At 36.4% G+C, this 144,179-nt stretch overlaps 1 pseudogene; it reads left to right on the top strand.

Annotated features, from left to right (window-relative positions):
- Nucleotides 1-6,141: 6,141 nt before the first annotated feature.
- Nucleotides 6,142-8,531, top strand: LOC119827136 (annotated as a pseudogene).
- The last annotated feature ends 135,648 nt before the right edge of the window (nucleotides 8,532-144,179 follow it).

The raw sequence follows: 144,179 nt of genomic DNA, 5'->3' as shown, positions 1-144,179 counted from the left end.
CTATATTATGCTGTCAGATACACAATTGTGCAGTGTAGCTTTCAGAGAATGGTACAGGCATTTCAGTCATGTCACCATGATGAGAGAACTTGACTTTCAGTGATTGGAAGGGCAGAATAACCTTGAAGAAAGTTATGCTACCAAAATGGGGAACTGAGTATATAGATCAAGGGTAGAACGAACTCTCAGCATGTGCGAGGGCTTGTATTCCATCTCCCATACTGCTAAAAACAAACAAACAAACAGAATGGTTTACTTGCAAAGTCAATGTAATTTGAGTTGAGAGCCAGAGGTTTATAAAAACTGATGCATGGAGTTACTGTAGTACTCTGTGTATAACATGCATTCAATAAATATTTTTCCTAAATTATAGAAGGATGTTTGAGTAAATGAGTGGGAAAAGTACTGTGGTATGTAGAAAAATAAATTGAAACAATATGAAGAAAAATCCATCACTTCCATAATTTTTATTGATAAATGTAGTATGATTTAATCCCTTATTAATTTGGGATAGACATATGAAATATGGAATCATACATATTTGATTAAATTAACAGATTTTCCTGAAACCAAATGCAAACTATAGTTGTTTTACTCATAGGACTAACTTGGGGGTATGTATTTGTGTTTGAGGTAGAGTCTCACTATCTCTGACTGCCATGTTTATACTAGACTGTCTGAGAATTCTGAGAGATCTGTCTGCATCTGAATGTTGGGATTAAATGAACCATAACCACACACAGCCCACATAGCAGACATTATTTGAGAATCATGTGGTTCCTGGAAGCTTATAAATTGATGACAGGAGGACATAGAGACTCAAATTATACAATATAGGGTTAAATGGAGTCACTCAAAACAAGTCCTGTACTCTCCTCACATGTGGAAAAAACACCTCCCTCCTGTTGTAGTTTTCCTACACTTTGTGTCATCTCTGCTGTATCAGCTGATCCACTCAGCACAGAAGCTGGGGTTCATTTTGCTCACATATAAGGTTTGCTGCTCTAGTTTGTCTTCAAATACAAATTCTGTCTTAATTTTTAAACATAGCAAAATAGATTTTTTAGTTTTTAAAGACAAATATTTCTTATCATAGTACTCATCTCCCTCAAAGTCACATCTGTAGCCTTGTCAGAGTGAAGTTCAAATACCTATATCTATTGTGCAGGCCACACTTCCTGACACTGACATACAGAACTCTCTATGTACTGTTAATCCCCATGTTAGATCCCAACATTCTTCTGTTTACATTTTTTCATGTCCTATATCTCTTCCTTTCCTGTTGCATTTCTTCTTTCTTGGTCATGGTCTACTTTCTACTTTCAAGTCTTGCAAGCACATATACACATTCATACAAACTTTTCAGTCGAGTTTATGAAGTGTATGAGACTAAACAATACAGCTTCATGAATGGACTCTACAACAGCAAGACTCATTAAGACTTCCAGCAAATTCCATTTTTACCTTTATTTGTGGAATGAAGTCACATCACAGATTTGTTAAGATCCCTTGTAGAGTCCCAATGCATGTGATTGATGCGATTATGAAACTAAGCACCTAGTTAAGTCATAATGCTAAACACCTTATCTCTTACAGTCTTGCTTTTCTATATGCCAGGCAAGTCATGCCCCACCTGGGTTCTGTCATAAGTCCTGTAGAATTTGCAATTTACAAGTATTTTCTGACATTGATAACAGAATATTCCATGGAGAGTTGAATCTGCAAGAGGAAAAAAAGTATCTTGAGGGAACAGATGATAGATAGATAGATAGATAGATAGATAGATAGATAGATAGATAGATAGTTTTGAAGGTCACCATCTTGCTAAGAATCTGTTAAAAGTTTACATAGTTTTTACTGGCAACAAAACATGGTTTTTATGAAGAAATAGTAGTCACTTGTGTTTGGGAAACAACTAAAGGTAGTATTATACAGGCACACGTATGGTTAGCAAGCTATGAGATAATTTAATGAAGCATTATGCATGGTCTGGGTTAAAGGGGGAAAACAGACCTTTAAGAACAAAGAAGCTAGCCTGGCGGTGGTGGCACACGCCTTTAATCCCAGCACTCGGGAGGCAGAGGCAGGCGGATCTCTGTGAGTTCGAGGCCAGCTTCGTCTACAAGAGCTAGTTCCAGGACAGGCTCTAAAAAAGCTGCAGAGAAACCCTGTCTCGAAAAACCAAAAAAAAAAAAAAAAAAAAAAAAAAAAAAGAACAAAGAAGCTATATAATTCCTTGATTCCTTGTTCCCTTATCCACCCTTCCTATATCCCAACCATCCTATTCTCCCAAGCTCTCCCCATTCTCCACTTCACACTTTTCTCTCCCCATCCCCCCATCCCCCATCCCACCCCACCCCCAAGTTCCCATTTTTTGTCCGGCAATCTTGTCTACTTCCAATATCCAGGAGGATAACTATATGTTTTTCTTTGGATTAACCTTCTTATTTAGCTTCTCTAGGATCACGAATTATAGGCTCGATGTCCTTTATTTATTGCTAGAAACCAATTATGAGTGAGTACATCCCATGTTTATCTCTTTGGGCCTGGGTTACCTCACTCAGGATGGTGTTTCCTATTTCCATCCATTTGCATGCAAAATTCAAGATGTCATTGTTTTTTACCGCCGAGTAGCACTCTAATCTTAATTAAGGGAGCCATTCTAGGATTGGCAGAGACTTGACTCTAGAGGGGTTCCCAGGTGTCCAGGAAGATGCTCCCAGCTAGTTTCTTGGGCAGCTGAAGAGAGGGAGCCAGAAATGTCCAGATCCTATTGCCATACTCATGAATATCTTGCATATCACCATAGAACCTTCACCTGGCGTTGGATGGAGAAAATGACAGAGCCCCACATTGGAGCACCGGACTGAGCTCCCAAGGTCCTGATGAGGAGCAAAAGGAGGGAGATCATGAGCAAGGAAGTGAGGACTGTGAGGGGTGCGTTCACCCATTGAGACAGTGGGACAGAACTAACGGGAGACCACCAAGTCCAGTTGGAATGGGACTGATGGAACAGGCAACCAAACCGGACTCTCTGAATGTGGCTGACGGTGGAGGAGGACTGAGAAACCAAGGACAATGGCGATGGGCTAAGACTCTTCAGCATGGACGGGCTCACTGTGAGTCTTGTCAGTTTGGTTGCTCACCTTCCTGGACTTAGGGGGAGTTGGGAGGACCATGGACATAACATAGTGAAGGGAACCCTGATGGCTCTTTTGCTTGGAGAGAGAGGGAGTGGGGGTATGGGTGGAAGGGAGGGAAGGGAAGGGAGAGGAGGAGGGGACGAGATGGAAATCTTTAATAAAAATAATGAGAAAAAAAGAACAAAGAAGCTAGACTCAGTCAAAAGAAATATTAAGCTCCCTTGTTAAAACTGTTTAATGCAGAGTGATATTCCCAGACAGACAGAAAGAAAAGATCGTTCTTTATTTGGGAAACCAGGACTTGTGAAAGATGGCTTCTGTGAAAAGTGTGAGATGTAAAAAATCAAAATGACTTAACATTTCCAACCATCTGTTAAGTTATAAGAATTCCACACTATCACAGGTTTGGAGTTGGATCCCTGTCCCTTAAACCACAAGATTCAACCAAAATGATTTCATACAATGGATGCTGTGCATTATAAATATCTTGAGCTTTATCTAGATACTTTACCCTGAAGTAGCAATGTGACAATATGTCTTCTGTTCAGTACCAGAATATCATAAGCACAGCGGGGAAATATAAAGATTCAGAGCCAGATACCCAGACATAAGGAGATTGTATGAGGGCACAATTCAAAGATGTTCCAAAACATACTTAATTATCAGAAAGTTTTGGTAGAAAAACAAGCCATAAAATTTGTTTGGATTGTAATCTTTAAATCATGTATATGCTAATCTCCTACAACTGAGGTCAAGATATATAGATTCCCTATATGCCTCCTGTCTCCTTTACAACCATAGCCTTTCCTTTATAAGCATCCTGTCCATGGAACATTCTTCAGAACTGATGATAGACTGTCATTTCTACCTAGTGAAAACAGCCCCATTAGAACTCTGTCTTGGTATAATATATGGCATGGATTATGAAATATATATACTGATATGTGCTTACTTTTATAATATTATACAGAATCTATTTTCTGCCCTGAAGCCCATTTCTATTCTTCTTAATCATGTTCTTTCCGCCACAAATATCAAACACTGATTAATCTGTTTATTATCTTGAAAGTTCTGACTTTTCCTATATGTCAACTATATAGTATGTGCTACTTTTCAGATTGAAGTCTTTCGTGCAATAGTATGCATTAAATTGCCTCGGTATATTTTCCTTTATTGTCAGCTCTGTCCTTTGTACTAAGTAACAGCCCATTGTCTAGATGTCTAGATGGACCACGTGTTACTTAACCACTCACAAGTATAGATTTCTTCTTTTTCTACTTCCAAGTTCTGACAATAATAAATAAATTACTGTAACCATCTCTATGCAGATTTGTTTTATAGACACAAGTTTTAAAGTCCTTTGTTTAAATTCCAATGTTTGTGGCTGAAATCTAGGTTTGTGATGAGGAGCAGAAGGAGGGAGAACATGAGAAAGAAAGTCAGGACAATGAGGGGTGCGTTCACTCATGGAGACGGTGGGACAGAACTTACCGGAGATCATCAACTCCAGTTGGAATGGGACTGATGGAACATGCAACCAACTCGGACTCTTTGAATGTGGCCAATGGTGGAGGCTGACTGAGAAGCCAAGGACAATGGCGCTGGGCTTTGATTCTTCTGCATGGACGGGCTCTGTGGGAGCCTTGTCAGCTTAGTTGATCACCTTCCTGGACCTGGGGGGAGTTGGGAGGACCTTGGTCTTAACATAGAGTAGGGAACCCTGATGGCTCTTTGGCCTGGAGAGGGAGGGGGGTATGGGTAGAAGGGAGGGGAGGGAAGGGGGAGGAGGAGGGGAGGAGATGGAAATTTTTAAATAAAAAAAAATAAACCATGATAAAAAGAGAATGTGTAAATGTATTTTATAAAGCAGCTGTACCATTGTGTGGACACTGTTAACAAATTGAGATCATATTTATAGGTATTTTCTTCATAACATTATGGATTATGTTGCTCAAATGGGTGTGTGATGGCATTTTGTTGTTTTAATGCAACTTTCCTGATGGCATATGATGTGAAATAGGTTTTCACATTTTCATTCTTATACAAAATAGTGAGGCCTAAAATAAACCCCATAGAAACACAATCTCTCTCTCTATGTCTCTGTCTCTCTCTCTCTCTTTCACACACACACGTAATTCTAAATACAATAAAAAGAAAAGAGAATATATTGTCTAAAATGTTCTTTCTAGCATAATATACTGAGCAAACTAAATACTCACTAACTTTCATGAAAAAGAAAAAGAGTGAATTCAGTCACACAAACCTTGTTCTTTACAAATATGAACTCACAGTAGACTGCAGATTTAGGTGTATTCAAAAATACAAAACTCCTAGAAGATAACACAAGCGCAATCTAAACAATCAATAGTTAAATCATGACATTTTAAATATGTCATCACTGACAAGAACAAAAAATAATTGAAATAATGGCTTTATTAAAACTGATTTTTATGTGAAAAGGGCACTTCTTAAGACAACTAACATATAAGCAATGAAACAGGAGAAATATTTGCTAAGCATAATTGTCATGGAAGACTTGTAAAATATACACAACAACAGCTGTTGAAATTCAAGAAGGAAAAGTACCTGGTTTTCCTCCCTTCTTTTCCTTCCTTCCTTCCTTCCTTCCTTCCTTCCTTCCTTCCTTCCTTCCTTCCTTCTTTCCTTTCTTCCTTCATTCCTTTCTTTCTTCCTTCCTTCCTTCCTTCCTTCCTGTCTGTCTGTCTTTCTTTCTTTCTTTCTTTCTTTCTTTCTTTCTTTCTTTCTTGTTTTTATTTATTTATTTGTTGTTGTTAAAATGGGATTAAGCTATGTGGACTTAATCCTGTGTAGACTCTTACCAGAATGGCTTTGAACTCTGCTGGAATTACGTGTGTGTGTGTGTGTGTGTGTGTGTGTGTGTGTGTCACTGTCAGGCACAAATAAAAGTGCTCATGTCATCCTCTTGTGCCACCATGGCTGTTCCCAGGGACATCAGCTATGGAACTATGCTTTCAGCATGAATGCAGTGGCCCTGTCACTGTCGCTTGTGCAGCATGACCATCATGGAGCAGAGTTGTCTGTGGGGGAAGTTTGTTCTCCGTCCACTGAGACCATGCTGTAGATACTTCATTTCAAGAAGTTCTGGGTTGACTGCTGGCAAAATTGCTGGAGATAGCCTTTTGTTCCTTGTTAGAAAGATTGAAGACGCCATCCTGTAACCATCAGTGAAAGTCCTACTTGGGAAAATTTAGAAAAAATCATACATTACTCAGGCAAACTCATTGAGATAGCTCCCATTTCTGAACCTTATACTGTCTGTCATCAAAGAAGCTGGTTCAGTCTAGTCCACTAAAAAGCTGCGGTGTATCAGAGGTGATGAAGGACTCCTAACTGCCTGTTTACAAACTCTGGAACAGAAGAGAAACACTTCAGATTCAGCAGGTAATACTCTTCCAATCCCAGCCCTTATGCTTCATCATGATGATGCTACACAACAAAACAAAAACAGTTGCCTTGACATTGATGAAGGAAAACCTCCTGCTGTAACCTCAGTTCTAGTCAAGATCTTAAAAGACACTGTTATTATGTCCATCTCTCTGCCGGCTACTGCAGCCAACAACACTTCAGTTCAGACCATCAGTGCATACTCCATTGTACTGAAAATAGCCACGGACAATCCTCATAGTTCAGGTGTTTGGCACAGTAGCATATAGTGGAGAGAATATTGATTGAACAAAGAAGAAAGGCAGTCAATGAAGCTTGATGATGCCATTTTAAAACTAAAAGAAAGATAGAAAGGGTGAAAAGTGTGAAGCTCATATAATTGTCCCAGAGGGGACACTTTACAGCATTATAGTTTGTCTGGATAATGCAGTCAGAAAGATTCAGGTTCTCAGTAGGATGCTCTCAGCATCATGAACTTTTGGTTCAAGCAAGGGATTGATTTAGAAAAGAGCTGTGCAATATCACTTCAGATGTCACGCCTAGATGGAAATGCATGAGTATTTGTGACCTAGTCAACCAGCTCTCTACCAATGACCCTATTATTCATAGCTATTGCAGTATCCCCCAGCTCCACAGAGTGCTAGTGCAGAAGAAAGCCTAACAGCACGTTGAGCTAGCCTTGGAAAGGCAGCAGCAGTAAGAAAAGCAGAACTTTGATTCTTCAGAGGCAAAAGCATTGGAGAACACAGAAATGAAACACAGCCTGAGCAGGATAGAGAGTAGAGGAGGTCAGAGATGCTGTGGAGAATGAATTGTAGACCCAGCTTCACTGACAAGCAGATGCCCATACTGATCATTTATGAGATGTCCTCACAGTACAATAATAGGAACTGAAGTGTGAATTTGAGTGTGGCCTGTCTGAGAAAATCTCTGCGCAAGAATTAAAGTTTCATTGTCACTGACAGGAATGAGTTGACAACTTTAATCTGGACATGAACACTGCATGTGCCAGGCTGTGTAGAGTCTGTTCAGAGTTGTGCAGTCACTGAAGAAGCATCCAGAAAAGTTCACCAGCTCTGACATTGATGGGAGGCATTAAAGTACAGTATGAAAAGCTTATCTTCAGCCGGGCGGTGTTGGCGCACGCCTTTAATCCCAGCACTCGGGAGGCAGAGGCAGGTGGATCTCTGTGAGTTCGAGGCCAGTTTGGTCTACAAGAGCTAGTTTCAGGACAGGCTCCAAAGCCACAGAGAAACTCTGTCTCGAAAAACAAACAAAAAAACCTTATCTTCAGAAACACCTCATATTCATATCCCATTGGGGAATACAATTGAGTGGACTGTTCTGATAATGAATTTTCCAGGCTTTAACTGCAGCCATTACCCCAGAGAACTTGACACTGTGTACAACAAGCAGAACCTCAAAATCTCTTTCTATGCTGTTTGAAAATTAGCCTGTAGAATAGCAATGATTGAGGAAACCTGAAATAGCATGTATGAAGACTTCCCCTTCTACTTGCAGTCCCTACTTCAGCTACCACCTAAACAATGAAAGCCACTGCAGGGCTCTACCCTGAAGATAGAAACACATCTACATTTCTCTCCTATGCCTCCTATTGCATTGAGCATGCTGGCCTGGAACTGACCGTTAAGTTTGTCAGTCAGCTAAAAGGGAAGTCCAGAAGAATGGCAGAATATTGGTGGAAGAACCCTAGGAAGTAAACAGCTAGTGAAGATCCTGACTGCATAGGCCAGCTCTGTGGAACCACTTAAGTGCAGCAAGAGTAAGGCCTTGGAGGAGTTGTGTACTGTCATATTTCGTTTCAAAGCAAATAAGCATTGGTATCTGCAGGGTTTGCAACAAGGGTCCCAGAATTGTCTAGAACTGAGAAGGTTTCAAATACTGTGTGAAATGATAACACCTGGTACATTTGCATTCCTTACATTGCTACCATGCCAATGAACTAACTCCAGGAGGCTTTATTTGCAACTTGGGAAACAATTTCTATTTTTCCAGTTTTACTGATCAGGATTGTGATTCACTCAGAATAATGTTTGATGCTTACTCTTGACTATGCCCTCATAGCAAACTGAATAAAACAACAAAATGAAAATAAATTTAGTTCCAAGCTTTGCACTTGTAAATATTTCAAGTGGAGCATTTTTGTAGGGAGGTCCACTTGTTCTTCCCAGCCACCTGGCTACCTTAGACCTGAAATAATCACATAGAAACTATATTATTATTTTTTTATGAGCATGTTGGTTTATTTTTTCTTTCTTTTTAATTTTTTATTTATTTATTTTTTCTTTCATCATCATCATCATCATCATCATCATCATCATCATCATTATTATTATTATTATCATTATTACAAATTTCACCACCTCCCCTTCTCACATTACCCTCCACCTCCCCTCTCTCCCCTTCCCCTCCATCTCCAGCAAAAAGAGCAGTCAGGGTTCCCTGCCCTGTGGAAAGTCCAAGGTCCTCCCCCCTCCATTCAGGTCTAGGAAGGTGAGCATCCAAACAGACAAGGTCCCACAAAGCCAGTACATGGAGTAGAATCAAAATCCAGTGCCATTGTCCTTGGCTTCTCAGTCAGCCCTCCATGTAAGCCACGTTAAGAGAGTCTGTTTTGATCACATGATCCATCAGACCCAGTCCAGCTGGCCTTGGTGAGTTCCCATTAGATTGGCCCTACCATCACAGTGGGTGGGCACACCCCTCGCGGTCCTGACTTCCTTGCTCATGTTCTCTCTCCTTCTGCTCCTCATTTGGACCTTGGGAGCTCAGTCCAGTGCTCCAGTGTGGGTCTCTGTCTCTATCTCCATCCATCGCCAGATGAAGGTTCTATGGTGGTATGCAAAATATTCATCAGAGTGGCTATAGTATAGGGCCAGTTCAGGCACCCTCTCCTCAGCTGCTCAAGGAACAAGCTAGTGACATCTCCTTGGACACCTGGGAACCCCTCTAGAGTCCAGTCTCTTCCCAACCCTCAAATGACTCCCTTAATTAAGATATAAACTTCCCTGCTCCCATATCCAGTCCTCCTCCATCCCAACTGTCCCACTCCCCCAAGTTTTCCCCATCCTCCCCTTCTCACTTCTCTCTTCCCATCTCCCCTTACCCCCATCCCACCCCCACCCCCAAGCTCTCCATTTTTTGCCTGGAAATCTTGTCTACTTCCAATATCCAGGAGGATAACTACATGTTTTATTTGGGGGAGTTCACCTTCCTATTTAGCTTCTCTAGGATCATGAATTATAGGCTCAGTGTCCTTCATTTATGGCTAGAATCCACTAATGAGTAAGTACATAGCATATTCATCTTTTTTGGGTCTAGGTTACGTCACTCATGATAGTGTTCTCTATTTCCATCCATTTGCACGCAAAATTCAAGATGTCATTGTTTTTTACCGCTGAGTAGTACTCTAATGCGTATATATTCCACACTTTCTTTATCCATTCTTCCATTGAGGGGCATCTAGGTTGTTTCCGGGTTCTCGCTATAACAAATAATGCTGCTATGAACATAATTGAACAAATGCTTTTGTAGTATGATAGGGCATCTCTTGGGTATATTCCCAGGAGTAGTATTGCTGGATCCTGAGATAGGTTGATCCGAATTTCCTGAGAAACTGCCACACTGCTTTCCAAAGTGGTTGCACAAGTTTGCATTCCCACCAACAATGGATGAGGGTACCCCTTACACCACATCCTCTCCAACAAAGGCTATCATTAGCGTTTTTGATTTTAGCCATTCTGAGAGGTGTAAGATGGTATCTTAGAGTTGTTTTGATTTGCATTTCCCTGATCACTAAGGAGGCTGAGCATGACTTTAAGTGTCTTTTGGTCATTTGAAATTCTTCAGTTGAGAATTCTCTGTTCAGTTCAGTGCCCCATTTTTTTAATCGGGTTAATTAGCATTTTAAAGTCTAGTTTCTTGAGTTCTTTATATATTTTGGAGATCAGACCTTTGTCTGTTGTGGGGTTGGTGAAGATTTTCTGCCAATCAGTAGGTTGCCTTTTTGTCTTAATGATAGTGTCCTTTGCTTTACAGAAGCTGCTCAGTTTTAGGATGTCTCATTTATTCAATGTTGCCTTTATTGTCTGTGGTACAGGGGTTATTCATAGGAAGTGGTCTCCTGTGCCTATACGTTGTAGACTCTTTCCCAATTTCTCTTCCGTCAGGTTCAGTGTGCTCAGATTGACATTGAGATCTTTAATCCATTTGGACTTGAGTTTTGTGCATGGTGATAGATATGGATCTATTTTCATTCTTCTCCAGGTTGACAACCAGTTCTGCCAGCACCATTTGTTGAAGATGCTTTCTTTCTTCCATTGTGTACTTTTAGCTCCTTTGTCAAAAATCAGGTGTTCATAGGTTTGTGGGTTAATATCTGGGTCTTCTATTTGATTCCATTGGTTGACTTCTCTGTTTTTATGCCAGTACCAAGCTGTTTTCATTACTGTAGCTCTGTAATAGAGTTTGAAGTCAGGGATGGTAATGCCTCCAGAAGTTCCTTTATTGTATAATATTGTTTTGGCTATCCTGGGTGTTTTGTTTTTCCAAATAAAGTTGATTATTGTTCTCTCAAGGTCTGTGAAGAAATTTGTTGGGATTTTAATGGGGATTGTGTTGAACTTATAGAATGCTTTTGGTAGAATTGCCATTTTTACTATGTTGATCCTACCCATCCAAGAGCATGGGAGGTCTTTCCATTTTCTGGTGTCCTCTTCGATTTCTTTCTTCAATGCCTTAAAGTTCTTGTCAAATAGATCTTTCACTTTCCTGGTTAGAGTTACCCCAAGATACTTTATGCTATTTGTGCCTATCGTAAAAGGTGAAGTTTCTCTGAATTCCCTCTCTGCTTCTCTATCCTTGAGTTGCTCTTGTAGCCTGCAACTACACTGAAGGTATTTATCAGCTTTAGGAGTTCTTTGGTAGAGGTTTGGGGGTCACTAATGTATACTATCATATCATCTACAAATAACAAAAGTTTGACTTCTTCCTTTCCGATTCGAATTCCCTTGATCTCCTGATGTTGTCTTATTGCTATTGCTAGAACTTCCAGAACTATGTTGAAGAGATACGGTCAGAGTGGACAGCCTTGTCTTGTTCCTGAATTTAGTGGAATGGCTTTGAGTTTGTCTCCATTTAATTTGATATTAGCTGTTGGCTTGCTATATATTGCTTTTATTACATTTAGGTATGATCCTTGTATCCCTAACCTCTCCCAAACCTTTATCATAGAGGGGTGTTGAATTTTGTCAAATGCTTTTTCTGCATCTAATGAAATGATCATATGGTTTTTTCTTTCATTTTATTTATATGATGGATTACATTAATAGATTTTCATGTGTTGAACCAGCCTTGCATCTCTGGGATGAAGCCTACTTGATCATAATGGTTAATTTTTAATGTGTTCTTAGATTTTGTTTGCCAGAATTTTATTGAGAATTTTCACATGGATGTTCATGAGTGAGATTGATCTGTAATTCTCTTTCTTGGTTGGGTCTTTGTGTGGTATTGGAATCAGGGTGACTGTAGCTTCATAAAAAGAGTTTGGCAATGACTCTTCTCTTTCTATTATGTGAAACACATTAAGGAGAATAGGTATCAGCTCTTCTTGGAAGTTCTGATAAAATTGTTCATTAAAATCAGGTCCTGGGCTTTTTTGATTGGGAGTTTTTTATGATAGCTTCTATTTCCTCACAACTTATAGGTCTATTTTGATTCTTCAACTTCCACATATTATCATCTAGCAGAGCTCCTCATCTAGGGTGGAGATCTTAATAAGTTGATCCTCTGTTTGTGTTGAAATTTGTATGGACTTGATTTAGTTCAATCAACCATAGTCACTTTGAGTACATGTGTGCAGCGGCATTGTTGTATCCAGAAACCACTGATTTTTAGCAATCCTCCCAACCTGTGGCTCTTGCCATCTTTCTGCTCCATCTCTTCTGCAAACATTGAGCCTTTGTGGCAGGTGAATATGATACAGGTGTCCCATTTACAGGTGAAAGTTCTACAGTTGCATCTCTGTAACTTATCCAGTTACAGATCTTTGTATCAATTACTGCCTTCTCCAAAAATAAGCTTTTTCAAATGAAAGGTCAAAGCATCATGCATCCATTGGTATAAAAATCCATAATTAGACAACAGTTTGATAACTATGTCCATTTAACAAAATAATGGAATTTGTTTAACTTTTAAGACCTGTTACCTATCCCACCATAGGTTCTTGGCAGTTGATGTGAGTTTTATTCTGTGGAGTAAGTCAAAATCTTACAATCTACAATAATGACTGACCTGCCATGATTGCCATTGGTTACCTGCGTAAAATTGAGTGCATTGGGCAATCTGGGCAGGTCAGTCATATTGTAGATTGTAAGAATCACAGCTGGGCAATACGTTTCTCCTACAATAGCCTGCATAGCAACTTTCAGAGTTCTAGATACTAGTTAGTACTGAGGAATTTCCTATGTCTGTATCAGCTTCATTTAACCATGTCTGTTATTCAAGTGTGTAATATTACTATCAAATATTAGTAAGTAATCAACAGCAGTGACAGTGTCCTGTATTGTTTTGGTAATCTATGGGACCCTAGACTCCAGACCAAGAACTATAAGGGAAGTATCCCACACCTGGCACTAGGTTATATTTGGAAACTCATGGCATCTATATCAGGTAATCTCTCTCCATACCTCTATCTGGGTGTCTCTGTGTCTATGTCTCTGTCTTTTCCTGTTTCTGTGTTCCTCTGTGTGTCTGCGTGTGTCTGTGTGTTTTTTTTTCTACAGCTGCCTTATTACTGTAAAAGTTCTGGGACATACTTGCCTCATTTTCAGCTTTTAATGTGAGTTCCAGGGATCAAACTCAAGTCAGTGTCTTATCAACTTGCATACTGTCAAGTATTACAATTCACCATTTATAGCAAATATTGTCTTTATTTAAACTATAGGAACAAAGTGTCTACATTCTTTTATTTTAGTTTTTTTTTTAATTTTATATTCCAACCACAGTTCTCCCTCCCACCCCTCTTCCTGGCCCCACCTTTCCTTACCTCCAGCCCATTACTCATCCACTCCTCTGAATGTGTAAGGGCTACCAGTGGAAGTCAGCAAAGTCTGGCACATTAAATTGGGGCAGGACCCAGCCCCCCTCTTTTGCATTAAGGCTGAACTTGTCATTCCATCATAGGGAATAGGCTACAACAAGCTAGCTCACACACCAAAGATGAATCTTGATCCTACTGCCAGGTGTCTCACAGATAGTCCAAGCTTCACCACTGTCTCCCACATATGGGGACCTAGTTTAGTCTCATGGAGGCTCTAGAGCTCTCAGTTCATGGGTTTCTACAAACTTGGTTTAGTTGTCTCTGTAGATTTCTCTATCACAATCTTGACCTCCCTTACTCATATATTTTCTCCTCCCTTCCTTGATTGGATTTCTGGAGCTCGGCCTTGTGCTTGATTCTCCACATCTGCTTCCATCAATTCCTGCATGAAGACTCTATGGTGATAGTTAGGTATTCACCAATCTGATTATAGGGGAAGGTCAGTTCAAGTACCCTCTCTACTGTTGCTAGGAGTCTTAGCTGGGATCATCCTTGTAAATTCTTTGGTATTTCCCTAGCACCAGGTTTCTCCCTAAAATCATAACACAGAAAATAGATAATCCCACACTGATGTAGGAGTGTTTCTATCTATCTGCTGTTTCATTGGTTAATTAATAAAGAAACTGCTTGGCCTGATAGGTTAGAACATAGGTGGGTGGAGTAGACAGAACAGGATGCTGGGAGTGAGGCAGATGCCTCAGGCAATTGCCCTGCCTCTCCTCTCTGGAAGAGATGCAATGGAGCCAGCCGCCAGGTCAGACATGATGAATCTTTCCCAGTAAGACACCACTTGTGGTGTTACACAGATTATTAGATATGGGTTAGTCAAGATGTGAGTAAGAGGCTGAAGCTAATGGGCCAGGAAGTATTTAAAAGAATACAGTTTGTGTGATGTTATTTCAGGGCATAAGCTAGCCAGGCGGTCAGGAGCTGGACAGCAGGAACACAGCTCGCAGCTCCTTACTACAGAATGGCACCCATGTGGATAACTGAATCCACAGAAAGCTTGAGAAAGCTTGGGAAAGATTAGAGGAAAGAATACAATTTGTGTGTTGTTATTTCTGGGGCTCAGCTAGCTATGCGGTAGCTAGGTGGGATGAAAAGCAGGCCTGCCCGCAGCTCCACACTACACCACACCAGTATGTATTTTTAACAAACAAAATAGTTTTCTTAATTTTCTGTATTTTTCAGGTTAAAAAGTTGACATATTAATAGAATTTAAATGATTTGTTACCATGATTTTGTTATGTAATATTTCCAAGGACCCTTCCCCTGACACTCGCCTTTGCAATCACATCTAACAGACTATGGAAGCAAATAGCCCCTACAGCATGGTGCAATGCCAGTGAACCTAAAGGTGGGTTGTCTGACCATGTAAGACCTGCAATATATGAGATAGTCAAATTTTGGTGTTAAACTATGTTAACCTCTTTAGAATTTATTGCAGTGTATATTAGCTTATTATGGTAGGTCCGAGGAATTACTTCCTTTTTTTCATGGTTTATTTTTTTATATTTAAAAATTTCCATCTCCTCCCCTCCTCCTCCCACTTCCCTCCCATCCCTTCCACCCATACCCCCCTCCCTCCCTCTCCAGGCCAAGGAGCCATCAGGGTTCCCTAATCTATGTTAAGACCAAGGTCCTCCCAACTCCCCCCAGGTCAAGGAAGGTGATCAACCAAGCTGACAAGGCTCCCACAGGGCCCATCCATGCAGAAGAATCAAAGCCCAGCGCCATTGTCCTTGGCTTCTCAGTCAGCCCCCACCGTCAGCCACATTCAGAGAGTCCGGTTTGGTCGCATGTTCCATCAGTCCCATTTCTTTTTTTTTATTTTTTTTTTGGTTTATTTTTTTATATTTAAAAATTTCCATCTCCTCCCCTCTTCCTCCCCATTCCCTCCCCTCCCCACCACCCTTACCCCTCTCCCTCCCTTTTCAGGCCAAGAAGCCATCTGGGTTCCCTACTCTATGTTAAGACCAAGGTCCTCACAACTCCCCCCAGGTCCAGGAAGGTGATCAACCAAGCTGACAAGGCTCCCACAGAGCCTGTCCATGCAGAAGAGTCAAAGCTCGGCGCCTTTCTCATGTCCTTGGCTTCTCAGTCATCCTCCACCGTCAGCCACATTCAGAGAGTCTGGTTTGGTCTCATGTTCCATCAGTCCCAATCCAATTGGAGTTGGTGATCTCCCGTTAGTTCTGTCCCACCGTCTCCATGGGTGAACGTGTGGCGGTTTCTCAGGAAATTCGGGATCAATCTACCCCAGGACCCAGCAATTCCACTATTAGGAATCTACCCAAGAGATGCCCAATCATACTACAAAAGCATTTGCTCAACTATGTTCATAGCAGCATTATTTGTAATAGCCAGATCCTGGAAACAACCTAGATTCCCTTCAGTGGAAGAATGGATGAAGAAACTGTGGAATATATACATGCTAGAATACTACTCAGCGGTTAAAAAAAAAATGACATCTTGAATTTTGCATGCAAATGGATAGAAATAGAAAACACTATTCTGAGTGAGGTAACCCAGACCCAAAAAACATCCGTCCCATTTCAACTGGAGTTGGTGATCTCCCGTTAGTTCTGTCCCACTGTCTCCATGGATGAACACACCCCTCACGGTCCTGACTTTCTTTCTCATGTTCTCCCTCCTTCTGCTCCTCACCAGGACCTTGGGAGCTCAGTCCGGTGCTCCAATGTGGGGCTCAGTCATTTTCTTCATCTATCACCAGGTGGAGGTTCTATGGTGATATGCAAGAAATTCATCAGTATGGCTATAGGAACTGGCCTTTTCGGGCTCCCTCTCCTCAGCTGCCCAAGGAACTAGCTGGGGGCATCTCCCTGGAAGCCCGGGAACCCCTCTAGAGTCAAGTCTCTTGACAACCCTCAGATGGCTCCCTTAATTAAGATATATGCTTCCCTGCTCCCATATCCACCTTTCCTGTATCCCAAGCATCCCTCTTAATCCTATGTCTCTGATAATGATAGTGTTCAAATAAAGCATTTAATATATTAAACTTAAGTATGATGTCCCAGTAATTTTCCATAAAAGAATTCAAAATTTGGACTCATCTATCCTATTCATCCTCTTTGGAATTGAACACAACTAGAAATAAAGAGAAATAATTGAACTTTAAGCTAGAAATATATAAACTGCTGTACTAGTGCCTGCCTACAATCATGGAACCTGAAAAGCAGAGGCAGGAGAAGTAAGAGTTCACCGCATTCTCAGCTACTTAATAAATTCAAAGCAGACATGGTGTATAGATACTGTCTCATAAAAACAACAACAAAGAACATTTAAAAATAAGGTTACATATTCATATGCTATATATGCATTATTTTAATTTCTCTGTAAATTTAGAATTATTTTCTTTTTAATATTTTTATTAATTCTTCAAAAATTGTATACAATCTGAACTTGATAATTTTTATTCCCACTGCATCTCAAGTCCTGACTTATCCTTGGCCTTGCTTTAATTTGTATGTAAATACATTAGTTGGCCAAAGACAGAAATTTATTCTTTGTTTAGCTATTTTCACAGAATTTTTTTCTAGTGAAAATAGAATTGCTTTATTTACCTCCTTCTTCTAAGCCTTCCCATGATGCAGTTTCTCCTATTCCAATTCATGTGCTCTTTTTCTTTGCTTCCCTCTTCCGTTTTGTTTACCTCTTTCCACTTTAACAGCTTATTGGTGTTGTCCTTGCTGAGATCTTGTTTAGGCAGCTATATTGTTTGGTTACTATGGATGGAAAGTCACTGATACTTTTTGGAGACACAGTCACAGATGTCACACTCACTGATTCTTACAATCTTTCTGCTTCTATTTTTGTGATGTTGCCTGAGCCTTAGTTGCAGAAACTATGTTGTAGATGTATCCATTAGAATTGAGCACCCTCAGGTAAGTTGCTCTCTTCATTATTAAGAGTTATAACTTTCTATTGTATTTATTAATATATTGCAGAAAAAAGCTTCTGTGATAGCGGAAACTTACCTGTTGATGTAAAAATAAGTCTTTAGGAGCCAGTTAAGAATTATGCAGGTTTAGTAAATTGATATTAGTAGGTTCTCTTCTAAGATTCACTTCACTATTCTCAGCCAGTGCATGTTAGCATGCAAGATTTCCCCCCTGAAGAGCAAGCCTAAGTCCAAATAGATATGAGGGCCATTATTAAAAAATTAATTATTTCTTTGCCTGCATGTCATTGTTGTAGTTCATACGTTTCACACCTGGGTATAACGACTATTTATTTCTCTCTCTTGGCAGTTTGCATAGCACCTTGTAGTATGACATATACTAGTCCTTAGAGAGAAGTATTTCATGTTAGATTTTGCTTTGATCCTCCAAGTCTTATGTCCTAAGTGTATGGTGTCTTCAGCAATGAGTGCTTACCTTTAACTTCTAATAGACAATCAATGGCAATAACAATAGACTAGATTTTCTTGAGAGTCCTCAGACTCTTGGTGGGTGGAGAGGATTGTCAGCCCAAGTGATGCAACTTCATTTAAACTATATGTACATACTCATGTGTTTAACTAAATCATGTGTACTTGTATGCAAATTAAAAAGTTAAATGGTTCCTTACAGCCTCTTCGCACTTCTATGGTGTTTTATTTTCCTCCTTTCCATCCTTATGTATTGCTCTTGCTCTTAGTCACTACCCTATTGCTGTAAAAAGACCATAATCAAGGCCACTCTTATAAAGAAGCGTTGGAGTCTTGCTTACAGTTTCAGAATCTTAGTCCATTTTCTTCATAGTTGGAGCATAACACTTGAGCACTAGGTTAGAATTTGTTTTGATCTTCTGTCCAAGGGACAGAGATTGGGTCCAGTATGGGCTTTCAAGACCTAACGCCCATCTACAGGGACACACTTCCTCCAACACGGCCGCACCTCCTAATGCTTACACTCCTTTCAAACAGTTCCACTCTCTATTGACCAAGAACTCAACTATCTGAACCCATAAGGGCCAATCGTCTTTCATATCTTTCATAATCTACTCTTCTTTTCCCTACACTATCTCAGCCATCTTAGTTAATCTTCCTGTCTGCACTTCATTCATATTTCTGGAACCTTAAGTGTAGAGGCTGGGTTGTAAATATATTAATTGAGGGCAGATACACTATGGGTGACTGATCTCTTCCTATTGAGCAGTTGTGACCTTTGCAGTTATCTCAGTCAGCCACAAAAATTGATGCTTCTTTGTTAAAGTGATAAAGGTACTCTTGTCTGTGGATTTAAGGATGGGTGTTTAGCATGTACTTTACAGGTTATACTTGTTTTGGAAACTGGCACTTAGAAGTTCTCCACTAGGTTTTGTGGCTTAACCAGTCACAGGTAGTTGCCTAAATTTACAGTATAAACTATGAATCCTCTCCTACTGAGTGGACCTTAAATCCTGGGGGACTGCTGGAAACCCCTAGACTATCAGTGCACTACCATAGCAGAATATATTGTCATGCTGGCTGATCACTCTTGGGGTATGGTAGCATTATTGCTAGATGGGACTACTGACTGCTTTTCTCCATTGAGAGCTTGTACAATTCCGTCCAAAACTATGGGTGCTAGTCCATAGTGAGGAAGTTTTCAGGATAGATACATATAGATTCCTCCAAAGTATGTTTTTTTTTAGCTATAGGGTCTTATCTAATTTCTGTTAGACACCAAGCTATGATCTTCATTGTTTGGGCTGGCCACTTAGATTTTAATGACTAAGAACTGTAAGGGAGATTTCCTATGCGTGCCTCTGAGGCTTTTGTCACATAAATACTCTCTATGGATTTTTAGAGGAGCATAGTTACCATAATTCAAGTAACGTGTGTGTGTGTGTGTGTGTGTGTGTGTGTGTGTATGTATGTATTTGCATGTATGTGTGTGTGTTTATCTTAATGGTGTATGCTTATAAGTAGATTATATGTAGCTTTAGGTAGGCATAATATAAAATAATTTTCTGTAGCATTTTCAAACATCCTTAGTGCTATTTATTCTTAGTCCTTCTCTCTCCTTTTGTGTTGCCATTAATCTTCCATATAGCAGGCTTTATTTGGGCCATGAATCTGGTCCTAAATAACAACACTAAAGAAAAATAAATAAATAAAATAAAAATGAAAAACAACTTATTGTTAATTATGAATGCTCGGCTATAGTTAAGGCTTGTCCCAATAGCTTTATAGGATTATTTAAACCATTTCTCTTCATCTGTATTTTACCTCAGGGCATATATATATAAATATACATATATATATATAAACCATATATATACATATACATATATATGTATATGTATATATATATGGTTTATTTTTTTATATTTAAAAATTTCCAGCTCCTCCCCTCCTCCTCCCCCTTCCCTGCCCTCCCCTCCACCCATACCTCCCTTCCTCCCTCCCTCGCCAGGCCAAGGAGCCATCGGGGTTCCCTACTCTATGTTAAGACCAAGGTCCTCCCAACTACCCACAAGTCCAGGAAGGTGATCAACCAAGCTGACAAGGCTCCCACAGAGCCCATCCATGCAGAAGAATCAAAGCCCAGGGCCATTGTCCTGGGCTTCTCTGTCAGCCTCCACCTTCGGCCACATTCAGAGAGTCTGGTTTGGTCTCATGTTCCATAAGTCCCATTCCAACTGGAGTTGGAGATCTCCGGTTAGTTCTGTCCCACCGTCTCCATGGGTGAATGCACCCATCACGGTTCTGACTTCCTTTCTCATGTTCTCCCTCCTTCTGCTCCTCATCGGGACCTTGGGAGCTCAGTCCAGTGCTCTAATGTGGGGCTCAGTCATTTTCTTCATCTTTCGCCAGGTAGAGGTTCTATGGTGATATGCAAGAAATTCATCAGTATGGCTATAGGAACTGGCCTTTTCAGGCTCCCTCTCCTCAGCTGCCCAAGGAACCAGCTGGGGGCATCTCCCTGGAAACCCGGGAACCCCTCTAGAGTCAAGTCTCTTGACAACCCTCAGATGGCTCCCTAAATTAAGATATATGCTTCTCTGCTCCCATATCCACCCTTCCTGTATCCCAAGCATCCCATTCCTCCTAGCTCCCCCCAATCTCCCCTTCATGCTTTTCTCTCCCCATCTTCCCTTGGCCCCGTCTCGCCCCACCATCAAGTTCCCAATTTTTGACCGGCGATCGTGTCTACTTCCAATATCCAGGAGGATTACTACATGTTTTTCTTTGGGTTCACCTTCTTATTGTCTTCTCAAGGATCCCGAATTATAGGCTCGATGTCCTTTAATTATGGCTAGAAACCGATTATGAGTGAGTACATCCCGTGTTCATCTTTTTGGGCCTGGGTTACCTCACTCAGAATAGTGTTTCTATTTCCATCCATTTGCATGCAAAATTCAAGATGTCATTTTTTTTTTTTTTTTTTTTTTTTTTTTTTTTTTTTTTTTTTTTTTACCGCTGAGTAGTATTCTAGCATGTATATATTCCACAGTTTCTTCACCATTCTTCCACTGAAGGGCATCTAGGTTGTTTCCAGGATCTGGCTATTACAAATAATGCTGCTATGAACATAGTTGAGCAGATGCTTTTGTAGTATGATTGGGCATCTCTTGGGTAAATTCCCAAGAGTGGAATTACTGGGTCTTGGGGTAGGTTGATCCCGAATTTCCTGAGAAACCACCACACTGCTTTCCAAAGTGGTTGCACAAGTGTGCATTCCCCCCAACAATGGATGAGTGTACCCCTTACCCCTCAACCTCTCCAGCAAAGGTTATCACTGGTGTTTTTGATTTTAGCCAATCTGACAGGTGTAAGATGGTATCTCAAAGTTGTTTTGATTTGCATTTCCCTGATAGCTAAGGAAGTTGAGCATGACCTTAAGTGTCTTTTGGCCATTTGAACTTCTTCTGTTGAGAATTCTCTGTTTAGTTCAGAGCCCCATTTTTAATTGGGTTAATTAGCATTTTAAAGTCTAGTCTCTTGAGTACCTTATATATTTTAGAGATCAGACCTTTGTCAGTTGCAGGGTTGGTGAAGATCTTTTCCCAGTCTGTAGGCTGCCTTTGTGTCTTAGTGACAGTGTTCTTTGCTTTACAGAAGCTGCTCAGCTTCAAGAGGTCCCATTTATTCAATGTTGCCCTTAATGTCTGTGCAGCTGGGGTTATACGTAGGAAACGGTCTCCTGTGCCCATTTGTTGTAGAGTACTTCCCACTTTCTCCTCTATCAAGCTCAGTGTGTTCAGATTAATATTGAAGTCTTTAATCCATTTGGACTTGAGTTTTGTGCATGGTGATAAATATGGATCTACTTTCATTCTTCTACACGTTGACATCCAGTTATGCCAGCACCATTTGTTGAAGATGCCCTCTTTCTTCCATTGTGTATTTTTGGCTCATTTATCAAAAATCAGGTGTTCATAGGTTTGTGGTTTAAGATCTGGGTCTTCTATACGATTCCATTGGTCGACTTCTCTGTTTTTATGCCAATACCAAGCTGTTTTCAATACTGTAGCTGTGTAATAGAGTTTGAAGTCAGGGATGGTAATGCCTCCAGAAGTACCTTTATTGTATAAGATTGTTTTGGCTATCCTGGGTTTCTTGTTTTTCCATATAAAGTTGATTATTGTCCTCTCAATATCTGTGAAGAATTCTGATGGGACCTTGATGGGGATTGCATTGAATCTATAGATTGCTTTTCCATCATATAAATAAACTGAAGGAAAAAAAAACATATGGTCATCTCATTAGATGCTGAAAAAGCATTTGACAAAATTCAGCACCCCTTTATGATTAAGGTCTTGGAGAGATTAGGGATACAAGGGTCATTCCTAAATATAATAAAGGCTATTTACAGCAAGCCGACAGCTAACATCAAATTAAACGGAGAGAAACTCAAGGCCATCCCACTAAATTCAGGAACACGACAAGGCTGTACACTCTCTCCTTATCTTTTCAATATAGTGCTTGAAGTTCTAGCAATGGCAATAAGACAACATAAGGGAATCAAGGGGATTCGATTTGGAAAGGAAGAAGTTAAACTTTCATTATTTGCAGATGATATGATAGTGTACATAAGCGACCCCAAAAACTCCACCAAAGAACTCCTACAGTTGATAAACTCCTTCAGTAATGTGGCAGGATACAAGATCAACTCCAAAAAATCAGTTGCCCTCCAATACACAAAGGATAAGGAAGCAGAGAGGGAAATCAGAGAAGTATCACCTTTCACGATAGCCACAAATAGCATAAGATATCTTGGGGTAACTCTAACCAAGGAAGTGAAGGATTTATTTGACAAGAACTTTAAGTCTTTGAAGAAAGAAATTGAAGAGAATACCAGAAAATGGAAGGATCTCCCTTGCTCGTGGATTGGGAGGATCAGCATAGTAAAAATACCTCAGGGCTTTTAACCTTTCTTTCATTCTTTATGCCCTACTCTGTGTCTAGTCAGACACAGACTGGTGTGGCTGGCACCAGGTGTCTCCCTTTCTTTCTCCCTTGTTCTCTCTTTTTCCTTGAGCCTAGATTCATTTTTATACTTAATCTGTCTGCCCACCAGACCCAGCAATATCTCTACTCCACAGCTATTGGCCATTCAGCTTTTTATTAGTTGAATCAGGTGCCATAGGCAGTAGACAGGCAAAACAACACATCTTTATGTTGTTAAACAAATGCATCACAAACAAGCATAATACATCATTGCACCACACTTCCATCTCCAGGTAAGCCTTCCACAATTTTTTCTCAAATCCTATATTAGAGTAACTGTGTTCCCTTTCTCTATAGCCCTGTCCTACCATGATCCATTTTTATTTTCCAGATAACTGCAGTTGCACCAGATTATATACTTGCATCTAACAATTTGTATCTAGAACCCTCAAACAAGAGAAATTATGTTTCATTTGTTTTTTTAGGGTCTGTGTTACCCCACTCGATATAATACTTTCTTATTCCATGTATTTACTTATTCTAAAAAATATTTTCTCTGTTCTTGTAATAGAGTAACATGATTTAATAAAGATATTATTATCATAGTCAATAGACTATATATTATGAAATAACTATCACAATATATTAAAATTATCTAATATAACTAAACTCTTTGATAAGGTACCTTATTTAAGTCAGTTGGTAAGAATACTATTACTTTGCCATATAACTAAAACTGAATTTTCTATAAAATTGACATACACTTGCTTGGCAAGTCTTCTGAGAAATACATAATCTGTAATTTTTTTGTTTCAAGAATTCCTTACAGGAGATTCTCTCATAATAATTCTCAACCAGATGTGAAAACCAATAGAATTCTCCAGAGAGACTTATCACAATCACAGCCCTTGCAAATCGCCATTATTCAAGTCTTTAATGATGAAAATAGAATGCACATCATTTATACAGAAAATAACAAGCAGAAATCCCTTAGAAACTTGGACTATGGGGATCTTACAGAAAAAGAAATTAATGATCCATGCACATGCAACAATGCTTAAAATTATATATACAGGAAGATGTTAATATAATTGTAATAGGACTACTTAGACAATAATAAGACTGTGGGGAAAGGTCAACTGTGCAGAGAGGCAAGTTAAAACATTATTTTGGAATCAAGAGGAAATTTTAGACTGTCTTATATAAAAAACATATCTAAAAGTTATTCCCCTACAGCTTGACTGGAAAATTGATCCATGAGCTTTTTGGTAGCATGTTTGCACCAATTTCCTATCTAGTTTAACATGTAAAGTATAAGTAACAATATTTCAAAGATGGCATCTATTTATTTTAATGACCCTTAATTTATTCAAGGACAAAACTGAGATACTGAAATGGATGTTAACGATAAAATAGCTTATGCAAATGAAACAAATTGAGGTGAGAACAAAATATCCCCTTGATTCCCTTCATTTTACATTTAAAAGTAACAAATCTAAAGTCATTTAGTAAAATACATTTCTAGCTTAATAAAATTCATACTTAATTTTCACTTCCAAATGATACTTCTTACATTCAGTCAGTTTAGTTATCTACAACCCTTGGGTGACATTTTAAATCCTCTGTGACCCACTGAAAAACTCTATAAAATATAACTAAGTGCTATATTGGTTAAGATGTCAAGAATATTTTTCAAGTCCAAACAGAAAGACATATTTTTAATTCATAATAATAATAATAATAATAATAACAATAACATAACTATCAGGAGGAAATAGTTAGCAACCATTTAAATATACAATTGACTTAAATTATTCAAGTTCTTTGTGCATAGCATCTTAAGAGGTAAAATTATTTTTGAAATTAACTTGTGGGGAGCAAAAAATATAACATGATAGAAATGCAAGAAGCTTATTTCATGTTTTACACATACATAGCTACAATTGTTTTGACAAGACACTTCAAATGTCATTAACCTTGACAGAATGTTATTTCATACAAATTTAAAGTGCAGTGATTGTCTTCTACTTGGATCTTCACAATAGTTAGTGGAAAGACATAAGTGGAGAGCTTTATTCTGTAGCCATATTCTGATTTATCTATCTTTATTTTTAGTCAAGGCCTTGAGTATCAAATCTCATAATTCATCACCACCAGACTCTACTCCAGTGTGCACACAGGAGCTTTAAGGCTTATTTTCAACATCAGTGTATGAGCCAAGTAGAAATACTGATCTCCTCATGAGCTATGCCCATAGGTTTGTTAGGAAAAGGATAGTAATCAGTCTAAACACTGGTAAGCTTAGCAAAGCCAGAAATTTCTGCTTCTGCCTAAAACATGGCAGATTGGCATTATTTACATTCTATCTGCCAAAGGACTAGACTGATTTAGCAGATCCTTTTCCCTCTAGACCCTTTCCAACTAATTGAGTTAAAGTTTGAAATGATTACAGTAATTAGGGTCACCAAAGTAGTCCATAAATGGGAAAATACTACAAAAAAATGACTACAAAACACTGGAAATATTAAAGTGGAAAATTCAATTATATGTTATTCATGTGAAATACTTTCAAGATTTTTAAATTTAATGTATTTAATATGTAAGTGTAAAGACACAGAGAAAATCAAGTAAATATTCCTAAAACAATTATAAAAGGAAGAAAATCTCTGCTATAGAGTACACAAAACTACTAATCAGGGGGTGTCCTGGCTACTTTTATGTTAACTTCACACAAGCTAGAGTCATCTGAGACAAAGAAACCTAAATTTTGAAAATGCCTCTGTAAATCTAGCTATAGGCAAGCAACGGACATTTTCTTAACTAGCTATTGATCTGGGAAGGCCCAGGCCATCGTAGTTGGTGATCTAGCTAGGCAAGTGATCACGAGGTGTATACAAAGGAGGCTGAGCAAGCCATGAAGAGCAAGTCAGGGAGCAGCATTTTTCATGACTTCAGTATCAGACAGCACTTCCATGTTCCTGCCCTGACTTCCACAAATGACTGATTGTGACCCAGAAATTTAAGCCAAGTAAACCCTTTTCTACTTGCTTTTGGTGATAACATTTCATTCTAGCATGCCTATCTAAGATAGGGTAGAAAGAAAAATATCTTATTGAACTAAATTGAAATTCAAAAACTGTCTAGTTTAGATTACAACAAACTGAAAACACAATTACATTTTATATATGTATAAAGGGTCCATCTAAAGAATTCATTGAGACATGCAAAAATGAAAGTCAACTAAATTTGAAGACAGTTCAAATATTTAAATAAACAATTTACCAAAAAAATGGACACATAATATATATTAAGAGTAAAAATGTATGAATAAACAACTTAAACATCACAAACAAACACATTATGAAAGAGCTCATAGACTCATTTATGTTTATCACAGAATTAGACAATAGACTATTTTGAAATACACCTAACCAAGAAGGTGAAGACATCTACAGTAAAAACGTCAAATCTCTGTGGAAAGATATTAAGAATGACACTAAAAATAAGAATTACATTCTATGTTTATAAATCAGTAGAATAAATATTGTGTAAATGATTATCTTACCAAAAGCAATTTATATTCAATTTAATTCTAATCAAAAGACCCATAACATATATCTTCACACAACTGGAAAAAACTTAAAATTCATATAGAACTAAAAAAGACTCCAGAGAGTCAAAACAATCTTGATAAAAACAGTACTACTAGACATTTCAAATTTCAAGATAAATTATAAAGCTATAGTAATAAAAACAATATGGTATGTATGTATACACAAAAAATACATAGACCAATGGAATAAAATAGGAGACAAAATTATGAGTAGTTATAACTATGGTATTAGATATTGGACAAAGAGGCTGTCTTAGTTACATTTTCTAACTGTGAGGGAAAACCATTACCATAGCAACTCTTTTAGAAGAAAGTATTTAATTGGGGTTGGTTTACATTCAGAGGTTTATTCCATTATTGTCATGGAGAGAAGCAGTGCACCAAGCAGGCAGACATAGTGCTAGAGAGGTAACTGAAAGTTCATACATCTTGACTCACAGGTAACAGGAAGTGGTCCGCCTTACTGGGTACAGTTTGAGTATATATGGGAACTCAAAACCTCTCTCTGCTGAGGCATACTTCCTCCAACAAAACCACACCTACTCCAACAATACAACATCTCCAACTAATACCACTATTTTGGGGAGCTTTTTTCTTGCAAATCAACATATATAAAAACAGTATCTTCAAAAATGATCCAGGGGAACCTAGACATTTAGAAGAATAAAATTAGAAACACATTTATTGTACTACATAAAACTTAGCTCTAACTGGTTCAAAGACCTCAACCTGAAAACTGAAATTTTAAAACTGCTAGAAAAATAAAAACATATGATAAGATATGGTGTAATAAAAATTTTATTAATAGAACTTTATTTGCCCTGGAATTAAGGTCAACAATTGGCAAGTGTGTCCTCAGAAAACCATGAAAAACTGTTGTATACCTAATGAAATAATCAATCAAGTGAAGAACAAGTCCACAGAATGAAAGAGAACTTTTACCAGCTCCACATCTGACAGAGGGATAAAGCCCAGAATATATAAAGTGATATGGGATTTCCCTCTGTATGCTATGATTACTGTTAATGAATAAAGAACTGCTTTGAGCCTATAGCAAAACAGGGCTGGGTAGAGGAGAGCTAGGCTGGGAGGACTGGACTGAATGCTGGGAAAAGAACAGAGACAGAGAGAAGCCATGGAGCCACTGCCAGAGACAGATGTGCCTACACTTTAGCCTGTAAGCCACATCCACGTGGTCATACACAGATTAATAAAAACGGATTAAATTAATATGTAAGAGTTTGCCAATAAGAAGCTAGAGCTAATGGGTCAAGTAGTGATTCAATTAATATAGTTTCTGTGTGATTATTTTGGGGCTAAGTGGAAGGAAACCAGCAAGTGACTCTCTCCTCCTACAACAAAGAGCTCAAAAACCAAAGAATCAGGGAAACAAATGGCCCAATTAAATATGGAGTAGGTATCTAAACTGAGCTCTCAATGGAAGAAACAAAAATGACTAAGAAATACCTCAAAAGTATTCATCATCCTTTGCAATTAAGGAAAGATGCATAAAAAACAGTCAAGGTCCTGATGAGGAGCAAAAGGAGGGAGATCATAAGCAAGGAAGTCAGGACCATGAGGGGTCCATTCACCCATTGAGACGGTGGGACAGAACTAACAGGAGATCACCAAGTCCAGTTGGAATGGGACTGATGGAACAGGAGACCAAACCGGACTCTCTGAATGTGGCTGATGGTGGAGGAGGACTGAGAAACTAAGGACAACGGCGATGAGCTTGAACTCTACAGCATGGACGGGCTCACTGTGAGCCTTGTCAGTTTGGTTGCTCACCTTCCTGGACTTAGGGGGAGTTGGGAGGACCTTGGACTTGACATAGTGAAGGGAACCCTGATGGCTCTTTGGCCTGGAGAGGGAGGGAATGGGGGTATGGGTGGAAGGGAGGGGAGGGAAGGGGGAGGAGGAGGGGAAGAGATGGAAATTTTTAATAAAAAAATGAGGAAAAAAAAAACGGCTCATGTTTCGTCCCACCCCAGTCAGAATGACTAAAATCAACAAAACAACAACAAATACTGGCTAGGAAATCAGCATGAGAAATCCTTTAAAAACGAAATATAAATATAACCACATATCCCAGATATACCACTATTTCTCATATGTTAAAAGGGCTCAACATCCTACTATGTTGTGTGATATTTTATTCTTTTGACTTTTTGAGAGGCCTACCACCCAACTCTCAAATAAATCACACACAGAGTCTTACTCTTAGTTATAAATGTCCAGCCTTAGCTTGGCTTATTTCTTACCAGCTTTTCTTAAATGATCCAGACTACTTTTTGGCTATGGGTTTTTATCTTTCTCTATTTCTCTATACCTTTCTTTATTTCTCTCATTTTTGCTTGCTGTGCAGCTGGGATGTGGCCCCCTGATGTCCTTCTCTCCTTGCTCTCTTGCTCCTCCTCTTCCTTGGTTCACCTTTTATTTTTGCTCTCTGCCTGCAGCCCCGCCCATTCTTGGTCCTGCCTTGCTATTGGCCTTTCATTCTTTCTTAGGGCATTCAGTTGTTTGAGACGGGCACTGTAACACAGCTTCACTAAGTTAAACAAATGTAGCATAAACAAAACTCACACACCTGAAAATCATATTCCCCAACATTATTAGACAAAGACGTGCTCAGAGATGTCACCCCATTCACAATAACTAGGAAATGGAAATGACCTAAATGTTATTCAAGCACTGAATATATAATGAAACTGTGATGCGTACTCTGTGGAATAGTTTTCATCCATAAAAGAAAATGAAAAGAAATGTGCAGGTAAATGTACAGAACTAGAAAAGATCAGGGTGAGTAAAGTAACCCACACCCCAAAAGACAAATGCCACAAGTTCCTGCTCAACTGAGGCTCCTAGCTCAGATACTTCGGATGTCTGTACATATACTAGAATAACTGTGGAGGTCATGAAAGTAAAAGGGGACACTGCTGAAAAAAGGAGAGGGGGCATTAGAAAGGGAATAGGATAATAAAAGTGATGTGATCAGGAAAATGGGGAAAAGGTGGTAATGACTCTAATAAGGGAGGAGAAAAGAGGAGGATAAAATAGCATTAAGAATGTCTGAAAGAGTCATAAGTAATCATATTACTGTCTACTTAAAGAACTACAATACATGTAAGTCTGAGTATAAATATACATGTAAGATTTAAATGAATTTTTTTCCAACTGGACAATTGCTTCCTCCATGAGTCAACACCATCTAACACAAAACCTCAATACCAGCAAATGGCATATGATCATTTTCATGTGCAGTTTATAGCTCTCAATCTTCAGATATAAGTATATAATGTGGAGAATGAGCAGGAACTAGGAAACTATAAAGGAACCATGAGGTGAGTTCTCAAGAGGGTACAGGTTACCTTATGGAAGAAAAAAGAAAAATTGAGAGAGGAACTCTTATTAGGGAAGGGGTAGAGGTCAGTATAGTAGGAGAAAGAAGAATGATGGACTAACAACACATTGCAGTTCATTCTAAGAGAAGTAGCCACACAGTAGACTTCCTGGTATGCTGGCATATAGCCATCTTTCTTCTATCCTTTCTGTGATATTCCTGAGCCTTAGATGCAGCAGCTGTGCTGGAGATGTATCCATTGTGCCTGGACTCCTAACAATCCAATTATCTGTGCATTGTGTTTAGCTGCTGTTTTCTTTCCTGATCACCATTTGCTATAGGGAAAAACATCTTTGATGTCTATGTGTATAAGGATAAAATTTAGAATGGAGATAAGGAATTATGCTGGCCAAGCAAATTTGTTGTAGTGTTTTATCTCCTAAGAATATGGCCACACTTGTTCTATGTAATTGACTAGGTTTCTAGTAGCACCAATATGTGAGTCCCACTATTGTACCTTTATGGATCTCTTACCTTGCTGCTCATTGTTGAAATTCATAGGAGTTGTGGTTGGGTAGGGCTATTCATTGCTTCTCTCCATTGTCAGCTCACTTTCTGATATCATGGAATTTAGATTGCAGAAAGTGGCTTTAAGACAGATCAAACATCAATAGTTTGAATCCTGTGTCCTAAGAGTCCCACATCTTCAGCAATAGGAGCTTATTTCATCCCATGAGAGGCATACAAGTGCAATGCAGTAACTTACATTGTCTTGGGAGTCATATGAACTCCTATGAACATTCACTTAGAAGGGGGTTTCTCATCAAAGGTACTGTTGAGTTTTGTTAGAGTATGGTTCTTGGGGGCCCATTGTCAGAGTCCCACATTGCTTAAGTAATATACATATATTCACTGATCTGAACTGCATATAATTTAGGTAAATATAATAAAATATTATTCCTTAAGGCTTTATCAAACATTTTTCAAACCTCTAGACAAAGAACTACAGGCAACTGGTGACTGTTGAAAAAGGAAGAATTAGGCTTTCCCGGGACTGAGAATCTTGATTAATTAACAAATACACAGTTTTCATCTCTAAAATTATATACTGACAAAAAACAAGAATGGGTTTATATCTGCACACACACATACATATATTTTATCCATATATATGTGTGTATAACAAAAATATATAAATATATAGATTCATATATATTATATATAAAAAAGAAAAAGAGGCCATCAGGTTTAAGGGCTGAACATAGAAGGAACCAGAGAGAGGAAGGAGGCTAAGGAGAAAAGAGATAAAATTATCTTACAAGTAAAAGTGTAAAAGGTATAAATTGTTTATACAATGTATTTTGATCATTTTCATTAATCATTTTCTATTTTCATCCTTCTTTCATGGTCACATTTATATGAATAAGTGTTCATAGAGACTGGCATGAATTTCCTAATAATAAAAGTATTATTCTCAAGAAAGACATATTGGCATTTGATCTGAAGGTATCTAATTATATGTCCTAAGAATGAAGAGCAGTCTAGACATTTTGGAGGTGACCTCTGTGAAAGCATATAATGGGATAAAGAGTGAGTTGTAACAAAGGTTGACTTAATCATTCAAACACACAAAATTAGAATTCAGAAGCAGGATTTGCCTCATACAGTTAAGATGCCATTCTTCAATTTTCTCAACCAAAAATGAAAGATTGAATTCTATTCAAGCACATTATCTTGTGTGTCAAAGGAAATAAAAGTAATAGTAAATTACTATTACATATTACAATATGATCCACAGGAGAAAAAATCTCTTTGATTTTCATCTTTTTTATTGATGTTATTGAGTTATACATTTTTCTCTGTTCCCCTCCTTTCTCTCCTCCCCTTCAACCCTCTCCCATGGTTCCCATGCTCCCAATTTACTCATGATATTTTGTTTTTTACTATTTCCCATGGAGATTAGATTCATGTATGTCTCTCTTAGGGTCCTCATTGTTGTCTAGGTTCTCTGGAATTGTGATTTGTAGGCTGGTTTTTATTGCTTTATATTTAAAAACACTTATGATTGAGCACATATAATAATTATATTTCTGGCTCTGGGTTACCTCACTCAATATGATGTTTTCTAGCTCCATCATTTTTCTGCAAATTTCAAGATGTCATTATTTTTCTCTGATGTGTAGTACATTTTCCTTATCCATTTCTCTGGTTGAGGAGCAGTTAGGTTGTTTACAGGTTCTGGCTCTGACAAACAATGCTGCTATGAATATAGTTAATTTCCATCTTATAAGAAGTCTGCAGAAATGTGAAGCCACACTGGAAAATTAGTGTTTGTGTTTCCATACACATTCCAGCTTTTATTTAAAAATACTACAATTTTAAAATGCCAATTGAGATTTCAAACTGAAGAATATACATATTAATTGCCTTCCAATATCATTCATTTAATAAGTTTTAACAATAGCAAGTTATAGTTCCATCCTGGGATATAATAATTTGAATAGCACTCAACTGGTATGGTACTTAAGCAATGATCTGCTGTGCCTTGACTAGGTTTCAGAGAGCATTTTATAAACATTACATAGTGTAAAGGTTTATAGCTCTGCAGAGAGAGAGAGAGAGAGAGAGAGAGAGAGAGAGAGAGAGAGAGAGAGAGAGAGGGAGAGAGAGAGGGAGAGAGAACAAAGATACAGACAAAAAGACAGAGAGAAATAAGTTGCACTGATTAATATAAGTTGTACTTGTCAAGGTGTGAGGTCCTTGCATCATTGTACATTCAACTGTTTAGAATAGAAGTGACAATCATGTTTTTCTGTTTATAGGAGGAAAAATGTACACTGCATGCTAGGAGAGCTATAAAAACACATGTTTTATATATAAAAGTTGATTAAAAGTCTACTGTCCTACATATACCAGTCTGATTCCTCATGGTACCTTTTAGATCAGTAATAGCAATTGAACATGGAAAACACTTCACTTGTACTCCTAACAGTAAATAGATATAGTGAAGGACCACTTCTAAACTAAAATATAACTACCCACAATGAAAAAATTATTTTTTAAAAAATGAAAAGAAACATAGAGGTTTAATGTAATCAACTATATTCCTGGTAAACTAATAATTATTTTCTGCATGCACCTGATAGGCTTTTTTCTTTTCTTTTTTTCAATTTTTTATTAAAAATTTCCATCTCCTCCCCTCCTCCCACTTCCTTCCCCTCCCCTCCACCCATACCCCCACTTCCTCCCTCTCCAGGCCAAAGAGCCATCAGGGTTCCCTACACTATGTTAAGTCCAAGGTCCTCCAAACTCCCCCCAGGTCCAGGAAGGTGAGCATCCAAACTGACAAGGCTCACACAGAGCCCGTCTATGCCGTAGAATCAAAGCCCATCTCCATTGTCCTTGGCTTCTCAGTCAGTCTCCACCGTCAGCCACATTCAAAGAGTCCGGTTTGATCACATGTTCCATCAGTCCCATTCCAACTGGTCTTGGTGATCTCCCGTTAGTTCTGTCCCACCATCTCAGTGGGTGAATGCACCCCTCAGGGTCCTGACTTTCTTGCTCTTGTTCTCCCTCCTTCTGCTCCTCATCAGGACCTTGGGAGCTCAGTCCAGTGCTCCAGTGTGGGGCTGTGTCTCTATCCTCATCCATCACCAGATGAAGGTTAGCCTAAAGAAGCTATATAAGAAGGTGAACCCAAAGAGAAACATATTGTTATCATCCTGCATATTGAAAATGGACAAAATTGCCGGGCAGAGGTAGGGAGAACCAGGGTGGAGGTGAGGTGGGGATGAGGGGAGATGTGGGGAGAGAAGAAAGGAGAGAATGGGGAGAGCTTGAGGGAATGGATTGATTGGGATGGAGGAGGGGTGGTTGGGGGAGCAGGGAGGTATATATCTTAATTATGGGAGCCATTTTAGGGTTGGCAAGAGTCTGGACTCTAGACAGGTTCCCAGGTGTCTAAAGAGATATCCCCAGCTTGTTTATTGGGCAGCAAAGGAAAGGGTGCTTTTTTTCTTTTAAATTATCACTAATTTTGATATACTATCATTTAACACTGAATGCTCATAAAAAGTGAAATGTATTTTTAAAGTCTCTGTACCTAACTACAGTCCTTAAACTAAGAAAATAATGACCAATGTCTACTCCCCCATTGCTCCTTTATCACCTGTCAGTTTTTGCTATTGGAATGTCAACTTGTAGAAGTCTTGTAGACAAAGTTTTTGTCAGAAATTTTGAAAATAATATAAACACACAGAGACTTAATATTTAATTTAAAATGCTCAGGCAATAGCTCGGACATGTTACCAGCTAACTCTTATATTTTTAAAATAACCCAAACTTCTTATTTACCCACTGCCACGTGACAGTCCCGTCTTTCAATACAGCACATTCATCTTGTTTCTCTCTGAGTCTCTCAAGACTCCTCTTTTGGCACCACCCTCCTTCTTGCCAGCATTCTTTCTGCCCCTAAAATCCTGCTTTTATTAACAATAAAAGCAAAAACTATTTCTGTTGTACAAAGATTGTTCCACAGGAGTCTTTATATGTAAAAACCAATTCTCAAGCTATAAACACTCCTGAATTCAAATGACCCTGTCCACTGAAATATCCATAAGCTAAGGCTAAAGAGTAGAGTTTATTGTTCTAGTGAAGCCTATTTCTTTCTATAAATGCCTACAGAATAGCTGATATTCATCAAGAAATAATTTCACTTGAAAAAGAATTTATGCATTCTGCTTTGAAATAAAGCATTCAATCATATAAGATTATTGCATAAATAATGAATGAACAGAAAAAAATGAGGTCATTTAATTTTTTTCAAAGGAATGGAATCTGGATTAATTGTAGGATGCTATTTGGGGAGAAAAATTCATTACTTTCTCAAAAGTTGTTATTCTACTTATTTCAAGGCAGCTATAGTGACACTTTATAAGCTACATGTATATAAATATACACTCATATTTAAAGGCAATAAAATATGTTAACATAGTAAACAATATATATTTTAAGAAGAAATTCTAAGAGCATACATTTTTCAAATAAATATATTAGAATGTCATCACATTATATAATAATCAACTCTAAACATTTTATCTCGGTTTTAATTAAGTATTTATGATTTGATATTAATATGATTACTAAAAAAAGCTTGAATCCAACACATTCATCCACAAAATGTTCAGGTAATTAATATTGAAATTGGAAGGACTTAAATAAAGATCTGTTGATAAATAATAATTTTCTTTTAACAAAAGACTAAATGATTCACTAAAATGATCACATTCACTAAAATGATCACATAGATCTATATGGGAATGTCAACTTCTTTGGCATAAAATATGTAGATTAAATTTATTTTTCTTGGTGATATAGACATAATAAAGAGATGTCTTGTTATAAATTTATATCTACAACCTGAATAATTTAATTTATCTTTTGTCATTCTTCACTAGAGAAAAAAATTAATATGTTCGAGTGTGTGTGTTTGTGTATTTGTTTATGGTTATTGTGTGTAGGACAAGAAAGAACATGGAAAATAGAAATTCAAAGTAATAGCTTTTATAATGCAGGGATCTATAATGCAAATTTATAGGGAATAATACCTGGGAAAGAAACTCACAGCAGACTGAAATTCCAATGACTGTTCCAGTTTGTTTGACAGCAAGCAGAATTTCTTTTACTTCCTCAAGCAAAATCAATCCAATTTTTAATATCTTCCAATTGAACAAATGACACTGATACATATTTAAGGTATACTCCATAATTAAAACCTCTAGTTAAGGATTTTGATGACATTTTCAAAGTTTTGTCACCACAGGGTCTAAACTAATTACCAATTGAGTAACTGATGTCTTGAATGAAGCCAAAGAAGTGGGTAAACACATCACAACTTTGAAGCTCAATCTCTTAAAGCAAGCCGCCAGCTGGCTTTTTCATTTGTTGTTCTCATTTATTCTGTTCCTAACAAGGTAGCTAGAGTGAGCCAAGGCAGCTTAACACTACTCTACTCTATCCCAGCCATGACTCCCATTCCACTTGGAGAAAAAGTGAGCATTTTCTCCATTGCACATACAAACAGATTTTTAAAAGGAAGTAAGAGGTAAAGAAAGAAACAGAAGAAGAAACAAGGTGATGGGAAGTAGAGCTGATGAAGCAGTATTTTCATTTGAAAGTGTGTAAGCCTTTGGTACTTTGGTAGTGACATCCCATATGTTAATAATAATATTTTTGCACTGAGTGTTAAGATAACAAAGTAAACATTAAGGAAAACCAGATAAGTCTCTAAAAGAAATTATTTTTTATGTTATTAAATTTGTTCATTATTTTATATCCTGACCACAGCATCCCCCCTCTCATTCCTCCCATTCTTTCCGTCCACCTCCTCCACCCTACCCCAACCCACTTCTCCTTTCAGAAAGTGGAAGGCCTACTATGGGCATCAATATATCATGGCATATCAAGCTGAGGTAAGACCAAGCTATTTACCATACTAAGGTGGGGCAAGCCAACCCAGTAGAGAAATAGGTTCCTGGAAGCCAGCCAAAGCATGAGGAACAGACACTTCTTCCAGCACTAGGAGTGCTGCAAGTAGATCAAGCTACACAACTTGTACACATAGACAAAGGTCCTAAGTCAGTCAACACAGGTTTCCTAGTTGTCAGCCCAGCGTCTAAGAGCTCCTATGAGCCTAGGTTAGTTGTTTCTTTCGGTTCCCTTGTGATGTTCCCTTATAGGTTCCCTGGCTTATATAGATGTTACTTCCTCTCTTCAACAGAATTTCCCTGACCTCAGCTCATTGCTTGAATCTGAATCTCTGCATGTCTTTCCCACAGTCACTGACTAAAGCTTCTTTGATAACAATTGTGGCAGTTACCGATCTAATTACAGGGCAGAGCTAGTTCAGGCTACTTATATATTATTGCTAGGAGTATGAGTTGGGGTGATCCATGTAGTTTTATGGGAGTTTCCTTTCTACCAGGTTTCTACCTAACCCCCAAATGCCCCCATCAAATGTCTCTTCCATTGCTCTGCTCCTCTACTCCCCAACCCAATCCCCCATGTTCACAGCACTACCCTCCAACCAGATCTCTTTTTTCCCCTTATCAGAGAAATCCATATGTCCCTGGCCTTCTTTGGGCCTTCCTTATTACCTAGCTTCTCAGGGATGTGGATTGTAGCGTGGTTATCATTAACTTTACAGGTAATATCACTTATGAGTGAGTACATACCATGCTTGTACTTCTTAGTGTAGGTAACCTCACTCATGATAATTTTTTTCTAGTTCCATCTATTTGGGAGCAAATTTCATAGTCATTGTTTTGAAAAGTTCATTAATACTGCATTGTGCAAATTACTGTATTTTCTTTATCCATTCTTCTGTTGATGGGCATCTAGGTTGTTTCCAGATTCTGGCTATTATGAATAATGGTGCTATAGACATAATTGAGCAGGTGTCCTTGTGGACTGATTTAGCATCCTTTGAGTATTTGCCAAAGGGTGGTATAGCTAAGTCTTGAGGTAGATTAATTCCCAACTTTCTAAGAAACTTCCATGTTGATTTCCAAAGTGGCTATACAATTAGAACTCCCACCATTAGTGGAGGGGTTGTTCTTGTTCCTCATCCTCTCCAGCATAAGCTACCCTTAGTGTTTTTTTTTTTTAATTTTAGCCATTCTAACCAGTGTAAGATGGTATCTCAGTGTTGTTTTGATGTTAACGTCACTGATAACTAAGGATGCTGAACAATTATTTAAGTACATTTCAGCCAATTGAGATTCTTTTCTTCTGTTGAGAATTCTGTTTCCAATCTTTTCTATCTGTTAAGATTTTTTTTGTATCTGACAATATGGTCAGTTTTAGAAAAGGTTCCATGGGGTGCTTAGAAGAAGGTATACTTTTTGTGTTTGGGTAAATTGTTTTACACACACACACACACACACACACACACACACACACACATATGTCTGTTAAGTCTATTTGAGCTATAACCTTTGTTAGTTGTCTTGTTTCTCTGTTAAATTTCTGTCTCCAACTTTAAATAGGTGGGGATTGATGAATGATTTAAGTTTAGTAATGTTTCCTTAAAAACTGTGGGTACTTTTGTTTTGGGGCAGAGATGTTCAAAATTAAGACTTCATCTTGATGGATTCTTCCTTCAATGAATATGTAATGTTTTTCTCCATGTCTTTTGATTATTTTAGTTTGGAGTCTATTTTGTTAGATATTATGAGAGCTACATCAGCTTGCTTCTTAGGTCCATTTGATTGAAAAATCTTTTCCAAACTCTTTACTCTGTGGTAATACCTGTCTTCGATGTTGAGGTGTTGAATGCTGATAATGGGTGGATCCTGTTTTCATATCCATTCTGATAACCTGAATCTTTTTATTGGCAAATTGAGTCCATTGATATTAAGAGATATTAATGACCAATGATTGTTAATTTCTGTGCTTTTTGGTTGGTGGTGTTAGTAGTGTGTGTGTGTTTTCCCTTCTTTTTTTTTCTAATGTGAGATTCTTTATTGTCTGAAATACAGGTTAATAATTAGTCACCTATAGAAATCAAACTTATAGCCATATTAGGTATATACTCAGTCATACAGAGATATATTTTAGATGTATAGGTCTTCTTCAAACACTTCAAAAACCTAAAGAATATAACATTTAAAATGTTTTAATAGCATAGGATTTTTCATGATAGTGAGATATTTTGCTCCTGTCAACAAGAATCTATTTCAAAAAGGATGAGGGGCATCTTATAACCTCTATATGGAGCTTGATTTATTTGTGGCTAGAGCTAACTATTAGGATAAGAAACTGTCCTTGCCTCTAGTGCTGACAGTATGCTGTCCAAACTTCACAAACAGGACACACACACACACACACACACGCGCGCGCGCGCGCGCTTAAGACAAGGTATTTAAGTCATTCAGCATTCCTGCTTCAGAGAAAAGTCTATTAGATATTCAAGGTCTGTAGGCCAGCGATGGAAGTTCCAACATTGCAGGGTAACCTTGGATGACTCTCCAAACAGCCAGCTGTTTCTGTCATTTCTATAGTTTTGAAAGTTGGTTGCACTTTGCTCCTTGCTTACTCAGGTAATATTATTCCTTCTCAGGCCTCTGATGGAGATTGAAGACTAGAGAGTTATAGTTACATTTTCCTCAATACAAATGCAAAAAGAAACAAAGAAGTGTAAAATGTGTAAGGTTGAAAGACTTAAAAGTTTAAACTGATTATCTATATAAAAAAACATGTTTTAAGGTACCAAAAATAATTTTGAGATGGTAATACAAGGTAGGATAGAAAGTAAATTAAGTGCAAAACTTTGTACTCACCAAGATAATAAATAAATGTAATAATTTCTCTGAATTTGTCCAAATTCAAATGGACTTGACATTAAATATAATCCTTATCTGATAATTGTTCTTATTATATATAGTTTTACTGTGTTAGAACTAAAACCTTTATTTTATTTAGACAAAGGGGTAAAATGTATCAAATATTAGATTATGGTTTGTAAAGATATGTCACTGTGATTGGTTTACTAAAACATTAAATGGCCAAAAGGTAGACAGGAGGTAAAGCAGGGACTTCTCCACAGAGAAAACTCTAGGAAGACGAAATGTGGAGTTGCCAGTCAAGCGCAGAGGAAGAAAAATGGGCAGTGCAGACTGAAGGTAACTGAGCCATATAAAGAATTATAGATTAAAAGATATTGGTTAATTTTAGCTATAAAAACTAGTTAAGGGAAATTCTAAACTAAAGCCAAGATTTCATAATTAATAAGTCTCCATGTTGTTTTTTGAGATCTCATGATCCAAAGAAAAAATCTCCAGAAGGAGGAGGAGGAGGAGGAGGAGGAGGAGGAGGAGGAAGAGGAGGGGGAAGAAGAATAAAAGGAAGAAAGAAAGCCATAAGGAAGGAAAAAAAGAAAGAGAAAGAATGAGAGAGACTGGACAAAAAGGATATACTAGTAAAAAAAAGAAATTATTATCACAACAGATCATTGCACATTCCACAGTCATGAAATCAAGAGTAAGAAAACAAGAAAAAGTTTATCTCCATGAACTTGATAAATTAAATAAATCAGTAAATATTTTGAATGTTTCTATGAAAACCTATAAAACATGATATTGATATTTGAGACATTAATGTTTATTTTCATAAAAGCAGAATTTGTAAGAAATGCCTTTTCAACTAAGGAAACCTTAGTGTTAAGTTAATTAACCAAGTCTGTTATTTGTGCAATGATAAACACTAAATTTAAATGAATTCTTGCTGAAACTAGAAAAGAATAGTTCTCAACTCATTTTATAAAAGTCAAAATCTATTTTGACTTTTAAATAAAATTTTATAAGTTAGTTCTCAATTCATTTTATAAAAGTCAAAATCAGTTTATTATAAGAAAATTATTGATTAATATATCTAGCATAAAAATGAATATAGGAATTCTCAACAAATAATTATGTGACAAATTATCAATAATGATAACATATCTGATAAAGCCAAAGTTTATGGATAATACAAATTTGTTTCACTATTAGTATGTCATAAAAAGAGGCATTATCAGTACAAGTTCAGAGGAAAAAGTACCTCAAACTCATTATCTATCTTGGCTACTTTTTTTGCTGTGATAAAGCACCATGGCCAAGGTGACTTGTAAAACATTTATTTGAGCTTAATGATTTCAGAGGGTTACCGTCTGCTGACTGTTTCTGTCCCAACAGGTCTCACAGCTGTTTAGTCCTAAATAAGCATATAGAGGTTCACATTAATCATAAACTGATTGGCCTAGTAGCTCAGGGTTCTCTTCAAATCTTATAACTTATATTAGCCCAAAATTCTTTTCTGTGTTAGCCACGTGGCTTGGTACCTTTTTCGACAAGGCAGTCACATCTTGCTCGCTTTCTCTGTATCTGGGTAATGACTGCAGACTGAAACTTTGCTCATTCCATAATTCTCGTTGCCATGACTCTACTTCCTGCCTGTTTGCCATCGCCCCACCTATACTTCCTGCCTGGCTACTGGCCAATCAGCATTCTATTTAAAATAATATAAGTGACAAAATAAAAGACCATTCTCCCACAGCAACTGTCTATGACCAGCATGGCAAATGACAGGCAGTTATGGCTTGAAGCACCAATTTAGAGCTCATATACTGAAACACAATTAAGAGGTAGAGTGCTAATTTGGGTTTTCTCAGACTTTTGAGAACTCAGAATCAGTTTCCAGTGACATAGCTTTTCAACAAGGACACACCTTCAAACCCTTTTCAAGCAGTTCCATGAAATGAGAACTAATTATTCAAATACTTGATCGTGTGGGGGCCATTTTCATATAAAACAGTGCAGTATGCTTGCATAAAAATATTTGAAGCACACTAACAATGGAAGAAAAAAGAAAAAAAAAACTTCAACTCAAAGCAGAGTTTCAGAAAAAGTAAATACAAACACATTATATGTCACATGCTGTTATAAAGTGATTACTTTGTTCTTATAGTTTCTTAAAGACAAGATTTGCTATGAAACATGTAAATTCAAGTACTTGGCAGTATGCAAGTTGATGAAACATTGAAAAAATAAATTCTATGCATGCTCAGTTGAAACACTGAATATTTACCCAAAATAATTGCAGTGTATTACTATGCTTCTTGTGAGCTTAGAACACAAGATAAATCGTCACTTAAAATAACACCAAGATTCAGAAAATGCTAGTACGTTAATATATAACAAAATAAGTTCTTTGGGCTAGGGAAATATGATTCAGCGATGAAATAAATCAAATGATACTAATTAAAACATATCTGTGTTCATGGATTAGAACAGTCAATACTATAAATATATTCATTCTCCCTAACTGCTGGAGAGATTCAGTGTTTTCACCGACATTCTAAGTACGAGTTGTTGACATAAGGGTGAGAGAGGAAGGCTACTTATCCCTTCAAATTAAAAACCCAAGATATAGATTGAGAGTCGACTCCCACCAGGAAGTTCTCTGACCACTACATATATACTCCTTATATGTGAGGAGACGAGGGAGATCATGAGCAAGGAAGCCAGGACCGCGAGGAGTGCTTTTACCCATTGAGATGGTGGGACAGATCTAACCGGAGACCACCAAGTCCAGTTGGAATGGGACTGATGGAACAGAGGACCAAACCGGACTCTCTGAATGTGGCTGACGGTGGAGGAGGACTGAGGAACCAAGGACAACGGCAATGAACATGAACTCTACAGCATGGACGGGCTCACTGTGAGCCTTGTCAGTTTGGTTGCTCACCTTCCTGGACTTAGGGGGAGTTGGGAGGACCTTGGACTTAACATAGTAAAGGGAACCCTGATGGCTCTTTGTCTTTGGAGAGGGGTGGATTGGGGGTATGGATGGAAGGGAGGGGAAGGAAGGGGGAGAGGGAGGGGAGGAGATGGAAATCTTTAATAAAAAAAATGAGAAAAACAAACAAACAAACAACCATGCTGTGTCTAAAGTGTTGCATGTGCATTACTTCAGAGCTGACCTTCAGCATTGGATTGATGTGGGAATTGGAAGTCTATGTGGGACTTTATCTCCCATTCTCAGAATATTAGAGAAAATTGAATTGAAAATTTGACTTAGAAGAAATAGCTATCAGTTATTCTTAAATGTACATTTTGTTACTTCAGTGATAAGTTCCATTTTAGAGGATTGCTATGTATGTACATTAAAACCACTGTTTTCCAATCTAATTAGCCATAGTCTATGCCATAGAAAAATAAAACTTTCTTGAAAAATCCTAACACTAGTTTTTAGAGTTATTTAAAATGAGTAATGCCACAATAAAAGAAAAATTTTACTCACCTAGAATATTTTTTTTCAGTGAAAGTCAACAATTAAATCAAGTTCATATGAATTTACTTAAGCTTGGAATTCATATCAATAGCTGCAAATGTGAAGATAAATTTAGTTGATTTAACTTTTAAGAAATTTGTTAATTACTTAAAAGTTGAAAAGTACAAAAGGAACAGAATTTAGCTATTAATTGTATAGACTTATAAATAAAACTGTATAAAAGAAAAAGTTAAAGGATTCACATTAATTGTTACCATAATGCTAAATAATAATAAATAATATCATAAGGATAAAATTAGAGACTCATTAGTCAATAAGCAGTTTTAAGTCCAATTAGTTCAATAAACATAATATCAAATGATATTCTCCAATATTAGTAGAGCAAGGTACTGATGAGAACATGATTTTTCAACAAATGTAAGAGAAAACATTGGAATTCAACAACCAAACATCTTGAATTTGACATGACAATCTATAGATCTGGAGAGAAGTCATAGAGATGAAATGAACATATCAAAATATCAACATAACAGGAGAATACGTGGGGAAGATAATTGTCCCCTAAGAAATATAAACACATATTATGTAATATGTGAATTCTTATTATGTCTGTCTTTAACAGGCATTGTTCCAAAACCAAAGTAAAGTTATAAAATGGGGAAATTGAAATGTGTGTAAACATTTCAACATTTCACTTTACTCAGTTATGATCTAGCTAAATATGTCCAGAAAAATATTCTCTTCTGAATTTAAAAAGAATTAAAAAGAAATCTCAATCTCAATAATGACATTTTTTCACTCTCTTTTTTTACATCTAGAAACACATATAGTTATCTTTTTATATAAAAACCTAAAGCTAATATACTTGGCTCGTAATTTCATTTTCAGAATAATTTAAAGTGTATAAGCAACCTGGCAGTCAACACTTTCTATAAGAACAAAACTATCTTTAAACATCAATTTACAAGATATACAACGTTGGTGTGGGACAGCTGAGGTTTCAGCACACAGTCACTGCCACATGTATAACAGCAGGATTTATTCTTTGTATAACATGAAGCTCTGGAATTGAACTGACGGATATTGCCACAATGGCTTATTGTTGGTTTCCTACAAGAGAAGATACAGCTGTTAGTTTATTCTATCTTTTCGTTTTTTGAGGCCACTTGACATAAGCTTGCACATTCACCATGTCTACTGAGTTACATTATTGTCTACTACAGTCACCGTCCTTGTACAAGAGCAGGTGCTAATGGTAACTAATAACATATACCACTTTAAAAAAACAAGGTTTTATTTCAAAACATTTTTTTCCTTTGAGGATAAAAAAGAAAAGAAAACAAAACAAAAATGTATCTGGGGAACTGGTATGCAACAAGGCTAAAACAAGAGAACTGTGAAACAGCGTATCTGACACAATGTTGAAGAAATATGCAGGTTTTAGATTTTGTACTTATGTTAATGCCCTATTAAGCTACAAATATGTAAATAAAATATACCTAGTTCTTTTGGGAAAAGTCTAGATAATTATATAAATTAAGCATAATGTTAATTAAAATCTCTGGTGTTCTATGACATGCTGTATCTGAAGATTAATAGAAACACAGGACACATTTCCTCGTCTGTGTATAGCTCTCATTACATAATAGGTAATAGTATCTAGGGTAAATGTTTATAATATAGGAACTGTAAATAAATGTATCCTTTTCCCTTTGGTCTTCCACAGCAGTATTATTGTCTTTGTGGAGGTGACTAATCATAAATCTTTAAAACATCCTGTAATGGATTTCAACTACAACAAGGTCATAGAGATGTATACCAAATAAAATTAAATGCATAAATGCAAAAAATAAAAATAAAAAAATAAAAATAAAAACCTAAAGCTGAGGGTGAGTAGTTCAGTTACCCAAAAGTGAAAAAAAGTGTTTTTAAACCAACATTTTAAAATAAAAATATAAATATTCCTGGCATTTATTCACATAAAACTAAATTTAAGAATGGATTTACTGTTTAAAAATCTGGAAAGACAAAAAAAAGATGAAATTAAATAACAAGAGATGTCAAGTTCAATGTGTGTGTCTCTGTGTTTGTATCTCTCTAGAATCCTTCCTAAATCCATTTAATATGATTAAGCTATTAAGTCAACATGATAGGTACAGGGGGACTGAAAACCTTTACTCAGACATTGTTATAAATTTAGGTGTTTTTTGTTTTAAATGAGATGATGATGTAAATAGTAAACTTATGAATTGTCCACATAACTTGGGTTGCACTCATCCAGACTTCTGAAGATCCACACAGACTCTTCTAAGGACCAGAAAAACACTTCTACAGTAGGACTTTCTTTTTTTTAATTATTTTTTAAGTGTTTTTCAGCCATTTTATTTTTTTTCCTTTTTTTGTTTTTATGGTTTATTTTTTTATATTTAAAAATTTCCATCTCCTCCCCCTCCTCCCCTTCTCTTCCCCCTTCCCTCCCCTCCCCTCCACCCATATCCCCCTCCCTCCCTCTCCAGGCCAAGGAGCGGGACTGACTGAGAAGCCAAGGACAATGGCGCTGGGCTTTGATTCTTCTGCATGGACGGGCTCTGTGTGAGCCTTCTCAGCTTGGCTGATCACCTTCCTGGACCTGGGGGGAGTTGGGAGGACCTTGGTCTTAACATAGAGTACAATAGGACCTTCAAATGAAGCATTAGGTCTCCCTGACATCATACTATGACCTTCAGTAAAGGAGCTCAGCAACTTTTGATTTGTCACACTTCATGGCTACATGGCTCTTACTCGATTCCTTATAGTAAGCACATGTGCATTACACACACACACACACACACAATTCTCTTTAAAAAATGAGAATGATGCACCATTTCCTTGACCCCTCCCTTTTTCTTAAGCACTGTAGTTTCTATGTTTCCAAGTTAAGTATGCTAGACTGTCACTAAGATATTCAATTCTCAGAAGAAAGTTTATTATATAATGGAAATTCAAGACTGATTAGGACTTTATTAAAGCACCAGCTTTAGAATGATGATTGCATTGGCTCCTGGAGATGTCAGGTTTTAGTTAGGAAATGGAATGAATAATTGAAGTAAAATGCATGTCATGCTTGGTAATACTGTAGTCAATCAACTTCTACTCTTGCAGCCCCTGTTCCTATTTTCATCATTGTAATCTTGCAAATTGTTTTTTTTCTTTTGCCTATTTAATGAATGCTGACATAGAGATTTCCATTTTAATGCAAGTTTAATAAGAAATCCATTTTATTTTCTGGTCAGCATGATAGTTAAAATGTTGACACTTGAAACTATGATGATTCTGAGTTATGTAAAACAGCTAAGAAAATATGTGCATGGAATCCCTGCTTACTTACATCCTGTGGATGAATGCATGGTCCTATTAATTTACTTCAGTTTGTTTAGACTCATTTCTGCTCTAGTTTGTTTTTCACAATGCTAGAGGGGAGAATTGTGCAGAAGACTGCAGTGATGTTGTGAAACTCTCATTGGGGCCTTTCTATATACATAGACTGACCTTAATCCATAATTTGTTTACTTAATGCTTCCTAGGAGTTAGGATTACTGGCTTAATGTTCTATATATGCACTGGAAATCTCCTTATAGTTCTGATTGTTTTTTAAAATATTTTATTAATTGTTTCCAGATTTTTGTTCTGACATATAGTCTGACAAGACTGTTGGAGCTAGCTTTGGATTTCTGGCCCTCCTAACTCAGCCCCTTAAGGACCTGGATTGCAGATCTACACTGTCAGCCTCAAATGTATTTGAATATTTTAATTGAAATATGAATAAATACATATATTGTATCAGTATAAAATACTTATATGCAAATAATAATATATATTGATTAAAGAAACAAATTCATGTATATACTTTTTAGAGCTTGAAATCAATTTATTGTATAAATAATAATAATAGATTATGACATTTCATTTTAGTAAAAGTTAAAAATGAATCATGTAAAATATGGCAGTATAAGTGCTCATTGTGGATGATTTGTTTCTGTAGGACTTGGTCTCTCTCTGACAATAAACTTGTGCAAGTAAAAGTTAAGGAAGCTTAAACATTTTAATAGTCAGACACTGTAATACAGCTACTACTGCACAAATAGGGTTCAAAACACAACTGTAGCTCTAATCCTTATGGACCTTCTATGAGTTTCATCAGGCAGAGTCACAGATTTCCCAAGAAAACCCTAATAGTGCATATGTGTATACAGAAGATCTTTATAATATCATATCTTAGGCATATAGGAATCAAAAAGGCATGCAAAAAGGGGTAATACAGAGAAAACTTACTGGCTGAATTTTAACCACCTTCCCACACCAGTCTTTATACTGAAGTGGTAATACCTGGAACCTTAGAATGTTAACTGTGTCTGGATACAAGACATTTGTGACTGAGCTGAGGTAGTTGAGGTAGACCTAATTCCATATGGTTTTTAAATTTTAAATGCCACAGTTTAGATTCTTAAGAAGCACTTAGCATTTTAAGAGGCAGTCCTGTTCAGAAAAGAATGTCAGATACACAAAAAGACAGATTTAGACATAAAGACCTCTAGATGAGACATAGTGTATTTAAAACAATGTATGTAGGCTTGGGACAGAGAAGTAAAAGAGTATAGAGAGTTGTAAAAAAAAAGTAAATAGTGTATTTTTTAAAAAAATGAAACAAATTTTAAAGAGAGAGTACAGACAGCTATAGATTAATGGAGTAAAGATAATAAAATAAATATTAAAAAGAAATAGAGTAAAAAAAATTCCACTTAAAATGGAGTATACACAGAGAATCTGGATTATGTATACTATTGAGTTTTCTTTGAATTTTTTGATTGTGAATGAGCTAAGTACAGAAAGACATTTCATTGTACAGGTTGCTAAGCTAAACCAATGTAAAGGTATCTTGACTTTAAAATATGACTTTAAGGATATTTTGCTTTGGAAAAAGAGGTTTTTCTTTTGATTCCACAGAGGATGAGCATCTGTTGATTGTTTCAAGACAAATATGGCTTGATGCACCAAGATTCCCTGAAACGTCACTGTGAACACCACCAAAAAATTACCTTGCCTAACTGCTGATTGAGATACACCATGAGGACCTGATTAACAGTACCCCCAATCAGCAGGAAGTAATCAAAAATATGCCCATATTCTGAAATATTGTTTATAAATGTTTGTTTATATTTAAAGGGGGATATGTTATAGAGATAGATTCTTTGCATTGGTATGGATTTTGGTTTATTTATACAAATAAATAAATAAGGTCAATTCTGTTATTTTTATATTTATGCTCTTAAAGTATTGTGCATGCAGCTCATTTAAGAATATAATGTATAAAATTAAGAAATATAGGTTAATAAAAAAACATCTAAAATAGTAGAGCTTGTAGTCATGTTAGTTAGATTTTCTAGATGGACAGATATGCATTTCAGATAGATAAGTATTCTTCAAATCTTTCAGAGAGATTCAAATATGGCATTAAAAATGTTTTAAGAACTTAGGACAGTGAGACATATCTGCTCCTGGTAGCACCAGTCCACTTCAAGGGGATGATGGGCATCAAAGAGTCTCCTTATGGAGTTGGTTAGCCATTTGGGCAAGAAACTGCTCTTGTTTGGACTGCTTCATTGTTTGCTGTAAAAACTGGACATGCAGAACCCACAGAGAAATGACTGCTGAACTTGCTTAAAGGTGAGACCATTCTTTAGGGTTCCTTCTTCATGAAAGAGTCTGACAGACATTTTGCAGGACAGAGAAAAAAGGGACTGACAAACTACCAATATAGGCAGAACTATCTTTGAAAAATATCTGCTTTATGGAAAAGCCTGCTGGATACTATGAGCTTATAGGCTGAAGATGGATGCCCTAATGTTAAAGAATAACTTTGGGTGACAATTCAGGCAACAAGATGTCTCTTTCAAGTCTCGAGTTTTGGAAGTTGCTTATAATTCACTTCCTGCTTACTTAGGTAATATATCCTTCTGGAGTCTTTGATGGAGTTGAAGAATAGATAGAAAGTAGATATAGTTTTTGTTAAGGAATATAAAAGATAAAGTAGTTATAAATATTATAATTATAATTCTTGCTTGATAACTGTTTTGTTAAAACCTTTTTTATTTAAACAGAAAGGGGAGGAGGTATGGGATTCCCATATGTATGCTGTGATTACCATTACTGAATAAAGTAATGCAATGGACCTATAGTAAGGAAGAACATATCTAGGTGGGGAAAACTAAACTGAATCCTGGGAGGAAGAAGGCAGAGTCAGAGAGAAGCCATGGAGCCTCTGCCAGAGACTGATGTGCTGAAACTTTGATGGTGGGCCACAACCCCATGGTTATGCAGAGATTAATGAAGATGAGTTAAATTAAACTATAAAAGTTAGCCAATAAGAAGTTAGAGCTGATGGGCAAAGCAGTGATTTAAATAAGAGTTTCTGTGTAATTATTTCGGGGCTGAGCAGCCAGGGAACTAGTGACCTTCTTACAGCAGAGGGTCATGGCCCAAGGATAGTTAGGCTCTCCCACTATTGCCTTCCTCAATTCTTTCAGGTCCTTAGAGTCCCAAGGATCCCAGGATAGGGTTTTTTAGGGTCAGGGCAACATGACCAGGAAGGCTTGGGGTCCATAAACCTTAGCCCTATAGGTCTCTGCGTAAGTAGGTTTAGGATTCCCAGAAGGCTCTGTCCCATGTTCCTCTGTGTGAGAGTCCCAACTTTACCATTCCTCCCAGGGGCTGGTATATTCATTTCCTCCTGGCAAGGATGGAGCCCCTTTATTTGTCCAATTCCCCGCTCCAGGGTATATGGGGGCATAAGTAGGCAGCCACTCCTTGTCACAGACAATATCTACTTTCCTTTTTGTCTTTGTCTCTGCTTGCCTTATTTCTTCCCCTTGGGACTGTTCTTCAGTAAATTATGCCCATTTTTGATCTTCCACTTTGTCTGTCTCCTTTTCTCCCATTCTTTTGGCCCATATTTCAACTATGTATGGTGGCCAGAAATTCAGGCCAGTTTGCACCTGCCACACAGGATGTGGTCACCTAGCCTTCCACACTGACGCCATCCTAAAGAAAGGGTCAGGATATACTAATGTTGTTCTGCTTCTTCTTTGCAATTTGAGAGGCCACCTGGGAAAGAGATATCGAGTCAACCTATGTGACATAGCAGGCATAGATAGGAAGACATGACAGAGAGAGCATAGAAAGGTGTGGACATGCCCAAAGTCATTAGCCTGGCTACCTAGGAAACAGAATGCTAATCAATTCCCCCTCAGCTTATTTTTGGCTGTTTGGAGAGTAAACGCAAGTGAATTCTTTAGAATATGAACTCAGGATTTCATGAGGTTTCACTAAAAACTCCCTCCTGATAAAATAATGTGAGTTGTGTCTTTATTCCCATGCTTTCCTGCTGGTCTGAAAAATAATTGATGGTATGGGCTGGTCCCAGACTCAGACAAGTAGATTACTTTTGGATTCTTCAGACCTCTCCCAATCTTTGGCCTTTCCTGCTCCTCACCTGTCCCCCCCCCATCTTTCTTTCCAGTTGGTTACTTTCAGATTCTTTAGACCTCTCCTGGTCTCTGACCTTTTCCCTACCCACCAATGGGGGAGGCAGAGCAGTGGGGTGAAAACAGGCCTTAAGGAACATAATAGTTAGATAGAATCCCAATGATGCAGATATATCAAAGATACACCCTTTTTCTTTTCTCTGGCCAGAGTCTCCACCCAGTTCCATGTGTTCCATGAGAAAAGATTCCCAGTGGGTACTCAGGGGCCCAGGGTAATTATATCCTCCAACACCTGGATTGCATTTTATCTGACAATTCCAGGCATCAGGAGAGTATCTATATCTCAGCACCTTAAGGGCTGGGTCATTTTTATGTGAAGTTGCATTACCCATCATGGGGTTGCACTCATCTTGATCAACCGCTTAGCCATGGGACCAGGCGTGTCCCTGTTCAGGCACTAGTTGCCAAGCCTTCTTAGCCTTATTCCCTAGGGAAAGGTAAGTACACTATCTACCCTTTCTGCAACCCCACAGTGCAGGACAATCAGAAGTGATAGGGAATCAAGTCAAAGCAGGAACTCAGTTTATTACTGTGAACATCAGCTTATACAGGTTTAGTGACATCATGTGATGTGGGGGTACCTCTAGCCAATGTGAGACATCCAAGCCCTCCCTCTGGTTAGAGGGATGTCTACCTAGATTTTGCTGTCTCATTCTGACTCAGTAGCTTTGAGACTATCCTTCAAACTTGAGCCAGGTTTCTTTCTGTTCTACAGGACTTGAGGTACAGGCCTTGAAATAATATTGGCCCAACAATAATATATATATATATATATACATATATGTATATATATACATATATATATGTTATAAATATTAGATATGCTAACGTGGAAGGTAAGAACCACAGATTCCCTCCCATAGAAAAAGAGCTGCTGAGAAAGTAGAAAATTAGCCTTTTCCAGAGATGAGCTCCCTAGTTGGTTATCCAATACAACGTGTTCAGCCCTGAAATCCCACATAAGCAACAGAAAGAACTCAATGGGATGTAATTGATATATTTGTGCTTATATATGTATAACAATAATAATCAAAGAAAAAGAGGCCCTTGGGATGAGAAGGAATATGAGTGGGGCATATAAAGTGTTAAAGGGAGGAATTATAAAGAATATAAAGGAAATGGGGAAAGATGTGATTATACTTTAATTAAAATATTTTGAAAGCACAATTAAAATTTTTCAAATAGGTAGTTTCTTTTACATAATTTCATCTTTAAGAATGAGGCATTTTCTTGTTTTACATTTTATCTCTTTTCATTCTATTTTTAATCAAGTAGTTAGCACTAGAATATATGTGCATATATTTTATATATGTATTCTACAATTTAGATATTACTCATTAAGCTATATATTCTTCTGAAATAATTTTAGAAGACTGATGAGATGTCTGTAGTTTGTGTCTCAAACTATAAGAGTGATTTTCTTTCACACAATACTAATTTGTACATTATTTTATTCTTTAGTGTAATTTCTATGCATTTACTTATACATTATCTAGTTTCCTACTTTACAAAGAAAAAAAGCTACTTTAATTACTGTCCATGTTTCCTGATGACAAAATGCTAAAATTGCTCTCCTGCAAATTTATTAATCCAATTGCTGGTCAGAGAGCAATTAATGTTGTGACATGTAAATTTGAGAGAGAAAGAGACAAAGAGAATGTTGGGTGTATATAGAGGTCAGAAAATGTCTTAGGATGTATGTTGCTATGAAATGACACTATGACCAAGGAAACTCTTACAAGACAAAGTATTTATTTGAGAGCTTGATTACAATTTGAGACTATTAGTTGATAGTTGGGTTGGGAATGTGGCAGCATGCAAGCAGGCATGGTGTAGGAGCGTGCAAGCAGGCAAGGTGCAGAAGCATGCAAGCAGGCATGCTGCGGCAGTAGTGGCTGAGATCTTTGCATTGTGAGCCGCAGGCAGCAGGCAAAGAGAGTAAGACACACAGTTGGCATGATGGGGACTTTTGAAACTTCAAAGCCCACCCTAAGCAACACACCTTGTCCAAAAAGACCATGGCTCCTAATTCTTCCCAACAGTCTGCCAACTGGGGGATATCCTTATTCAAAACACCACAGAGGACAACATCCAGGAGTCAGCTCTCTCCTTATACAATGGAACCTAAGAATAAAACTCAGATTGTTAGGTTTGAACAGCAGACATCTTCACTTACTGAGTCATTACAGACAGCTCATAATATAATCTGATGCTCCAAGGGGCTGATTTTCCAGCTTCCCCAGCTAGGGTCTGTACACTTCCTCTTTTATCTTCTTAAAATACATCAGTTATCTACAAGAGATAACTTTATTGAGTCTGTTGCCAGCCAACTAAAATGTTACTTAAAGTGAAGTTCATGTTCCCTGAACATGCTAGGTTTTGGAAGATACCCTGATATAAATCACAGTTTCCTAAATACAAAATGAGAATTATCAAGTAAGGGTTTTAGGAAGTATAAATGAGAAAAAAAAATAGTTGAGAACACTGGCTGTTCTTCCAACAGACCAATGTTCAATACCCAGAACCCCATGGTAGTTCACAAGGACGTGTTACTCTGGTTCCTGGAGACCCATGTTCTCTTCTGACCTCTGTGATGCCCAGGCACATAGTTGTTGCAGACATACATACAGATAAACGCCTATAAAACTAAATAAATAATACATTTTTAAAAATTAAAATGCTGTATAAGTGACTGAATATATATTGTACATTTCATCGACCTAAAGTTTCATCTTCATAGGTTTTCCTGGAAAATCAATATTCTTGCCTCCATACTGACCTGAAGTAGACCTTGACCTCCTTTGTGCAGCCTGCCTCTAATCTGATTGCAAGGAGGTGACTACCTGAATTAGGTCCGGTAACATTTTGATGCTCTGTTCAATAACTCTGAAGTAGCATTTATCTCTTGCTACTATGTTGGTATTTAGAGGGCTAATAAATCTCTGTCTTTCTCTCCAACAACTCTAAAGGCCAGTACTCACTGAAGGACCACGGGAGTCAGCAAATGATAATCAAAATGTCAGCTCTGCTGCCAGTGGCTAGACTGGACTAAATGGCATTTGGGTTTAGATAGTGTGACAAAATTCAGCATTGACCATGGTGTCTTGAAGAGAATCAGCCAGAGCATAGCCTTTCAGTCGGGAGACGAGCTCTCAGAAATGGACAAGGGAAACTGAGATGCGTATCTTCTGTGAAATTCACCCAGTGCTACAGACAGAGGATGGAATGAGAAGGGTGAAGCAAAGCAAGAGCACGATTCCATTGAAACACAAAGCACAAGGAAAACATGATTACTCTTTATTTTTCTACTAATGCTACATTTATTTATTAAAGAGCACCGATCAAACTGTGGCATGATTGTGCCTACAAGCCCAACAATTACAACACTGAGGCAGGAGGATCATGAATTTGAAGTCAGCCTGTGCTCCATAGTAAGAATCTGCCAAATACACACACACACACACACACACAGAGAGAGAGAGAGAGAGAGAGAGAGAGAGAGAGAGAGAGAGAGAGAGACAGAGAGACAGAGACAGAAACAGAAAACAGAGAAAGAGACAGAGAGACAGAAACAAACAGAGAGAGAGAGAGAGGAAGAGAGAGAAAAGAAACATAGATTGAAAAAAGCTGCATTTTCTTCTTTATATCTTCTATACCAATTATTCACTCAGAGTTTTGTTAAGATAACCATTTCAAAGGTCATTTTTCTTATGCATAATATAAAAATGATCATACAGGATTTTTATAAAGTCAAGATGAATGAATATCAAGACTTTATTTATCAAATGATTCATAATGTACTTCAGTTAATAGAATATAAAATATTTAGTTGCATTGTACAGCTGATGCATAAGAATTTGGCTACTCCCATATCCACTCCTCCTTCATCCCAACTGTCCCATTCCCCCAAGTTCTCCCCATTCTCCCCTTCTCACTTCTCTCTCCCCATCTCCCCTTACCTCCATTTCACCCCCACCCCCAAGCTCTCCATTTTTGCATGGAAATCTTGTCTACTTCCATTATCCAGGAGGATAACTACATGTTTTTTGGGGGGGATTCACTTTCATATTTGGCTTCTCTAGTATCATGAATTATAGGCTCAATGTTCTTCATTTGTGGCTAGAATCCACTAAGGAGTGAGTACATACCATATTCATCATTTGGGGTCTGGGTCACCTCACTCAGGATAGTGTTCTCTATTTCCATCCATTTGCATGCAAAATTCAACATGTCATTGTTTTTTACCACTGAGTAGTACTCTAATGCGTATATATTCCACACTTTCTTTATCCATTCTTCCATTGAGGGGCATCTAGGTTGTTTCCAGGATCTGGCTATTACAAATAATGCTGCTATGAATATAGTTGAACAAATGCTTTTGTAGTATGATAGGGCATCTCTTGGGTATATTCCCAGGAGTGGTATTGCTGGATCCTGGGGTAGATTGATCCCGAATTTCCTGAGAAACCGCCACATTTATTGCCAAAGTGCTTGCACACGTTTGCATTTCCATTTGAAAAAAAGGGAGCCATTTGAGGGTTGTCAAGAGAATGGACTCTACAGGGGTTCCCAGGTGTCCAAAGAGATGTCCCCAGCTTGTTCCTTGAGCAGCTGAGGAGAGGGTGCCCGAACTGGCCCTATACTATAGCCACTCTGATGAATATCTTGCATACCACCATAGAACCTTCATCTGGCGATGGATGGAGATAGAGACAGAGACCCACACTGGACTGAGCTCCCAAGGTCCAAATGAGGAGCAGAAGGAGAGAGAACATGAGCAAGGAAGTCAGGGCCGCGAGTTGTACGCCCACTCACTGTGACGGTGGGGTCGATCTAATGGAAACTCACCAAGGCCAGCTGGACTGGGTCTGATGGAGAATGTGATCAAACCGGACTCTCTGAACGTGGCTTACATGGAGGGCTGACTGAGAAGCCAAGGACAATGGCACTGGGTTTTGATTCTACTCTATGTACTGGCTTTGTGGGAAACTAGTCTGTTTGGATCCTCACCTTCCTAGACCTGGATGGAGGGGGGAGTACCTTGAACTTCCCACAGGGCAGGGAATCCTGACTGCTCTTTGGACTGGAGAGGGAGAAGAAGGGGGAATGGGAGGAGGGGGAGGGAATTAGAAGGAGGTGAAAATTTGGAAGAAGAAGAAGAAGAAGAAGAAGAAGAAGAAGAAGAAGAAGAAGAAGAAGAAGAAGAAGAAGTAGTTTTCTAAAAAAAAAAAAAAAAAAAGAATTTTGATTCTGTCAGCATCCTTTGCTCTTCCCAAAAGTTTAAACTGTTTGAAATAATTTATTTTTCAGTTTCTCATGTCAATATAATTAGAGAGGTTAAAAATAAGAAGCTGAAGGCTGGAAAATTCAGGAAATAGTCCAATACAAGCATGTACATGATTACAAACTCTTCACATCTATAGCTCTGAGAAATGAGGTGTGTTGCTTAAGTAAATTTCCAGCATGCCTGAAGTTAAACATATGTTCTTCAATGCTATTGAGGAGCATCTCAAGACTCTACTATGGTGTCCTTTTCCCCTCTCCAAAATCATTGATCTCTGAATGCATCTGTGCATTTGACCCACAGCCAAAGCAATCACTGGCAGTTAATTGGAATTCAAAGCTCTTCATAGTTGGTTTTTCTTTTTTATGCAATTTATGCCATTATTTTAAAATTCCATCTATCTCACAACAGGACCTTAAGGAAAGCAGTCATTAATTTCAGATGTGTGACCAAGTTTTTTTTTTTTTTTTCTTTTAGAAAAGGCAGCCTTCCTGCCAGCCAGGGAATCAAGTAAAGTAGCTGCAGATCTTAACCTCTCCCCCATCTCTTCCAAATCCAATCCCCTAGTCTCATCCCCAGTTTTATAGCAGACTACCTTCTGTGGCCTATCTTCACTCTTTACCTCCATTCCTAGCAGACTAAGCAGATCCTAGTAGAACATCCTTCCTGTGGATCCATCAGGTTCCCTGCCCTTCTAAAACATTCCCATTCCTAATTGTCAGCTATCAACACCTAAAAATACATTATATACGGAAAAGCTACTGGCTGTAACTAGTGGGATCATCGAAGAATTCCTTACTAGACAATACATAGTAATCACACTCTGCTATACACCAGAATGGCAACAGAAACCAAAGAATAAAACACTCACCCAACAGAGGTAAGACCAGATAATAGTACATATAATTATAATCATCCCAAACACAAATCCCTAGATGTAAGGGTACAAACACAATCAATAACAGCCTGTACAAATTGTATGAACTGGAGCCTAGCAACTTTACAATAACAGATCATGAGAAATGCAAGACAGCTGTAACCCAAGACAAGGACCTCAAGATATCCATTAGGAATATGAAAGAGGTCCTTCTAAAGGAAATGAATAAATTCCTTAAGGAAATCTATGGAAACACAAACAAATGGTAGAAGAAATGAAAAACAATAAAACAATCAAACAAACAAAAACAATTCAAGACATGAAAGTGAAAATAAAATCGTAACAGAAAACCCAAAGTGAGGGAAATCTGGAAATTAAATCTTTAAGAACTTGAACAGGAACCTGAGAGGCAAGCTTCACCAACAGAAAACAAGAGATCAGAAAGAGAATCTCAGTCATTGATGGTAAAATAGAAGAAATAGATGCCTAAACCAAGAAAAGTTAAATATGAAAAAAAAACCCTCCAGGTACAAAACATCCAGGAAATCTAGGTACGCAATAGAAAGAATAAATCTATGAATAATAGAAATAGAAGGAGAAGAAACTCAGGTCAAATCCACAGAAAACATTTTTAGTCTGTATATTTTTGCTTGTATGTATGTTTTCCTGGATGACAATATGATATTGATAATCAAAGAGTAACCAGGGTCTCTGCATGCAGTAAGAAATTAGGGGGACATGCTACATCATCAAGCAGCAATGAAAAAGAATTCTGGGAAGACTTAAATAAATTAACCAGATATCTATGAGTTGTTCTCTTTGAATGATTTTACTTTATCTTTAGCCTTGCATTTCCATAAAAGTGAGTTACATTACATTCTCATAAATATCAGTGATGGATCCTGGGAAACATAATTGTTTTTACAATAGGTAATACTTTTTTACACAATGTGAAGGGGAAGAAGGAAGGATAGCGACAAAGAGAGTCTCTGCAATAAACAGCAGTGGGTGCCCTACTGTTCTAAAGCCTTGTCTACCCCAGCTAATGTATGACTGTGGCCTCCCTGAAGAAGTAAGTGGAGCCCAAACTTCTCTCTGTTAAGGCAAATAAAGTAAACTTACAGGTGGACATTCATTCAGTAAAATTTCATAAAATTTAATTTTTAGTATGAAACTACTTTTTCTTAAGCAAATGTTTAAATTAATATTGAATATATTGAAACTACATTTTAAGTTAAAATAGAAATTGCATAGCATATGTAAATCCCTACATTTAAATATTAATATCCTATAAATTACTGTTAAACCTGGCACCAAAGCCTAATAAAACCCCCAAAGTTTTGTCTTAAATCAAAAAGTTGCTGTAATTATTTCTGATTTAATGCTTTTCTCACTCATATTTCAAAAAGAGGAACTCATTTTCCTCCACATTTCTGTAGCTGTAGGTTTTAAATGATGTAAAGAGTATGGGAAATATCCAAATGGAAATTCTGCAATCTTGTGAGAAAATTAAATCTTTTTGTGTAAAACATGAATTAGGAGGGCATTGTTTGGCAGCATTAGTTTCGAGGTTTAATTTAGGTGGAAGAACTAAGAAGTACTCATCGTCTTCAGGAGGAGGTGACCTGAAGGAGTTGGGCAAAGGGCAATGTGACTAAGAAAGAGAGAGAAAGGCAATTACATTAATTTTAATGGCACAAGAGAAGTTTTCAATAAGCTTTATGACAGCAGAAAAGATTGATTTTTTTTGGACTTTGTGCTAAGCCTGCAGTGTCCTAAACTACATTTTACCAGAAATCTAATACCTATAATTTATCGTCTCCCATATTCTCAATGTTAAAAGAAGAAAGAAAGGAGAAGTTTGAGAGCTTAAACCATAATAGACTATAGATTCATTGCTAAAGCACAACTGGAGTCCTAAATTTTCCTTTTAATTTTATAGTGCACTTAACGAAAATTAAAAAGCACAGGGATTGTCCCAGAATGGTGTCAGAACACTATGTTCTGTGTTCTGTAAGGAATGTTCTGAGTTTCCCAAATCTGAAAGAACTGAAGTGCCTCAAACTGAAGACATGCTGAGAAAAAAAAAAAAAAAAAAACCTATCCAGTTTCTTTGAGACATTTTACTAAGCTATTAAAGTACAGGGACCACATTTTCTTCAGTCAAATTTCCCAGTCTAAAGTCAATATCACCGTACTGTTTCCAGCCCTTATTATAGCCTTCAGTCCAAATCCCACCAAATGGATTTTCTCTTATGTGCACTACTTTCTTGGATAGTAGCAATATATTTTTCTCTCAGAAAAACATTGTTTTCACCAATTTCACTAATAATTTCAAGTGAAATTTTAGTATGGAAAGTGTAAGAATTCTTACTACTAGTGAGTTTTTTCATTTATTTTTTTCCATGCTTACAATAAACCATAAATATTGAGTAGATACTGAAAGTTATTAAAGGAAGAGTATAGAAAGAATTTATTGTCTGTATGAAATCTGTCTTTAAAAGGTATATGAACACTTGTTAATTGTAAATTAGGACTATGAGAATTAGAATATCTTCCAAGAATAATAAGGAGATGGAAGTGGAAAGTCATGTCATATAAGGACATACATGGAAAACTCGGAGACCTTTCTGAAGCACAAATGATTCTTGCAGAGTTGGGAGATGTGAGCTGAGTGTTTTTCACTGAACAAGTTTTCTTCACAATTTGACCTTGCAATTCTACCTAGGAACAAGTGTGTACCCAAGATAAAGGGATAGAAGTTGAGAGGAGCTAAATTGTGATTAATTGGGAAAGATTCAGCAACTGGTTTGTTTTGAATAGATGGGTGTCAGTTTCAAAAATGTATGTTCTCCCCCTCACTGAGACTCTTCAAAGGAAAGATAAGAACCCAGGAGAGTAAAATAACCTCAGAAACATCACCACATCTTATAGCTTATTATTCTTTACCCTTAGAACCTTGGTAGCATTTTTCAACACTTAGTCGTATTAAAAGAAAAGAGCATGGTGATACATGTGTATAAGCCCAGCGGTGGATGCTGAAGCTGAAAGACACCGAGTTTGAGGTCAACCTGAGCTTCTTCTCAAACAATTCTGTGCTAGATTGAGCTTTCTAAGAAGAAATTGCCATCTTCTATAAAATGTGTCTAATTATAAAGATCTCGGATGTCTATTATAGATCATGTCAACTATAATTTATACAACATGTTAAAATATGTAATAGTCACTCCAATATTTTCATGTCTAATGGCCATAATATTCCATATATTTTAGAGGATGTTGGAATAAATGAGAATGCAAGAGAACGTTATGAGTATTGTGGACACTATCCTTTGCTGGAGGTTCTAGTTTAGTAAGTACTAAGTGCACAAGGTAATTGTGCTCAAATACATTGTTTATATATGTATAGGATAGGAGATTGCTGAAGTTTGTTTTCTTTCTTGAAGATATACAACTTAAGTTGTGAATTATGAGATCCATAGTACTTAACTAGATAAAATGGATAGTACATTTTGAGGAAATGAGAGTGCAGTGGTGCTATAGGAAGTGGCAACAGCCTTCATAGGGCCCAAAGTAACAAACTGAATGTAAAATGAACAAAGAAATACAGTAACAGAAATCGAACTACATTGCATGATTTCAAAGCACTTGCTATGCACAAATCTTTCTGATACCAGCTTTTGTTGACCGTAGATTCCAGTGTTCAGTATAAGAGATAAATGTATATTATATAAAATATATATTTTATAAGAATAAATTATTTGCATGACTCAGATATGATTTATTGCTGTGAGGAGACACCAAGACAATGGCAACTTTTATAAAATGAAAGCATTTAACTAAGGCTTGCTTCCAGAGGTTTAGTTCCTTATCCTGATGGCATAAAACATGGTGGCACTTAGGCAGACATGGTAGCTAAGAGACCTACATCTGGATCCAAAGGCAGAAGGAAGAGATAGTCATTGGACTTAGCTTGAGCTTTTGTAATGCCAAAGCTCATTCCCAGTGACACACTTCCTTCATCATAGTCACACCTTCTAATCCCTTCAAATAGTGCCACTTCCTAATGACCAAGACATTTAATTATGTGACCCTATGGGGTACATTTCTATTCAAACCACTACAATATACATTGAGTGGGGAACTGATGCTACTGGGAGTTAGACCCAGAGCCTAGTGAGTCATATCGTATCTCTACTTTGAACCACATATGTAATAATCCTTGACTGAATGTACTGTTAAATGTATTTTAAAGGAACTATGTGGTTCAAGGGACAGAGCCTATATTATTATCAACTCAAAATATAAAACCCAGCTATGTGAAAAGGACTTAAGTATCTATCAGCTCTTGTCATGAGTTTCTTTCATTAATCTCAGTATCAGACTCAAAATGTGTACATCTGACATGTATTAGAAATAAAAACATAAATTTCCTTTTATTTCCTGTATTGAGAATGTGTATTGTTTTGTTATTTTTAGGTTTTTTCTTTTAGATATTTACCTACTAAATTTTAAATATTAAAAAACACAGTTATTTGGTTGGCACCAAGTATTGCATGAAATAAATATCCATGTTTCAGTTTTATTGTAAGAACAGGGGTTCAGGTTTGAAAATACAGCTCAGTTGAGGAAGCTTTGCATATGTGAGATTCCAGGCTCAAATTCCAGTAACAAACAAACAAACAAAGAAACACACACACACACACGTTTGCTTACACATCCAGGATTGTTAAAAACAGAAACACTTTCTTAAATGATGATATTCTATTGCAGAAGAAAGTAAAGAGAGATGGCACTACTCATGTTTAATACCATGGAAATGACTGAACATTTAAAGGACATGAGGTTATCAATTCAAGCACAAAGAGACACCATTTACGAAATAATACCCTAGTGTCTGGAAGAGTTAATTTACCTCACATGGGTGAACAATTCTCTTACAGGGAGTAGTTTTCCCTTTTCAGATCTGTGATGGTATTTGAATAAATGACAGAGTAAAATAAATGGACAGAAGTAATCTGTCTTCAGTGTATTGATTATAATTAATATTAATCTCAGTGATTGCCACTGATGAAGACAGATTTATCCAGGCTAAAATGGTGGAGTCTTTACTTTCAGAGTTAACTTCTTATTTTCTTTTTACATATTTATTAGTCTTTCACAAAGTACCCGATTAATCTTCAGAGTCAAATTAGCAAACCCATCCAACATTTGTCTCATCAAGTGCAAGCACTAGCAATTCTACAATAAAGCATTGTTTAACCAAATTTATTCCGGAATCAAAGTCATCATTTGTGTAGACTCAATTTGACCTGGCATGCTTTATATTTGATTGATATATATCATTTACATAGCTTATACTTAGGATAAATTATTTTAATAGCTCACAATTCAGAGCATACCTACAATAAGACACACCTTCTTTGGTTTTCCAGTAAAACTACTGGTAAAGAAAGTGTTCTGTGTGTTATAGAGAAATTAGCAACAAGAATTGAAGTGGTAAAATAGCCTGACTTCTTAAAAGATAAAATCATCGCAAGCTGAAGAAAACTGAGAAGACAGAGGGACTAACTTGTCTGGAGGTGTGGCTGCAGCTAAAGTGATAGGAGATAAAATGGGACTGACTTCTTCAGGCTGTCACTATATCTATTATACCTTCAGGATCTCCTAAAAACCCAGAAGAATTTGGGAAGTTGTGGTGTGTGTGTGTGTGTGTGTGTGTGTGTGTGTGTGTTTGTGTGTGTGTGTGTGTGTGTGTGTGTGTGTGTAGGAAGGTCTGCAGACTTCCCCTGATATTCCTACTCGTAGGCTAATTCATCCAGCTGAGCCAAATGTCCTAGGTGGGGCAGTTGAGGACATATTGTGGACTTGCTGCAATGGATCATGGTGTTGAAAAAACATCTACTCCATAGGATGGGCCTTAGTCTGTTATTGTGAAAGAAGCAGAGGAGCCTACACTAAGGAGGAATGGTGCTACAGTTTCTGGAAACAGAACTTGCTACCTTTTCTCATGGCTGTCAAGTCTCTAAAAGTGTGGCCTCTGAGAGGAATGCTCAAATTCACATGGGCTGTCTTCATTTGTATAGATAAGCAGGCTTAAGTTCAGACAGCAGGAAAACAGGTTTGATCACAGACCTCCAAGGAGCAGGAGAAACAAAACAAAATGTTTTATTCACTACAAAGCTGCACTTGTCTAATTAAATATGAGATCTTCCTTCCTACTTCTTCCATGATTCAATTCACATTGTTTGTGCAGATATGACATTATTCCTGGAACGCTTCACCATTTCATCCCTTAAGCTACTCTTTGGCTGAAGTTTCAAATTAGGACCATTGTAGTAGCTATGGTTGTTTTAGCAATCAAATGATCTAAGACTGGACATGGCTAGCAGCTTTGCAGAAGGATTGCTACAGAGTCCATGTGCTGAACGTTTATAATATGTCCCGTGGAATTTTTCTCTGCTTCTCCATGATGCCACAGAGAGCTGGAAAAAATTTTTACTTGGTGTTTCAAGTAAAAATGAAATGGATTTAAGTAATGTGATAGATATTTTTCTTACAAGAGTAACAAAGTTAGTAGAAATTAAAAGTTATAACCACACAGAATTTTACAAACAAAAATAGGTTTAAGCAATAAAGGAACTTAAAAGAACAAAGAAAAAGGAGAACTCATCATTCAGTTATAGTTGCCCCAATATAAAATGTAATCTCTGCATTGGACATGAAGAAACTCCTAGAGTGGACTCAGAACATACCAATAAAATAGTATTATGTACATGAAGCATAGTTTTTTGACATTCTTCAAGATACACATCTCAATTTCAGGCATGGTGAGCAAATATGTATATTTAAGGAGCTACCAAGAAAATATGGTAATGTCATACAGAAAGTTGTCACATCTTGTCTGAGTCTGTATAATCAGTTCCCCAATACCATGACCTATAAGAGTGTATTGCTGGTTGTGAATTCAAGTTTATTTCAGGTTATCAAAATCACTTGACATACTGTAAGCAATAATAGCAAACCTATTGGGATACAGAGAAATTACCTTTTAAAAGGCAAATTGGATTAATAAAAATGATCAGTTGGTTATTGGATATTAAATAATGTGATAATAAAAAGATAAAAAAAGTCAACCTTACATGGTTTGCATTATCTTTGTCATATGGGATAGATATTACAAATCAAACAGGTTGACTTTCACTTATAAAGATTTAGAATACTATGATCAAAAATGTAGTTCAAAGACAATCATTTTACTACATCAGTTATTTTCTATTTTTTCCAGTATCATTGCTTCCTTCCCTCATTGTAATACTATCATTTCAGACATCTTAGTTCTGTTTAGTCTTGGTTAATTTAAATTTATGATCATGAAGTACAATGGAAAATTGTGTATGAGGTTTTCTTATATCCACAACTTATAAATAAGTATTATTGTAGTTTAGAGAAATATATGATGAAAGATTGTAGTGATGAAGCAACCGGCTGCATTCCCACCCGGCTCCCGGCCGCCTGGCTAGCTTATGCCCCGAAATAACAACACACAAACTGTATTCATTTAAACACTGGTTGGCCCATTAGCTCTAGCCACTTAATGGCTAACACTTACATTTTGATTAACCCATATATAGTAATCTGTGTAGCACCATGAGGGGTGGCTTACCAAGAAGATTCTAGCCTGCATCCATCTCAAAGAGGAGAGTCATGGCGACTGCCCAGAGAGGAGAGGTATGACAATTGCCCGAGGCATCTGCCTCACTCCCAACATCCTGTTCTGTCTACTCCACCCACCTATGTTCTGACCTATCAGGCCAAGCAGTTTCTTTATTAATTAACCAATGAAATCATCAGATAGATAGAAGACACACTTATATCATTTCCCCATTTTCTGATTAAACAAAAAAGAAAGGCTTTAACTTTAACATAGTAAAATTACAGACAACAAAACAGTTATCATGCAAGAATTACAGTTACAATATTTATGTCTACTTTATCTTTTATCATAACTAAGGAAAACTATAACTATCTATTATTCTTCAACTCCATCAAAGACTCCAAAAGGACACAATATTACCTAAGTAAACAAGAAATAAGCAACTTCCAAACTCTAGAAATGACAGAGACATCTCACTGTCTGGACAGTCACCCAAAGTTCTTTTGTACTGTTGGGGCATCCATCATCAGCCTTCAGGCCCACAGTATCCAGCAGATTTTTCCATGAAGTAGGAAATTTCAAAAGCAGTTCAGTCAGTATCTGCTGTGTCCTGCAGAATATCTCGTAGACTCTTTCATGAATCAAAAAACCCCGAAAGATCATCTTACCTTTAGGTAAGTTCAGCAGTCCTCTCTCTGAGGGTTCTCTGTGTCCAGTTTATGCAATAGTCCAGGCAAGAGCAGTTTATTGCCCAAATGGCTATCAAACTCCATAAGGAGTCTCTTCAATGCCCATCCTCCTCTTGAAGTAGATTGGTGCTGCCAGGAGCAGACGTGTCTCATTGTCATGAAAAGCCCTAAGTTACTAAAACATTTAAAATGCGAAATTCTGTAGTCTTTGAAAGATATGAAGAATGCTTATTTAATTTAAATATATCTGTATGTATCTAGAAAATCTAATTAACATGACTACAAGCTTGACTATTATTGATGATTATTCATTAACAACCTATATTTCCTAATTATATATTACATTTTTAAAATGAACTACATAATCACAATACCTTAATCAAGAGCAGAAATACATATACATATGACAAAACTGACCTTAAAATCCATACCAATGCAAATTATTCATATCTATATCATATCCTACTTTAAATGTAAAAGAACAGTTATATACAATATTTGGGAACATGGGCACAGATATTTCTCTCCAAACTGCTTCCTGCTGAACGGGGACGCTGTTAATCAGATCTTTCATGGTGTAACCTGTCTGCCAGGTTCATCTCAGTCATCAGTTGGGTGAAATAATTTTCTGAAGGTGAAGCAACCTTTCAGGAGGGCGTGGTCTATCATACCTTATTGGGATAGAAGCAATCCACAGGGTCTCATTTTCTGTAAAAACAAAAGAATCTCTTTTCCAAAGTATCATATCCTTAGATCCAAATTCTGAAGTCAAGGTATTTTCAAAATATCTATGTTGGATTAGTTCAGCAGCATTTGTAAACAAATATCTTTTAGCAGCTGTTGCTCCTTCCTCAGCATTCAAAAAATTCAAAGAGAGCATAATAGCATAGAGTATCAAGGTTCTCTGTGTATTTTCCATCTTTGTGCAGCTTTGTTTTAATCTCTATTTCTTTTATTTTTACTTTTACTTTTTTGAGACAGATTCTCTGTATATCTTTGTCCTGGAATAACTCTGTAGACCAGCCTGTCCTTGAACTCAGAGATCCTCCAGTCTCTGCCTCCCAGGCACTGGGATTTAAGGCATGTGCTACCACACCTTCAAGTCACAGAGGTCAATCTACCTCTACCTCCCAAGTGTTGGGATTAAAGGTGTGTACTACCACACCCAACTACTTCCTTTTTTTTCCTTTTTTACTTTTAAGAACTTTAACCTTTAACCTGCACATATTTTTAACACATAGTAAACCATTTACAGAATCTATCTTTACTGTATATATCTCTCTTTTTCTAATCATGTGAGTCTTTAATTTACCAAGCAATATCGGTAGGACTAAAGCTGTGGCTTTGGCAGCTAGATACAGCCCATTTCTTAGCTTTCTTGCAATTCCAGTCTCGTGGAGGAGGTACCGGCTACAGCCATGTTTATTGCCACAACTCTATAGTGTTTCATGGTCCTTGCCAACAAGCAAGTTGCAACAGTGTTAAACAACACTCAAAAGCTCCGTAGACAGGACTGCCTGCTTGAGTCAGAGTTTGCCCTGGCAGGACGGCTCAGAAAGCTGGCATTTTAAAATGGCACAGCTTTTTTCCTGCTATGGCTGAAAACCGAAAAACACACATTCAGCTTTTCATCAACACCATTTAAGTGTTTCATGGCAGGACCTCTTAAAAGAGCTGCAAAAGATAAACTCCTGCAGCATACACAGATTTTTTTTAAGTTCAGAGTATTACACTCTAATAGTCTAACATGAGCATGAACTTTACTGTTATTCAATATCTTAGCCCCTTTTGTTGGTTATACGAAGTTCACGATGGAAATTACATTTTGACACAAAACATTATATGTTGAGTTTAGGTGCATTTTCACAGAGATATAAGAATGATAATGTGTGAGTGTGAGCTGGGATGTCAGTGTCATAAGCAGTCACATGTACCTTCCTGTTATCCCCAACTTGGCTCTACATATCACAAGAAAACTCAGGCATCACAAAATAACAAAAAATTTGAATCATTAGTTAAGTGCTTGGGATTTCACTTCTGAGCTCTCAGCTATTCCTGCTGCCTGTAATGTCTGCATCCTGCTGCCTGGATTCCCTGTCAGGATGTACTCCTGTCCCTCTGGAACTGTAAGCACAAATAAATTCTTTCATATATAAGTTGCCTTGGTGATGGTGCTTTATCACAGCTAGAAGAGGAAATAATAGAAAGACTTAGGAATATAATTACAGTTAAAATAAATAGCTGAAGACATTCTTCAGTGTCATACTACCTCAAAGCTCCCTAGTTATTTTCTTTATGTTCATTCCAGGGAGCATCTGATACAGGGTCCACACATTTTATTTCACAATGATCACTCAGAATTCCTGAGAACTAGTGAAAAGCACCATATTCTTATTCTGTCAACTGATTTTTTTCTCCTTTACAGAACTAGTTACCTTGTAGAAAATATCATAGTGTGATCTGCCCATTCATTTTCTTCTGTTATCACTCAACTTGACTCTCATCACCTATCATTCTCATTTTTTCCCCTGAAACTGTAAATTGGCTTTATTTCCAGATACGTTATTTGGAGGAAGTATATTTCACAGAAAGTTCTCTGGAAGTTTCTGTGTCACATCGAGTACAAACACTGTCCTAGTTTCTGTTGGTTCCCAGTGATTTTTCTTTGGGCACAAGATCTTTCTAAATTAACCCTCAATCTTTCACCTGATGGTATCATCCATTACGATTCCTATTAATTTGGTTATATAAACTATAGAGAACAGTTATTGCCTTGTATCTTCAGTTTTTCAAGTATTTTGGCTGGATTCCATCTGGAAAGAAAGAGTCTCAGCTAGAAGAATTTGGGTTTGATAGAGACCAGTTGGTAGGAAAATGGTACCATTCCTATTTAAAATGGTTTCCAGTGAATTTTACTCTTTTACTTTGGTTTACTCACTTATATGAGAATCATAAAGAAGTTATGGAGGCTTATAATTCAATATGTTTAGTCATTTATATTTATTATTATTTTCATGCCAAATAAAGCCATACTTAGTAAGTGTGAATTCTTTCAAGTTGGTCCTTCTATTTTTTTAACAAAAGTCATCCTTTCTTTCTCTTAAGATCCTAAGGTTTGTGTAACATGAGAGGCTTCTTGTTGGGGTTTCTGTCCTGCCCAGTTCCCACAGCTGATAAGTCCCAAAGAAAATCACACAGAGAGTCTACATTAGATATAAACTGATTGGCCCATTAGCTCGAGCTTCTTATAAACTCTTGTATTGTATATTAACCCAATATTATTATCTATGTTAGCCAAATGGCTCAATATATTTTTCAGAGGGGCAGGTCACATCCTGCTTCTTTGGTGTCTGAGCAAGCCTGGGGAGTGAGCTTCCTTCATCCCAGAATACTCTTGTTCTCATTGCCCCATCTCAACTTCCTGTCTGATTGTCCCGCCTATACTTCCTTCCTGGCTACTGTCTAAACAGTGTTTATTTAAAACATAATTGACAGAATACAGAATTGTCCTACACCACCTCACCCTCTTTTTTCTTAAAAAAAGGAAAATATCCACAGTCCATATTTTGGAAATGTAGGCATAGTATTCCAGGCTACTTCCTGCTGGTTGAGGGTGCTGATAATCTTATACGGACCTAAGGAAAATTTTGAATTATGATCAAGTCCTAACTAGAGTATCCTGTGAGTCTTGATCATTTCAGGCAGCCGTGTTGAACCTGTTCTGGATGTAGGAATCAGACATCTAGGCCATCTGTTCCTACCGAAGATTTCTTAGGTGGTCTTCCTTGGTCAAACCTGCTTTTTCTTAACTCAGAATAAATCCATAGCTTCTCATTTTCTGTGGAATCAAAAGAAAAACCTCTTTTCCAAAGTAACATATCTTTTGACTTCAATTTTGAAGTCAAGGTATTTTTGAAATGCTTATCTTGGATTACTTCAGCAGCATTTATAAGCAAATATCTTTTTGCAGCTCTTGCTCCTTCCTCAGCAAGCAAACAATTTCAAGAGAGCATAATAACATACAGTATCAAGATTCTCTGTATATTTTTCATCTATCCATGGCTTTATTTTAACCTCTATTTCTTTTATTTTTACTTTTTGGCTTTTTGAGACAGGTTCTCTATGTATCTTTGTCTTGTAACTCACTCTGTAGACCAGGCTGTCCTTGAACTCACAGAGATCCATCTGTCTCTGCTTCCCAAGTGTTTGAATTAAAAGTGTGTGCTACCACACCTTGAACTCACAGAGATTTGTCTACCTCTGCCTGTCAGGCATTAGGATTAAAGTCATTTGCCACCAAACCCAACTACTCTTGTTTTTATTTTAAGGACATTAACTTCTTTCTTTGCTCCACCAAACTTGCATATATTTTTTAACATACTATAAACTATTTAGAGGTTTTCTTCATCTTTGAATCTCTCTTTATTATCTATTTTTCTGACCACAGGAGTCTTTAATTTGTTAATCAATATAGGTAGGATTAGAGCTGTGGCTTTGACATCTGGATCCAGCCCATTCCTTACCTTTGTGAGGTTCCAGGCTCATGGTGGAAGTTCTAGCCAGAGCCATGTTTATTACCACAACTCTATGACATTTCAAGGTCCCTGCCAGCAAGCTAGCTGCAGCAGTGTGCTTACAAACCACACTCAAATGCTTCATAGTAGGATGGCCTGCCTGAAAGAGTCAGAGTATGTCCTGACAGGACAGCCCAGAAAGCCAGCATTTAAAAACAGCACAGCTTTTTTCCTGCTATGGCTGAAAATTGAAAAGCATGCTGTCACCTTTTTATCAGCACTATTTAAGTATTTCATGGCAGGACCTTTTAAAAGAGCTGCAAGGCTTTACAGCTAAAGCTGAGTCAGGAAACCTCTCTTAGATGAGAATGCTTGCTTGCCTCTAGCAAGCAGAGCAGACACAGGAAATTTCTGCTACCAAGAAACCATGTGCAATGCTATTATTTTGTATCTAGAATTACTTCCCCAGCTGTCTCGGGCTTTATGTGGATGCAGTTGTCCATGTGGGCACCATTCTGTAACACGAGGGCCTGCTTGTTGGTGTTTCTGTCCTTCCCAGTCCCCCAGCCATTTAGTTCCAGAGAAAATTACACAGAGAGTCTACATTAGGTATATTGATCCATTATTATTATCTATGTTAGCCACATGACTTAGTACCTTTTTCAGAAGGGCAAGTCACATCCTGCTTCTTCAGTGTCTTAACAGGACTGGGGAGCAAGCTTCCTTCTTCCCAGAATACTCCTGTTCTCATTTTCCCACCTCTACTTCCTGTCTGATTCTCCCACCTATGTTTCCTGCCTGGCTACTGGAAAATCAGCATTTATTTAAAACGTAATTGACAGAATACAGAATTGTCCTGTACCAGGTTTGAATATGTAATGTCATATTGATGTGGCTTTTAGATGTTTTCTGTAGTGTTATGGAATATTATAAGTATATAAATGTGTGTTTTATTTGTTTATGCTGCAGAAAATTACTTTACCTGTGTGAAGGTGTGTTACATTTGTTTGTTCCACATTTGCTTAATTATGAAAACATGTGTTGCATTTGCCTCACCTTGCCTGCCTTAAGGCATCTGATTGTTTTAATAAAAATATGAATGGTCAATATATAAACAGGATGGGGAGATGCAGTGCCAGGAGAGAGAGAGAGAGAGAGAGAGAGAGAGAGAGAGAGAGAGAGAGAGAGAGAGAGAGAATAATTAAAAGGATAAATCTAGGAATGAGAGGAAGGAAGAGAGAACGGGGGAGAAAAGGACATGCCCAGGTAGAAAAGTCAGTTAGATGTAAACCAGTCAGCAAGCCAGCAATGGAAACAGAAAGAGAGAAAAGTTAAAAAAAAAAAGGCAAAACAGAGATGAAAAGTGAAAAGACCGGGTTACATTATAAGAGTTAGTAAGACAAGCATAAGATAAGGCTAAGCATTCATTACCAATACTTATTAAGACTCCATATCATGATTTGGGATGCCCCCAAAAAAGGTCTGGTAAAATGTAGCTCTCTCTTGCTCCTCTAAATACCAGTTTGCATGTGTTTTCATTATCATTAGACATAAACAGTAAAAAATATGGTATAAAATATATATGGCATATATGTTAACACATTTTTAAAGGCACTTTATTCAGGAAGAAAAGCTTACCCGGCTCTGAAACTGGCAGTCCTCAGAATAAGAATAATATCACAAACCAGCAGCCTAGAAAGGAGTGCTAAGAATTAACCTTAAATGTGAAGTGGTAACTCTTGTGCTCTGGAAAATGATTTCCTCAATGTTCAAGACACCCATTGCTACCATACCCAGAGCACTGACAGTTACAATGAGAAAAACTTGTGTAATTATTATATAACCCTAATTATTTTTTTACAGAAATTAACTGATATAATTTCTAATTTGTTGACTGAACAATATCTGAAGCATCTCTTTTGACAGTCGAAATAGAATGAAATAGAAATATAACCAGAAGAAATCTCATAACACTTAGAAAGTGAAATACCCTAAGATATGAGAAAATTCCTTTCTGTAGGAGGAATAAAGTGATCTTGTGATCCCTTACTGTTAGGAAGCATAAGGGTGCAGCAGTTGAGAATCCAGCTTCCTTTATCTCTTTTATGTGCTGCTTCTCTCTGGGAGAGCAAACTTACTCAAGCTGTCCTTTCAGGTTTTTAAGTCACTACAATTCTACCTTTAAAAATTGCCGTTAATTCTTTCAGATACTTAAACACCCTTAATGGTCCTTTTATCTTCCTATGTAGTATCCAAAGGGACTAATATGTGTGTATATATATATATATATATATATATATATATATATATATATATAATATGATATATATGATATATATATGATATCTGCATGCATATGCATATGGTGATATAAATGCATATATGCACATCTAAAGCATAAACTGCTAAATGTTTAGGTATAATCAGTGTTGATATTTCTCTAGTATGAAAATATGTGATTTTTGCTAACTTGTGTTTTCCTTTTGAGACATTCTTAGAATTATAGTAAGGACTTTATCAGAAATATGAGTAATCACATTTTGTTTTTTATATTAAACTATTTGGAAAACTGAAAAATTCAATCACTGAAATATAAAAAAGAAAATTACTTTCTAAATATCATTCTCACTTTCATCCTTCAAATAACAGCCTGACATTCGATGCTGATAGAGTAGCAGAAATTCTTGAGCCTACGGCAGCTTTATAGCAGCCTGCTTTATTGATCCAGATCACATTCAGTTATTTGTCATGGTCTATTCTAAAAATTTAACTTGCTTGTGTTCAGGGGTAGCAGAAAGAGCAACAAGGGTCTGTTGTTGCCTCCTAGTAAAATAAAGGGCAAAGTCTACCATTGTCAGTGTCTTGAGACTTTCTCCATTCCCAATCCTCATATTACAGAAAGAAAGATTTTCAGAATTACTTTGTGTTGATGTACTATAAAAATAATATGCATTCAGGTATTAAAAAGATGGCATCTAGATCCCAATAGATAAACATGCTATTAGCTATCTGAACATTCCTAGTATCTGTAAGCTTCTAATTCCCCACTTCTAAAGTTAGAATAGTAATACTTTCTCTGAATGATGCTATTGTGAGACGACAAATGTGCTGTGATAGGTTAAAATAGAAATCTTATTCTGTAGGTCAGGGTAATCTATAACTCAGTGTGTATCCCAGGATGACCTCAAACCCTTGAAGATCCTACTGCCTCAGTATTCTGGGTGCTGAAATTTTAGGTCTGACCCATTGTGCCTGTCTTGTTTTGTTATCCATCATCATCAGAAGTGCAAGTATTTCCATTCTTAGTTAGAATTCATTCACTCTTAGTGCATTCACAAAACAGTCAGCAGTAAGAAGAAAAAAGGAAGCAATGCACTGTTGCTTATTTCTAAACTTGTGGGGCGCACTCCCAGAATTCAGATTCTAATGTCCAAATGCGAATTACATGGACAAAACTACTGAGTGGTAGATTGGCAAGTGAAATCTCTACTTAAGTGTATTTGATTCCGATAAGCCTTTGAATTGATAAAGGTTAACAAACACTAGTCATCTACTTTGTAGTCTCTATATATATTAAGAAAGAAAAGAATTATCTCTAGCTTCTTTGTGGCTTAATAGTCTTCCCTGTCAAAAGATTTTAGCTGGGTCAAGATCATGATGACTTTTTACATTAAGGTGGAGGAAATTTGTTTGGGTCTGACAATGAAACCGTGACAGTATCTCTACCCTTAACACATCTACCATCCTTCTCTGAGAATCCATAACCACACAAATACGCACCAAGGAATGCATCAAATGTCAATTCCTGACTTTGGAGAACAAATAGGAAACAAAAATGTTCAAATGTCTCAATGGATTAACTGTAAATAATGAGGAAATATAGTATGGCAAAATAGATGATTTGAAAATAGTTAATATGAGAGAAAATTGAGAACCATTATTTCACTATAGTGGCTCTAATTTTCACTAAAGTAAATATAATTATATTCATCAATTTGTAAATTTTTTTCAGATCTCCAAATCAGTTAAATAATACTTTGATGATGCTGCTAGAGAGGTCAATTGTTGAAATTTAATAAATTGTTTATTATTTACGTATTTTAAAAGAACTTAATTTAAAAACCTTTGCATTTAATCTAGATTTTGAAAGTTAACAGTAATATTGATGTAAAAATTAAGTAGAGTGGTGGTTCCATAAAATGGAGAAAAATGCTTCTATTTTCTATAAATCTTTATACCGGATTTAATCTTTTCGTTGTTGCATCCTATAAAGTAAAAAGTATTAAAAGTAATTATATTGTCTACATAAAATAGCTCTATAATTTAGTTTCTACCCAGAGACTATTAGAATATCTGGCCTCAAAGATGTGCTAATAAAATCTTGAAATTTAATTTTGATGTATTGATTTTTTCCTGGGGGATAAGAAGTATTTCAAATGGAAAATATGACTTATAGTTTATACGTTATTAACATGGAAAGCCTAAAGGTAAATTTAATAAAAATAATATTTGGGTATAGGAAAAAATGAAAGGCAGAATTAATTTTGGTTGATAATCTTGCATTCTATTAAAATAAGCCATTTACGGTCATTTGTCAGCCCGTCAGTGCTTAAGGGAAGTGGATAGTGACCCACTTTAAAATGGGACCCTATAAATTTAGAAATGTTTTCCACCCTATAAACTTATTCAGTTCATTCACTAAGTAGATTTACTTAATAAAGCCCATTGTACTTTTGGAAAGGTAAACCAGCATTCAAATTCTCTTTTACAAGCCATTATAAATAGTCATGAGAAAATAAAGCATGGACTATAAATTAGATTATTTCAAAAGGTAACATTGAAATGAGTATCTACAGATTTTCAAATATACCAAATAATTTATTATGTATTAATAAAAAATACACATCATTTCTCTGCCTGGTGTTATAGAACAGTTGCATTTATGTTTCCTCTGTCATTCCCTTCATGCCAAAAGTAGTAATGAAAACATAGTAGGCATTCAGGAGATTTATCAGGATTGACTATAATTACATCTTCAAGAGATCTCATTTAAATCACAACTTTTAACAATATTTTCTAATATAACTTGAAATTTTACATATCATAAATATTTATCAATGTATAAGTATATACATATATATATATATATATATATATCCATAGTTTCACTAAGATCTACTGTTCTATTTTATAAACTAAATACGAACTGCTTTCTCTATATATCTTCTAGCAAATAGGGACTTAAATATTTTATTTATGTTGGCATCATAATTTTTAAGTTTCCTCCTATAATTTCTGCTCTTCTAAGAGGAGAACCCTCTCCCTATGTCTCCTGGTTTCTCAGTATTATCTTAGCTACTTCTGTTCTAACATAATAATTGTGTCCTGTAGTTGCTTTTATTCTTCTTTTGAAACCATGCCATCACCATAATCCTGTTCAGAGGCCAATGTCTGTCATTCTTCTATTCATTTTACTTTGCTGGGTCTGGCATCTAATAACTACTTAAAATGGTTCTTGAGATCATACAGGTTGTAAGTCACAACACTGCATTATTTATACCTAACATAGACAGTACTTATCACTCCATTTTGAAAAAGTTCACAGAGCCAGTAACACAATTCCGAAGGAGCAAAGACAGTCTTTTGAACTTGGCAGCAGCACTGGACCCTGAGCTAACCTTGGCAATGGGTTCCCTGGAGGTTTAAGCCTAGAACCACATGTTCTTACTGCTATTGCTGTTTTCCATCTGTGCTGCTCTAAGATCAGAATACACCTGTATTGATAACAACATATAATTTCATGACTTTATTAAAGACTTCCCTGGTGCTTTCACCATCCCTGAAGCCTACTGGAAGTAATTCAAAAAATAAAGAAAAGAAAAGAAAAGAAAAGAAAAGAAAAGAAAAGAAAAGAAACAAAAAATAGAAGCAAAGAAGCTATTTATGATTTTCTTGAGCTGGTCAGCTGATTAACTTGTATAAGTTTGTTACTCATAAAATGTAAACAAGGCATTGCTGTGAAAATGGTGAAATACTTGCCAATTTATATTCTAGAGAAATTAATAATGCAATATGAAATTGTTATAAGTTCAAATAAATTCAATGGATATTAGACTCAATACACTATTTTAAAATAAGACCTAAGATCTACTTTTCATATCATGAAAGACCAAATTAATTCAATCCATCCTGTTGCTAACCGAGCTTTTCTCAGTGATATAAAATATTATTTCAAATTAATTTTTTTAGTATATCTAGACTCCATCTCTGTGTTGTTTCTAATCATCCACTTATTATGTTTACAGGGTATAACCCACTCCTGCTTCTGAATTTCACATCTGAAGACAGCTCATTACATTGCCTCGGGAGTGACTTCATACAGAATCAACCAATGATAAAACACTTGCAGATTTCCTCTTGGAATCCTGGCAACTTACTTGCTTATAATAATTGCACTTAATCATTACTTATATCTTTATCTACATGCATCTTTTTCTCATGAACAATCATTTTAATTCCAGCTCTAAAATATTCTACAAGTATCTTAGAAACATGATTTGCAAAACTGAAGTGTTTTAAAATAATTAAAATGTGTAAATTGTTTTTCAAAACTATTTAATTCAATTGTGTTAATTGCTGTGTCATAGTATAATGTAATTTGGTGACTCTACGTAAAGCACTACCGCATATGCTGAAAATACAAGAGAGAATAGATGGCTAAAAGGAGATCATAACCCCATTGTCCACTCTAATTTAGCAATTCAGAACAATGGTTTCCTGTTGTACATCTCTTTTGGTCAGGACTCAGAGATGTAACATATTACTAAAGCCTGAAGTATCATACTACCAAAGACTGCTTTTTAATGGTCTTTATTATTTCTCTCTACTGTAGCTCTCTCTGAAATATTCCTAGAAAATTGTTTTCAAGAAAGCAGAACTGAATGTTGAAATAATATTTCCAAAAACTGACAGGAAACAGGAAGAATAAAGGCAATCATTCCACCATTCCTTCTCAGGGCGGGAGCCAATGGAGAAGGATTCTATCAAAGTCACAATCACTCAGCTTGCTCCAAGACATGATCTCTCCCTTAGCTCTCTGGAGAGCCTAATGCATCTACTTAATTAGAGGTAAACAAGATCCAAGCTAAAATGCAGAATCATTCATTCAGAAAGCAAAACAGAAGTTATTTACTTGTATCTGTATGTCTTATTTCTTGCAGGGATGTATGTCAGCTGTTTGACATCTCCAAGATGTGGGCAGTCCTTCCCTGCTACCACCGTCCCGATGTGAGTACACTGTGAGACCAGAGGTTGGCCCTGCTGAAATCCCAGCCTAAGTCTCCAAAAAGGTGATTAGAGGAAGTGGTCAGTGAGCAGCCTCTGGAAGTGGGTAGTTGAGATACTATTTTGAGATGTAAAGATTTAGAAGGAGGGAATGCCACATTCCAGCAGAGGCTCAGGTTCCCTAACGCGTGCTCAATTGTCCCACCTAATGCCGACTGAAACATAAAGTTGTTAAAAGTTCCAAGGCAGTATGAACACCACGTCTGGAGATGGGAGCCTGCTGTATTCGAAGCCAGGAATCAGCCCTGACTCTGATGATGTGGAATACTAAGAAGGAATAGATACAGAGAGGAGAACAGAAAGGACAGAAATGGCTCGCTGTGAAATTAGTTGGGTTTTTCTCCTCTAGATCTGTACAATATAATAACAACAAAAAGCCATGATTCTCTCACTCACATACTGACAGATTTTAAGTAATACAAACAGAACATATCTTGAATAGATGGGTGAGCCATGAGGTCTGACCATAAGCAGAATGGTCAGAAGTAGCTCTAAAGAACTATGGAACTCAAAACTGCCAACTTCACCCATGGTTTGCTCACCCTTATCTTTTTGCTTTATTGATTTTATTGAGCTATACATTTTTCTCTGCTCACCTCTCTTCCTCTTCCCTTCTCTTCAACCCTCTCCAATGGTCCCCATGCTCCCAATTTACCAAGGAGATTTTGTCTTTTTCTACTTCCCATAGGAGACCTATATTTTGTCATCAATACTGACTCCTTGACTGTATATATGAAAAGAACTGTACACTATCACTGAATGTGTGGAGAAGAGTTATTTCCAGATAAACTGGGAGTTATGTTTGCTTCCATTATTTACCTGCCTATAAACGATATGGCCCTTTCCTCTATTTAAACTCTTTTAGCTTCCATTTTGTCTTAGAAAATAAGCCCAATCAGTATTTGCAGATAGATAGTTATATCTTTCCAATTCTTCCAATATAAAAAGCAGTCCGACTTTTGAGTCCTTATTGTTTAGCATATATGAGCCATCAACGATGAAACAGGGTCTTTTACCTGGGTGTGTTATTTTTCGTGTCAGTAGCATTAAACTCCTTGATAAGGAAAGTATTCTCCTATTTATTGCTGAGTCCCTAGGACTTAACAATTCTCATTACAGCAGAAGCTCAATGAATATTAGTTGATTGGGTGAATGCTGACTTTAGAGTTTTGCCTGTGAATGAGCAGGTACAGGAAGCGGATGAGATTTAGGAGAAAAACAGTGCCGAGAATATTCACTGCAGAACCAAATTCATCTTAGCCCCAAGAGCAGTCACTGGCATCTCTCCTTCCCTCCTTTTTTTTTTTCCCACCTGGCACAAGAGTAGAAAGCAGATTATGACTGGATTTTCATCAGCCCAGCTTTACAGTCTTTTGGAGCCATTTAGCCCCTTCAGCAGCCTCTATTCCTGGAAGGACTCTGTAGGCTCAGCTGTGGTACCCTCCCTCCACCATGAATGCTGCTTTCCACGGCATCAGGCTGGATGGCAGAGGGTGCACTTGAAAGCATGAGTGCAGCTGCTGTAACATCTGCCACCACCTGACGGTGGAACTTTCCCGAGAACGCTCATCAGTTTTATAGCACCTTCACAGAAAAGCACGGAGCACAGCATCAGAATCTGATAGCAGAGGTGGCTCTGGCTGGGATGGCCCAAGTCTTTTAAATCTGCTCCCCTTTGCTTTGGCATTAGTTTATTTATGGGTAAAAGGGCATCCATTAAAGAATACAAAAAACTCGGTTGTAACTATCGTATGTGTTTGACTGTCATGGTTAATATCCCAGCAGAAGAGATATAATGTTACTCTCCACACTGAAATACCTACTGCTCTTATACTTTAGTTTCTTTAATTGTCCTGAAATCACAATTATTCCCGTACTTGTATCTAGTCTGTAACATAAACAATATAATGGGGCTAGAAAATTAACTCACTCTCTTACTTAACAGAAATAAAAAGAAATTTTCAATCACTAAAATTATCAGAAAGCTTGTAAAATCATGAATAGAATATATTTAAGTGAGAAAAAAGAAAAGAGACACATCTAACCAAAAATAAAATGAATTATAAAAATTTAAATAAAGAAAATATAAATGAGGACAATTTACCTTGACATCCTTTTAATTTAAGGCTCATGAGAAATTCTCTTTCAAGATTAAAGCTATCTTGTGTATCTTAGCCAGATCTGAGAATTATACCTCACATGTATCTTTTTCTGAGAAGGTGACATATTTGCACATCTCTTTGGGAAGCTGTAATAAAAAAGAAGATGTGTTCTGGCCCCCTTATGAGTGGATTTGTAGTAAGGAGAAGATTTCCCAAAACATTGGTCTCTCTCCTGCCCAACATTTCAGGAACATGACACAATGGGAGTTTGTAGGAGTAACCTCAGTGTATATGCTATTGCTTTTGCCTCCTTCTTGGGAAAAGGTATTCTCTCAGACTACGTTTGCTACCATGGGAAAGAGAGACAGTAACATCAGGAGAGTAAAGATACTGTTTTGTCACTACCTTCAAATGGCTTCTACCTTCAAGAGAAATCTCTGGTGTCACTTTTATTTCAGGAGAAAGTTTGTCAGCCTCATTTAAATGTTCTTATCAGCACAGACAATTAGCTAATATTGCTCGAGCTCATGTCCTCCAATCACCAGTAATGAAAATGATGAGTTCCGCTTTTATTTCTCAAATTGTTGTGAACTAACACAAGGATTTGGGTCATTATTTAGAAAGCAGCCCCATGAAACTCTCAACTTAATGAACTTAAGAATTAATTGCCAGAAAGCATTATAGTATTTTAGTGAATTTCTATTTTTCAACATTTCAAGTAGAATGATTTGCTCTTTGAAAAGCAGCAATGAGATCCCTTTATCCACTTTATTCACAATCATCTAATTTAAGAACTTTTTAGGAGAATTTATCAGATTTTTATAGTATTTCTCTTCATTGACAAAATATTCCCAGAGGATTTTTCAAGGAAATGTGCAAAAGAAGGTGGTAGGGCAGGGATGGGGAGGAACAAAAAGCACACAAGAAAAAGAAGTAGAAGTAGAAAGGAATGCTTACAACTCTTTTGGTTGATTGTCCATAATTAAACATTTAAAGGGCTTAAAGGGTTTATCATGGCAGTAAAACAGTAGCAATTCCTGAATTTCTTATAAATTAGTAGCAGTCTAAAATCTATGATATCTCTTTTAAAGTTGACCATAGCCCATGAGATTAATATATTAATATATTAAAGGCAAAATCAGATACATGGGGATTTGCATAAGTTATATAGATTGTTAGGGAAAGAATCAGTTCAAGCCTAGTTAAAGCTTGTATGACCCTATTAATTAAATCACTAATTGCTGCATTTTCATCCTCAGAGAATATTAATTATAGTCTATGAAAGCACTTTGGTCTTCTAAGGGCACAAGATGAGGAGAGAGGAGCTTTAGAAAGTGTTAAACAGTAGGGAAAAGTTTAAGAGAGAGCATGGCATGTGCTAGCGGTCAGGCAACAAATTCTGTTTATCTCACTAAAGAAGTGATAAGTGAATAGGTAATTATGATGATGAATTTTTATCCATTGAGACAGACAATAGAAAGTAGGAACATAGTGACTTTGAATGGATATCTTGCATGAGCCCAGGCAGCGCCAGGCACATTAAAATGATTATGCTTTTAATTCTCCTGGCATTATACTGAAGAGATATGTTAGGTTCTATCTTAGAAATAGAGTAAGACAGACACAGAGGCACATGCCTGTATTCCTAGAAGTTTAGAGGTAGATGACTAATAAGTTCAAGGTCATCTTCAGCTACACAGTAAGTTCCTGGCCAGCCTGGGTTTCATAGGATCTCATCTCAAAAACAAACACAAAAATAAAACAAAAAAAATGGGAAGGTCATATGACAATTTACTTTCATTCAAGTAAGTAATAATTTATAGAATGTAATTTTAAAATATACTTTGGTGACCCTATTAAAAATGTTACACTTAGAAGGAAAGGTGAGTTAGTTAGATTGATTTTATTTTGGGTAAATTTACATTCACAATGGCAACATGCTACCAGACCAAAATTATTTTTATTGGTGGGTATTAGGTCTTTAGTGCTGTTCAAGATTTACAAGGGCAATGGCAAAAGTAAATATACAATCCAGCAACCTTCGGATCCAGAGATACCTCAGGGGATGCGGTGTTTCCTGCCAGAATAAAGAAGTTGGAAGAACTAAGCCTACATCTTGCTTGGGTGCTATTTATCTTCTCTAGAAACCCCATCTCTATTACCATGGCCACTAAATTGAGAATGAATATGAATATGGAAATCTCTGACCACATTCTTTGATTCATGGACAGACCCATCAGAATAAAGATAAATACTTTAAAGTGAAAGAAGGTGCTACCTCAAGTCTCTCCCTGGGTTGTGAACATATAGCCCTTTTGCTGTTTTTTCAGCCATTCCTATCATGGGGAATTCAAACAGAAATACATTGTTAACTCCTCCTTCACTAGATCTAAAATTTAGCCTATCTATAGATGCTTTAGTCACTTATGCCTTTAGATCTCTTAATCAACTCATTGCTTAAACCAGCTTAGGCAGGGTGTGATGCCTTAAGCCTACAGTTCTAACATTTGGGGTGTTAAGGCCAAATAATCACCATATTTAAGGCCACACTATGCTCATCTATGAATTAAAGGCCAATATGGATTATAGAACCGATCAGTTATGGGTTAGGAAAATACTATATTAGATAAAATAGTTGCATTGGATGCCTAAGAACTAGAATTGACCCCACACACATATACACACTTAAAATGCGAAATTCAGGTGATGAGGAAGTGAAGACAGATAGGAGTTTGGGGCTTGTTAATAAGTGAGCATAACCTAATTGTAGAAGCCTGGACCCCAGAGAAAGATCCTGTCTCAAAAAAAAAAAAAAAAAAAAAAAAAAAAAAAAAAACTTTCAAATTCTTCCTCTGAATTTTTGATATGAGGTATTTTCATGTTTCCATCCAGCTTTATAAATGAAGAATATCTTTCTCAAGAACCTGAGATTGATTCCTTCCGAACATAGGCTTAAATAAGATAATCCTCTTACCTCTCAGTTTCTGTAGGAGGAAAGATAAAGAAAGCTAGACAAAAGAGTTTGTGTCTTTTCACAACGTCAGAATATATTAAATAGCAACAATCTCACTATGTATGAGGGTTACAATGGCAGCTGTTTGACAGATGATTCCACTTTCTTTGGTCATCTTGACTGAGGAAAACGCAAGTTCTTTCACTCTAAACTTAATCCCTTACTAAATCTCAGACCACTTCACAGAGTACATCTCTTTGCTTCTAGAAATGCTAAGTGGTATCAGCAAAGTTAAAGGTTGAGAAGTGGGCAATAGAAGTGTATATAGAATGTGTATTTGGAAGACAGGGAACTAAGGCAAGCTTCAGGGAAGACTTAGAGAATATAGCTGCTTGTGCAACATATTTGAGAGCAAATCTCTAAACATGAAGCAACTTCCATGGTGAAGTGCATGTCCTGGTAAAGTTGTAGGAGCACATGGAAGCGTGAACAGTAGATTCAGATGGACAAGCAGGATTGACTGGCTGAAAGCAGCAGACTATGCAGCTTCAACAATGGGGAACAAGCTGAAGGCCCTGGGACAACCAGGGTTCCTTGACACACACATGAAAAAACTGGTAAAGTCCATCACTATGGTAAGGTTAGTTATCTACATCTTTATCATATCTAAATGAGAAATCTAACTTTATTTTTATTCCAGTATGTCAGATAAATTCTTGGGCATGATTTTCCTGATATGAAGTTTACATTCTCATCCAAAAACTCATAGATTCCAAATTGACCTCAATAAATTTATAGAACCATGCTCTCAGAAATAAGTCATGTATCTGTCTGTGTTGTAGAGGTGGTGAAAGACAGATGACATTCATATGTCCTCTTCAGTGCACAGCGCCCCACCATCTTCAAAAGTGTTGAACACTGCTTGAAAAATGAACTCACTCAGGACAAGCCATAGACTAAAGCAATCACTGTTTTACACAATATGGTTTAACTTAAAGCAGGACACAACTGATCTCAAAGCACAGGAACTTAGCATAAAGATAGAGTACTCTTCCCTTAGGTAAGGCCAACTATCACACTATCATACACAGACAACTTGTGACACCCATCTTCCACCCTTCACTACCAATTCTTAAATTCACCCCCCATATGTTTTGCCTTAAATTTGTTCACCTTTGACCTACTTTCTCTTCTGCATTGCAAGAAAATTAAATAAACTCTTCCTTTTCCATTTTTGGCTCAATATTTACTTTGACTCCTCTCACTGAAGTCAGCAAGTTTGTTAGATGGTAACACAAATTTCAATGAATATCTAGCTTATTAGCCTTTGGATTTGGTAGAAGAGCACTGGGAGATTTGATAGTAATGGCTTATTTGTTTGTTTTTCATAATTGAACATGTTAACTATTTTGTGCATGCTTTGATAATGCTCTACTAGGAAGCAGTATACTTATTTTGATCCTAAAATCGGATATTTAATGAAATACAAAATTGCTGAGAGATCGTTCCTGCCTGAGGGCTGCTATTCAAGGCTATCTGTGACCATTGATTTGGAGAACTAGAAACAGGAATACAAACTTTCCTGAGCAGAAGTCAAATCTGTGTGAGGTAGGTGGGTGAGAGATAGAACAAGAGATGAGATTGGACCCTGGGAGGAAACTGACCCCTTAGGCATTTCCAAAATCTTTCAAGTATTATTTTGGCTAACAAAAGAAATAATCATTCCAGCTTCAGTGGAGCCTGAGGGCGAAGGATGGTTAGCTGCATCTCTTCTACCTGAAGCTTTATTTCAAAGCCAGAAACTGTGTATTTGCTAGATACCAAAACTTCTTACTATTATTCTACAGAAATCTCAAACTTCAAGTCATTACAGGTTCTATTGTCCTTGTATTTAGACTTGATCACAATATTAAATAATATTGTATACTCACACCACTATTCCTATTTTAACTCACATAATTGCAACTAAATTGTGTTATATTAATTATGTGCTATAAAACCCATACCATCCTATTCCTCAAGGAAGAATCTGAGTATTAACATATTAAGGGTTCTGCATGTTTAATTATAAAATGCCCAAGTCATTTATTCAGCTATAATCTGTTATGGGTGGAAAGTATATAATCTTCTTGATGATTTGCTTGATAAATGTATTTGTCTTTTTAATGAGCTTCTTTGTTGAGGTGGTTAGAATGATTAATGTGCTGGAACACATCATCAGTAACCTTGAAAACCAAAAGTCAATATTTGGAAAAAATCCTTACATAGTGAAATGTAGTCCTTAAAACTGCAGAAATCTCCATGGGATACTAAGCCAGCTGATTAGCAGACATGTTTGACATGTTGCTATTTAAACAGGATTAAATGTGGATAAGTGATGAGGGGGAAGTAAGGATGGGGAGGTGCCCAGAAAAGCAATTATAACACAAGACTATATAAGCTCCATTATTTTCAGCAGATTTGGTAGTTCAGATCACTAATTGCCATGCCTGTAGGACCACAAAAATATAGCAAAGAGCTATAATTTGTTCAAAGAAAAATACTTAAAAGCAAATATGCATTCCATAATATAACTGTAATTACCTTTCACTTTTAATCAATAGTATGCCCTAAGTATGGCATACTATATTTTGTATGTTCCACAAAAGAAAGATGTTTATTCTAGAATATAATCATCACATATTTTAAGAAATAGCAAGAAAGAAAATTCACAAAGCAGAAAAGCAATAAAGCAGAGTGGGAAATTCATAATAAAAATGAAGATTAAATACTTCTTGTCAGTTGCTTTGCAGATTTCTTTTGAGCACACAGTAACTCTGTGAAGTTATCACAAACCGACTTGACATTACTCAGATTCACTTTTGCCAGGCTTTTATTTCACTTTGTACCTTCTCTTCTATTACTAAGTTAGAGACAAACAATTCTTCTATAAATAACATTCTCATGAACATAAGAGAGCAAAGGATTAGAAAGATAAAGTTTATTCAAATCATAGTAAAAGCAACTTCTTTTACATTAAGAGGTATGTTAAGACCTCAGGCAATAAGAGGAATTGTAAATTCCTCAAATAAGGTACATGATCATAAATATTTAGATTATTAGCTAGCTCTTCTAAACCCAGGTATATAGAAGTTACCAGGTATCTTTTATGCATCTTGTTAAATAAACTTTGGCATGCTATTTGACTTCCTAGTTTCCTTAGTGACAGTTTCTATAGACATTCTTTGGTTTGGCTACTTGTTTTTCCCAATCGATATTATTTGGCTCAGCTATGCATATGAGTACAACATACATGTGAGAATATGAATGTATGAGAATGACTCCCTGTGCTTATGGGTTTTTTGGGGGGAGGGGCACCCAACTTGCCAAGTGACCAAAAACGAATGAGTTAGCATTCTAAAAGGGAGTAAGTGTGTTCTCTGTATTGTCTGTTGCCAAACCATAAATACATTTTGATGTTTGGAAATCTTTTCCTAAGAGTCACAGAAAATAATATGGAGCTACAGTTTCCCCTGGAAAAGCAGCAGTCTTCGAATAAAGCTGGAAACAAAGTATTTGGTAATCACTGGTAGGCATGTCTGTGTTTTATTTGTTGTTGAATCATAGTTTTGAAAAGATCCTCATAGTCACAATTCTCATTAAATAAATGATGGCATAGTGTGAATATACCATGGCTTTGCTAGCAACACAGCCAATTACAAATGAAGCTGTCAAAGGGCTTTCTTTTTCCTTTTTTCTTCTGAATCTTTCTTTTTTCTGATCTCCATTTCCTTTCTTTCTTCTTTCTTTCTTTTTTCTTCTTTCTTTCTTTCTTTCTTTCTTTTTTCTTTCTTTCTTTCTTTCTTTCTTTCTTTCTTTCTTTCTTCTCAACCTACTTTTAAGCCAAGAGCAAAACTGAAAACTCATTAATCAAAAGAACAATGAATAAAGTTGACTTTTAGCTTGTTTTCTTTTTACTTTTTTTTATTTTATATTATACAATGAGCTATCATCTAAAATGATAGCCATGTGTTAACTATAAGGACACTGGAGAGGACTCACCAGTCAACTCCAGTACAGGTCTTTACCAGAAATGAGTATTGTTTCAGGAAATACAAATAAACTAGAAGCCTAGATGGATAAAGTTGGAGCACAATACACATTCCAAGGTCTACAAGGGTCATCATAAATTGACCAAATATTTAGTCTGGTCTTTTTGTGTAGGGGTCCACATAACAGCATTAAATATACTTTCTGTAGCAAATCATCTTCTTCTGCTAGCAGAAATAACCCCAAGCACTAACAGAATTGTCCACGGCTATATAAATCCTATTTGTAAAATGATGTGTAGTTCTCCAAAGAAAATTAGTATATCATTCCCTTTTCTGTTGCTGATAATTTAAGGCCATGGACTTGGTACATTATAAGGAACTTTATATAGCTCCCACATCGGAGGTTAAGGCTACATATCCAGTGCCTTTTCGATAGTGCTGTATTCAGGCAGTGCAGAGCATCATACAGCTAGTGATGAGTAGGCAACACATCTGTGCCCTCTAATTTCTCTCTCTGTTTCTCAGTTTACCAGGATGAAGTCATGGAGTTTTCACCCAATGATTGCTTTGTCAAATCTTAATCACCTCCCAAAGCCGCAACCTTTAACACTAGATATAAATTAAGTTTCCACTTTCGTTTCACCATAAGTATTACGTTTCAATGCATGGACCTCTAAGAGACACATTCGGACATTATCCAAAGTGAAGAATACTTTCTTCCCTGACAAAGAGCTCTGTAGCGAACAGAATGTGTCTAGAACTTAACTATCAGCTGCAGCAGCAAGACTGGTGCAGTGATTGACAGGCTAAGTAAAGATCTGAGTGAAGTTACACAAGATGGACCGATCATAAACCTAAGTGCGGCCGGGAGGCGGTAGCGCACGCCTTTAATCCCAGCACTCGGGAGGCAGAGGCAGGCGGATCTCTGTGAGTTCGAGGCCAGCCTGGTCTACAAGAGCTAGTTCCAGGACAGGCTCCAAAGCTACAGAGAAACCCTGTCTCGAAAACAAAACAAAACAAAACAAAACAAAAAAACAAAAAACAAAAAACAAAAACAAAAACAACAACAAAAAAAAACCTAAGTGCGCTGTGAAGGAATCAGCCCTGCAGTGTTTCTGTTCCTATAAACAGAGTTTTCCTCTCACATAGAGTCTAAGTGCCAAAGTTTGTATGTCTCTCTTTCTTTTCCTTTCCTTTTTTTACTCCCTATTTCCTTTTTTTGTTTCAGAATCTTCCAATTTGCATTCAACCAGGCTCACCTCTAGCTTCATCTTCTCTTACATCAGCTTCCTGAATGCTGTGATTACAAGTGCACCCTCCCAGGCTTCAAGATCCATTTGTAATAAGATTAAAAATTGAAATAATTATTAAAGAAAATGGAAGTACTTAGGTGAACATGAAGAAAGAAATCAACCTCATGGAGAATGTAAAGAACAGTAGATGAATAGGTAGGCTCAGATAGACACTGACATATAAGCAGTGGTTAAATTTGTAGCTATGATCTGGAAAAAGGAAAGCTCACAAAAATTGTATCTTCCTCAACTAATATTTGAGGAAATTTCTAACGGAAGTAGAGGAAAATATATAGAATATCGCTTAACCTTACAATACTGAGCTCAGAGGAATGAGTTCGGATTTCTAATATTAAAAAAAAGGAAAAATTGGAACAGTATTAGGAAGTCAATATTTCAGCGTCTTGACTGAAAATTGCAAGAATATGTTTTGTCACCAAAACCAAACATACCATGACAGCTCTATGTTGTTAATGAGGGCTCATTGGGGCAAGATTATAAATTATAAACTGCCATTATTATTCTATCACTGCTACAAATAGATACAAGAGCAAGTATACTTACCAGTATCCAGGTATCCCAAGCCTACGTAGTAACTGACTTCACCTATAATACATGAAAGGATTGTTTTACAGCTTGCATCAAGGAAGAATCAGAAAGGAGAAAGGAACCTCTTTCCTCACAGTGACTAGAAGAAGGAGGCTCTAATTTCTTCAGTAACTGCATTTGAAGGAAATGGCCCAAGGTCACTGAGGAAGACTTTTCAACCTTCCAAACTGTCCAAAGACTTTTAAAATATTTATACCTCTAAAGAGGTAGAAGGAAACCATAGAATTACAGGTTATATAAAGTCAACATTTTGACAAAGGGAAAGTCAGTAACAGGGAGGAAGATGTCAAATAAGTTTGCTACAGCTAAAAAGAATGCTAATGGTGTCTTTAGCTTCTACACAGAACATTTGTTTTTCATAGAACAATGAAGCTTTTCATCTCCACATGACTCCATAGCTTGTTTGGAAGTCTCATTATCCAGAAAGAATGTCTAAGTCTTCTTAATGGGAAAAATAGATGCAAATATCAGTATGTTGGAGTTTTGAATATGAATTGTAACTTATATCAAATAATGTCCTACCCATGCAGTTCAGGTTCAAAGGACAGTTTTTCTTAGTGATGATTGTGTGATAAACTTTTTATGGGAGCTGGAAATCGGTTCTTTCTCCCCCACCTTTCTCTCTCTTAATATTTATGCAACTATCTTAGAAACCTGCTTCTGCTTTTAGTTTCAGTTTAAATAATTTATTTGTTAACCGAAGAAGATAGCTAGATAATCAAGTGTAGTGGTATACACTCAGTCTCACACTCTGGGGGCACTGAATCCAATGCCAGTCTGATCTACATAGGGAGTTCCATTCCAACTATGGCTGCAGGATTAAACTCTTTTTAACAAAATAATAGCAAACAGCATCAATAAGAACAAAAAAGATCTTTATATCGGTATCTTGAAAACTGTTATTGCTTTTTTCAGTTTAAATTTTTTATTTCATTGATTCAAAAGCAAGAAACAGAGGTGCTAGATATCGTCAGAAAAATATTGTTTGTTAGATACACCAATGCCATTGTGCATATCCATGGTATTGTACACATGAGTTCACCAAAGCATCAAAATTTCAGTGTAGATTCAGGAGTGGTTCTAGAAGCCCCACCCCTATCTGAGGAGCTACTGTCAATCAACAGTTATTGGAAAGGCAAGAATCAGTGATTTCAGGAATTCAGAAACTGAGGCCTATTTGCCTAAAGATGGCCCTACAGCCACATACATCCATGAAGCACTAAGTAGAATCAGATTTTTAATTTGCTTGATTTCAAGAGTGCATGAAGTTTGGAGGGAAATGTGGTAGAGGACAAAGGGGAAGTTTTGAAGTGAAAAAATGAAGACATCAAAGCATATATATGTGTATATATACATATATATATACATGTGTGTATATATGAAATTTTCAATAAATAAATGAAAACAAAAAAATAAAAGCATATCAATTTAAAACATATTAAGTTTATTTGAAATGTGTACTTCTATAGAGGGCAAACAGATACAGGATTTCATTTAACTTCTGTACAGTACACTGTTCATTAGAACTTTTCTTTCCTCAACAGGAAGCCATCAAAAGATTAAACCAACCATTCTCTCCTCTATACAGTGTCAATGCTTGATGCAAAATTCTCATGTAAACTCATTTCATTATTAACCCTTATAACTAAGAAAAAGCTTGAATTTCGCAGTTCAAGTATGCTGTACAAACAGAATGCTGTTTCCCTCAGAAGTAAAAAAGCCCATACATGTTTTATTGTTATGATATGTAATGTTCCTATGACTTACATGTCATGATTTGTACAGTTCATACTAAATCACTTCTTTGCCTTCTGTGGTTTTCTCATTATAGATGCATAGATTCATCTCCTTTTACTTCTATTGTTTTCATACTCTTATATTGGACAGAATATCTGCTCTCTATAACTTTACTGATTTATTAATGTAACTGTTCTAAAAGAAAGGGGTTGACAGATGTCTGTTTTAGGACAGACTCTGAGTCTAGGCAAAAAGCAAGCTGGAAACTGATTCACGTTGCTGAGACCACAGATGTTTTTTCCATGCAAGTCTCAACCCTTGCTGCCTCTATGTTAATATAATTCCATATACATTGGATGAAAGTCATTTATTATCCATATTGGCATGCTAAAGGAATGAAACTACCTAACTATAAAATAATCTTAAAATGGTAATATCACTTATTGTTATTATATTTTTGCATATGTTCATGTATGTATAAATGGTGTGCAAAAGAATGTGGATGTAATCATGTCATGGTACATGTGTAGGAGTCAGAGAACAACACTGAGGAATTAGACAGAGCAACTGAAGAACTCAATTTTTATTTTACTCAGCTTAATTATTCAAATTTAAGTTGAATGAGCACATATCCCTAAAGAAAAATATTGAAGAATTTAGTCCTAAATTTTGTATAGCTTTGCTTATTAGGGTCTTAAAAATACCATCTGTACTCTCTCCTTGGAAGATTAAGGAAAAGGACAAAGCAGCTTTTGAGTAAGAAGAATCTATTTTTAAATGAAAATTTCAGTAAAAGTAAAGAGAAACCACAATGATCACTAGCCAAAATAAATAAATAAATAAATAGATAAATAAATAAATAGATAAATAAATAATCAAACAAACAAACCAAGGCTTTTCACAGCATCTCTATCATTGGTGCACAAATGCATTATTTCTTCTTTTACTATGTAGTAAGGGCCATTTGGATGCAATTAACCTAGTCATGTAAATTGATTCAATTCCTCTGAGATAATAATAATAAAAATAGCATCTATAATAACCATGAGTATTGGACAACTTCCAATAATTGCTTCTCAGGATACACCATTATCTATAACAGGATTATATCAAAGAAAATTAGAGACAGTTGGAGTTTTATGTAACGTATGGATCATTTTCTTAAAGTTGAACCAACAGAATGATTTGTATTGGGAAGGACGTTGTTGGTCAGTTGCTACACTGGTAGGTGACTATTTGGAGGAGATTGGAAATTGAAGTTTGTGCACTTCCATCTGTCATGCATTGTGACTGACATATGTGTATCAAGGAAATAAATGTGTTATAAAAAGCTACTGTAATGGTCCTTGCATGTGAAATTCTGGTCACCAGAAATATAAGATTTTAATACTCAAGGAGAAACTATCTAACTATTTTCAAGTAATTAAAACACAGAGAATAACAAATCTCCAACATTCTATAAATAGAAAAATGAAGAAAAAGTCAGTTTTGGTCATCAGGCAGAAAGAAAGAAGTACTGTTTAGACATAAAGGGGAATCTTAACAATTTTTAATTTAATTATTGAATAAATCTTTTTATATAATATATTTTGATATTTTCCCATGTCAACTCCTCTAGTATTGCCCCACCTCTATATTCACCCATATTTCTCTTTCTCTTTTTTAAAAGGCAACAAAAGAGAAAAATTAAAACAATAAGATCAAAAAATATCAAAATGAAGCAAAAAGCCCACAAACAACAAACATGGAGCCCGTTTTGTGTTGCACAAAATGTGTTACATGCCCTGAAATGTAATTGACATCCCCAGATCGTGAATATGCTAGTATTCTAAATCTGAACACAAATTTAAGAGAGCCAACATCACAATTTGTCAGAGGACACAGGTTCTGAATAAAAGGCATTACTAAATGATTACAGACATTATTTTGAAAGTATACTTCACCAGGACAGGATGTGTAATAGCCATTTTTCCTTACAAAATTAAAAAGTTCATAAAGTATTAACTAAGAGAATTGTTTTTTCATAAAGAACATGCATATTTTACTATCTCTAGAGAGTATAACTAATGCAACAATCTGTAAATAATAGGCATTGCATCCTGCTTGTACACACATAGAGATAAGCACAGATGCATAAATATGCAAATGCCTCCGTTGTACCACCATTCTCCAGGATATTATCTTTCATTATTTTAAATGGAAAATGCAGCCTGTCACTCCTTCACCATAACTCACATTATGAGAAAGAGAAAGAGGAAATAAATTGCAAAGGTCTTCTTTATAAGGGCGAGACTGCAACCTGTACTTACTAATTCTGTTTAGAGCTCATTTTTAAGAACTAGTTACTCATCTAGCTTGAGATACAATGGAGGCTAGGAAATAGACTTGTACACACGCCCTTCTAACTAGAAGTGAAAACAGTAGTGGGGTGATGATAGGACTCTGAGGAGATGGTGTTATGTTGCATGTGATCAAAGGACATAGCTACCAGGTGTAGAAGTGACTCCCTGTAATTCCAGCACCAGAAAACTAAGGTACGAGAGTTCAAGACAGATTGGCATATATCACATTTCAATGACTGATTAGGCTACATATGAGACATGTTTCAAAATTAATATACTGATGAGTAAATAAAGAGTAAATAAACGAATAATATGCAGTGCTACACAATCAGACAATGTCTGTATATATATATATGTATATGTATATATATATATATACATATACATATATATATATCATACTTTCTTCACATCTATTGGTGAATGATATTTCCCTTATATATATATATATATATCATACTTTCTTCACATCTATTGGTGAATGATATTTCCCTTTAAAATGAATGTTCTTCTATTTTTTCTCATCTACCACGTCTTTACCTAGTTCTCTGTGTGTAAAACGAAAGTCTAGTCATAAACTGATTCTTATGTGTATATGTCACAGCTTTGTAAGACATAGTAAATGCTCAGCCATATGCATTATTGAGGTAATTAAGGAAGTAGTGGCAAGCATCCTAGATTTCTGGGAAGCAGCTTGACTCTTAGTACCATCATAAAATCACCTGCTGGGCTAAATAGACTGAGGAAACAAATGTTTTGGTGGGCAGCATGAGATTTCAGAGCCAGCTTGACTGTTTAGTGTTCAATACCCAAGCCAGCATCCTGTCTAAGTGTCTCTTTGAAAAGGCAGAACTCTAATTTGGGAAAAAGTTATATATTTTGTAACTGAGTTTCCAAAATTGAAAATAAAATCTTGAAATATTGCTCTAGAATCTATATTACTTTTTCCTAATGCTAACAAAAAATTTTCTTCCTGAAGGGAACAATTGCACAAAGGAATTCAATAACTGGCTTGAATAAGCAAATCTCTCCTGAATAGTTCTTTGTTTTATGATTCTTTATAACCATGCCACATAAGACCATTTTTCCATTCTTATTCTAAACATAGGTCATGATGGAGACTGGCAGAAATCTCTATCATCCCTTCTTACTTTCAATAATTTTGCAAAATCCACTCTCAGCAAATTATCCAGTAACAAATATTCACATTCCAAAAGAATAAATAACATTAATAAAATGTTCAAGTTGTAACAATCAGTAGCATAGATGGTTTGTTTTATTTTTATTTACGACCTAACACATACCTGAGGATGCTGCTTAGTTCATAGTGATTGTGCATAAATGAATGAATATCAGAGACTATACAGATAAAACATAGTTCACAAATAAAGTGAGTGGAAAGACTGTGTCTCAGGCTGAAAAACTTCGTGTAGTATATACTTGTTAAGGAAACTTGAAGGCCTAGGAGTAAACTTTCAGAAATAAAAGGGATAGGGAGAATGGAATAGAGTCAGTAATTCATTACTAGACCAAGGAGTGGTTGCTGTTTTACAATAAACTATTGAAAACTTCTTCCAGCCTATGAAACGGGAGGAAGTGATATTGGCATCAATTATGTCAGCATGCTTTCTCTAAGATGAATAGCTCTCATAGCCAGGGCCTTCTAGAAATTATGAGAGTCTGGCCCATTCCACTTTCTGAGACTCATGCTATATAGAAAAATGGTGAACATTTATCAACAGGAATAAAAATGAGGTGTATTTACTACATTACACTGAATGAAATAAAATATTTGGAAAATGCATTCTTAGAAATAGACATGCATGGCTTTATGTACACACTTTATTTAAAAATAAGAATATTGTTGTGGTAGTTTGCGTGTGATTGGCCCCCATAATCTCATAGGGAGTGGCACTGTTAGGAGGTGAGGTTTTGTTGAAATGGGTATGACCTTGTTGGAGGAAGTATGTCACTGTGGGGGCAGGCTTTGATGCTTCCTGTGCTCAGGATACAAGCCCAGTCTGTCTTCAAGATATCACACTTTCAGCTTCAGCACCATATCTGCCTGCATGCCTCCCTGATCCCTGTCGTGATTATAATGGACTGAACCTCAGTAACTATGAGTACCCAATTCAATGTTTTCCTTATAAGAGCTGCCATGGTCATGGTGTCTCTTCACAGCAATGAAAGCCTAACTAAGACAGGCGTTTACATCTGAATCTGCTGAGTGGGAAGCACACACCAGCTTTTCTCTGGGAGCTTCTTAGCTGTATACCACTCCTTCCAAACAACTGAACACACCTCTCCAGCTCTCTGTGTGTTCCCGGATGCTCTGAGAAAAATTAAGTGAACTTCAAATATCTCCTGCTCCTCCCCCTCTCCATCTCCCTCTTCTTTTCCCTCCCCCTCTCCATCTCCATATCCTCTGTATATCCATATTCCAGTCCCTGTCTCTGTCCCCTTCCCTCATGCCCCAGCTCCTTTTGTTTCAATCATTTTCTTCATCAGATTTACATAGTTTGCTTCTATAGCAAGTTTCTCTCTATTACTTTTGAATAGGAGAGAAAAATAAAACAAAATATATCTCAAGATGATGTTTGGTTTTTTGCCTAGTTTTTTGGAAGATATTTTTTCTCCTTAAATCCTTATCATTGTCTAAATAGATATTCATATTACTATTTTCGGGAAGAAGTAGAGGGTGAATGGTTTATTGCTACATAATGAAGCAGGGAATGGTGGCTCACAACTGTGTTTCCAACAGGTAGGAGGCAGAGGCAGGAGGATCATGAGTTCTAGGCTGTGCTCAGTTACATATTGAATTTAAAGACATAAAAAAAAGAACCAAAATGAAGTGATATACAATTGGATGAAAAAATACATTTTCAAATATTTTTAGAGTAATATATATTTATCTTTTGAATCAGCATACATGTAATAGATTTCATTATGACATGATCATAAGTATATCATTGTAATTTGCTCCCTCTTCTGCAGGGCAAGTGAAGAAAGTACGATTACGAATGGGTGGGTACAGCAGAATAACCTCTCTCTTGGTTATAATTGGTTGGCCAATTATGTTTTATCTCCTAATCAGAGTTGCAAGAGATGCTCAATGTTTCTAAAAGAATTAAATAATAAATATTTTTAATGTTTTATATAATTTCCCAGTGTAAATAGGTTACAGATGGCATATTTTATTCAACAAAAGTTTATAATTACAATGTGCCAACGTAAAATAAAAATAGCTTAACAAAACTCAAAGGCAAATGAGGAAGTAAGTTCAATGTCACCAGAGCCACTTTAGTACATATTAAATTTAAAAACCATGTCACTTTTATCACATTTATCTAATTAGTCAAAATGGTCTTTCAGCAAAAATAAATGACCTTAGAAAGTGTTTCATTCCATATATACACAAAAATACAGTAAGGTTTGAAGAAATAAAGTTTTAACTGATATGGAGTTTTTTGAGAAATATTTACTTCCAGATAATGTGCACAATCAAACAAGAAGTGAAGGATCTGTTTTTTGTACAGGCTCTGCTCTGATGACATGAAGTTCAGTCATACCACATGGGAACACTTTTCTTGAGACTCATTCTTGTCATATGTTCAGTAACTGTGTAATGAAAATACTGATATTCATACTAATTACTACACCCCAATATAACAACAGTTTCATTATTTAATGCATTTGTTATCCACTCTTCTTTCTCTAACTTGCACATTTGGCTGTTTTGTCTCTCTCTTTCATACCTCTCATTTACAACAAAACACTTAGAAGATCAAAAGGAGAAAGAAAATTGAGGATCATGAGAAATCCCTTTTCTTCAATATTATAGAGGTCAGTATACACAAAGCTGCTGTTTGTATTTTGTGTCCTTTATTGAATCAGAGAATGGTTTTTCCACACCTTTCAAAGAAACAGAAATCGGAAGGGCTGAGCTTAAATTTAAAATCCAGGATTTAAGCAGTTTATATAAACATTAAGTGGAACAGAAACACTTTTTCTCATTTATCCTGAATTTGTTTTTATTTGTATCCTAGTGAAAAAAGGTATGATCGATTTCTTCTCTGAACCATGATGATCAGATATTGCTCCAGTCAGCAGGTGAGGAAGCGAACAGTTTTTAGAAAATGGCTTTATGACTAGTTCTATAAATATCTTCAGTTTATCATTTTTGAAACTGCAATATCAGGCTCTCTGCAAATGTCTAATAAGGGCAGTGTGAGAATCTGTGAATATGTACTCCTATGAACCACTCTTTGGGGTTGTTTCTCTAATATCTAGCTATTAAAAGGAATTAATATATTTTATCTATTTGTTGTGCTCTTGATTGTATAAGCTCAGAAAACATCCATGGGACATATGTATATAAAAGTGAAAAATCAGAATAGCTCAGTACTACTTTAGATTGAGATTTCTAGAATAAATTTACTTTTGTGGTTATTGTTAGACAAATAAAGTGTTTTATTTTTTCAGTTTACATTCTAGCTGATTAGAATCATGAAAAGGAAGTGAGATCTTTAAAGCACATTTTTAACAAAACAATGACCACTTAATAGGTAAACATTGGCATTGAATCAAGCTTAGTCTTGTGCAGTTGAGTGGGTTTCCCCAGTTAACAGTCGATGCAGTGAATATTCAACTAAATATTTAATGGAGGGTCCAGCATAGGTGAGAAGAAGAGGGTAGGAGTAAAGTCTCCATTGAAGACACCTCTGGATATGTGTGGAAATTTATCCATATTTCAAGGAAGCAGCTGTACTTGATCTTAGTGATTGTTGCTGATGGATGAAAAATATCTCAGTCTCTTTCTCCATCCATTGCCAGATGAAGGTTCTATGGTGATATGCAAGATATTCATCATTATGTCTATAGGATCTGGCCATTTCAGGCTCCCTCTCCTCAGCTGCACAAGGAACTAGCTGGGGATATCTCCCTGGACACCTGGGAACCCCTCTAGAGTCAAGTCTCTTTCCAACCCTAAAATGGCTCCCTTAATTAAGATATATACTTCCCTGCTCCCATATCCACCCTTCCTTTATCCCAACCGTCCCATTCCCCTGAGCTCTCCCCATCCTCCCCTTCACACTTTTCTCTCCCCATCTCTCCTAAGCCCCATCCCACCCCACCGCCAAGTTCTGAATTTTTGCCTGGCAATCTTGTCTCCTTCCAATATCCAGGAGGATAACTATATGTTTTTTGGGGGGATTTCACCTTCTTATTTAGCTTCTCTAGGATCACGAATTATAGGCTCAATGTCCTTTATTTATGGCAAGAAACCAATTATGAGTGAGTACATCCCATGTTCGTCTTTTTGGGTCTGGGTTGTCTCACTTAGAATAGCGTTTTCTATTTCCATCTATTTCCATGCAAAATTCAAGATGTCATCGTTTTTTTTAATTGCTGAGTAGTACTTTAATATGTATATATTCCACACTTTCTTCATCCATTCTTCCATTGAAGGGCATCTAGGTTGTTTGTAGGTTATGGCTATTACAAATAATGCTGCTATAAACATAGTTGAACAAATGCTTTTGTAATATGGTAGGGAATCTCTTGGATATATTCCCAAGAGTGGTATTGCTGGGAGCAGAAGGAGGGAGAACATGAGCAAAGAAGTCAGGACCGCGAGGGGTGCACCCATACACTGAGATGGTGGGGCTGATCTAATGGAAGCTCACCAAGGCCAGCTGGACTAGGACTGAAAAAGCATGGGATAAAACAGGACTCCCTGAACATGGCAGACAATGAGGGCTGCTGAGAAGCCAAGGACAATGGCACTGGGTTTTGATCCTACTGCATGTACTGGCTTTGGAGGGGCCTAGCCTGTTTGGATGCTCACCTTCCTAGACCTGGATGGAGGGGGGAGGACCTTGGACTTCCCACAGGGCAGGGAACCTTTACTTCTCTTTGGACTGGAGAGGGAGGGGGAGGAGATTGGGGGGAGAAGGAGGGAAATGGGAAGCTGGGAGGAGGCAGGGAGGAGACAGGGAGAAGGTGGAAATTTTTAATAAAAAAAGAAAAAAAAAGAAAAATATCTCAGTCCACAGGCTTAGGTAGAGTGACTCTCTGAGGTTACAACACTGGTAGGAATTTACATCTGATAGTATCTTATCAGCAGTGCTCTTTAAACTACGGGGTAGGTCAGTTGTGAAAAGGCAATCCGGGCAGCACAATACCAGCCATAGTTGCTCCTGCCATATGCAACAAATCAGTCATGTCAACTGTCTCCAGTTAAAATGAAAAGAAAATGATTCAGAAAACATCTGCTTGTAGTTTGAAATTTAATAAAATGTATAGGATTTATTAGTATTGTTACCAATAATATACATATTAAACTAGTTGTATTTTTGCTCTATTTTGAATGAGATTTATTTATGATATTTACACAATAAACATAATGGAGAGTAAGGACCTAGACAAGACAGTGATATAAGGAAGTGCTCTGTAATGACGAGGATTTTATGTAGGGTCAGACGAAGTATGCAGAGTTCCGAAAAGTTCAGAATTTAAGGAACAAAAATGTTTTTTTAAAGATGCATAATGGGACTAGATTTGATAAACTGGAGATTTGTATATCAGTAGATAATCCAAGACACTACTATCTGGATAATGAGCAAAGAGTTCTGTTTTAGGAGGCTGCTTGTTCATTTCTAGGCTGCCCAGGCTAGAACAATATGGAAACTAACATAACATAACATAACCACATGGAAACTGTATTAATTAAATAACTGCTTGGCCCATTAGCTCTAGCTTCTTATTGCCTAACTGTACATATTAATTTAACCCATCTCCTTTAATCTGTGTAGCACCACGTGGCAGTGGCTTACCGACAAAGTTTCAGTATGTCTCTCTCTGGCAGTGGCTTCATGGCTTCTCCCTGACTCCACCTCCTTTCTTCCAGCATTCAGTTTAGTATCCCCCATCTAGCTCTACTCTACCCTTTCACAGGTCTAAACTGTTTCTTTATTAACAATTGTTATTCACAGCATAGAGGGGGGAATACCACATCACATCCTCTTTACTGTTTAAATAAAAAAGTTCTAACTTTAACACAGAAAAATTAGATACAACAAAACAAGTATCAAGCAAGAATTACAATTATAATATTTATATCTACTTTATTTTATCATCTCTAAGGAAAACAACTATAACTATTTATTCTTCAACTGCATCAAAGACTCCAGAAAAAATATAATATTACCTAAGTAAAAAGCAAGTGCATCATAAACAGCTTCCAAAATTCTAGAATTGACAGAGACATCTCACTGCCTGGACAGTCACCCAAAGTTCTTCCGTATCTTTGGAGCATCCATCTTCAGCCTACAAGCCCATAATATCCTAGACTTTTCCACAAAGCAGGAAATTTCAAAGACATTTCTGTCTATATTTGCAGTTTGTCAAATATTTCTTCTGTGTCCTGCAGAATGTCTGACAGACTGTTTCATGAAGCAGAAACCTTGAAGGACCATCTCATCCTTAGGCAAGTTCAGCAGTCATTTCTCTGTAGGTCCTGCTTGTTCAATTCATACAGCATAGCATTAAAAAGTCCAAGCAAAAATAATTTCTTACCCAAATGGCTAGCCAATGTCATAAGGAGCCTCTTTGGTACCCATCTTCCTCTTGAAGTAGCTTGATGCTGCCTGGAGCAGATGTGTCTAACTTTCATGAAAAGTCTTAAGTCCTTAAAACATTTTAAATGCCATATTTTGTAGACTTTGAAAAATTTCAAAAATGCCTATTCATCTGAAATACATATCTATCCATCTAGATAATCTAACTAAAATAATTACAAGCTTGACTATCATAGATGATTACCTCTTAACTTATATTTCTTAATTATACATTGCATTTTAAATGAGCTACACAAACACAATGTTAATCAAGAGCAGGTATATATATATATATATATATATATATATATATATATATATATATATACACATATACCTTAATGTATATCAATAAACCAAGATCCATACTAATGCCTATAGCATATTCCTTTTAGATGTAAAGAAACATTCACAAACAATATTAGGGAATATGGGCATAGTTCTTTTTAAACTGCTCCCTGCTTTTTGTTGGATGAAGTAATTTTGGGGGGTTATTCACAGTGACCTTTCAGGGGATTTTGGTCTATCAAACCACATTAGTCTGGAAGGATTCCACAAGTTCTCATCTTCTGTAGAAACAAAAGCAGAACCTCTTTTCCAAAGCAACAAATCCTTAGACCCAAATTTGGAAGTCATAACAGGTTTATATATACATGCTGGTTTAGCTTAGCAGCCCATACTACCAGCCTTGCTGGTAGGCCATGAGCCTTGTGATAAAATATAAAATAATGGAAATGTGTTAAATTAATATATAAAAGCCAACTAATTATAAGCTAGAGCTAATGGGCCAAGCAGGGATTTAATTAATATAGTTTCTGTGTCTGGGCAGCCAGGAAATGAACAAGTGGCCTCCTACAACAGAATTCAGTAAGAACTAACTGTACATGGAAAATATAAAATAAATCAGCATGCTGATATTAGCTGCAATTGATGTCAACAAGAGGATGATGTTCTGATCAAGTCAAAGTGAAACAAGGCAAACTGAAACAAGGCTGGATACTAGGACTTGAAATCTTAAAAATTAATGAATAAAAAACACTGAAAACTGCCATCTGAAACTTATATATCTTCCAAAAGTATTGAAAATATTAAGATCAAAAAATTAAAAGCTTCAATTAAACATTAACCAAGAGAATTCCTTGCTAGGAATCTTACTACTGAAAGAATGATCAGGAAGATAATACAATAAAGGGAACTAATTCCAGAGAGAGGGAAGAAATAAGAGGCCACTTCAGTGATAAACTTAAACACACTTTTTTCCCTAAATTCAATTATAAGGTTATTGATGTTCAGAATAGAAATAATGCATGATGGTTTAACTGTATTGGTACAGAATGCTTACATTTGAATGAAGTGGTAAATGGCATAGTAAAAACTTGTAGACTGTATCCAGTTAAGGACATGTTTTCTGCTACTTAGCAAGCAGGTTCAAAGCAAGGTGCAGCATTAGAATGACTTGAAATTTTGCGAGACATTCAAATTCTCCAGCTTAATTTTACAAAAATAAATTGTAAGTCCCAAATAAAAAAATGTTGCTCTTAGACTGGTTCCAAATAAAATAAATATTTTAATAATTGGCCTACTTAACTCTGTAGCATGATACATGAGACATCAGAATGGGAATTGGCCACATACTGGCACACCATTCAGAAATAATTGTACTTGTTTACGTAGTATGGAAAATCAACTGGAAATAAGTAAATTTATCAAAATATTTGCTGCCCATGAATTCATTTTTCTGTAATTTTCAGAGTATACAATAATAAACATAAATACTCATTTCATATATTTATATAGTTAAATAACTGAGGATTATCCATAATCTCAATAGATAGGAAAATGTTTTATCAAGTATGATATCATTAAGCCATTCTGCTATTAAACATGAATGTTAGGACACTAAAGAGATGGCTCACTGACTAAAAGCACATGCTGATTTCTCTAAAAATTCAAGCTCTGTTCCCAGCAGCAATGACTGTGTGCTTGTAATCATCTCTAACTCCAAAATAAGATAATCAAAATTCCTATTATAAACTATGAAGACACCTATATTCTATGCACAAGCCCACATACAGAGACACATGAATAAAAATAAAGCAGTAAATAAATAAATCTTTAAGACAAAAGATGTTAGGACTTTTTTGTGGACATTAAACACTTTTCAAATATTCAATTTAAAAGGGAAATTATGAACAATATATGTAGAAAGAATCTATCTACAGGTAGGCATCTGTCTATATTGGAGACAATCTTTTTCTTTAAGACAAAAGATGTTAGGACTTTTTTGTGGACATTAAACATTTTTCAAATACTCAATTTAAAAGGGAAATTATGAACAATATATGTAGAAAGAATCTATCTACAGGTAGGCATCTGTCTAAAAAGATTGGAGACAATCTTTTTTATTAAAATCAGCTTTAGGTGGCTTGTGCAGTAAGGATACAGATACTTTTCACACAGACTATTAACCTGGATTTGAACACTGAGGATCACAAGATAAAAGGAGACAATAGATATCTGAAATATTCTGTGTCAAATGCACACCCACACAAAAGCATGCTATTACTATATTAATTAATTAATTAGTTAAACATAAGAAATACATAGTTTTAGGATTTTTGAGTGGATGCATTTCTCTGCTATCTAGTCAACTTCCATTCCAAAGAGTGCCTTTCCTTTTTTTAATAAACTATGTCTATTTCTGTTTCTAAAATAACAGTACATTTAAAGCAGGCATTAAACAATTGGTAAAATTATAAAATATCAAACAGTTCAAGAAAACACAAAATTAAAGTTTAAGAAAAATCATCTAGTTTTAAATTTCTTTTCCCCAAGGCAAGCACTTTAAGTTAGTCTCTTACTAAAACTGGAGTCATTGTAGAGCATAAATAGTATATACTATCTTTGTGAATCAGATTTATACAGGAAATATTAAGTCTCTACTTTGAATTGTAGAGACTTAGCTTGTTTGTACTTGCATTCCTCTAACTTAGTTTCTTTCATCTTCCATCTTTTTTGTAATCATTGTATGCCAATTAAAAATCTTAAAATATTTAATTTTTCACCTAATCTTCTGGTGGTTACTCAGGTGAATTTTAGAGCTAACTTTCCAATATATAAGAAAAAAATCAGCAAGTTAAACTCTATATTTTGTCAATTATATTTTAAATAAACTGTGATTGGCCAGTAACCAGGCAAGAAATATAGGCAGGACAACCAGATGGGAAATAGAGGAGGATCAATGAGAACAGAATTCTGGGAAGAGGAAAGCCCATTCCTCTGCAGTCATTTCCCAACCACAGAAGAAGGAAGATGTGACTGCCTTGCTGAAAAATGTACCAAGCCATGTGACTCACATAGATAAAAATAATGGGTTAATATAAGTTATAAGAGTTAATAAGAAGCCTGAGCTAATGGGCCACTCAGTTTATGACTAATGTAGACCTCTGTGTGATTTCATTGAGATTTAATGATTGTGGGAACCAGGAAGGACAGAAAAACAACATTCCTCTTTAATACTCTAGTTCTGGAAATTTTTTTGATTTTATTCTCATATTTTCTATTAACAGTATTTTAATAATTATATTCTAATTTTAAAGAAATTTTCTTTTAGTGCTACTTGTGCTTAATTATAAAAATCTGAAGTCAGATATTGGGGTAAATGCTGAAAGAACAAAGAAGTAAAGAATCCAGCCACTAGAGAGACTTTTTACCTCTACAGAATTATCAGACTGAATGGACCAAGATCCTGACTCCAGGATTGCTCAGACAGGATGGCTTGAGCTCCTATGTCCTCCTGCCTTATATTCCTGTCTCCACCCAGCCATATCCCTTCCTTTTTCCACCTCCCCTATTGCTGGAATTAAAGGCCTGTGATTCCCAATTGCTGGGATTAAAAGTTTGATCCACCACTGCCTTGTTCTCTTTGTCTTTGAGACTGATCAATCTAGTATAGCCCAGGGTAGCCTTGAACTCAGAGATCCATCTACCTCTGTTTTCCGAATGCTGCGATTAAAGGTGTGTTATATCACTGCCTTCCCTCTGTGGCTTTCTAGTGACTTACTCACTCTGATCTTCAGGCAAGCCTTACTTGTTATACCACAAACAAAATACCAGTTTATTTTTATCTTCATTTACAAAAATTAACTGTATGAAATACAAATATGATTCAAAATTCTATATTTTATACAAATAGTCATATTTAGATGACACTGGTGAAGTGCTTTGTGTATTATTTTTATTGTGAGTTCCTTTTTAATAGTCCTGCTTGATATTATTTCATCCTTCCTTTAGCAAATTGGCTGCTGTATTTTGATTCCAGTTTTCATTTTAGTTTTTATTTATTGTTTTAGAATCTCTTACATGCTTATACTATAGTTAGTTCAAATCTACCACTACTCCCTGCTCTCCAGCTCCTTCCCCCCACTGCTTTTCTATCGCTGATTCATATACTTTTTAACCCCACAGAGTCCACTAAGCACTACTAGTATCTGTGTGGATATAAGACTACCCACTGGAACATGGGTCATAAATCAGGGAATTCAGACAAGGAAAACTGACTCTCCACCCTTCAGAAGCCATCAATTGCCAGTAGCTCCTCATCTAGATTTGAGAGTTTCCCCAAAACTAAAACTAGTGCTTTGTCACTTGTGGGTGCATACCCAATGACTACTATAGTCTATTACAGACATACTTGCTCACTCGTGGGTGCATACCCAATGACTGTATTCTATTACAGAGATTCATGCTCATCATGATTTTTACTGCTCTATTTACAATAATCATAGAAAGGTAAATACCCTAAATGTGCATCAACTTGTATGTGTATAATTAAAATACACAATGATTGTATTCAGCTATAAAGAAAATGAAATAATAGAATTCAAAGACAAATAGACGGAGATATAAATAATATTTCCTACTGAAGTATCCAAAAAGACAAAAGCTTCATGTACTCATATATGGATTCTATTTTTGAATCTTTAGATTTGTAGATGTAACTTGAACTGCCCATAGAGGCCAAGAAACTAGAAAGGTGCCAAATAGAAAAGTATTTTAAGGTGGGGTGGGGGACGAGGTGAGGATATAGTAAAAAGGCAGGTAATATGAAAAGGAAAAGAGAAATAATGAGTCAGAGATGATTAAGTGGGGTGATAGATATGAAAGCAGGGTAAAGGATTATAGATGTGGATAACTAATGCTAACAACCTTTGAAGAAACTTCCCAGTCACATTTTAAAATGACTAAATTGGTTCATATTATCAACTTGTCTTTTTTCTCCAATTGTTGGGAAGATTTTTTCTTTTCTTTCTACAAAACTCACTTCTCTTCCTTCACTTGATAGAAAACTTACTAGAAATTCCATTTGCATGGACTAGCACTTAAATTCTTCTTTGGGCTGTATGACTGTGTGCTAGATGATCCTGGATTCTAGAATTGCTGGGGTTGTGCAGTAGCATTGGTAATATAAATGACCCAGCTCCTCCCTGATGTAATAGCGAATATTGTTGCACTGTCCTCTGCTGGAGAGAGACTCTACTGTGAGTTACATATACTACAGATCAAGGCAGGAAGCAGTGCTAGAGATGCACCCTGCAGTCAGTAGACAACTGGAACAGGCACCCCCGGCACTGGTTGTACTTCTGCAGCAGCTGCCCCCCAATTACTAGTGAGTTCGTTTGCCCACATTCTGAGAGCAAACTACTTTCACTCTGCCCTCTTTCAGAGCATCTCCAGTCTTAATGCTACTTCTATGTCCCCATCCTCCTATCTGTCCTCCATTTCTACGAGTTAATATACACAGCTATGGCAAACCCATGACACTCCATACTTTCTCTTTCCTGTGTGAATTCAAGATCTCTCCAATTTTCATTAATATTTCTTCAGCACTGTGAAGAAAAGAAAGAATCACGTTATTATTTCATCTAAAACTTATAATTCTGTTATTATCTATCTATCTATCTATCTATCTATCTATCTATCTATCTATCATCCATGTATCATCTATCTATCTATTTGTGTAGCCCTTGACTCTCCTAAAACTTGCTCTGTAGAACAGGCTGGCTTTGAACTTAGATATCTTCCTGCCTCTTTCTTCTTAGTGCTGGGATTAAAGCCAAGCACCACAATGCTAGGAAAAATTGAACTAATTATTTCTGATAAAGGATGAAATTAATATTATGAAAAATTTATATGAAAAGGCTTATGAAAAAGGGCTTCTGTTTTGTTTCATTTCTTTTAAAGGATGCCAAACCACAAACACTCAGGATCATAATCACAGAGGGTAGCCTGTAATCCACCCACCTAGCCCTGAGCTTATGGGTGCTAACCTGCCTCAGTTCCCCAAATCAGTAGGATTATAAGTAAGTATGTTCATGCCTGATGAAGAAAGTGTTTCCTATTAATGATGAGAGCAAGAGAAATAGAGATAACTTGAGTTGGCTTCAGAATTGTTTTAAATAATAACCCAAACTTTGGTGTTCCACTTAAACTTTCTGTACTTTTGAGATATGGTAAAAGTAGTTTCTTCATGAGATTTCTGCTTAGATTGGAAATTCAATGAGAAAACCTGCTTGACAGTATTTCGACATTCTGAGCTCCCGCTCCGCTTATTATCTGAAAGCACTGAGGGATCAACAGAAAAAAAATAGTGAAAATGGAATTTTGATCTAACTTTTTTGAAGCTCTAAAGGGTTTTGACTCCAGGCAAAATTTGAGAATAGGTTGAAAAGTGTTTTCGCATATGTGCATAACTCTTATGGGCCCTATTGCAAAAATAAAGTAGCCGAACACAAAATGTTATATAGCTATTTTCTGTGCTTAATCTTAATAATTTAATTAAAATGCTAAAAATTAAATTTTAATTCTACCAGGACACTCTTAATAGTATAATATTCCAAATATTTTGAAAATAAACACTTTTAAAACTCGGTATATTTCTTTGAATTCAGATTTCTGGTCTCAGTTTTTTCTGATTTCCAAAAGGCAAATTTTTTTACATGTAAAGTTAAAGGCACAGCATTATTTTTAATGTCAGGAGGCTCTTAGATGCATAATATAGCTTATTAAGACCACATCACAGGTAATTGGTACAAAATTCTAGTTTCACTATTTATATGAATTGTTAACAGAAAACACACACACAAAATCCTCCAAATAAAAAAAAAATGTCAGTTTGCCTTTGATACTGGAAGCAAATTGACCCAGGAAATAATTAAAATGAAAGCACTTGACAATAATCTAGAAGGAAGTCAAGATTTTAGGCCAGTTTTTTTCCACTGTGTTCACAGATATTACACATCAGACTGAAGCATAAATGCCATATACTGTCTTACCTGAGATGGACTTGTAATCACTGAAGAGCATTTGGATGTGTGTGTCTATTCGTGCTATGAATTTTCAGAGAATAGTTTTATTTAATTTTATAGAGCTTTGATGTATTTCACAATTATAAAGCCCATGAGGCCACTAAGATGACTCAGCTGGTAAAGTCACTTGTGTAGTCTAGAGACCTCAATTCAGTCCCCAGAACCTACATAAAGGTGAAAGGAAAGAATCCACTCTGCAATGTTGTCTTCTGAGTCTCACGTGAATGTCATTGCATGCCCACTTGCTCATATACATCACAATCCCCCATATAATAATCATAAAACTGTGAACAAGAATTACCGCTATACTATAAATGCCTCATGGGACAGAGGAAACTCATATTCAGAAAAAAAAATATCTCAAATTGGTGTTAAAACCGGGCTTCACACAGAGGAGCCTATGCCATTCAATTTTCACTATGGCTTTAGCTGTTGTGAGTGACTACAGATCTAAAATTCACTTAATTCTTCCGGTTTTGATCTTGTTTAAAATACTTTTTAGAAGTAGTCTGACTTGTTTCTGTAAAGACATTAGGAAGCAAAACATCTTGTTTTATTCAACTTGAGATATATAACATTTTTGAGTACAGGTTTCAGCAAAATAAGACACTGTTAACTTCATGTAATCTGGCAGAGATAAAAAATAATACAAGAAACTGAACAATATTGCTGACATAGGGTAAGAACTAAGAAAATGACTGAATTTATCATATCCACATTATATTTTCTCGTTGATTTCTTATGAGTAGATACAAAGGCATAAGTGTTAACCATAAAGGAACTAAGATATATTTTAATAAGTTTCTATATCAATTATGGCATGTCAAGGGTCAGCCTTTTAAATGGAAGCTTACATGCAATAGCAATTCTCTTGCCCTTTTGTAATTAAGGACATTTAGAAAGATTTTTAAAACATATTTTCAGTAAATTCTAAGAAAAGGGTAACTGAGCAAGAGGCTTCTAGAGTACCTAACCTAGACAACTCTGTTAGATTCTGTTTGATGTAATTATGTTAAATTCTCTAACTATTTAAATGTAGCCTCTAGGGGGAAATTTTCAGTTAATTTTGGTGCATTTTAAATCTGCTTACTAAATGGTTACTATCCATTTTCCACCCCAAAACAATCCTCTACAATAAAGGAACTTCTGGAGGTATCGCAATCCCTGACTTCAAACTCTACTACAGAGCAACAGTACTGAAAACAGACTGGTATTGACATAAGAACAGACAGGAGGACCAATGGAAACAAATCAAAGACCCAGATATCAATCCTCATACCTACAAATAACTGATTTTTGACAAAGAAGCAAAAAAATATAAAATTGAAAAAAGGAAGCATATTCAACAAATGATGCTCGTATTACCGGATATCAGAATGTAGAAGAATGAAAATAGTTATATATCTATTGCCATGCACAAAACTCAAATCAAAATGGATCAAAGACCTCAACATAAAACCAACCTCACTGAACCTCAGACAAGAGAAAGTGGGAAGTACACTTGAATGTATTGTTACAGAAGACCACTTCCTAAATATAACCCTAGTAGCATGGACACTGAGAGCAAGAATTAATAAATGGGACTTTCTGGAAGTGAGAAGCTTCTGTAAAGCAAGGGACATGGTCAACAAGACAAAACAGCAGCCTATAGAAAGAGAAAAGATTTTCACCAACCCTACATTAGACAGAAGGCTGATCTCCAAAATATACAACGAACTCAAAAATTGGTCATCAAAAGAATGAATAACCCAATAAAATTGGGGTACAGACCTAAAAAGAGAACTCTCAACAGATTAATCTAAAATGGCTGAAGGACACTTAAGCAAATGCTCAACATCCTTACCCATCAGAGATATGCAAATCAAAACAACTTTGAGATGCCAACTTATACCTGTAAGAATGACTAAAATCAAAAACACTGATAATAGCTTATGCTGGAGAAGATGTGGGGTAAAGGGAACACTTCTCCATTCTTGGTGAGAATGCAAACTGGTACAGCTTCTTTGGAAATCAGTATGGCTATTTCTCAGAAAATTAGGAAGCAACCTACTTTAAAACCCAGCAATACCACTTTTGAATCTTTACTCAAAGGATACTCAGTCACACCACAAGGGAATATAGTCAACTATGTTCAGAGCAGCATTATTTGTCATGGCCAAAACCTGAAAACAACCTAAATGCCCCTTGACCAAAGAATGAATAAAGAAGATATGGTACACTTACACAATGGAGTAACACACGGTGAAAAAAAAAATAATGACATTTTAAAATTTAAGGACCAGTTTATGATTCTAGAAAACATCTTACTGAGTGAGGTATCCGAGACCCAGAAAGACAAATATAATATGCACTCACTCATAAGTGGATTTTATAAATAAAGCAAAGGAAAATATGCCTACTATACACAGTCCCAGAGAACCTAGACAGCAAAATACTCTAAGAGAGACATACATGGAACAAATCTACATGGCATGTAGAAAAAGACAAGATCTCCTGAGTAAACTGGGAGCATGAGATTCATGGGAGAGGGTAGATGGGGAGGGGAGAGGAAGGGAGGGAAATGGAGAAAAAATATAGCTCAATAAAAACTATTGAAAAGTAGTGAAGACAAGAAATTACAGAGTGTGGAAGTCAGACATGAATCTGAACTGACTCAAGCATTATAGCTCATATCTGGAATCCTAGTACTGAGAAAGCTGAAGCAGGGGGATTTTGAAACTGAGCCGAGCCAAGGTTTAATTAAAAGAGCAAACTAACTGAGCAAAGCCTTCAGAGCACCAAACAAATAATACATACATTTTAGAAAGCCAGAAGTACATGAGAGGGAATAATGATCAGAGAACCTCCATAAAGATACAATAGCTAAAATCTTTCCATTTTATTAAAATTGCCCTTAATCTCCTTCCCTCCCCCTTATCTACACACAAGCACCTACCCCACTCATGCACACCCCCCCACACACACACAGGAGGAGAAAGAGAGGGACAGAGATGAATACATACAGAAAGGATGCATCATAAAAAAATTAAATTACAGAAGCTGAAATTACTGAGACTTGCCATGTACAGGGAGATTTAAGCAAACTTATCAACAAATTTCTCAAAAATAACTTCAGAAGTCAATCAAATAGGAAGTGCTCTGGAAGGCATAAAAGAAAAAATTCGCTCCTCATGTTCTTCAATGTGGCAATATTTTATTTTTCAAATAATTAAGATACATTTAGACAGACAGAACCTAGTAACTTTTGACTACTACATTTATCTAACAAGAAATTCTTAACAACATAGCTGAAAATAAAAGACAAAAGAGTTACAGGAAGCCATATGCAGAAAAAAACCTCACTAAAACAACTACACTGGATATTTAAAAAGAAGTACTGAAATTTGGAATCTCCATTGGCAAATCATGGAGAAAGACTGAATGTTACAGTCTTCTTAGAGCTCAGGTTTTGAAAATAAAAGTAGTATGTATAATACATTCATATGTATTTATGTGTGTTATAGATATGTGTTTGTGCTTTTACATTATTACTTATCACAAACAAAATTACCTCTCCTTTTAAAAAGAAACATATAACTCTCATTTCAAGGGGCTAGCATATTTTGCAGACGTCATTGTCCTTATGACTGGATTTGTTGATTACTTTCTTTTGTCTGGGAAAAAATGGTAAAATCAGTCAAAAAATAGATAAATTGGACTTTGTAATATTTTTTAAATGTGAATCAAAAGACAATATAAACAGAAGAAAAACATTCTAATGGATAAAAATATTAAGAAATATAAGATAAGGGATTTTCAGGTATAAATAAACAGTATCCCTAAAAGCTAATAGCCCCAAACCTAGCTCAAAAAAAAAATGACCAAAGGACTTCAATAGACCTGTTTCCAGTGTAGACATGACAATCATCAATACACAAAGAAAATATAAACCCTATAAAACTCACACATTGTTAGTAATATGCCAATCAAAAGTACAGTGAAAGTTTATTCCTTCAATTAAGTTGACTGCTATAAGAGTCTATAAGTATTTTTGAACAAAGGTGACTTTGGAAATTTTCTCATTATTAAATGAGTTTGCAAAATGACTTAGTGACTATGAAAATTGGTAATTTCTCGATAACCTGAAGCTACAATTTGTAGAAGGGAAAGGCGAGGCTGTGTCCCGCCACCCAGCTAGCTTTACCCAAAATAATTACACAGAAACTGTATTCATTTAAATACTGCCTGGCCCCTGGCCCGTTATCTGTAGCTTCTTATTGATTGATTCTCATATCTTGCTTTAACCCATATTGAGTAATTTATATAGCACCACGAGGGGTGGCTTACCAGGAGAGGTCTTAACCTGCGTCCATCTCAGAGAGGAGAACCATGGCGACTGCATATGGCAACAACTGAAGCGTCTCCCCACTGCCTGCTACCCAGCATTCTGTTCTGTCTACTCCGCCTACCTAATTTTCTGTTCTTTTAAAGGGCCAAGGCAGTATCTTTATTAATATTGAAAGTAACACATAGACACTCCTCCATCAACAATTAAACATTATCCAGAAACTCAATTGCTCATATATTTATCGTTTTAATTGAAAATGAGTTTTGAGTAGACATTTATATAGTTATATTCATTATAGCATCATTTATAGAAACCTCGTCAGAGAAAGAGTCTTAGCAACCATGGTTGTGTAGTGTGTAGGCAGAATTTGGTGTATATATATGATATTGTTCAGAATTTAAAAGACAGATGGTTCTTAAATATCTTTGCATGTCTTTATGAGTAGAATTAATACCATTGAGTTGTACATGTGGAAAGAATAAAACAGGGATTATAACATATTAGGTATTTTATTACAATAAATTTTGAGAGCTAGGTGAGTTAGTGGATGCTGATAATCTCAGTAATCGCTAAAGAGACGGATACAAGAGGACTGTTATAGTTCAAGGGCAGCCTTGACTCTGTAGTGAGTAACATGCTAGCCAGGGCTATACAGCAGGTCTCTATATCAAAATCAAAAATAAAAACTTGAACATTTTTTAAAATAACAAATGCTGAAAAGAAGACGTATATTTATTGAAAAGTGTTTTCCAGTATCATCAGATAAATAAGAGTATGGACATGTCTCTACTAAAATGTAAAAGCAACTTGTGGACATACAGTCAGGCAATTTTGTGCAGACTGTGTGCCCAAGTCTGCTATCATAGTTCTGAAAGGGAATAATAGACTTATCTTAAGACAGAATACAATGTGTACAGGGATGAAAAGTAAGATGAAGGTAGAGCTGATAGAAAGGAAGGCTTTCTGGGAGACTTCACAGCATGGTTGATAGATTAAATCCAACAAAGAAGCAGAGCAGAGGAGTTAGATGAGCTATGGTGAGTTGATGGTGACCATAACAGCTAAGTGGGCAATATACTATATAAGGTAATGACATTATGATCAGTATATACTGTATTCCAGTGTTTGAAGATCTGTCTCCAGAGCGTTTTGGAAGCATAATCCTCAGCATGATAGATGTTGAAGAACTAGTTCAGAAAATTGAGAAAATTGATCAAAACAGTAAACTGTGCATTGCCCAGTTTGTTAAATTCAAATCTTAACTTTCATTCCTCAGCTATAAAACAAGGGATTGGTGGCCTCTGATGAACAACATGTTCTCAAAGGTGACATCTGGCCTCCACATACGTGTACACAACATGCAATGGACTGCACACAACCATACACACATTCCTCTACATGTATGCACACAAACACATGTACACATGCACATAAAATTATCAGGACATAATAAACTAGTGGGAAATTGTTTACTCTGTTGAGAATAGAGTATTTCATTTATATTTGGATTTAAGAATAGGTTCTGCTTAACAACATTGTATCATATGTATATTAGATGGATAGATAGATGATATTTGAATAGAAAGATAGACAGAGAACTAGATATACTATTTATAATGTGTTAAGCATTTTCATTGTTCTAAGAGCATCATAATATTCTGAAAATATTTATTCTTAGCATCACAAACTTATTTTTTGCTCAGTTTTTCTTTTCTTACCTAAGTTAATTATTTTTCTTATTTTATTTATTAGATTTTTAAAAATACCAATCCACATTCCTGCTCCCTCCTCTCCTTCCAATCCATCGTTACACCGTCCCTCCCCACCCCCATCCAATGCTTCAATAGGATAAGACACATTGCTTTGGGGAATGTCCAAAGCCATCCCTATTATATCGATGCTGAGCAAGTGTACATCCAAAGAGAATAGGATCCCAAAATGACAGTACATGCAGTAGGGATAAATCCCTACTGCCAGTACCCCTCAGTATGCGCCAGGAATTCAACTAGGCCGGGCGGTGGTGGCGCACGCCTTTAATCCCAGCACTCGGGAGGCAGAGGCAGGCGGATCTCTGAGTTCGAGGCCAGCCTGGTCTACAAGAGCTAGATCCAGGATAGGCTCTAGAAACTACAGGGAAACCCTGTCTCGAAAAACCAAAAAAACAAAAAAAACAAAGAACAATTCAACTGTCAACCACACTCAGTGGAATTAGTTTGGTCCTATTCTTGTTGCTTCCCAGTTTGGCTGGAGTTGGTGAGCGTCTATTAGCTCAGATAAACTGTTTCAGTGGGTGAACCCATCATGGTCTTGACCTCTTTGCTCATATCCTCATTCCTTCCCCTCTCCAACTGGACTTTGGGAGCTCTGTTGTAAGGAGGCCACTAGTTTGTCCCAGCCACGTAGAACTGAAAAAAAAAAAAAACCAGACACAAAAACTGTATTAATTAAATCACTGCTTGGCCCATTAGCTCTAACTTCTTATCTGCTAAGCCTTTTATCTTAATTTAACCCTTTGCTCTTAATCTATATATATCCATAGGGCTGCGGCTTGCTGGATAATGTTTCTAGGCATCTATCTCCCATGTGGCTGCATGGCTTCTTTCTTACTCTGCCCCCTTTCTCTCAGGATGCACTTTAGTTTTCCCCACCTAGCTTTACTCTACCCTATCAGGCCAACCAGTTTCTTTATTAACCAATGGTATTCACAGCATACACAGTGGAATCCCACATCTCCTCTTCTTTTCTGTTTAAATAAGGAAGGTTTTAACTTTAACATAGTAAAATTACATATCACAAAACAGTTATCAAGCAAGAATTATACTTACATATTTATATATACTTTATCCTTTATCATAACTAAGAAAAACTATATTATTACTATCTACTCTACAACTTCATGAAAGACTGCAAAAGGATATAATATTGCCGAAGTAAACAATAGGTTCTATGTAAGCAACTTCCAAAACTCTAGAAATTACAGAGACATCTTATGACCAGGACAGTCACCCAAAGTTCTTCTGTAACATTGGGGCAACCAATCTTCAACCCACAGGCCCATAGTATCCAGCAAACTTTTCCATGAAGCAGGAAATTTCAAAGACAGTTCTGCCTATGTTGGCAGTTTGTCAGTCACTTTATTCTTTATTAAGAGTCTGTCTGGCAGACTATTTCATGAATCAGAAACCATGAAGAATTGTCTCACCTTTAACCAAGTTCAGCAGTCATTTCTCTCTGGGTCCTGAATGTCCAGTTTATCAAGCAGTCCAGGCAAGATCAGTTTTTTGCCCAAATGGCTAAACAAACTCAATAAGGAGCCTCTCCAATGTTCAAAGGTCTCTGAGAGATTTGAAGAATTCCTATCTAAATGAAATAAATCTTTTTATATCTAAAAAACGTATCTAACATGACTACAAGCTTGACTATTAAGATGGCTCTCTATTAACCTATATTTCTTTCTTTCTTTCTTTGGATTTTTGAAACAGGGTTTCTCTGTAGTTTTTGGTGCCAGTCTTGGAACTAGCTCTTGTAGAACAGACTGGCCTTGAAGCCTATCTTTCTTAATTTTATACATTACATTTGAAAATGAGCTGCACACATAATACCTTAATCAAAATCAGAAATAGACATATACAAAATTGACCATAAATTTGTATCCATAAACCAAAATCCATACCAATGCAAAGTATCCATCTTCATAGCATATCCCCCTTTAAATATAAATAAACATTTATAAACAACATTTTGGAATGTGGGCATAATTCTCTCCAAACGGCTTCCTGCTTTTTGTTGGGCAAAGTAATTTTTCGGTTGTTCAAAGCAACTTTTCAGGGGGTCTTAGACCATTAAACCATATTAATTTGGAAGCAATTGACAGGTTTTTATCCTCTGTGAAACAAAAAAGAACCTCTTTTCCAAAGCAAAATATTCTTAGGCCCAAATTCTGAAGAAAAGATAACTTTAAAGTATATATGTTGGTTACTTGGGTCCTTCACAGTAAAAAATTAAAATAAAACACAATAATATGCATAATTCAGACTCTCTTTGTATATTCCATCTTCACATGGCTTTTTTTACTGTATTATTTTTTAATATTTATTTGATTATCTTTACTCCTTTAATCTATGACTGTCAGTACTATGTCTCTTTAAAGACTTTGTTTTATTTTTTATAAACCACTTACTTCTTTTTATAACCCTCTATACTCTTTTTCTTTTTCTCCCACGCCTACATACATTTTTAAAACACATTGTGTCTTATTTAGAGGTCTTTTAAGTCTGAATCTGTCCTATTGTGTATCTGTAATTCCTTACTGTCCAGGAACGCTTCTTAAACGGCTAAGTGCTTCTTAAAATCTTAAGCTGTAGTATTGCTAGGGGAAATATGGCCTTGCCTGCTTGCTTAGCCTCGTCCAACATGGTGGAAGTCAGTTCACTGCCTCTGCAAGACATGTATACTGCCCCAGTTCCAGGCATACAGTGGGTCTATTTCATGAAATTAAGCAGGTTAATAGCATTTTGCTCATAAAAACCCAGTTAGATGCTCGGCTTCCTGAAAGAGCCAGAGGTTGTGAAAGCCACACAAACCAGAAGCTGATGTTTAAAAACAATGTGGCTTTTTTTCTGCTATTGTACAATCAGTAAGACCTTTCTTAAAGGAGCTGCAGCATGCTGCTAACAAGCAATGACCATTCAGGAAAATAAATGTGGCTAAACTTTTTGTTTTAGTGTCTAGAATTTCTTTCCAAGCCCTCCCAGGTTTTATGTGGATTTAGTTCACAATGTTGGGCACTAATTTGTTGTAAGGAGGCTGCTAGTTTGCCCTGGCCACCCAGAACTGAAATAACCACACAGAAACTCTATTAACTTCTTATCAACTAACTCTTATATCTTCATTTAAGCTTTTCTCTTTTATTTTCTCTTCTTTTTTTTTTTTTGCAAACAGAAAGAGGATTCTTTTTTTAATAAGGTTTATTTTTTTATATTTAAAAATTTCCATCTCCTCCCCTTCACCTCCCCCTTCCCTCCCCTCCCCTCCACCCATACCTCCCCTCCCTCTCTCTCCAGGCCAAGGAGCCATTGGGGTTCCCTACTCTATGTTAAGACCAAGGTCCTCCCAACTCCCCCCAGGTCCAGGAAGGTGATCAACCAAGCTGAGAAGGCTCCCACAGAGCCTGTCCATGCAGAAGAATCAAAGCCCAGCACCTTTGTCCTTGGCTTCTCAGTCAGCCTCCACTGTCAGCCACATTCAGAGAGTCTGGTTTGGTCTCATGTTCCATCAGTCCCATTCCAACTGGAGTTGGTGATCTTCCGTTAGATCTGTCCCACTGTCTCCATGGGTGAACACACCCCTCACGGTCCTGACTTTCTTTCTCATGTTCTCCCTCTTTCTGCTCCTCATCAGGACCTTGGGAGCTCAGTCCGGTGCTCCAATGTGGGGCTCTGTCATTTTCTTCATTTATCGCCAGGTGGAGGTTCTATGGTGATATGCAAGAAATTCATCAGTATGGCTATAGGAACTGGCCTTTTCAGGCTCCCTCTCCTCAGCTGCCCAAGGAACTAGCTGGGGGCGTCTCCTTGGAAACCCGGGAACCCCTCTAGAGTCAAGTCTCTTGACAACCCTCAGATGGCTCCCTTAATTAAGATATATGCTTCCCTGCTCCCATATGAGTGAGGTAACCCAGACCCAAAAAGATGAACATGGGATGTACTCACTCATAATCGGTTTCTAGCCATAATTAAAGGACATTGAGCCTATAATTTGGGATCCTTGAGAAGATAATAAGAAGGTGAACCCAAAGAAAAACATATAGTAATCCTCCTGAATATTGGAAGTAGACACGATCGCCGGGCAAAAATTGGGAACTTGAGGGTGGGGCGAGAAGGGGCCAAGGGAATATGGGGAGAGAAAAGCATGAAGGGGAGAATGGGGGGAGCTCAGAGGAATGGGATGCTTAAGATTTTCTCTTAATCTGTATATTACCATGAGACTGTGGCTTATGAGATAATGATCTGGGTGTCTGTCTCTAGTTGGGCTACATGGCTTCTCTCTCACTCTGCCCCTTTTCTCCCAGCATTCAGTTTACTTTCCCCTGCCTAGATCTACTCTACCCTATCAGACCAAGCCAGTTTTTTAATTAACCAATGGTCCACAGCATAGAGAGGGGAATCCCACATCAAAGCTCAGTCCATTGCTCTGATGTGGGTTTCTTCCTGTTTGCATCAGTTACTGGATGAAGGCTTTCTGGTGATATTTCAGATATTCATCAGTCTGACTAGAGGGCAAGTTATGATTGGGCCCCTTCTCCTCTATTGCTTAGGGTCCTAGCCAGGGTCGTCCTCATGGATTCCTGGGAATTTCTCTAGAGCCTGGTTTCTGCTAAGCCTATAATGGCTCCCTCAATGAAGATATCTCTTTCCTTGCTCTCATCTCTGCCTTTCTTCCATCTCAACTATTTCATTCCCTCAAGGTTTCCTCAACCCTTCATTCTCCTCTCTGCTTCTTCTTCTACCCTCACTTATCACCCTACCCCCATGTTCCCAATTTTGTCAGGAGATCTTGTCTGTTTCCAATTTCCAGGTGAATCTATATATTTCATTTTTCAGTTTACCTTATTACTTAGCTTCTCTAGGATCAAGAACTAAAGGCTCAATGAACTTTGTTATAGCCAGTATCCACGTATATGTGAGTACAAACCATATTCATCTTTTTGGGTCTGAGTTAACCAAATTCCATCCATTTGCAATTCAAGATGTCTTTGTTTTTTACCACTGAGTAGTGCTCTAATGTGTAAATGTGCCACATTTTCATTATCCATTCTTCAGTTGAGGGGAATCTAGGTTGTTTCCAGGTTCTAGCTTTAACAAATAATGCTGCTATGAACATAGTTGAACAAATGTTTTTGTAATATGATTGAGCATCTTTGGGGTATATGCCCAAGATTAGAATTGCTGGAACATGAGGTAGGTTGATTTCCAATTTTGTGAGAAACAGCCACACTGATTTACAAAGTGGTTGTACAAGTTTGCATTCTCACCAGCAATGGATGAGTGTTCTCCTTACTCCACATCCTCTCCTGCATAAGCTATCATTGATGTTTTTGATATTAGCCATTCTGACAGATGTAAGATCATATCTCAGAGTTGTTTTGATTTGCATTTCCCTGATGGCTAAGAATATTGAACATTTCCTTAAGTATTGTTTGGCCATTTGAAATTCTTCTGTTGAGATTTCTAATTCTGTACCCCATTTTAAATGGGTTATTTAAAATTTTAATGAATGGAAAAAAGAAAGTATCTTCAACAAATGATGCTGGCATAACTGATTGTTAACATATAGAAGAAATAGATGGATCCATATCTATAAGCATGCACAAAACTAAGGTCAAACAATGGATTAAAGACCTCAATATAAATTTGACCACAGTAAACCTGATAGAAGAAAACGTGGGATGTAGTCTTCAGTGCATGGGCATGGGGACTACTTCATAAATATAATCCCAGTAGCATACCCACTGAGTGCAACAATAAAAAATGGGACCTCCTGAAACTAAGAAGTGTCTGTAAAGCAAAGACGTCGTCAATATGACAAAAAGGCAGCCGACTGAATGGGAAAATATCTTTACCACTCCACATAAGAAAAAGGACTGACCTTCAAAATATATAAAGAACTCAAAAAATTAGACATTAAAATTCTAAATAACCAATCACAAACTCCTGTTGAGAACCTATAAAAGAATTTATACTTATTTCAAACTTAGTAATTTTGCTGGTGAAGGCAAACAATGTGATAGAAAAAAAAGAATGCCATGATCTAATATGAATAGAGAAAAGAATAAAGACAAAGAGTCCTATAAATATGAAATCTTACCTAACTGAGAATACTACTTTGTCCTTGACAAGTTATTCATAGGAGTTAGTGTCAAATGGGGTTCTGATGAAGTATCCATAAATACAATTTTTATAACATTGATTTTTTTCTCTTGATCTTCACATTGCTAGCTAGCAGTTCTATTTGAGTGTATAAAATGTTGAGTCTGTTCCAAAAACATCCTAATTGCAGTTTTGGCTCCATGTATGTATTTTGGCACTAATCCTTTTAATATCTTCAAGGTTCAACTTCCTATAAACATCAAACACATGAATATTTATGAAATAGAGTGCTGGTTTTCTCAATAAGTATTATGAGCATATTTTCCACTGTGAACATTTTAAACTCAAAAAGTATTCAAGCCTATCAAGCCTACTATGTGTTAGCCACTATTATGTCAAAATATAATGACTTGAAGTATGCACTATAAAGAACAAATGAATTTAAGGTATTTTAATTTTGCTAGGTAAATATTAGATAAATATTATATTCTTTCATTAAGAGTATGATATCTTACAAGGTGATGGTAACACATAGCATTAATTCCAGTACTCATGAGGCAGAGGCAGGTGATCTCTGTAAGCTTGAGGCCAGCCTCATCTGCAAAGTAAGAAGTGAGTTCCACAACAGTCAGGGCTGTTAAACAGAGAAATTCTACTTCAAAAAAAAAAAAAGAAAAAGAAAAAATTAGAGAGAGAAAGAGAGAGAGAGAGAGAGAGAGAGAGAGAGAGAGAGAGAATGGTATCTAAATGTTAAATGTTAGATAAATTTATAAAACCATGTATAGGATAGGGAAACTTATATCCTATTATTTTATTTTGAAAAAGACAGTTTAGATAGATATTAGTAAGTGACTAGAAGTGATATATGGTACTGAACAATATTAAAGGTTTCTGCAAAATTTTAGCGACAGCATCTGGACATCTGACATAATCATAATGGAAATATAAAGGGAGGAATCAAACTGAAGCATTGAATTATATTAGAATAGTTCATAATTACAATGATGAAAACAGTGATAGTACGTATAGTAGTATATCAATCATGGTTCTCTAGGTACACAGAACCTGTAGGATACAAAATGTTATGCTAGTAGATTTACTATGATGAATTGGATCAAGAGGGATAGATGCTATGGAGCTTAAGATGCTTTCTTATACATGACAGGTTGAGGGCTGGCAGTGTGACTCAAGTCTAATCCAGCACACATTCAGCTCAGTGAAGCAATGGCCTGAGTCAAAGAGTTCAATGGCCTGAAGACCAAGGGTTCAATTTAAGAACTGAATCAGAAGTTCTTGCTTTTTCTTTTGTTCTCTCAGAGTAGTCCATGAATTGAAAACTGGACACTGCCACTTGAGGCCATTCAACCTCATCAAATAAAATGCTTGATATGAATTTTTTTACCAGAGAAGCTATGAGAGAAATACTCAGAATTGTGTTTTACCAAACAAACATCAAGAGTTCAAATAATATTAAAACTTACTATTGCAGACTTATCAAGAAAATTACCCTCAAATATTAAATAAAAACATATGTGGCATAAGAGCTTTCTGAAGATGTTTTATATACAGAGGAATCAATATAAAGGAGAAGTCAAATCTAGCCTGTGGATGAAATAAAACAATAAAATCAACATAAGTGAAGTTATATACCCTAATAATATGTGCTTTAGATTACTATCTGCAAAGATTCATGAGAATGAATTACGATCATGTAAATATTTCAAAATAAAATATTAAATCATACATATGCTAGATAATTCCATGTAAATTTTTAAAATGCTAATCTTCAAGTGGGAAAATATTCCAATTAGGATTGCAGGCTTCAGAATCATAAGAGTAGTTAAGTGCATCAAAATTTAAAACTTACTTATTTTATAAATGACCAAAGGTATAAAAATTAAAGCCACTATTAATACTGAGTACTTAAAGTTAAAAACTTAAATATCATTTCTCAGTCAATGGCACAGTACAAGCCAAAAAAAAACCCTAAAACAACAAACAATACTGTTACAGATTAGAGCCCATTAGAATTCTTGTACATTGTAAATGATGTTTGAAGTTTGTGCAGCTACTTTGAGACACAGCTGTTATCCTAGGATTTTCATCAGACATATCATTTTGCCATAGTAATCCCTCTGAGGTAGATCAAATAGTGGTATGCAGAACATATCCGAAAACAGGATGTAATACAAAGAAAAAATGTACATGGATAAGAACTATTAAACAGCATTATTGTGGATAGTTTGGAATAGAAATCAATGAGTTTATTGCAGCTATTTGTATATGCATGGGTGAGATGCTACTTACAATAGCTTAGCAAGTCAAAGGCTGTTGCATCAATTGAAAAGGTCAGTCCACATTGGGGTGAAGTTTCACAAAAGCTGCATGCTAGAGCTCACTAAACACCTTGCAGGCACCTCCACCCAGAGTTTTTTTTCTTCCAGAAATTCTTTACTGTTTGATGGTATTCAGTGTGACCCTTATGCATCCTGTACCTTTATGAGTCTCTTAAAAATAAATTTTGCTAGTCTTTTGAGTTATATGACTCTGATATTGATAAAGAAGATTTTCATCTGGGAAGAAATGCTAAGAAAAACTGTAAGGATCATGAATGAGTTGTAATTATATGTAATATCATTTGGTAAGTTCATGAACTCAATACTATGCAAACAATTCAAGCATGGCAGGAATGACTTAGAAAGACTGGAAAACTCAAATTCATCCTAGTCCATATAATGGATAACATGATATAAATAAATTAAGCTAACATTTTTACAAGTAGGAATCCATGCTGAGAGAAGTGCATGTTGCAATAATTGGTTTATTTGATTTGGGAGCAACATTCTATTTAAGAAGAGAAGTGAGGATATAAAATTGAACTTCTATTATGATTGCCGTATTCTATTTCCTGCCTTGAGTATTTCTTGTAAAGGTATATTTACTTTTACTTTCTAATTATTCTTTGAACTAAACAGATTTGGGAACAGTTATTTATATATGTTTAGCTTTCTTTAAAGTATTTAAGTAAAATACTCTTAAAAGAGAAGTAATATAAAGAGAATAGGCTCTGGAAAGTCTCTTGCCACTCCTTAGTTTATGAGCTTAAACTCTAAGTGTATAAGACTTTCCTTGGTGAGACTTCACTGGAAAACACAGCCTTTGGAGAATAAGATAGCTCTCATTCCAACCTGACTGGTACCTTTTTAAGAAAGGGAAGATACACTATAGATATTTGTGTGGGAAGATAACCTAATAATACAGGAAGAAAATGGTTTCCTACCCAACTGAAAAACAGTCAGTGGGAAAAAGTGCACCTGCTAAAAATATGACCTTTAACATTTCAGCCTTAGCAAACAGTGAAAGAAAGAGAGAGAGAGAGAGAGAGAGAGAGAGAGAGAGAGAGAGAGAGAGAGAGAGAGAGAAAGAAAGAAAGAAGGAAGGAAGGAAAGAAAGGCAATGTGTGTGGTGATATTTTGTTTGTGCTTTAACAAATAAAGCTTGTCTGAAGATCAGAGTGCAGAGCTAGCTACTAGTTAGACATATAGACCAGGCAGTGATGGCACGCACCTTTAACACCAGCACTTGGGAAACAAGGGCAGATGAAAATCTGTTAGTTCAGGGCCACCCTGGACTAAAAAAGATTGAATCAGTCTAAAAGAGAAACAAAGCCAAGCGGTGATAGCTCACATCTTAAATTCTAGCACTAGGGAGGTGAAGACAGAAAGTGATATGGCTTGGCAGAGAGAAATATAAGGCCAAAGAAGACAGAAATGGAGACAGAGTCTAAGGTTTCCTAGAGAAGGCATTCAGTTTGAGGATTTCATAGAGGTAAGAACTAGTGGCTGACTGCTCTGCTTCTCTCATCTTCAGGCAAGTTTTAGTTGTTAAAGCATAAACAAAATATCACTCTGTGTGTGTGTGTCTGTGTGTGTGTGTGTGTGTGTGTGTGTGTAAATACAAGCATATGCAGATGTCTTAAGCTCTCAGCCCACAGATATTTTGTTTCTAACTACCTGGAACAATAGTAAAATTTCATTTGTCAGTTCTTCATTCCTTTGACAAGAAATCAGGAAGAGAGGATTTGCTTTCTGACTCAGAGGCCCATGATTTGCTCTAGGCATTTCTTAGTGACTGGCCACACCAGCTTTGGTTAGGAACACCTCTTATCCAAACCAGGACAAAAGATAAAGAAAAGAAATATAAATATGTTGCAATATTTATATTTTTACATACCGTATAAAATATATTTTAATATATATGTATGCATAAATATATGATGGAAAATAAAATAGATAATATAAAGTTGTTATTTTTGAGAGTAAATATATTTAAAGTATTCTGGTAAGAATAAAATAAACAGAAGGAAGATACTTGTCAAAATTATTCAACTGTGTTTCAGGTTTCATTCCAAGCTGTTACACTCAATCAGATCTCACAAGACCCCTGTTCAGCATGCATTACTATCTTGAATTTAATTGCATATATTAAGAACAGAGGAATGAACTAATTTGTACAAGTTCCTCTACTTACAAACTGCTGAAACAGGCTTCAACCCAGGCAGCTTAACTCCCAAATCCATGCTACTGACAACTTCTGGAACACTGAGGTAGAAACAATAAAACTCTATCTTTGCATATCAGTTATGTAAATGTTGAAATGCTAGTAATGCTTACTATTTGTATTCAAATGCATGTTTTAGCAGTAATTAAAACTAAAATGAACTTTTAGAGGGCAACTTAACGATTTGTATTAAGTCCTTTGTTAATCACATAGACAAGAAACATTGTAAGTACAAGGATATTTATCAGATTATTATTAACAACAAGCCACGACATGACAAATACATCCACCAAAAGATAACTAAGACAAATTATAATGTGATCCTTGAAATAAACACCTTGCATCTATTAAGCATGATGCATCTGTTCTATACTTATTGTCAAGAAAGGATATCTGTGATATTACTTCATATTTTTATCATATACATTTAACAGAATTTTGTTAAGAATAAAATAAATTGATTTACTTCAAATAATACAAGGTTCAGTCATTTTTTTTATTACTTTATAAATAACAACAATAAATTTCCACTTCCTTTCCTCTTCCCACTTCCCTCCTGCTCCCCACTCACCCCTGTCTTTCTCTTACAGTCTTTTTTTTTTTCTCTCTCATGGTTTATTTTTTTTTTTATATTTAAAAATTTCCATCTCCTTCACTCCTCCTCCCCCCTCCCGCCCCTTCTCCTCCCCCTTCCCTCCCCTCCTTCTCCCCCTTCCCTCCCCTCCCCTCCACCCATACCTCCCCTCCCTCCCTCTCAAGGCCAAGGAGCCATCAGGGTTCCCCACTCTATGCTAAGACCAATGTCCTCCCAACTCCCCCCAGGTCCAGGAAGGTGATCGATCAAGCTGAGAAGGCTCCCACAGAGCCCGTCCATGCAGAAGAATCAGAGCCCAGAGCCATTGTCCTTTGCTTCTCAGTCAGCCCCCGCTGTTGGCCACATTCAGAGAGACGGGTTTGGTCGCATGATCCATCAGTCCCATTCCAACTGGAGTTGGTGATCTCCCATTAGTTCTGTCCCACCGTCTCCATGAGTGAACGCACCCCTCTCATTCCTGACTTTCTCCCTCAAGTTCTCGCTCCTTCTGCTCCTCATCAGGACCTTGGGAGCTCAGTCCAGTGCTCCAATGTGGGGCTCAGTCACCTTCCCCATCTGTCGCCAGCTGGAGGTTCCCTCACGGTCCTGACTTTCTTTCTCATGTTCTCTCTCCTTCTGCTCCTCATCAGGACCTTGGGAGCTCAGTCCGGTGCTCCAATGTGGGGCTCTGTCATTTTCTTCATCTATCGTCAGGTGGAGGTTCTATGGTGATATGCAAGAAATTCATCAGTATGGCTATAGGAACTGGCCTTTTCAGGCTCCCTCTCCTCAGCTGCCCAAGGAACTAACTGGGGGCGTCTCCCTGGAAACCTGGGAACCCCTCTAGGGTCAAGTCTCTTGACAACCCTCAGGTAGCTCCTAAAATTAAGATATATGCTTCCCTGCTCCCCTATCCACCCTTCCTATATCCCAAGCACCCCATTCCTCCGAGCTCCCCCCGTTCTCCCCTTCACACTTTTCTCTCCCCATCTTCCCTTGGCCCAGTCTTGCCCAACCCTCAAGTTCCCAATTTTGCCTGGCGATCGTGTCTACTTCCAATATCCAGGAGGATTACTATATCTTTTTTTGGGAGTTCACCTTCTTATTATCTTCTCAAGGATCCCAAATTTATAGGCTCGATGTCCTTTAATTATGGCTAGAAACCGAATATAAGTGAATACATCCCATGTCTTTATGGGTCTGGGTTACCTCACTCAGAATAGTGTTTTCTATTTCCATCCATTTGCCTGCAAAATCCAAGATGTCATTGTTTTTTACCGCTGAGTAGTATTCTAGCATGTATATATTCCACAGTTTCTTAATCCATTCTTCCACTGAAGGGCATCTAGGTTGTTTCCAGGATCTGGCTATTACAAATAATGCTGCTATGAACATAGATGAGCATATGCTTTTGTTGTATGATTGGGCATCTCTTGGGTAGATTCCCAATAGTGGAATTGCTGGGTCCTGGGTTAGGTTGATCCCGAATTTCCTGAGAAACCGCCACACTGCTTTCCAAAGTGGTTGCACAAGTTTGCATTCCCACCAGCAATGGATGAGTGTACCCCTTACCCCACAACCTCTCCAGCAAAGGTTATTATTGGTGTTTTGGATTTTAGCCAATCTGACAGGTGTAAGATGATATCTCAAAGTTGTTTTGATTTGCATTTCCCTGATAGCTAGGGAGGTTGAGCATGACCTTAAGTGTCTTTTGGCCATTCGAACTTCTTCTGTTGAGAATTCTCTGTTCAGTTCAGCGCCCCATTTTTTAATTGGGTTAATTGGCATTTTACCGTCTAGTCTCTTGAGTTCCTTATATATTTTAGAGATCAGACCTTTGTCAGTTGCAGGGTTGGTGAAGATCTTTTCCCAGTCAGTAGGCTGCCTTTGTGTCTTAGTGACAATGTCCTTTGCTTTACAGAAGCTGCTCAACTTCAGGAGGTCCCATTTATTCAATGTTGCCCTTAAAGTCTGTGCAGCTGGGGTTATGCGTAGGAAACGGTTCCCTGTGCCCATTTGCTGTAGAATACTTCCCACTTTCTCCTCTATCAAGCTCAATGTGTTCAAATTAATATTGAGGTCTTTAATCCATTTGGACTTGAGTTTTGTGCATGGTGATAGAATAAGATATCTGGGAGTATCTCTAACCAAGGAAGTGAAGGATTTATTTGACAAGAACTTTAAGTCTTTGAAGAAAGAAATTGAAGAGGATACCAGAAAATGGAAGGATCTCCCCTGCTCGTGGATTGGGAGGATCAACATAGTAAAAATGGCAATTCTACCAAAAGCAATCTATAGATTCAATGCAATCCCAATCAAGGTCCCATTAAAATTCTTCACAGAGATTGAGAGGACAATAATCAACTTTATATGGAAAAACAAGAAACCCAGGATAGCCAAAAAAATCTTATACAATAAAGGTTCTTCTGGAGGCATTACCATCCCTGACTTCAAACTCTATTACAAAGCTACAGTATTGAAAACGGCTTGGTATTGGCATAAAAACAGAGAAGTTGACCAATGGAATCGCATAGAAGACCCGGATCTTAAACCACAAACCTATGAACACCTGATTTTTGATAAAGGAGCCAAAAGTACACAATGGAAGAAAGAGGGCATCTTCAACAAATGGTGCTGGTATAACTGGATGTCAACCTGTAGAAGAATGAAAGTAGATCTCTTACAGTCTTAAGAGAGGGCAGAGTACCCTACCTTGTGGGAAGTCCAAAGGCCCTCCCCTCTCCATCCAGGCTAAGGAAGGTGTGCATACAAACAGACTAGGCTCCCAAAAAGCCAGTACATGCAGTAGAGACAAATCCCAGTGCCATTATCATTAGCTTCTCAGTCTGCCCCAATTGTCTGCCACAGATGGTCCAGTTTGATCCCATGTTCATTCAGTTCCAGTCCAGCTGGATTTGGTGAGCTCCCATTAGCCCAGGCACACTGTCACCATGGGTGGGCCAAACCCTTGTGGTCCTGACTTCCTTGCTCATATTTTCCCTCCTTCCACTCATCAACTGAATCTTGAGAGCTCAGTCTAGTGCTCTGATATGGGTCTCTGTCTCTATCTCCATCCATCGCTGGACAAAGGTTTTATGGTGATATTCAAGATAGTTAGCAGTCTGACTATGGGACAAGGCCAATTCAGGCACCCTCTCCTCCACTGCCCAGGGTCCTAGCTGGAGTCATTCTGGTGGACTCCTGGGAACCCCTCAATAGCCAAGCCTCTTGCCAACGCCCAAATGGCTCCCTCAATTAAGATATCTCCTTCCCTGCTCCCATATCCATCTTTCCTCAGTCTCAGCCATTCCACTCTTCCAAGCTCTCCCCAACACTCCTCTTCTCCCTACTCTCTCCCCCTCTCTCCTTACCCCCACTCCACCACCACCCTCATGTTCCCAACTTTTGCCTGGCAATCTTGTCTGCTTCCTATTTCCAGGAGGATCTGTATATGTTTTTCTTTAGGTTTACCTTATTACTTAGCTTCTCTAGGATGACAAACTAAAGGCTCAGTGTCCTTTGTTTATGCCTAGAATCCACTAATGAATGAGTACATACCATATTCATATTTTTGGGTCTGGGTTATCTCACCCAGAATAGTGTTTTCTATTTCCATCCATTTGCATGCAAAATTCAAGATGTCATTGTTTATTTTACCACTGAGTAGTACTATAATGTGTAGATGTGCCACACTTTCTTTATCCATTCTTCCATTGAGCGGCATCTAGGTTATTTCCAGGTTCTGGCTATTACAAACAATGTGACTATAAACATAGTTGAACAATTGGGCATCTCTTGGGTATATTCCCAAGAATGGTATTGCTAGATCCTTAGGTAGGTTGACTCCCAATTTTCTGAGAAACTGCCACACTGATTTCCAAAGTGGTTGCACAAGTTTGCATTCCCACCAGTAATGGATGTGTGTTCCCCCAAAAACTCTACCAGAGAACTCCTACACCTTCAGTGATATAGAAGGATACAAGATCAACTCAAAAATTTCAGTAGCCCTCCTATACACAAAGGATAAAGAAGCAGAGAGGGAAATCAGAGAAACATTACCATTCATGATATCCACAAATAGCATAAAGTATATTGGGGTAACACTAACCAAGGAAGTGAAAGATCTATTTGACAAGAACTTAGGGTATTTGAAGAAAGAAATAGAAGGAGATACCAGAAAATGGAATGATCTCCCATGCTCTTAGATTGGTAGGATCAATATAATAAAAATGGCAATTCAACCAAAGGCAATCTATAGATTCAATGCAATCCCCATCAAAATCCCAACAAAATTCTTTACAGAACTTGAGAGAACAATAATCAACTTTATATGGAAAAACAAAAAACCCAGGATAGCCAAAACAATCCTATACAATAAAGGAACTTCTGGAGGCATTACCATCCCTGACTTCAAACTCTATTACAGAGCTACAGTAATGAAAACAGCTTGGTATTGGCATAAAAACCACTTCCTATGTATAACCCCAGTAGCACAGACACTGAGAGCAACAATGAATAAATGGGACCTCCTGAAACTGAAAGGCTTCTGTAACGCAAAGGACACAGTCATTAAAACCAAACGGCAACCTACTGAATGGTATAAAATTTTCACCAACCCCACATCAGACAAAGGTCTGAACTCCAAAATATATAAAGAACTCAAGAAATTACACATTAAAATTCTAAATAACCCAATTAAAAATGGGGAGATGTCCCCAGCTAGTTCCAAGGGCAGGTGAGAAGGAGCCTGAAAAGGCCCGATCATATAGCCATACTGATGAATATCTTGCATATCACCATAGAACCTTCATCTAGTGATGGATGGAGATAGAGACAGAGCCCCACATTGGAGCACCGGACTGAGCTCCCAAGGTCCAAATGAGGAGCAGAAGGAGGGAGAACATGAGCAAGGAAGTCAGGACCGCGAGGGGTGCACCCACCCACTGAGATGGTGGGGCTGATCAATGGGAGCTCACCAAGGCCAGCTGGACTGGGACTGAAAAAGCATGGGATAAAACTGGACTCCCTGAACATGGCAGACAATGAGGGCTGCTGAGAAGCCAAGAACAATGGCACTAGGTTTTGATCCTACTGCAAGTACTGGCTTTGGGGGGCTATCCTGTTTGGATGCTCACCTTCCTAGACCTGGATGGAGGGGGGAGGACCTTGGACTTCCCACAGGGCAGGGAACCCTTACTTCTCTTCAGACTGGAGAGGGAGGGAGAGTGGAGGGGGAGAGGAAGGGGGAGGGAAATGGGAGGCGGGGAGGAGGTAGAAATTTTTAATTAATAATAATAATAATAATAATAATAATAATGAAAAATGGGGTACTAAACTGAACAAAGAATTCTCAACAGAACAATTTCAAATGGCCAAAAGATACTTAAGGACATGTTCAATTCCTTTAGCGATCAGGGAAATGCAACTTTGAGATACCATCTTATACCTGTCAGAATGACTAAAATCTGAGTTCAGTCTTTCATTCAAAAACGTTTTACAGTTTCTTCACTATGTGTAAACACTCCACTAGGTTCTGAGAACTCTCTACTGAGAAAAGGAACCCTTTTTAAAAATTCCATTGTTAGAAATATTCAAATCCTGTCTGGATGACAATTTTAAGTAGGTTGTTCTTTTTGGACAGTAAATCCATTTTTCATTGGACAAAGATTTAGCAAAAGGAGGATGTTACACTTTTACTATGAAGTTAGACCTTTAAAATGTGTGCTTAAGTTGACCAATACCTAATATTTTGATCAGCTATTAGACTAATGTATAGCCATATGTCTCAGCAGGTTTGGTTCCCAGCTTAATACTGAGATGTTCAATCTTCTATCTCAGGCTGAGGAGAGGATCACAAGGCCTTCTTGCCAGCTGAGTATCTATTGACAGTCAATGACTGATGGGGGAGGGGTCATTTTGCTCTAGTAATGTAGCCAAGGATCCTGCAAGAAACCTTACACCCATATGTCATGGTCCAGCCTTGACAGGATTTGCATATTTCAGGGTAGAAGCATAAGCATTAGAATTATTGAGCAAAAGGAACAGATAAATGAGAGAAATAAAAGACAGAAATACAGAACATCTCCAAGAGGAAAATTCAGTCAATACTGAAATTGACTGTGATTATTTTCCACATGCTTATATACTCCACTCCAAAGAAGAGGGGAAGCAAGAGAGTTCATTAATAATACAAGAAATAGATCAAGTATCCTACATGCAACAATTCCCTGAAACCTTCTGTCATTCTCCTTTGAAGGAGCAGGAATAGACTTTAATTCTCTGACTTTTTAACAAGGTGGAGTAGATCTACTTCTATACCCAAAATACTGATTAACTAGGTCATGATCTCTTGTCTGTAGCTTCACTTGATGCCGAAAACCTTCGGAGCAAGAATAAGCTCACACTCTCTGATATATAGTCAAAGTGGAATAGGACTCACATTTGTGGGCCCTGGAACCTGTGTTCATGCAAACAACCATAATCTCATTCGATCATTGAAAAATACTGATACTAGGTGAATCCCTATGAATGGGATCAAAATTTTCAGGTATTGAAAGAAGTCACTCTGAGGTTCTGTACAGATGCTTTTAGGGTTATTTGGCTCTTAGAAAGAACTAAACAAATCTTACTTTAGAATTATCATACAGGGTAGTTAGAATTTCAAATTTAATCACTGATTGTAGGCATTTTGCCATTAATTTGTTACTTGAACCTTAGTTTTTATATCTTTGGCTATTTTGTTTCTCGTTTTAAATCTTTAATTTGTTAATTTAACAATATATCAAACTAATCTTAATGTGCTAAGTAATGATAGCTACTAAAGCAAGTTCTTTAGTAATTTTGATTAATATATTTTATTGTTAGGGATTTCATACACTGTATATTGATCATATTCATATCTTACTCTTCACTCCTCAGTCCTCCCCCAATACCTCCCTGAATATTTCAACTAATATTTCCATGCCTACATGAAACAAACATTTAAATTCACGGTTCACTTTTGCTTTGACTAAGGATTTTTTTATAATCAATTTTTGTAAAATTACTAATTTGTTGTAAAACATATGTTGTATACTGCTTTCATGCTATATATTTCCTGAGTATACAGGAATAAAACAGTATTGGTCATCATGGATCTATTGAAAACGATAGAGGAAAAAGAAAGCAGAGATTCCCTTGGTATTATTTAAAACAACTTAAATAAAAATCTCATTGATTAGTCAGCCACCAAGTCATGATTTTTAGAATTCATTGTTTTCACAGTTAAACAAAAACTTTGATACACAGGCAGTAAGATAAGGCAATATTCAATGTTGATCCTAAAGTTTAACTGGCCCACAGAACCTCCTCATCGTGCTGAGGGTCATAACTAGACTACTCAGGTGATATGATAAAGTTCTCTCTGATATTTGTCTTTGCAATATATATAGTCATCCTTATCAGTCTGTTCCTCTGGAGATCCCTGACGAATACTAATATATATGAGGAAGAAAAGGGACGCTTTGCCTACCATGTTTCTCATCTGAAGTATATTATTCTCAATTTTAAGAAATTCAGATACCGGTCAGCCTCCACCATCAGCCACCCTCAGAGAGTCCGATTTGGTCGCATGTTCCATCAGTCCCATTCCAAGTGGACTTGGTGGTCTCCCATTAGTTCTGTCCTGCCGTCTCAGTGGGTGAACGCATCCCTCATGGTTCTGACTTTCTTTCTCATGATCTCTCTCCATCCGCTCCTCATCAGAACTTTGGGAGCTCAGTCCGGTGCTCCAATGTGGGGCTCTGTCTCTATCTCCATCCATCACCAGGTGAAGGTTAAGGCTCACAGTGAGCCCGTCCATGCTGTAGAGTTCACATTCATTGCCGTTGTCCTTGGTTTCTCAGTCCTCCTCCACCGTCAGCCACATTCAGAGAGCCCGGTTTGGTCCCCTGTTCCATCAGTTCCATTCCAACTGGACTTGGTGGTCTCCCGTTAGCTCTATCCCACCGTCTCCATGGGTAAACGCACTCCTCACGGTCCTGACTTCCTTGCTCATGATCTCCCTCCTTTTGCTCCTCATCGGGGCCTTGGGAGCTCAGTCCGGTGCTCCTATGTGGGGCTCTGTCATTTTCTCCATCCAATGCCGCGATGGGCTTGGTCTCTACGACATGGACGGGCTCTGTGTGAGCCTTGTCAGTTTGGTTGCTCACCTTCCTGGACCTGGGGGGAGTTGGGAGGACCTTGGACTCAACATAGTGTAGAGAACCCTGATGGCTGTTTGGCCTCAAGAGGGAGGGAGTGGGGGTGTGGGTGGAGGGGAGGGGAGGGAAAGGGGAGGAGGAGGGGAGGAGATGGCAATTTTTAATAAAAAATAAATAAACTGGAAAAAAAACAATCAAACTAAGAAGCTACTCAACTGTCTACAAACACAAAGTGTAACCAAGCCAGTCATGCACAATTTGTGATGGCCGATTGTGAAAATAAATAAAAACATTATGAGTTAAAAAAAAAAGAAATTCAGATATCAAACTTTATAAAAATTTTACACAATTTCCGAATAAAAATTAATCACAATTTAGTGAATATCATTTTACCTGAAAGCATTTGTATATTACATATTTACAAATGTCAGTAATGCTTTATAGTCTATCTTTTCACTTAGAAAATTTCTTTTAATCTCAATAAACATATATTCATTCTATCACTTTGAGATAAGCATAGGACTTCATTTCATCAGCCTGTTATTTTCTAGAAACAATGACTACACATTTATTACAAGTCAATAGCTCCTAATTTATTGAGTAATAAAGCTTAAAACAGATCTTATCAGTTAAAGGATATGAACATTTTAGTAAGCAAATTGTTATTCTAAAAGTCTATAGTTGTTAAGCATATAATTTCAGCCTATAAAGCTGCCTGCCATGGTTTAATGATTAAACTATTTTTATTTGCTAATTTATAGTAACTGATTCCATGTGCAAGTATTCAAATATTTGATTTATTTCACTGTCAGTATCAATTCGTGCAGTCCTATGCTATTGGTACTGCTGTGAGTAGCAAGTGAGCAAGCGGGTTCACTGGTCTCAGGAAGCTTGGACTCTACAAGCCAGTGAAAACAAGTTATCACAATGATACTTACAGTCGATGATGTGTAGAGCACTGGATTTTGTATGAGTAGAAAAGGGTAGTAATTCACTGTGGAAGCAGAAGTCTAAAGGTTTCAGACAAAGACTGTGTGAATATGTTATGTAAAGTGCTTCTCGGAACAGGGAAATGCATGAGTCAAGACTATTGGAAAGGAAGGGGAGGCATGGGTCTAACAGAGTAACAGTTTATACTAGGGTCTTGTATATTCAGTCATAGAGATCTTCCTAATATGTACAGTTTTTCATAGAATGAAAAATGGAACTCTTGTGGTAAGACAAAGTTGACCTTAGGTCTACTCCTCTGACTGTATTCATTTCTCATCTCCTCATGTTGGCCAGATTGCCTCTGCTCCACTTTTCTTGGTGTTTCTTTGTTTCTTGTTGGGTCTAAGATGATTTGCTGTTATCTTTCTCCATGCACTACTACATAAACTTCATGTGAGTTACTTGTTTTCCCCACACTACTCAAGCCCATTTTATACACAAATCTGAATTGAGAGTCCGTCGCATTTTACTCCTTTATAAAAATTAGATATTTATTCACTAATGTATATTTGATTAAGCCTCCTATCACTGAATATAAAAATTTATCTTAAAGAGACTGGCTTTTAAATGCAAAATAAACAAACAAAACAACATCAAAAGGCTATTTCCTCACAGCAGACAACAGTCCTGTGAACTCATAAATGACTTCCCTTAAACATTTTCTGAATTAGTAAGTGATTAGAGAAATAGAATGGGAGCTGAGAAGAAGAGAAACAGATGCAAACCTAAGAGTAATCAGCTAAGAAGCTATTAAGTAAAACCCAGGAAATTGTAGCTTGAGCAACAGTGAAATAGGAATGATTATAGACAACAAAAAACTCAAGAGCAGAATGATATAATGATCATGTTAGAGCCCAAGCCCATTTAAAGGGCCAAGGTTTATAACTCACCAATAGGAGCAATAAAAATGATGAAATATGGAAAAAAACAGCTTTTATAATAAATTGCAAGATGTGTAAGAGTTACAATAGCTGACATACATGGTTAATTTTTGTCTCACTTTCATTCACATATGTTTGTATGTTCACATAAACACTACCATATATATTAACACTTTATTATTTTTTAAGTTTATAATGTTAATTTTGTGAGATACATTCTTAAGTAGCTAGAATCAGTGATCAAATGGGAAAATTAACACTGAATTATCTATTTTCACATTTATCCATATTTTACAAATTACTATAACAATGACTATTATAACCATCACCACAACCTGTAGCTCAGAAAATAAACACTGAATTGTAAATCATATTTTATATAATTTATTGTTATTTATATAGAGATTTAATTCCTTTGCCTTCCATAATACTTATTTTTTAGCAAGTTTGAATGCACTGGAATTACAAAATTCCTTATGTCATGATCTTATTGCACCTTTGAACTTTTGACAAAAATAAAAGCGATGAAATAATGAAGGTAAAAGGACATTCATTTGACCCTATTATTGGTGAAGTTAAGAAAAAAATGTTCTATGCCAAGTTTCTGGGTTTCTCTTCATATAAATAAGAAGTATTTAAGTTATAAAATGAAGAGTGTGGCCAGATGCATTTCTCAGGATGTCTCTTGATACAAACTCATTAAACTATTCATATTTATGCAGAGGCATGTGTTAGTGTACCTGTGCGTGACTATCAAGAAATTGAATGAAGCATTTATGACAAAAGAGAAGTCGGGAAATCTGTAGTTGAAGAGCTAGAAATCCTGTGTAATGCAGTTCGTGTGTGAAGACATGGGCTCCAGAAGTATGAACTACAGTCCAAATGGTGCAGATGTTTCAGTGCCTGTCCAAGGGCTGAAAAACCAATATCCAAGCTCAGATCAGTCAGGCAGAAGAATGCCTTGCACTCATGGGAGGATTGGCCTTAAATATTATTCTGATTGTCGTTTTGTATCTCTGGATGAATTTAACATTTAAATTATTAGACTGTAATATTATTATGGCAAATTATTACCCTCCTTCCTTCTTTTGTGCTCTCATTTTATCAATTGAAAGATGACAACCCATAAAGGCTGTGGTGAAAGACAGGAGACAGAGTTGGAAGCTCAAAAATAATGGGACGTTAGGTTGTTAGATATTACCAGGCTTGCAGGTCATTGAAGATAGGCCTTTCCCTCAAAATCAGCAGCTTGTAAAACCAAAAGCTGAAAATTGAGAGATATGCTGGATCCTTTGACTAAGAGGTACTACTTGGTTATTATTGATAGTAACAATACAGATAGCTGGCTATTGGGATACCACTTCAAGGACCAGCATCCTAAACTGAATTAAAAAAAAAAAAGTGCTCACTCTGCCTTCTGATAGCAGCCATCATGTGACCAGCAACTTCACTTCTGCTCCCATGTCTTCCTTAACATGTTGGTCTTCCCTTCATACTGTCATCCAAAAGCAAACTCCTTTCCTTAAATTGCCAGGGTCAGACATTTTTGCAGCAATGAGGAAAGTCATCAGTATAATTAAAATAATACTTGTTTGGAAAGCTCTTGGCGCCATCATCTTCAAAAGTAATACAAAGATTTAAGCCAAGTGGTAGTAGTGCACGCCTTTAATTCCAGCACTTAGAAGACAGAAGCAGGTTGATCTCTGTGAGACAAAGCAGCCTTGTCTATAGGAGATAGTTCCAGGACAGCTTGGGCTATTACACATAGAAACCTTGTCTTGAAAACCCAAAAATAAATAAATAAATGAATGAATAAATGAATAAACAAACAAACAAACAAATAAATAAATAATAAATAATAAATAAACAAATAGTAAAGATTTACTTAATACATAGATCCATACAACCATTTCTCGTTTTCACCACAATGGTTGTTGGACGTTGTTCCGTTTCACTTACGTAGAGTACTGTAATTTAACCTTCTAATAGACTCTACCTTCCATCTACACTACCACCTTTGTTGTCTGAATTCTTTTGGTGGAGATCAGATGGGCACATCAGCCAAAAGGAGAGCAGAGAATAATTCAAGCTACAACTGGATCAAGAGGCATCATGTTGAGCCTTCATTTCTCAACATGATAGAAGACCCACACATGCTTAAATAATTGTCAGAACAATCATGTGTAAGAGAGACTGAATATATTAGATGTTTTTGAAAGAGGGTAAATATAAAATGCATATTTCAATGAGTGTGAAAGGGGATGAGATTAGTATCACTGTGGGAAATACTTGTCTTAATCAGAAAAGTGACTTTCTTCTTGTTATCAGAATTGAAAGATGAAAAACAGTGCCTAAATACACACTTTTTTATGGTTTTGTGTTTAGGATTTGAGACTTTCAGTCTTTGAAGATTATTGGTTGTGTTCTTAAAAACATATCCCTATGATTGTTTAGGATTAAATTGCAGGTCAAAGCTAAAAATATAACATGTAAACCTTTAAGTATAAATGTATTTTCAATATGATAAAATGAAAATAGTATAACCATAAAGAAAATTCATATTTTAAAAAATTGAAATAAATTCTATCACTTTTTTTTTAAATAAATGTAAGAGGAAAAGTCTTTCTGGCTACTGTGGAAGGAACTCATTGATGTTCCAAGTAAAGAAGGAAAGAAATTGTACAGAGCAATTTAATTTGATTGTTATTTTCAGTTCAGCAAATTTTGTGAAAAAACTATAGTTAAGATTTCACATATTCATGGTTTGTGGCCTTAAATGGTAGCGCTCTCTCTCTCTCTCTCTCTCTCTCTCTCTCTCTCTCTCTCTCTCTCTCTCTCTCTGATTTTCTGTCTGTCTGCCTGTCAACTATATCATATTATACTATACTATACTGTACTATACTTTGGGACTAATGAAAACAGAGTCTATTTAAAAAGTAATAGGAATTGTGAACAATGATTATCTTTCAGTACCAGTTGAGGAAAGTTGAGTCATAGGAGAATAATATCCATAAAGAAATTATAAAAATCAGACAGACATTAAATGAGACATGCATTTAGTAGATAAATTTTAGTATCTTACATATGCACACAAATGTTTACTAAACATCATGTGCAAACAAATAGTGAATTTTTTAGATAGATAATTGTCATGATTATCCTTAAACAATCTATTCTAGTGTTTTATTTGGAGTTAAAACATGCTGCTCATTACAAAATAAATCAAATTACCTATGTGCCTATGCTATAGTGGGAAATACAGACATTATTTTTTTTCCAACACCATTAATTGTTGCTATAACAGTTCCATTTCCTTTAGTAGGTTGAGTACTATTCAGTTAATTTAACTGTGTTTTCCAGTTATGAAGAAAGTCACAGAGTTTGCAAAATGATTAATGTGACTTGTTACTTTTCTGTTTTACTGCTGTTTCTTTCCATATTGTACTGCAGCACATAGCTCCAGAGTTAAGAGTGAGGATAGTGCCCATTCCTATGTTCTCTAAGTATTAGATGCTTGGCTGATCAAGATAAATTCATTCATCATGTTATAAAATATTGCTTTCTGTCACTATCGATTCAGGAAGAGACAGCAATATTGAATGAATGTTGATTTTCAAAAATTATTATACAGGGATTATTAACATATCAAATGTGTTAGCATTTCCAAATATTAATTGAAAGATTTTTAAATACAGATAATACTCATACTATATTTTAATGTACTTCTGGATTGTTTGTAGATTTAATAAATGATGCTGAAAAACTCACTGGGGCTTATTAAAATATCACTCTTTTTTATTCACTATATACAAAATAAAATACATTCATAATCATTTTCTGAGTTAATTTCCCAGTCTCCTTAATAAGCTGGATAAATAGATCCATCATTTTTCTCATAGAAATGCATGGCCCTGAAGCTGTTAGTAACCTTTGACACTTCGTTTATTTTGTGACATTTCATTAAAGTACTACAGATTAATGACATTGTTTTAATGTTCAAATAACATTGTTTACTAAAGCTACATAATGAATAGATGTCATTATAAAAACGTTTCTAAGAATAGTAGTTATTAGGAGCTCGGTAAGAGTAAGGAAAGAATGGACAAATGTTGGGCAATGGTTACTTGGTTACACTTAAAGCAAGACACTCTAATGTGATCTTTCATAGGACGGTGGCTCAGTTTCAGCAATATATTATAAATTTAAATATTTAGGAGGTTTGTGCCACTAAAACATATATGGACATTAAAAGTAAGAATTGTGATAGCTCTTAATATAAAAGAGATATTTGAATAGATTAACATGCTTAACCTGACCTAAATAACATACAATGTAAAACATGGTTCAAAATATAACAGTGTTTTCTATATATGTATAACTGTTCTTTTTTATTAACCAATAAAAATAAATATATGCAATATTTATATGGAGGCTTCCTATTTTAAATCTATTAAAAACATAATTAAAGTTAAGGTATGAATGACATACTACATAGGTGGATAACACTCTTTCAAGAAGGGAAATGCTATTAAACAAAAATTCCACTAATTGGTATGGGTAACCTCCATATAAGTCAGTAGTTACAGTAGTTAGGGAAGCCCCAGAGGAGGCCCCTAAAATATTATAGACTATTATAAAACTAAGAATTATAGTGTTCTTAATTGTCTACCAGACACTGATAATAAGTGACTATAGAGTACACAGTCCAGTATAGACCATCTACATCATCCGTTACAAGGACCAGGGTCTAAAAAAAAAAAAAAAACAACTCACTACAGTTTTGAGTAGCAGCAAAATATAAGATCTGTCACTATTTCATTACATAAACATGAGGGACTCTTGAGTTCAAATCCTTCACTCAGAGACTGTGCAATATCGGTCAAGCGACAGGAACCAATCCCTCACTCAGGCTCATGCAAGGAATTAGAAATAAACTCACTGGGTAAAGTAAAAATGAGTGCATCAGAGTAGAATGGTGTTTTCTGAAATTTTAATCTGAGAGACAGAAGAAAGAATGGAGGTAATGGGGGATAGAAGCTCCCTAAATGAGAAGCAATCTCCAATTAATAACCACTTCTTGCAATTGAAATTTTCCAAGGGAGTTTTGCTTTCTCCAAGGGAGTTTTATAGGGAAAATAAATTGTTCTTAATAGCAGATTGCATGCTCAGACCCAGATAACAAACAGGAAACAAACTCAACTCAAAGGCATCTTTGAAGGCTTCTTTTTCTCATCATGTCATGTCGTGTATTTTCTTTTTTAAATCTTATTTTCTATTGCTAATTTTAATTTTATTTTTATATTTTTCTCCTTTCTTTTTACCCCATATGTTCTTTCAGATCGCTGTGAAAGGGTCAATTGACATCCTATAGGAGTCGTGACCCACAAGTTGAAAACCACTGACTTAAAGCATATAATCTTATGAAGACATGGTCTAGAGTTTTGAAATTTTTAATCTGATAAATTAATCTTCCTAGAAAGTGAGCTCCACCTATGTTAACCTCTTTCAACCTCCTTTTCCAAGAAAGTAGCATTAGTCATTTGATAAAAGATTAATCAGAGAATGAAATGAGTCCTATTGTTAAATAAACATCTAGTTATTCCATGGGAAAAAAGAAAAAAAATGACAATCAAATAACATATAGTACAACGACAGCTATTTCTCTTTTTAAATAAAATTTAATCATATTTACTTCTATTTCTGTTCGAGAAAATAAAATATTCTCCCACACTCCTTTGATTTTTCCCATCAGTTAAATATGATGGCTAAATAAGTTCATTTTCAAAGTATAACTACCAATTAAGTACATCGCTATTATATTCATATATGTGTGTGTGTGTGTGTGTGTGTGTGTGTGTGTTTGTGTGTGTTTTGCTTTTGTTTGTTGTAGAGTATAATCAAGTACATTTTACTGAAAATATCACAAAATTTAAAGATGACCAAATCCTTACTATACAATGCTAGCGTTTTACAAGGCAAAATTAAAAACCTTTCTTAAATAATGATGCTATCAGCAGCAGAGAGGAAGCCTCATCATGCACATTTTTAAAGAGAACAAAGTTTTTAACATTCTTATATACCATTCTTGATGACTATCTGTTTTGTGATTTATTTACTGCCTTTACTTACTGTTCCTTTCTTTCAACAATATGTTAGTGAGGTTAAGGATTTTCCATCAAGCTGTAATAATTTTGTTGTTATGCAATTACATCACACATTTGTTATATTAAATATGTATTTTAAATTAGCACACAGAGTAACACATTTTATAGTAATTTTATGCATGCTTTATTTGAACTTCCTACTCTACTCTTATCCCCCATCTCCCCATCCCAACCTTGGACATTTTTGTCCCCAGTATTTGCCTTTCCATTTTGTGTCATGTGTGTTTGATTATCTGTCTGACTCTCTCTTTTGCAAAATGTCTCATCTGATATTACAGTTTCATGGCCTATCCTCACTCTCACTCCAACATAAATACACATAAACTTGAGTGCACATGAGAAAGAGCAAAAAGTTGGTTTCTTTATGAGATTAGATTATGAGTAGATCATTTCATTGACAGTTTTCCAGAGTGACACTTTTTTTCCTGTACATTCTATTTGACATCACAGTCGAGTAGAGCCCATTACGTCTATTTGAGCACATTTTCTTACTTACATATCTGCTGATAGACATACAGACTGATTCTAGCCCCCCAATCTTTTTGTTTTGTTTTGTTTTTGTTTTGAGTAGAGCAACAGTGAACATGGTGTGCAGGTATCTCTGTGGTGGCACTTGCTTGTAGGGACATATTGAGGAAGGTGAAGCAGGGGGATCGTGAGTTTGAGGCTCTCCTATGCACCATCTTTTACTTTATCTTCTCTGCTTATTGAGGGTTATGGAGTTTATAAAAGATAAAAAGACATAAAGTACAGTAAAACAATTAAGTCTTAGAGTACTGATCAGAAAGCCTTTCCCACAAGTTATTACAGCCTGCAGATGTTTTGATGGAAAAATACTTCTAAATGTAATATTTACTAGAATTTTTCATTTAAATAAATAAAAATATAAACCATACAATTGAAATTAAGAGGGGAATAAGAAAATAATTATCTCATATTCAGAAAAAATATTAAAGAAAAAACCACTTGAGAAATTTTTATTATAAAACAATATATAATAGGAGAATAATAATGTTTTTTCAGATAGTGTAAATATGCCCCTGATCAAAGATAAAGCTAATTTTTTAGTACTGCGTATTTAAAACTGTTTTTTCTGCTAACTGTATTGTTAAATTTATCATATTCTTATCTTGACATGATAATTTCAAACTAATGGTGCTAGAAAATATCATTTATATATTAAGTGATTTTCAACTTTTAGAGATCTGACAGCCTATGCTCTGCTTCAGAAAAGCATTGTAATAGCCAAGGGAAGCACATGCTAAAGGGAGTTTATTTGGCACCACTAGATACCAAGTAGTACATTTATTTAACTTCTCAGCAGTTCATTGGCATTTTAGTGAAAAGAGGTTATTGAGGCTATTTAATTAACCTCAAACAGTTCATTGGCAAAAAAATCTGAATCATCTGCCAGAATCATTAACAATTTATAAGCTGAGTTCAGCAGCAAATGGTCATAAATTCAATCACATGTAACCTTTCCAGTAAATGACACCAGTCAATTGAAATTTATTATAAAGGAAATCTTAGACTTTGACATTCACACTAAATATCTGAAACATTAAGATTCTCTCTACAGAACCCTAGATAACACTTTGTAGAAAATGTACAGAATTTTAAAATAGAAGAATGATGAATAAGCCCCAAGTATTTCCTCTGAGTGTTATCAAGAGATACGAGAGGTTCAATATTTGATAATACTTCATTTTCTTCAGTAGGACAAACTCATAACCCAGGACACATAATGATAACGGTAATGACTGAGAGTGCACGTCATAAAACACTGGGAAGTACATTTTGGTGTGGTGTGTAGCCTGCTGACAGAGCTTGCTGGAGAGTTTTCATGGGATGTTCATGGTAAATGACCTGGGGAAGTGATCAGATTTCATTTTCTGTGTCTTTAATGATAATATGGGGTTAGAACTTAATAGAGTAGAATATAATTGATTTTTAGAAACTTGATTAAGTTATCAATGGCCTGTTTTGAAGGTAGCTGAATGATTTTGAATTAAGAATACATTTGTTCCTTAGTCTAAGGAGTTTTAGAAGCGAATAAGGAGGAAACTAGAAGACCGCAGCTATAGACCATTAAGATAATTCAATACGAGTAATCTGATATAAACACTAAAATGGTCAATTCAACCCTGTTGGACTCTTTCATCAGTGTAGCTCACTAAGTAGGCACAACAGTCAACTATGATTTTAAATGTGAACAAAATACCCCTACAATTGTGGCTATAACCTTTACGTTCCATTAGTAGATATTAAAATCAGTATTGGTAGCAAAAAGTTGGTTTGAAAGAAGATAGAATTTCATAAGAATTTTCACATACCTCATGTTTTGTGACAGTATCTTCTGTATTCCAGTTTAAAAATTGATATGATATAGTAATTAATCAATACCAACATACTTCACTAGGTTTAAGATAGTAGTCCAGAAGAACAAACCACAATGAACTTTCTTTAGAAAGGAAACCATTAGCAGAATCACTGTTAATTTATGTGCATATATTCAATTAAGAAGTTATTTTGAACACAGAAAAAATAGAATTCTATATTTTCAGCCATATTTCAGTCTTTTGGCTAAAGTAATTAAAATTTTAATAGACTTGATATCTCAAAATTTATTTTATTTCAATGAAAAGAATTGTATCAATTAAAACAGTTTTATTTCAATGCATTTTATCTTTAAGCTACAAAATGATAGTGTTATAAAACTTGAATACACTGTTTTTGCAAAATAGAACACATGCAAATAGGTAACCAAGACTAGTGAATTTAGCCAAAGTATTTTATATATTATGCACTAGTCTACTTTCGTTAGCATAAAGGCTACTCTAAATTTAATATCATAAAGGGAGGATATTATGTTTACTCATAATTCTTTACATCAGCCAGTTTATTATTTTCATCATGACTGCCACTCCTTTTTCTATATTGAGGTCATTTACATATTTGCATTCAACTGGTAGTTTGGCCAACAGACAGTGATGAGATGGCCTTCAGGAATGGTTTGAGTCACATCCCATGCACTTGAACACTGACTATCATTTGAATGTTTTTCATGGTACCTCATCAACCAGAATGCCAGATGGTATATATACATGATGGAGGAGTGTCTATGTGTTACTTTCATTATTAATAAAGATACTGCCTTGGCCCTTTAAGAGAACAGAAAATTAGGTAGGTGGAGTAGACAGAACAGAATGCTGGGTAGCAGGCAGTGGGGAGACACTTCAGGCAGTCGCCATATGCAGTCGCCATGCTTCTCCTTTCTGAGACGGACACAGGTTAAGACCTCTCCTGGTAAGCCACCCCTCGTGGTACTATATAAATTACTAAATATGGGTTAAAGCAAGATATGAGAATCAATCAATAAGAAGCAATAGCGACAGAGAAAAAGCTGAGTCATTTTAAAACGCGGCTTCCTGGTGCTGTGCTGCCAGTACAAACTCTGCCTTTAAACCATTTCAATGGCTTTTATAGGACTGGATATTTCTGTTCCTGCTTGGGATCGGAAGGAGATTGCGCTGATACCGGGCCAATGGCTCACTGCTCCCTGCCTGCATGTGGTACCAAATACACATATGGTACCTAATGCAGAAAAATAAAAAATTCAGTATATGGATATTTTAATATTGTGCCACATTTGTTAATGTTCCATACATTGTGATCATTCTATAAATGTTAGTATCTTAAAGATATATAGATATAATAAAAGTGATTGATAATCTTATTTCTATATCATAAACAATAACAAGAACTATAGATGGAAAATTAGTTTTT

The sequence above is a fragment of the Arvicola amphibius genome, chromosome 12 (assembly GCF_903992535.2).
Source record: "Arvicola amphibius chromosome 12, mArvAmp1.2, whole genome shotgun sequence".
In the NCBI taxonomy this organism is placed as follows: domain Eukaryota; kingdom Metazoa; phylum Chordata; class Mammalia; order Rodentia; family Cricetidae; genus Arvicola; species Arvicola amphibius.
Note: the sequence above shows the minus strand (reverse complement) of the source record. Positions and strands in the feature narration are given on the sequence as shown.